This window comes from Manihot esculenta, chromosome 7 (genome assembly GCF_001659605.2).
Source record: "Manihot esculenta cultivar AM560-2 chromosome 7, M.esculenta_v8, whole genome shotgun sequence".
Lineage (NCBI taxonomy): Eukaryota > Viridiplantae > Streptophyta > Magnoliopsida > Malpighiales > Euphorbiaceae > Manihot > Manihot esculenta.
The window spans coordinates 2754277-2896310 of NC_035167.2; the positions used below are offsets into that span (position 1 = coordinate 2754277).

General features: G+C 35.3%; 13 protein-coding genes and 1 long non-coding RNA gene across 27 annotated transcripts; 6 read left to right on the top strand and 8 right to left on the bottom strand.

Moving 5' to 3' along the window:
* Positions 1-4728: 4728 nt before the first annotated feature.
* On the bottom strand, positions 4729-13736 carry LOC110619390 (shaggy-related protein kinase kappa). 2 transcript variants are annotated; one of them, XM_021762809.2, is made up of 14 exons: positions 13475-13736; positions 12705-12950; positions 12343-12432; positions 12183-12242; positions 11827-12099; positions 11097-11171; positions 7949-8005; positions 7727-7867; positions 7548-7598; positions 6864-6959; positions 5949-6032; positions 5761-5863; positions 5577-5630; positions 4729-5048 (listed from the first exon to the last, which is right to left on the bottom strand). In XM_021762809.2, the coding sequence occupies exons 2-14, from the start codon at positions 12852-12854 to the stop codon at positions 5032-5034; spliced, it is 1251 nt and encodes a 416-aa protein (XP_021618501.1). In that variant the 5' UTR covers positions 12855-12950; positions 13475-13736; the 3' UTR covers positions 4729-5031. The 2 variants fall into 2 exon arrangements, with proteins under 2 accessions (XP_021618501.1, XP_021618499.1); XM_021762807.2 differs by lacking the exon at positions 4729-5048 and having other exon boundaries at positions 5282-5630.
* A 13316-nt stretch (positions 13737-27052) lies between these two features.
* LOC110618423 (prolycopene isomerase, chloroplastic) lies at positions 27053-31412 on the bottom strand. The gene is made up of 9 exons (XM_021761552.2): positions 31072-31412; positions 30732-30955; positions 30545-30655; positions 30219-30272; positions 29545-29832; positions 28892-29083; positions 28648-28806; positions 27888-28124; positions 27053-27612 (listed from the first exon to the last, which is right to left on the bottom strand). The coding sequence occupies exons 1-9, from the start codon at positions 31232-31234 to the stop codon at positions 27298-27300; spliced, it is 1743 nt and encodes a 580-aa protein (XP_021617244.1). The 5' UTR covers positions 31235-31412; the 3' UTR covers positions 27053-27297.
* Positions 31413-32259: 847 nt separating this feature from the next.
* Positions 32260-40773, bottom strand: LOC110619245 (regulator of nonsense transcripts UPF3). 7 transcript variants are annotated; one of them, XM_021762546.2, is made up of 14 exons: positions 40628-40773; positions 40345-40496; positions 38939-39045; positions 38622-38717; positions 38388-38486; positions 38154-38233; positions 37528-37635; positions 36391-36538; positions 35444-35517; positions 34749-35178; positions 34352-34450; positions 34124-34242; positions 33977-34028; positions 32260-33045 (listed from the first exon to the last, which is right to left on the bottom strand). In XM_021762546.2, the coding sequence occupies exons 2-13, from the start codon at positions 40482-40484 to the stop codon at positions 33990-33992; spliced, it is 1539 nt and encodes a 512-aa protein (XP_021618238.1). In that variant the 5' UTR covers positions 40485-40496; positions 40628-40773; the 3' UTR covers positions 32260-33045; positions 33977-33989. The 7 variants fall into 7 exon arrangements, 5 of the variants coding, with proteins under 5 accessions (XP_021618238.1, XP_021618242.1, XP_021618243.1 ...); XR_006351240.1 differs by having other exon boundaries at positions 32260-33031; positions 34352-34658; positions 34767-35178; positions 40345-40752; XR_006351239.1 differs by having other exon boundaries at positions 32260-33031; positions 34352-34658; positions 40345-40752.
* Positions 40774-42246: 1473 nt separating this feature from the next.
* On the top strand, positions 42247-50222 carry LOC110619167 (KH domain-containing protein At1g09660/At1g09670). Of its 5 annotated transcripts, none has more exons than XM_021762434.2 (9): positions 42247-42578; positions 42655-42803; positions 43815-43900; positions 44372-44511; positions 46517-46651; positions 46720-46839; positions 47114-47152; positions 49313-49456; positions 49564-50222. In XM_021762434.2, the coding sequence occupies exons 2-9, from the start codon at positions 42700-42702 to the stop codon at positions 49720-49722; spliced, it is 927 nt and encodes a 308-aa protein (XP_021618126.1). In that variant the 5' UTR covers positions 42247-42578; positions 42655-42699; the 3' UTR covers positions 49723-50222. The 5 variants fall into 5 exon arrangements, with proteins under 5 accessions (XP_021618126.1, XP_021618128.1, XP_021618125.1 ...); XM_021762433.2 differs by having other exon boundaries at positions 42269-42578; positions 42681-42803; XM_021762435.2 differs by having other exon boundaries at positions 42420-42578; positions 42681-42803; positions 46723-46839.
* A 4529-nt stretch (positions 50223-54751) lies between these two features.
* On the bottom strand, positions 54752-57056 carry LOC110618714. The gene is made up of 3 exons (XR_002488551.2): positions 56851-57056; positions 55771-56038; positions 54752-55088 (listed from the first exon to the last, which is right to left on the bottom strand). It is a non-coding gene; the product is annotated as an uncharacterized LOC110618714 (long non-coding RNA).
* A 3116-nt stretch (positions 57057-60172) lies between these two features.
* Positions 60173-63133, bottom strand: LOC110619637 (elongation factor 1-gamma). Of its 2 annotated transcripts, XM_021763162.2 has the most exons (8): positions 62999-63133; positions 62788-62832; positions 62483-62632; positions 62324-62384; positions 62172-62224; positions 61862-61963; positions 61011-61530; positions 60173-60769 (listed from the first exon to the last, which is right to left on the bottom strand). In XM_021763162.2, the coding sequence occupies exons 2-8, from the start codon at positions 62794-62796 to the stop codon at positions 60390-60392; spliced, it is 1275 nt and encodes a 424-aa protein (XP_021618854.1). In that variant the 5' UTR covers positions 62797-62832; positions 62999-63133; the 3' UTR covers positions 60173-60389. The 2 variants fall into 2 exon arrangements, with proteins under 2 accessions (XP_021618854.1, XP_021618853.1); XM_021763161.2 differs by lacking the exons at positions 62788-62832; positions 62999-63133 and having other exon boundaries at positions 62483-62644.
* Positions 63134-65158: 2025 nt separating this feature from the next.
* On the top strand, positions 65159-68263 carry LOC110618521 (ras-related protein RABA2a). The gene is made up of 2 exons (XM_021761665.2): positions 65159-65420; positions 67631-68263. The coding sequence occupies exons 1-2, from the start codon at positions 65256-65258 to the stop codon at positions 68111-68113; spliced, it is 648 nt and encodes a 215-aa protein (XP_021617357.1). The 5' UTR covers positions 65159-65255; the 3' UTR covers positions 68114-68263.
* A 1606-nt stretch (positions 68264-69869) lies between these two features.
* LOC110619405 (ras-related protein RABD1) lies at positions 69870-73052 on the bottom strand. Its single transcript, XM_021762833.2, has 8 exons — positions 72890-73052; positions 72727-72799; positions 72502-72549; positions 72345-72392; positions 72044-72115; positions 71170-71325; positions 70519-70622; positions 69870-70118 (listed from the first exon to the last, which is right to left on the bottom strand). Exons 1-8 carry the CDS (start codon positions 72901-72903, stop codon positions 70028-70030), a joined length of 606 nt encoding a protein of 201 aa, XP_021618525.1. The 5' UTR covers positions 72904-73052; the 3' UTR covers positions 69870-70027.
* Positions 73053-76026: 2974 nt separating this feature from the next.
* LOC110619404 (leucine--tRNA ligase, cytoplasmic) lies at positions 76027-80507 on the top strand. Its single transcript, XM_021762832.2, has 3 exons — positions 76027-76215; positions 76731-80006; positions 80165-80507. Exons 2-3 carry the CDS (start codon positions 76750-76752, stop codon positions 80169-80171), a joined length of 3264 nt encoding a protein of 1087 aa, XP_021618524.1. The 5' UTR covers positions 76027-76215; positions 76731-76749; the 3' UTR covers positions 80172-80507.
* Positions 80508-81155: 648 nt separating this feature from the next.
* LOC110618832 (glucuronoxylan 4-O-methyltransferase 1) lies at positions 81156-82388 on the bottom strand. Its single transcript, XM_021762091.2, has one exon. The coding sequence runs from the start codon at positions 82257-82259 to the stop codon at positions 81384-81386; it is 876 nt and encodes a 291-aa protein (XP_021617783.1). The 5' UTR covers positions 82260-82388; the 3' UTR covers positions 81156-81383.
* A 2289-nt stretch (positions 82389-84677) lies between these two features.
* Positions 84678-89339, bottom strand: LOC110619580 (probable serine/threonine-protein kinase At1g09600). Its single transcript, XM_043958273.1, has 7 exons — positions 88088-89339; positions 87360-87644; positions 86731-87048; positions 85886-86113; positions 85658-85758; positions 85396-85510; positions 84678-85309 (listed from the first exon to the last, which is right to left on the bottom strand). The coding sequence occupies exons 1-7, from the start codon at positions 88490-88492 to the stop codon at positions 85226-85228; spliced, it is 1536 nt and encodes a 511-aa protein (XP_043814208.1). The 5' UTR covers positions 88493-89339; the 3' UTR covers positions 84678-85225.
* A 500-nt stretch (positions 89340-89839) lies between these two features.
* On the top strand, positions 89840-93705 carry LOC110619373. 2 transcript variants are annotated; one of them, XM_021762781.2, is made up of 3 exons: positions 89840-89994; positions 91949-92081; positions 92169-93705. In XM_021762781.2, the coding sequence occupies exon 3, from the start codon at positions 92263-92265 to the stop codon at positions 93475-93477; it is 1215 nt and encodes a 404-aa protein (XP_021618473.1). In that variant the 5' UTR covers positions 89840-89994; positions 91949-92081; positions 92169-92262; the 3' UTR covers positions 93478-93705. The 2 variants fall into 2 exon arrangements, with proteins under 2 accessions (XP_021618473.1, XP_021618472.1); XM_021762780.2 differs by having other exon boundaries at positions 91949-93705.
* Positions 93706-94712: 1007 nt separating this feature from the next.
* On the top strand, positions 94713-96783 carry LOC110618718 (cytochrome c). Its single transcript, XM_021761940.2, has 3 exons — positions 94713-94989; positions 95135-95268; positions 96409-96783. Exons 1-3 carry the CDS (start codon positions 94878-94880, stop codon positions 96499-96501), a joined length of 339 nt encoding a protein of 112 aa, XP_021617632.1. The 5' UTR covers positions 94713-94877; the 3' UTR covers positions 96502-96783.
* Positions 96784-97188: 405 nt separating this feature from the next.
* On the top strand, positions 97189-99164 carry LOC110618760 (mitogen-activated protein kinase kinase kinase 18). The gene has a single exon (XM_021761998.2). It carries the CDS (start codon positions 97976-97978, stop codon positions 99011-99013), a length of 1038 nt encoding a protein of 345 aa, XP_021617690.1. The 5' UTR covers positions 97189-97975; the 3' UTR covers positions 99014-99164.
* The last annotated feature ends 42870 nt before the right edge of the window (positions 99165-142034 follow it).

Sequence of the window (142034 nt, forward strand, 5' to 3'; positions counted from 1 at the left end):
TAATTAATAATAATAATAATAATAATAATAATATATTTTAAACTATTAAATTGCCATATAAATTATTATAATTTACATATTAATTAAAATTGTATTAAAATATAAAGATTAGATTAATTAAATTAAAAATAAAATTAAAATATAAACACGTTTAAACGAATCAATTAAAAATTTTTTAAAGAATTAGATAATTTTTAATATTTTAGGAAATGCAAATTAAGGACTAATTTCATAGAATTTGAGCATGACAATTGAAAGAATTTTTGCTCTATGGAATCAATAACTGAAATAGATGTTATTTTAAGGCTAATTTGATCTGAATTAAATAATTATTTGATTTATTTTTTACCTTTTTAAATTTTAAAAGGTGTCAATGAAAAAAAAATTGACTAGGACTTAAATAAATATTTTAATTATTTCTTAAAAGTTTAAAGAGATATTTCACCTAATAAATACTATTAATTAATTATTACTCTTCTCAATAATAGAGAGTGTTGTATAATATATTAGGTCATATGAAGGGGAATGGATTGGATAAGGGCCAACAAAAATTGTATCAATTATGAGGATAAAATTAATACATTTAGTAGAACAACATTAAAATACTATAATTATATAAATAATTTTCATAATTAAGTTTTGATATATGAGAGAATAGAGAAAGAACGGCTCTTTGGTGGCTGATGCCTTTATTTTCTGTCGATAGAATTCCTGATTAGGAGTTAGCGGTGGAGTGTGCAATATTCGGTTTAAATTGAAAAAATTGATCGAATTGAATTAATTTTAAAATTCAGTTTGGTTTTTTATTTAATTCAGTTCGATTCGATTTTTAATTTTAAAAATTTTAATTATTTTAGTTCGGTTCGGTTTTAATCAGAAAAAATTGAAAAAACTAAACCTAACCGATTAGTGATAATAATATGTTATTTTTAATAATACAGAGAAATTAAATTATATTAAAATTAAAATATTTTAATTAAAATTTAAAATATTAAAAATAAAGTTTACAAAATAAAAAATTTATTAAAAATCGAAACCGATCAAACTGAACTGAATCGAACCGAATCAGATCGGTTCGGATCGATTCAGTTTTTGACTAAAATCAGTTCGGTTTGATTTTGAATCGAACTGACCGAATGCTCACCCCTAATTAGCAGTATTCGGTTCAAATTAAAAAAAATCGATCGAACTGAATTAATTTAAAATTTTGGTATGATTTTTTATTCATTTTGATTCAGTTCAGTTTTTAATTTTAGAAATTTTGATTATTTCAGTTCGGTTCAGTTTTGATCAGAAAAAAATAAAAAAAATTAAACTGAACCGATTAGTAATAATAATATATTTTTTTCAATAATATGGAAAAATTAAATATTAAGATTAAAATATTTTAATTAAATTTTAAAATACTAAAAATAAAGTATAAAAGATAAAAAAATTTATTAAAAATCAAAATTGATCAAATCGAATAGAATCAAATTAGTTCGATTCAGTTTGATTTTTGATTAAAATCAATTCGATTTTATTTTCATAAATACCATACTTTTAATTTCCAGTTTATTTAATTCAGTTCAATTTTAAACTAAATTTTAAACCGAATCCACGGAAGGCTCATCTCTATCGCTGATTACTTTATTTGGTTGAATTTTATTGGGACTTTAATTTTGATTTGAACTCTGGTGCCGCTCTTTAATAGTATTTCATGGTGCCGCTCTGTAATAGACCGAAAATGCCAAGGACTAATCCCTAAAATGTAGATGTTGGTGTTGTTCAAATTTTTGCTTTTTGGCTTACTCTTATTGAATTTTCTCGACTTTAGATCAATTTACTTCGAAATTCTCTTTTCAGTTGCATGCCTTTTTTATGATTTGTGATTTATAAAAGAATCAAAATAAACATTTCCATCACATGGATTATCGACTAATTATATTATATGCTACAAAATGCGAAACAAAGTTCTACATCACAGGTAGCTTTTGACAAGTTCTTCTCTAAATTTTAAAACTTATATTCTAACTAGTAAATAAAAAATTATTCGCTACGACCAGATGTATGTATTTTTAAAATGAACACGATATAGACTGTTTTGTAAACCGTATATTCACCGGAGATAAAATTATCCTCGGCGCTCTCTTCTAAACGGTTTAGTATCAGAGCCTCTCAAACTAAAAGATCTAGCTCGAATTCTCACCATTCTCAAACACGGGCGGCTGATGGCTCGATCACTTTCAGCTTCGGCTGATGCTTCCCCATCCTACAAAAAAACCTTATGGTATAGAACAAACCAATTGCCAGTTTCTTAAATATCCAAAACAAAAGTTTAAGGACAAGAAACAAGACAATAATCACAAGGAAACAAACCCAGAATACAACATAGTACAAAAGAATTTCATTGTTGAATCTTTCTTGCTTCAACCCACCACCACTCAAGCTGATGGAGATTATGTAAGTAGCAGCTACAAAAATCACTGTACTGCACATGGCTACTAGCAAAATCCACATAGAAATCTTGTTTCTGAGAGGAAGAACAGTGAGCAGAAAGATTATGCTTAGAGATGCAGAGAAAGAGACTGTGTTGCAGATGATGAATTCTTGGCTGTTGTATTTGTTGATACAATTTATTGCTAAGTTTCTTGCCTGGATTATCTTTTTGTTTATCATTGCTTCCTTCATCTTCCCAAAACTGCATTCTTTTTCCTGGGAATGTTCTTTCCAGAGTTCATCTGGTGGGCTTACTGCAGCTTGGAAAGCCATGGAAGCTATGACAGTAGCTACGATCATTAAGTTGCCACGTGTCTTCTCCAGCCAATTAGCTTGGTGATCTTGTTGCTTAATCTTCTTGTTAATGGTGGGTTTTGGTCGATCTGCTGTGGGTGCAGTTTCTGCTGTTTCTTCTTGAATTTGCGTGGTTCTGGAATCTGACACCTCCATGATTGATCTCTGAGAACTTCGTTACAGATTTTTTTTTTTTCTGGTGGAGGGTTCTGAATCATAGGCTTATAAGTTTCAAATGTTTATTTCAGATTTTGTTAAGCTTATTTAAAAGGGAAAATTATTATCTAGTTTTTGTGGGAAGAGGAAATTCATTGATGTACATAGTTTGAAAAATATATTAAAATATTATAAAATTTTAAAAATTTTATTAATTATTCCTTTTATTTATTTTAACGGTTAGGTATTTTAATATTTAATTTATATAATAAGAGAAAAATCGCAATAATTAATTTTACGGTTTAAATTTTTTTACAATATATAATAATTAAAATTAATTAATAGATATTTTTTAAAAATTTTAAAATATTTTTTAAAATTAAAAAATTAATTAATATATTTTTTATATCACAGTAATTATATAATAATTTTCTCATATTAACATGACCCGGTCTTCCAAGCAATTTCTATCGATGAATACTGGAGAGAAAATATCAAATTTAATTTTTTTTATTAAATAAAGTCATTATTCGATAAATTTTAAAAGTGTGAATCGCATTTTAATTAATTTATTTAGCTTTATTTTTATATTTAGTTTTATAAAAACGGTCTGAAATATTTTTAGATAAAAAAATAAAATTTAACTTATTTACTTTACTATATAATTTAGGACAAATTTACCCCTTTAACCATACTTTTCCCAGGCTTCTGGAGATGTTGACAGAGTCAGACAGACACCAACTGTATCTTCTTTACAGTTTCATTAGATAAAAAATTATCAACATTTGAATAAATAATTTGACTAGACCAGCTTATATTTTCTGAGGCAATACTATTAAGCATGTGGCTTTTTTGTTAAAAAAAAAAAAAAAATTCTCGTACGTAACTCCTTTTGGGTGTTTCTCTTTCAGATTTTTCTTTTTTTTCTTTTTTCCTTTTTTTAAGTGATAATGGTGAAGGGTTAGTGTGTGAACCAGAAAGTATAGTCTTCTAAGAAAATTCTAAGTAAATTACTTTGACGGAGACTAGCGATCAAGTAGAGCGTCTCTGGTTACATTGAAAATTCATACATTTACGAGAGTAACGCTTGGATAAGGTCAATGATTATTAGATTAAATATTTATTTTTACATTTATATTTTTTTTTTTTGAAATAGGAGTTGGGAGAGTCGAACCTTAAACTTTTCAAGGTTACATACACGTTCCACCAGGCTAAGCCTTGAAGTGCTTATATTTATATATTTATTATATATATTTTATTTAATTTTATATAAATATTTAAAAATTAATGATTATTAAAAAATATTTGGCTTAGTTTATACTTATATGGTATTTATAAGTATTCAATAAAATAGACTATTATATATTTAGTTAAAATTCTTAATTGATAAATAATTAATATATTTAAGGAGTTCAATTCATCCATTTTTATTTCTTTTCCCTTATTAAATTTTATTTTTAAGAATTACTTTTATTATTTTTTATTTTATTAGGATGACAAATACATATAAGCTAACTCCCTTCCCCCTGCACAAAGTTGATTTTTAGCAAGCAAACCAAACGCTTCAGCATGTTCATCATGTCACATCCAATGATATAAAAAGGTTTAAAAGTTTGAACAATTGTGAAAGCATGCTGGAAGATATAAAAAGGTTTAAAAGTTTGAACAATAGTGAAAGCAAGCTGGAAAATAGATCCATGTCCGCGGAATACGGTAAATCAGTGTATGGAATTCAATAAATCAGAATAGTTAATACGAAATTATTAAATAATTTAAATTAATTATTTTTCAAATCGACGGAATACAATAAATTAATCAGTGCAACAAAATACAGTAAATTAAAATTATATATAATAGTTAGCACGAAACTACTAATAATTTGGATTAACTAATGAAAAGTGCATTCAAAAGTTAGTTACATAAGTTTGAGTTAGAAAAGCCACTCGAGATATTAGTGAATCACAATATTTGAGAGTTCGGTCTTGGTACAGGCCCACCCGTATAAGAAGAGATCCACCCGTATAAGAAGAGATGGAGCCGTCCGAGATACTAGCGAACCACAATATCTGAAGATTCGGTCCTGGTTTAGCAATTATATCCGATTCAGTTGCGACGATGACCTGTAAATTTAGCAGGGAAGAGTGTGAAAGCCAACTGCTTGCTTGTGGAAGTGGAATATGGTAAATCGAAATTGTATATAATAACTAGCATGAAACTATTAAATAATTTGAATTAACCATTTTAAATCAAATGGATTTAAAAGTTATTTAGGTAAATTTAGCTCGGACCGGACCGTTTCAACAATATCCACATACAAATAAAATAAAAAAGTCAACACGGTTAAACATGCACATGTTCTCAAATATTTTACCTTAACATATAAATAAATATACATCATAAGCTATAGACAACCACAAAACACCTTCAAAAGGCAAAGCAGCAAACTGGAAAGTCAAGCAGAGGTTTCCAGAATGTGTCCTAAAAGAACTCTTTGCAACATTCTCTCAACAGAAAAGAAGCAGAAGGCGGCAAAAAGCATAGAATTTTTACAATATGATCACATAAGACAACAGTGTTGAAGAAACTGCACATGCAAAGATTTCGTAACAGTTGCTAAGTGTGCAAAGCCATGAATAAGTTCTGCTTACGCGCATGCTCCGGAATAAGTCGATTGACGATGTCTGGTGGTATGCCTGAAAGCTCTGCGAAATACAATGGCAGAGCGAAATTTCAGTTAAAATGCATATGTAGGTGATGCATTAACAAATCCAAGACTATATTCCTAGAGTTGAAAAGACATGAGAGAATTGGATCTTTCTTTTTAAAACTGACCTTGAGGTTTAAAATTAAATAATGGAGGGAGAGGACGGCCATTGGGAAGTCGAGTCTCTGGATTTCTCAGTTCATCAAAGAAAGGGTGCACACAAGCTTCCAACTGTTGTGCCAGAATAACAAATAAAATTGATTAATAAATTAACATTACCTCTCAGGAAGATAGAACTACATAATCATGAACTCACAGCAGTGCATCTCAAATTGGGAGAGTACTGAAAAAACCGACAGACAAGGTCCACTGCTTCTGGGGGTAAACGCTTTTGGAAGACCTAGCATATGAGAATAATGTCAGAATGAATCTCAATAGCTTATAGAATTTTCACGATTGTGAATAGGGATTACTAAGCGCTGACAAAAGGGTTGGAAATACAATGCAGATAAAAGAAACAAGTGCAAGAAATACAAGGAAAATAAAAGTTTCTCGCTGCTTATTTTGAAAACCATATCTGGAAAATACATGCAGCATAAAAGATTGCTGATAAATAGTTTGATACATAATGTTTGTTGCGATTATTTCCTGGATTTAGGTAAGCTAGGAGCCTGTCATTTGAGTTGGAAGTCTTTCACTATGAAACTTGACAGCAAGTCCAAACAGGACAGCTGCCTTCAAATTCCAGTTCTTTTCCAGGTCACAGGGGCAAACCTGGTCAGATCAAACTATGACAACATATAAATTCCAATTGCATCTAGAATAGATCCAGATAACATATCTAAGAAATCATATGTAAACGTAGTATGTTGCTTCTTGTTAGTCAAGCATTCACTTTTGATTGTGAATTCCTACATCTAGGTAAAGTAGGAGCAGGTCACTTGATAAAAAAGTAAGTACTTTGCTATGAAACAACAATGAGTCCCCAAGCGAGCACCATGCTTCCAATTCAAGTGCCTTATGCAAGTCCTATAGCAGCTAAGCCTGGTGTGATTCAACCCAAGCTTTTGATGAGGATTAGGTCAGCCAAAAAAGCACTCGTTTTGAAAAATTTTAGGCCTTAAAACATGTAGAATCCCAACTTAAATCATAAGAATGCATTATTTCAGCAGTGTTTATTTTAAGCTCAGATGGCTGCACAAAAATAAGCAAAGGATTTAAGAGTATATACCTTGTGCCATGGGTGAGGCTTTATTTGCGGAAACTTAAATTCGGTGTAGTTTGGATTCATGCACTTTATCTCCTCCCTTGTTGGAGTTCCCAAAACCTTAAAAAACAACACAGATTTTTGCTATCAAGCACTCCCCTATTGCAGTTGAAACAAACTCTGGTTTCAAGTTCAAATTGGGCTAATCAGACATATTGATGGTGAAACATGAGAAAGATGAGCATTTTGATGTGAATTGCTTTCTTAACAATTCAAGTTTCAGATTGGGCTAATCAGACATATTGATGGTGAAACATGAGAATGACGAGCATTTTGATGTGAATTGCTTTCTTAACAATTCAAGTTTCAGATCCATGCTTTCTGTGCTCTGTTTGCGTGGAGAAAAATAGCAAAGTAAATAATATAACCTACAGTTACAAAATGCATATTCCACATTTAGCCATAGACTATCAAAATACATACTCGTCTAGAGAAGATAATAAATAACACCTCTTGATATCATTTCCAGAATAACTGAATTCAACCCAGCAGTAAAGTTTAATAAATGACTTGCAGCCTTGGAATTTGGATGTACAAAAGCTTGATAAAATAAGGCCTTGATTCAAAATCTAATTCTAGATCACACAGTAGAAAAGGGTAAAATCAAAACATTTCCAGAAGCACATCAGAATTGAAAGACAATATCACCTTGATGATCTCAACTAGTTGGTCAACTCCACTTTCACCAGGAAACAAAGGCTGCAGAATCGGTTGGTACAAGGAAAATAGTTAACATGAAGTAGCAAGGAAATGATGCTCATCAAAGCAAAGATGCGAGTGGCAGAAGAGAAGTACAAAGAAATGGTATCTGAAGTGTGTCAAACTACCTGCCCAAGTAGCAACTCGGCCATCACACAACCTGTAGACCATATATCAATGGCAGTGGTGTATTCAGTAGCGCCAAATATTAGTTCTGGAGCACGATAGTACCTTGAGCAGATGTAAGAAACATTGGGTTCTCCTTTCACCTTAAAAAATGGCAAGGAGAACATACTCAAGCAATGAAATAAGAAATCATCATTACTCATCACTGTTCCTTGAAAACTTACCAGCACTTTGGCACTACCAAAATCACAAAGTTTCAGTTGATGTGTGCTTGGATTCACCTGAAAAATGAACTAATTTTTTATAACAATAAAAGAAAAGGATGGAACAACAAAAGTAGCAGTTAGGGCACTCCAAGCCAAGGTCCCAAATAACGAGAGTTCTTATTTTGCCAGTATAACACGGGTTCCAAGATAACTCAAATACCAATTCCTTCAGGGGACAAAAATATAAATACTGAGAATGCACCTATCTCCCCACCATCCACTGATAAGGAGCATCATAAGGTTTATACAAGCATCTCAAGGTTAAAAGATAATGGGTGACATGCCAGATATAAAACCAGAGACATATAACTGGCATAACTTATGAGTTAAAGCCAGCAATAGCAAAAACAAAGCATCACCATGAAGCTACTTATTTGTGTAAGCTGGAAGGATAAGAAGAGGGTAAGATGAACATGCAATAACTGAGTTACCCTCTGAACGATCCACGTCAACAATAAATTTGAAGGTTCTTTTGTGCTTAACAAACTAGGAATGTGCTAATAGGGGATCTCAAGACTTTAGGAAGTCAAGCCTCCAACTTATCCTCTTCAAGCGAGTCAACTCCAAGTTATACCCAAGAACCCCAATTATTGTAGCTACATCCAGTCAAAATATAGCATAAATTGTATTTATTAAAAGAAGAAAGAACATATTTCTGAAAATCAAGCTTCCTCATTTTAGAAAGGTAATATTTGTTATCTATTACAATAGAAATTACAACATATTTATACATGAGAGACTGTATCTAGAAAGGAAAGAAAATCAAGCCTATGATCATGCAATCCCTAAAATTAAGGGACTAATACATCTATCAATATTTACTTCCTATATAATATATTTACTTCCTATAACCTATAACACTCCCTCTCAAGTTGGAGCATAGATGTTAATCATGTCGAACTTGATACATATATAATCAACTTGGAGCATAGATGTTAATTATGCTCAACTTGTTACATATATAATCAACTCGAGTCCCATTTAGAGCCTTAGTGAACTTAGTGAAGATATCTCCTAATTGTTTTCTAATTCGGTTATTTTCTATTGAGATTATCTTTTGTTGGACATTCTCACGAACAAAGTGACAATCAATATTTATGTGTTTAGTCCTCTCATGAAATACTGGATTTGAGGTAATATGAATAGTTGCTTGAGAAAAATGATAGAACTCTGGCCTCCTATTTTATGGATTTTAAAAGAGTGTATGAGAAACTTAATGTCTTGATGCCTTTTAGTACAAATATGAAAACTCAACAAGCTCAACGAGAGCAAATGACCGTTATGAGCTTCCTTGCAGGTCTCTCTCCAGAGTTTGAGACAGCTAAATCTCATATTCTTTATAACTCTGAAATATTATCATTACATGATGGTTTTACTAGGGTTTTACGTACAGAACCTCCAATCCAAAAAATTAAATCCATTCAATTTGTGTTTTGTGATTTTAGTCATCACAGGAATTACCTCATCTACGGTACTTTTAGTTTCAGTCATGAGAATAACCAACCCAAAACAATAGAAATAAAAGAAATATTGAAACAGATGTGATCAGTGCCCAAACGTGAACAGTACCAAAAACGCCTCCACCCAACACCCAGACGGCAAACGAACTACAGATCTGGCGAGGGGGCTGCGAGGTGACTCCGACGACGGACAAGCGATGCGTCTCCACGCGTTGGCGAGTGGGACGACGTTGGAACCTTGTTGCAGTGCGTGAAGAGCACTCACCGGCCGAACACAGGTTGGCTCTTCAAGGCAGTTTCGTCAGCGCTCTAGCATTCTTCCTATGTGGGCGGTGAGAGACAAATGTTATCCTAGATGGATAATCCAAAAGAATAGGAGTCCTAAGTGTAAAAAAAAACCTTAAATCTCTACAGGAGAGAAAAAATAAATCTCTATGGGAATGGTTCTGATACCATGTAGAAAGATAATATTTGTTATCTATTACAATAGAGATTACAACATATTTATATATGAGAGACCGTATCTAGAAAGAAAAGGAAATCAAGCCTATGCTCATGGAATCCCTAAAATCAAGCAACTAACATATCTATTAATATTTACTTTCTATATTAACATATTCGCTTCTAATAACCTATAACACCCATCATTGAACTCAACATTTTCCTCAAGATTGACTATAAGTAATTCAAACTACATGAAGAATTCTTTAAAATCGAGCTGTTCTCCAAGTTCTTTAAAATAAAGTTTTTTACAATATAATGCATAAATTCAACCTCTATTTCAAATTGTTCAAAATAAATAATAACAATAATAATAATACATATGAAGGTGTTGGAATTTGATGACTTCTTAGTAAAACAAGAAAAAACATGAACAGGCCTGTGGATGTTCGTGGTTTAATTTGCAAGTAAGCGACCCAACTGGACACGATTAGGATGTATTTTGGTAGTATATAATCGGGTTTGGGAAGGCTTCAAAGTTTGAAAATATACCCATGGTAGGTTTTGATCGGATTTGGGTTTTGTGTATTGGATATCCATTATCCAAACCCATTTATATAAATAAATAATTAAATAAATTTTATAATAATGTTTACACTTTTACACACATATTACATATGAAATAAATAAAATTCAGTATTTTATTTGATTATCAAAAATTTTAAAACATAAATTAACCTTTTAAATTATATTTTTATGTAAATTATTAAATCAAAATTTATAAAATTAAACATTTCAGGTATTTTTCAGGTGATATAATTGAGTTTGGGATGACTCCAGGTATTGAATATATTAAATGGGTTTGGGTTTGGGTTCAGTTTCTGCGAGCACCCTACCTACTACCATCCCTTATAGCTCTGTTTGTAAATTGATGTTGCTGACTATGACAAGCAATTCTGCAAATAATGAGTTTCAACTTCATCCTCATTCTCAACTATGATTTTTCTTTTTCTCAATTCTTTTACAGTCTCTTCTTTTACTATATTGAATGCAGAAACCCTAATACATTAATTACTTAGGATCTTTAACCATAAAATATTTAATATGAATAGAAAATGTATCTAGCGACAATAGAAATTAAATGCAAACATTTTCAAATATCCCACTAAAATATTAAACCAAAAATCAAAGCGAAAAAGTCTTACCAGTAAATTCTGAGGCTTGATATCACGGTGACAAATTCCAATGCAATTATGTATATAAGCGAGTGCCCTACAGATCTGCATCCAAAAAAAGAAACAAGAAATTTAAAACAATTTCATAATCACTATTACTATTATAAGAATTTATGGTGAGCTGTGCTATCCCAACACAAAATCATTATTGCTATGCCTTGACAACCCACAGTCCCAGGCTGCATTCTTGTGTTGTTTGCGAAACAAATTTAGATATTTAAAAGGTAGACCTACGGAATTGTGTATGGTCCACTTGATCTTGAGGCAGCCCTGCACCAATATTCACCAAAAACCAATCCTAGGCGTAACATGATACAGTCATACTATGGTGAAAAACAATGACACCAAGTTCAAAACTATTAAGAATATTGATAATAAATAAGAGTGATGAGATCACGAAAAAAGCAGATGATAATAAATAAGAGTGACGAGATCACGAAAAAAGCGGACCTAAGCTGTCAACAGACAATTGTATTCGTCAATTCCTATAGCACACAATAAATAGAGGTCTAAAATCACACCAACAATCGATGGCCTCACAAAACCCCAGTTAGAAGAACAAAAACAAGAAAACCCTCGGTTAAGAGAATTATGTTGCCAATTATGTGAGTGAAGTTGTCCACCCATGTTCTCCCTCATGAAACTACTACATTCATTCAATTATGAATCAAAGAAGAAAAGCTTACAAATTCATACCTACCTGATATGTATAGAGTTTAACGTATATCAAAGGCATCCTTTGGTGGATCCTGCTGTAGTTCCTTGCAATACGATTGACAGTTTCAGGAACATATTCAAGTACCAGATTTAGGTAAAGCTCTTCCTTGTCAGTTGTTGAAAAGAAACAATGCTCAAGGGAAACGATATTTGGATGATCTAACATCTGCATAATCTGTAACTCTCTGTTCTTGTAACGCTTGTCTTGAAGAACTTTCTTGATGGCAACAATTTCTCCGGTTTCCCGGCATTTAGCCTAAAAATATATTTAAAATATTTAATTATGTAACTTATTGAGAGAAAAGAGTTGGTAACTAATTAATAAACCGCTCTACTTACTTGGAAGACAACACCGAAAGAACCTGTTCCAACCACGTGCTCTGCTATATAACTTCTTGTCTGTCAACTCAAACAACACAGGTTTTAGGTGTAAACTAAACATTCACTGATTATGATACCTCCAGTATAACATTTTTAAATTCCAGATTAAGTTCCCAACCTGTCTAGGACCGTTTCGACCACCAATAGTTGTTCTTATGACATGTCCTGCTTCTGCACCCACACCATCAATTATATCTGGTTCACTATCCTGCAACCAAGAGAAATTAAGGGCCAGTGCAACTAAGCACAAATTTTCATAGTTATGCCCACTAATAAAAAACAGAGTACACTATTCTCAATTAAGTGAAGTGCCCTTCTAAGATCAAACTGCCATAGAACCACTTTGCCGAGGAGTTTCCCACTATAGGAGATGCTCAAAGGAACAGATTCCAGTCACTGGATTGCTTCAACAGCTTAAAGGGAACTTTAGAACATGAAACTATAAATGGAAAACAACTTTTTTAAAGTCTATGAACTTACTCTGTCTTCATCATGGTCTGTCTTGTCCCTCAATCTCATCTCAAGCATCTCTCTCCCCAGCCAATCAACAGAACTTGATGAAGAACTCTTGAACCCATTAACAGACCTAGAACTTCCAACCCCTCCATTTCCTAGGCTGGCAGACGCCATAATAGTACACGTTAGAAGTATTACAGTTGCTAGTATTTATCACTCTCGTGATAGTTTGCAGTTCTGCCTTCCATCCAAATCCAAACACCTATCTTCCTAATAGAATTACAAAATTCCAAGTCAGAAACAGAACGAAAATTAAGAAGATGGATAGGGATGCATTCACATAGCATTGCACGTCAACAAAAAAAAGGGGGAAGTAAAATATAATCATAGAACTCCATAATTCAGGTAGATTTCAAATCATAAAATTCCTAATCAACGTTACTATGCAGTTAAATAATTACCAAAAATATCAGCAATAGGTTTAAACTCAATAAAGCTTTAGAGAGAGAGTGAGAGAGAAATCATGCACTGAAATTGAATTCAACTGTTGTACGAGACTGATCAGATCTAAGTCGAAAATAATTAAAAATTTCTTAGTAAAATATCAAACCCAAATTCAAATTAAACCCACCAAAAATACTATGAACAATTGAAAAAACAACATATAAAAATTGAAAAATAAAAATCAGTAATCGATTCATTTAGTAAACAAACAATCAAGAAAAGAAAAATGCATTGTTACAAATTCAAAACAGATCGATAAGCAATTATCTTCATCTTGAAATCACGCTAACCTGGAAACGATTCAAGAAAAAGCGGAAGCACATTTCTAGCATTCGAAGCTCCCGATTTCGAAACAACTACAAGCGAAACTGTGATTATCGATCAGATTACTAGGAGGAGGAGTTGAAGTGTGAATGCATTTACTGAGAATTGAAGATTTTGCAATTTTTTAAAATTATTTTGATGATTTTATGGTTTTTCAGTTTCGAGTAAGTGCCGACAGTAACCTGACAGTGTTCAATCATCCCTTGTTTCTGACATGAATGAAAATAGGTCAATGCCTCAATTTCCTATTTTATTTTTTTTTACAATCTTCTATTCTTAATTTTTTATGAAAAAATAAACTCACTAATTGAATGTTTATTTTAAAAAATATATTAAAATATTTTAATGTTTTAAAAATTATATTAATTAATCCTTTAATTAGTAAATATTATAAAAAATTAAAAATACTTTTAATATAAAAAATTTAATGAATAAATTATTTTAAAATTTTAAAAAATTAACTAATAAATTATTTAAAATTTAAAAATTAAATAATAAAATATTTAATAGTTAAAATTAACAATTTTTAATTTTTAAAATTAAATAATAAATTATTCTATATTATAGGAATTTTATTTTTATTTTTTAAAAAATATAATTTTTAATTTTTTTAGTATATATACTCATTATTAGTTATTTTACTTATAATTATTTTATTTTAATATAATAAAAGTTATTGTTGTAAAGTTTTATTCTTATTAGAAAAATTTTAACACTTTTTTATTTTGATATTTTATTTTAATAGTATTAGAATTTTAAATATCATAAGGACAAAATTAATATGTTGAAATTATTTTAAAATAATAAAATTTGAAATGCTTAAATTGACTTAATATATCTTGTAATTTCAATTTTAATTCTTATTTAATTTTATTATTATTACTATTAAAACAAATGTAAAATATATAAAACTTTTTATTATCTATTTAATGTATAATATATTATTAAAAAAAATCCAAACTTACAATTATTTTTTTAAAATAAATCATTTTACAGAAAAAAAAAATTGAACTCTTACAGTATGTATTCTTTTTTAAATGACAATTTTGTAAAATAAAAAATGAATTTTTTATTGTAAATATGTTAATTAATTAAAAAATAATCAATTAAAGTATTTTTTGGGTAAATTTCTTAATTTAAAATTCGGGATGATTCCTAGATTAAACAAATTGAAAGTAACCCTAATTGAAACTATGGAAAATTATAACTTTTATGTGAATTAGGGTTTATTTGTGAAAAATAATAAAGGAATTTCTAAAGAGAAAGAAGTTTAAAATTATTATAAAAAATATATTATTTTTATCCCGAATCAATATGAAATTTAATACACTCCTTACATCTAGATTATTAAAGTGTAAAATATTTATCAAAAACTTAATATTAATGGATAGATTCTAATACTATACTAACTTTAAACTAGATTTCACCTGTCACGGTCTCGCATTTTGACAATCATTTTGGATTATACAGTATTTGACTTTAATATCTTCAAACTAAATCAATTTTAAGAATTATCTGATATTCTATGAATGTAAATATCCTAATTAGTCAAAATCATATAAGTAAACAACGAAATTAATGGGCAGCATTCAATTAGAAGTCTCACAGTAAACACAAAAAATAAGAATTAAATATGAGAATTTATGAGCAAACTACTTATTTTATTCAAATGGCAAAATAATAATTATATATTATTATTGATGCAATCGTTATAATAATTCTCGCCTCTCTTATAGATAGAAAGACGATTATACATTATTATCGAGACAATCGTTACAATAATTCACATCTCTCTTATAGATAGAGAGACGATCTACAAGGAGTAAAAACACAATTCAGAATTTTCGTAGTTCCATGATAGCCAACTGAATCCAATTCCTATTATGGTCGACTAGTTACTCCCTAAAGAATTTTAAAAATAATTTAATTTGTGATAAAAAGATATATCAATATATCTCAAATGAGACACCTCCTAAATAAATAATTAAAAAAAATTAAAAATATCTATCATGACTTTTAATTCATTTCTATTTTATTATAATTTATTTAAATATTATTTTTTTAAAACTCTACCGTTCAAAATTACAACTAAACATGAATGCCTCCATTAGAATTATGGCCTAATTTAATGAAGAGAAGAAGGAACCCGCAAAAGAGATGTAAGAAGATCATGCAATGATGGATGGAGATGGGACCAAAGATGATGTGTGAAATGGATATCAACAAACGCATTCTTCATTGATTTATATGCCATGTGTCATTCGGAATGAGAGCCCATTTGTAGCCATGAACATAGAAAAGAAAAAGACAAGCTCAATAGGATAACAGCTCCAAGCACACTCTGTCAAAGTCCTTTTTTATTTTAATAATTTATAACAATTTAATTATTATAATTTTAATATTTATGTCAATTTAATATATTTTTATTTAAATAGCTTGATAATGAAGTTGTTGGGCATAGGACTAAACATAATTATTATATACGATAATTTATTTTCAAGACTATAAAATTATATTATTGTTATATATACATTCTAATTATTTAATTATATTTAAATTATATATATAGTTTATAAAATAAAATTTAAAATAAAAAAAATCACATCAAACCCATAACTAATTTAATAAAAATACACAAGAAATACGTGGCAGTGGGTTTCTTCTTATTTTAAAACTTGTCACAACCATGCAACCAATTAAATATCACTCTTATTTGTGAAAATTTTTTTTATATAAAAATATATTTTAAAAAATAATTTTATTTTACTTAAAGGTGAAATTTTTTTTGGTATTTTTCTATAAAAAATTTGAGAAATTTATTTTTTGATTTTTTAATTTTAAAAAATATATTAATATTTTTAAATTTTTTAAAAAAATTATTATATTAATTATTCTTTCTACTATTTTTAGCCATTAATTATTTAATTTCTATAATATAAAATAATTTATTACTTATAAAAATATCTATTAATTATTTTTTTATATAAAGAAATATTTTAAATTTTTTATAATATTTAATAATTAAAATTAACAGAAATAATTTGAGAAATTTTTATTTTAATATATTTTTAAATAACTTTCAGGAATCCTATAATATGTTTTTTTTTTCTGTTTTAATATGCTCTAAATATCAAAAAAATATGAATTTTGTGAAAAAAAAGCAGAGTCTAAGAAAAAGTTAGTGAATAAATCATAATTTCCACGTCAGCTTTCACTTCCCCAGAAGCCATCATGCAAGACCCATACAAGAAATTGACACAATTGAGACTTATCCGTGTTATGCAAGTGGGACCCATCACATGCGAATTTCTTTTCTACTTTTTATTTTTTTCATTTTTTCCTAAATTTTTTGCATATTGATTGCTTCAGAGTTCAGATATAAAAGTAGAAATAACAACGGTCTGATTTGGATTATGAATTAAACTGAAATTAGACTGATTAATTGGTTTTAATTTTTGAGCTGAATTATAATTTTAAATTAGAAGAACTCATTAGAGTTTTTTTTTCTGTGAATTAAAATTGATAATTCAGTTTAATTTTGATTTGATTTTTATTTTTTAAATAAAATATTTTAAAAAATTATATCATTTAAAATTAATACATAAAAAATTTAAATTATTAAATAATTAAGTTTAAATTAATTTTTAACTTATAAAAAATATTATTTATATTTTAATGTAATATTATTTTATTTTTATATTATATATATATTATTTTATTTTTCAGACATCTTACAATTTAATTATTTAATAAAATATATATTTAATAATATTTAAGATTTATATCTATTTTTTTATATTTTATATAAGTTTTTTATCATTAAATTTTTTTAAATTAAAATCAGATTAACCGTTTATAATTTAAATTTAATTAAAATTATAATGATAAAAAATTAATTTATTTTTTATATTAAATTTTTATAAAAATTTAATTTAATTAATTTTTATATTAATATTTCTCTTATTTACAAAGAGATTTTTTTAACTTAAAAATTTTTATTATAAAAAAATTTAAAATCACGCATATTTATATAAAAAATTATTTAATTTTTTTTCAAAATAAATTAAATCAATGAAAGGGTTGATGAATTTTTATATTTCTACATGATTCTGGAAAAACAATGGGATTGCTTTGACACGTAGAAAATAGTAATTCACATAATTCCTTTTTGAAATAAATATATTATTTTATTAAAATATTACAAAATTTTAGTTAATATAAAATATTTTTTAATAAAAAATTAAATTATTTTTAAAAAAAATCATTTTCTATATTTTAAAAATCTTATCAATCCATTTATATAAAAAATTTTTAATATATTTTATTTTTTAAATTAAAATTAGATAATAAAAATAAAATATTTTTCATAAAAGATATTATTTATAAAATATTTTCAATAGAAAATATTTTATAAATACAATTTTTTTAAATAAAAGGAGTGTAGCCTCCATTTTATTTATAAAAAATAATTTATATTTAAAAAATATTTTCTATAGAAAATATTTTACAGTGAAATAACTTTTTTCTATTATTAAATCTTAATTTAAAAAAATATTAATTTATATATATAAGTCTTAATAAAACTCTCAAAATATGAAAAATGATTTTTTTAATTTTTTTTAAATAAATTAATTTTTTTTAAAATTGAAAATATTTTCAGTTAATTAATTTTATAATAAAAATTTAAAAGATATTTTTTATTAAAATTTTAATTGAAAGTTTTAATTTTGACAAATTAATTATTTAAAAAATGAAAATAAAAATACAGTTAAAAAAAGAAATTAAATAAAAGTTCAAGAAAGAAATGATAGGTATCATGTAAAGGCACGCCAAAGTTTAATGTGGTGAAAAGTGTATCATGTAGTTCCCCACCCCTATTTCAAAAAAAACAAAAAAAGTATCATGTAAAGAAGAAAAGAAGGTAGGCTATTCATGAATATATATATATATATATATAGTGGGCCACCCAAAGAAAAAAACAATAATAAAAAAAGGAAATAGCAAAGCTACATATAATCATATAGCTATTTTATCAACCGCTGGTTTGACGGTTGACACTACGGTAATACGGTTGGTGCTGTTAAAAAATTATTTTATTATTTAATATTTTTATTATTAAAATTTGTTTAATTTAATGTTAAATTATTTTTAATATTATTCAATTAATAATCCATTGGTACTGATGGCCGCTGAGTTTCATTATTCTGGTATGAGACAGAGTCCACAATGATAGAGCCGGTCCAGAATCCGCGGAATTCTACAAGTGAGAAGATTCAGACCATTCATCCTTGAGGTCGGGCTTGGCTCAAGATTCAGTCTTCTCCTTTCGAATCCGATTCGAAAACTTAATAAAATAAGAATTATTGGCGCAACTCCAAACTGCTCGATTCACATGCATGCTAAAAAAGAGAATTAAATAATCGTTTGGCATAATGCAGAAATCTATTTTTCCATAAATACAGATCAGTATAGCAGGGATATGTAGTCCAATGACGAGAAGGTGAAAAAGGATAAAAGGAGAGGAGCACATTCTCTTAGACCAAACTTACTCAACCATTATAAAATTCTATTTTTTGGATCTCAGATCATCGGATACCATAACTATTTTTAGAATTATGATGTTTAAAAAAGGTAAAAAAAAAATAAAAATTATTCTCAAAGTTTCAGTAGCAATACAGATAAATTATATGAGGTTAAATAAAAAAAGTTACTATTTAATTTTTTAAAAATTAATTAATTTTTATATTTTAAAAACTATATTAAATAGTTGAGGTGGTTTTTTCTCTTTTATTAAAATTTAGCACCATTACAATTAATTTTACATTGTTCTGTTTTTTTTTTTTTTTAACTTTGGTCGTAGTAGCGGTGATAAAATGCGGCTAGTCTAGGTGAGGACTGAAAACGGCCAGATTTTTCTAAAAGTTGCTAGGACAGTCTGGTGCCAAAAGCAGGAGAAAAGGGCAGCAGCTTTCAGAGAAGTCTGTAGAACTTGTCAAAATAAAGCGTCTCCCAAGTTATTAAGACTCTTAGCCTTCTTCCTAGCTATAAATATTTTTTTTTGTATTTTTTTTTGTACAGCTAGTGAGTGAGAGGATAGAACAGTTTGTCTAACACACTTGTAAATTTTTTTTTGGGATTAATAGAAATCACTTCTTAACGAGAGATTTTTTAATTAACTTTTTAAAATAATAAAAATTATTTAAAAGAATAATTATAAAAAAATTATGTAGTTTGGTGAATTTTTGAAATAAAGTCATATAATTTAATTTATGACAAATAATCGTATGGTTTTATTCTGTTAATAAATTTTTTTAACAGCATTAGCAAATGATTAATTAGATAATTACATTTTAATTTTTAAAATTTTATAAAATATATAATTTAGTCCATATATTTCTAAATTTAGTACTAAATTTTATTTATAATTGATGTAATAAAAAAATAGAGTTGTGTTGTGATTAGTTAAATCTGCAAGAAAGAGAATGTGAAGTGGTTGGCATCTATGGCAGCTACTCTGACGCTCAAGCGAATGTAATGTGATGCTCCGAACTTAAGAATAGTTGTATAAGACTGCATATTTTTATCTATGTGATTGTTGACTTTTATACTGTAATGTAATGCTCTAAACTTAAGAGTAGTTGTATAAGACTGCATACCTTTGTCTATGTGGTCCTTGACTTTTATACTATAAGAGGACGAAATTAATTATAATATTTCTTGAGAATCTGACAATGATGTGACTGACTCGTTGATAAGCGATCTCGCTGGCTAATTGATTGAAGATTCCGTGACTACAGACATAAAAGGGGGTCTGCTGAATTGTAGCCGCTAACGGTAACTTTCTGTAAAGACTCGACCTCTAAGGGAGGCGAGTCTTGATGAAGAGCCGAACTAAGACCGACCTAAAGCGTCCAGGTCTTTTTTTTCCCCTTGATGGGACTGAGCACATGGTCTTATTTGGGCAATTGTTGTGTAATATCAAAAATCTCCCCGCTAGTTTTCCATTATTTAGATTTGAATGTGCTAGTCGCCTTCATGATCTGGGGCACGTGACTTGTTTAGATTGGCCTTCCATACTTGCATTGCTTTGCCTGTTTCTACCCATAAATAATCATTGCCTTGCAGCTATAATAAATTGAACTTGACACCCGATTATGACTTGAGAATTTTATTAAACAGGACTGACACCCAGTCGTTAGCTTGGCGGATATCCTCCTAATGGCCTGATCGTGAAATGTGTCACGGTCCTGAAGTGTAAATCATACCGACTATCTTGAGTGGAACCGTGCAGCCTTACTTTAGTCTGTCGAACTAAGTCAGCTTCTTTCGGGCAGAGTGCACATTGTCCTTGCTTTCTTCTTACTCGCCCTGCCAACCAGCCTGGTCCAAGATATTATCCAGCGCCTGACCAAAATTGATCCGAGTGATATAGTAACACTTTGGCGAGTTTTTTGAGCCTTGCCCTAACCAGCTTTGTCGAGTTTCTGGACATTCTATAACCTTAATGGGCATTACCTAGCCCTAATGTGTTTTCAGACATTCTCTAGCCTTGATGAGCTTCCGGGTATTTTCCAGTCCTGGTATATTTTTTGGCATTCTCTAGCTCTAATGGGCTTTCAGAAATTTTTCAGCCCTAGCGCGTTTCTAGGTGTTCTCTAGTCTTGACGTGCTTCCGGGCAATTCTCAGCCCTGACGAGCTTTCAATCTTTTTTTCTCCTTGCAGACTTCCCTAATTAGCTTAGCAGTCTGCCTTTGCCAATCGTTAAGAAGTTTCGCTCGCCTACAATGGGCCTTCTTCCTTCGCAAAAAGTTTTGAATTTTCGAGAATATTCATAAGAGCAGCGAAAAATGCCTCGGAGACTTTTTGTGAAACGGGACCAATGCTCGATCACGTGGCCTGGCTCATACTTGCCTTGTGGTCTACGCATGAAATGCCTTAGAATTTTTTTGTGAAACGGGACTAACACCCAGTTGGTCGACCTAGTGTATCCTCGCCTTGTGGCTTGATGTCAAATGTCTTAGAATTTTTTTGTAAAATGGGACTGACACCCGGTTGGTCGGCCTGGTGTATACCCACCTTGTGGCCTGGCATTCTCTAGCCCTGATGAGCTTCCGAGTATTTTCCAGCCCTAGTACATTTTTGGGCATTCTCTAGCCCTAACGGGCTTTCAGGAAATTTTTAGCCCTAGCGCGTTTCCAGGTGTTCTCTAGCCCTAACGTGCTTCCGGGCAATTCTCATCCCTAATGAGCTTTCGGTCTTTTTTCCTCCTTGCAGACTTCCCTCATTAGCTTCGTAGTCTGCCTTCGCCAATCGTTAAGAAGTCTCGCTCGCCTACAATAGGCCTTCTTCCTTCGCAAAAAGTTTAAAATTTTCGAGAATGTTCATAAGAGCAGCGAAAAATGTCTCGAAGACTTTTTGTGAAACGGCACCAATACTCGATCACGTGGCTGGCTCATACTTGCCTTGTGGCTGGCTCATACTTGCCTTGTGGCTGGCTCATACTTGCCTTGTGGCCTACGCATGAAATGCCTTAGAAATTTTTTGTGAAACGGGACTAACACCCAGTTGGTCGGCCTAGTATATCCTCGCCTTGTGGCTTAGTGTCAAATATCTTAGATTTTTTTTATAAAATGGGACTGACACTCGGTTGGTCGGCTTGGAATATACCCGCCTTGTAGCCTGACATCAAATCCTTGTTATGCGGGACTAACACTCGGACGGCCAGAAAGAACTTGCTTTATGGCCTAGCATGAGTTGCCTTGATTAATGGGGTCGCCCAGATGGCTTGACGAAACTTGTCTTATGGCCTGACATGAGTTGCCTTGATTAGTGGGACCGATACCCGGATGGCCTAGCGGAACTTGCCTGATGGCCTGGCATGAGTTGACTTGATTAGTGGGACCGACGCCCGGTGGCCTAGTGGAACTTGCCTTATGGCCTGGTATGAGTTGCCTTGTTATGCGGGACCAACGCCCTGATGGCCTTATGGCTTTTTAGTAGGACTAATATCTGGATGGCCTGACAAAACTCGCCTTGTGGCCTGTCCTAGTGAAACCTACCTTGTGGCATTGATTTAGTGGGACCAACGCCTGGATTGTGGTCTAGCAAAATCTGGATTGTGGTCTAGCGAAATCTGCCTTGTGGTCTTATTTAGTGAGACTAACACCCAGACGGCTTGGCGGATTCCCGCTTTGTGGTCTTGTTTAGTGGGACTAACACCCAAACAACTTAGCGGATTTCTGCCTTGTGGCCTGGCATGAGATGCCTTGTTATATAGGATCGACGCCCGGATGGCCTCGTGGCCTTTTAGTGGGACTAACACCCAGATAGTCTAGCGAAACTCACCTTGTAGTCTGCCCTAGTGGAACCCGCTTTGTGGCCTTGATTAGTGGGACCGATACTCGGATTGTGATGTGGCTCGACGGAACCCGCCTTGTGGCCTTGTTTAATGGGACTAACACCTGGATTGGGGCCTGGAGGAACTCACCTTGTAGCATGGCCTGACGAAACCCACCTTGTAGTCTTGATTAGTGGGATCGATGCCCAAATTATGGCCTGGACTGGCGGAACCCGCCTTGTAACCTAGCTTGGTGGAACCCGCCTTGTGGTCTGCCATGAATGCTCCTTATCTTTTTTTGAAGAAGATAATATCGTTGTTCCTTGTCACTGAAGAACACAACATATGAAAAAAATAACTCGTTAACTGTTATTGATAAAATTTTCACATATTACCGCTTTTCTAAGAGTGGGAGATGACTCGATCATCTAACTTAGCCAGCTTATAGGACCCTGGGCGAATGACCTTTGAGACTCTGAACGGTCCTTTCCAATTTTTGTCTAACTTACCAGACTTGACATTACCACTTGTTACATTCGTTCTTTTAAGGTCTAAGTCTCTTACATCAAAGACATGTGATCTGGCTCTACTGCTGAATTGCATTTCTTCAGCTTGCATGTGCTTGATATCGATGACACCTTTGGATAAGCTTTTCTGCATCTTGCATTATTATGGGCCAGTAGTATCTTTGTTCGAATACTTTATGGGCGATCGTTCGAACTCTTTCGTGATTTTCACGATTACCTTCATGATTTTCACGATTACTTTCATGAATGTCTTTAAGGATTTCTCGACCCTCATATTCCATTACGCATCGTAATCACGATTGAGTTGAGGATCTCCTGTATAACCGACTATTAATTAGTACATATTTAGATGATTTCTTTATTACCTATTTAGCTGACCATTCATCGGTCGGCAGATCATCTTGTATCAAAAATTTGTACACGGGTGTTATTAGTGAAGTTCATAGTTATCTTTATTGGTAGTAATCGTAGCAGTAGTTCGTGAAATGCCGACTATTTCAAGAGAGAGAAAAAAAATTTTCTTTTTAAGAGAAAGGGGACAAGAGACCGATTTTAATCCAAATGAACAGAGAAAATTTAATGGACTTCTCGACAACGGAACCAAATGATGTAACTGAAAAATAGAATGTATTGAGATTGGTTAAACATGCAAGAAAGAGAATATGAAGTGATTGGTGTCTACGACAGCCACTTCGACGCTCAAGTTAGTAAATTGGAGAGAAGGGCGAATGTAAAGAAATGTTCTAAATTTAAGAGTAGTTGTATAAAAATGCATACTTTTATCTTTATGATTGTTGGCTTTAATACTGTAAGAGAATGAAGTTAATTATAATATTTCCTATAAATCCGACAATCATGTGGCCAGCTCGTTGATAAAAGATCTCGCAAGTTAATTGATTGGGATCTCATGATTACATGCATAAAAAGGAGTTTGCTGGATTATAGTCGCTAACGGTAACTTCCTGTGAAGACCCGACTTCTTGGCGAGTCTTGATGAAGAGTCGAGCTGAGGTCCATCTCGCAGTCTAATTCTAATTGTATTAAAGAAAAAGCATTAAATAAGTCTGTGGACAACCATGGATAAGGCTAAGACATAACTGCAAGGATCCATAAATTTTATTAAAGAGGTGAGTTGTTTGAATTCTAGCCAGTGGGATGGAGCAGATGGGTTGAGTTTTATATGATAGCAAAAAAATTTATTAATTAGTCTACTAGTTTCAAAATATATTTTTAAAATTTTTAAAAATTTATTAATTTTAATAGTTAATTTTCATCATTTAATTTTTATATTATAAAAAAATTTATTAATTAATCGCTCTATTTTATAAAAATATATACTAATTACTCATTTTAAATTGAAAATATTTTAAATTTTTTTCATAAACTCAATAATTAAAATTAATAGATAAATTTAATTAATAATTTTTAAAAATTTTAATAATATTTTAATATATTTTTTCAAATTAAAATACTAAATAATAGTAAATAATGAGTTTCTGTATACCATACAAATTAAATAATAATTTTCCGTTTCTAAAACTGTGAGTTCTTAACTTGAAAGTCCGTTGTTGTACTCAAGAAAAAGCATTGAATAAGTTTGTGGACTGCCATGGATAAGACTAAGACATAGCTGCAAGGATCCATAGTTGTATTAAAGAGGTGTGTTGTTTGAATTCTAGCTAGTGGGATCACATGTTGGCAAGACCTACAACTAACAAAGCATCCAAGGAAGCATTTGTGAGCAGGCATTGCTCTTTATTTTCTGAAAAAAATTATACCAAAAGAGAGAATTTCTAGTAAACAATGCATTATTTTATTATAACTAAATAACCCATTTGAATTAATGATATTCAGTTATTTTAATAATCGTAAATTTAGTTTTTTATTAATTAATAAATTTTTGAAAATTTTAGTTTTTAATTATTTATTTAATTATTTTTTATTTATAATTAAATTAATTGAAATAACTTAATTTTTATTAAATTATATTTTGTTAATAAAATATTATATATAATATTTGTTTTTATATTTTTATTACTATTATTAATTTTATAATAATTTTTTATTAAAATAAGTTATATTATTATTTTTTATATGTTTTTTATTTATATATTTAATTAATTAATAATCTAAAAATAATTTTTATTTGATTTCAATTAATTGGATTATAACCAATACTCAACATAATATTTCAGTTAAATTCAATTTTATTTTAATTTTGATTAATATTTTAAAAATCAGTTAAATTTTAATTAAATTAAATTTTTATTTAATTCGATTTAATTCGATTTTCGTTACACGTGCAGTAACTTGGGAATTTTCAGCCAATGAAATGTTAGTTGGTGAGTTGAAACCTGTGAAAGATAAGTATCAATCACATTGCTTCATATACTGCCAAGTGATAATGTGATACCTCTATTTCAGGACTTGTCAGGATTAATAATTTGCTGACACCAATGAAATTTCACAAGAGATTATGAAGACAGACACTAGTGAGTGAGTAAAGGGGAAAAGTAAAAAGGGAATTTGATAGCTACCTCTGTGGATCTTTAGGGCATGCACTGGACCACATCATCTCTACTCAACTCAACCCTCTGACTCAACCTATTAGGTCTTGAATTAGAAGTTTGTAGAGATGAATGTGCTGTATGAAGCATGAGAATCCATTAAAAATAGAGAGAAAGTTAAGAGAAAGTTGCATATGAATTATGCAATAGCAGATTCATTTAATGATTCCTTGTAAGTTCCATCTCCATGCTTTATGTGAAGAGTATAGTGTAATTTACTCCTTAAGTTTTGTCACCAATGATAATTGGATTCTATATTTTAGAAATTAAACTATTTAATCCCTCGATTTTTTATTTTTAATATTCTGAAATCCATAAAATAGGGTTTACGGTGTGTGTAAACTTGACTGAGGTGATCCGTTCATTTCCTTTTATCCCTTTTCCTTTTATATGCTAGTGACGTTTAACCGTCTCTTTGCTACAGTGCCACCTGTCTCTGTCACTCAGACCCGTATGTACAGATGCGTTAGAACACCTCTCCACGCCAGACGGTCATTTAATTCTCGTAGCGCGCATGTTGACAGGGCAGCGAAGTGACTGGACTCGCTTTCCTTATCTTCTTTCACATCATCAGGCTAGACTTTTCATGGGTAGACTGGCGCACGTAGTCAATCCGGTCCACCTCTCATCACAGGGCTGGATCACGTGATGTTGGGCCGATCTATACAGGTCACACGATGTTGGGCCGACCTACCTGCGTGTGGCTTGATAAGTTTTAGACCCGTAACCTTCTCCAGAGACCTCGTCCCTTGGTGAGGAAAGGGCTTTCAGTTTCTGTCACATACTTAGGTTTTTCCGTCCATGTTATTCTTAGTATTTTAAGACAAATTACTATATAGTCCCTATTTATTATAATTATTGACAATTTCATCCTTTAAATTTACAATTATTCATAATTTCATCTATTAATTTTATTTGTTGATCGCTTATCTCTTATGGAGGAGAGAGAGATATAGAGAGGGAGAGAGACAGAGTGATAGAGATGAAGAGATGAATATAAGGGAGGACAGACATAATCGTAAATAATTATAATATTCAATGATTAAATAATAATTTAATTTCAAAACTAACAAAAAAATATTGATGGAAGGACCTAAAATTTATGATGGAAGTAAAATGAAGGGACTAAATAGTTTAATTTCTAAAATACAAGGACCAAATTGTTATTAGTGATAAAACTCAGGGACTGAGTAGTGTATTTCCCCCTAATACTAGTTACAAGTGCCTTGTGTCTCTGAATACAGTTGCTAACAAGTTATGAAAAATAAAATGCAAAAGGAGCATTTTTTTAATACTATAGACAAGCTATTGATAAAGAAAATTTCTAGAAATGCAAAAGCTGAACTCATCCATGCATTTAAATTCCAATTGCATCAAGAAGCTGGGAGTGTTGAGAAACTGAAACCAGTGAGTTAGCAACTATTGCACCACTAGCTGCAACTGCAGGAACACCAATGCCAGGAAAAGTAGAATCCCCACAGCAGTAAAGCTGCGATATGGGAGTTGAATGTCCAGGAAATGTATTTTTTCCGGCTTCTATTGCCGGCCCATAAGTTCCTCTGTTCCTCCGAAGAAATCTTTGATGTGTCAATGGAGTTCCAACCAACTTTAATTCACACTTGTCGCGACTGAAGCCTGGACCAAGGGCACGCTCAACTGCCTTCCACATTACCTGCCATTGCAGAAATTCTGTGAGGAACAATTCACTTAAAAGTATGAAGATGGGTCATTGAATCACGACTACACACGATGAAAAACAGAAGATCACTTGTGACTTGTCATGTAATCAACAAGAGTAGCTATCTGGATTTGTAGGCTTAGCCAAGTGGTAGATTCACTCTCAAGTCTCAACTTGGACAAGAGTAGCTAGTGGCCTCTTTGGTTCAAATTGTTTATCAACCAAGTCTCAACAAGTCACCTTGATATTCTATTCAAAGTCATACTTACCTCTGATCTTTCGCCTTTGAGTCGTTTGTACTCATCACTTCTACGGTCAAGTCCTTTCCATATTTCAAAGGGCTCGGTTCCTGGTGTATAAGCATGTAAGACATGTTTCCCCGGGGGTGCCAAATCCGAACTAAGTACACTAGGAACAGATATTAAAACAACATTCTGATCAGCATCAACTCCTCTGTCCCAGTCATTCACAACTATATGATGAATCCCCAAGTCCTTCTGTATACCCTGGTTAGTCAGAAAAAAAGGTTAAAACTAGAATTGGATTCAGCAAAATGTCTCCATGCTTATGAAATGGCTCAATAAGATCTTATAATTTGATATCCAGAAAATACATTCACTTATTCATGCTTATGAACTTGTTAAGATCCGTCCTTGATCTTAAATTTTTTCGAATCATCAACTCTAAATGCTTATATTCTAATCTAGGCACTAATTGTTCCAGGGAATAAGAATAGTATATAGCAATTTAGACTGGGAAAGCATTTCTGGTGATCTACTTTTCAGCTTTAGAATATAGCCGTCCTTGATCATTGAAATCACATACACTTCAAAATTCAACTTCTTCCTGTCAGAAATGTGGATCTCATATAGGAAACAACAATGCAAATCTATGCTATTATTAGGTCAGATCATCAATAGTATGGAACTATGGAGAAATTTTTAGTTGGATATTTGTTGTGTAATCTTGCATTCCCAACACTTTCCACACTTGAACTTGTTTCATAATTGAGCCACAATCAATTCTCACCTCTGCATCAAAGCCCAAATGGAGATGCATGAATGATTCACACTGTGGTGTTGTGTTAATCCTGTCAACATAAGAATTCGGAAGCACTTCTCTAGGCAAGAGATTTAAAGTATCCCACATAGATGCATTGCTGATGACAGCTTTTTTAGCACGTATAAACTGCAGCAAACAAGATTATTCCTTGAGTACAGAAAAATCATTGCAGTAGCATCTCATTATCACTTAAAGGATCAAAGATACCCACTTGACCATTTTTCAGCTCGACTCCAATGGCTCTATTGTTTTCAACAACAATCTTCTCCACATGACTTCTTAAAGAAAGACGTCCACCAAACTTCTGCAATCCTCGGACAAGAGCATCAACAACAGCCCCACTTCCATGAAGAGGGTACTCGAGAGAGCAATCTGGCTTATACCATTCTGCAAACATGTAAATCTGCAAGAAAGATAAGGTATTAATAAATAGGACTCACTAGCAGAAGTATATTTATACGAACATATAAATGCAAAAATTTTCTATTATATTCGACATTCTTAAAATGGACCCTATAATCTGCAATCGTACTCCTAACAAGTCAAAATGTTATGTGCTTATCCATCTCACATGAAACCTAAAGTTTTCAGAGGGAAAAGCTGCAACTTTTAGCAGCTGGAGCTAGCAATAATAAGGCATATATTCAATGTGTTCTTGAATGGTACAATTCACTAAAGGCAATGTTTTCAATAAATGATTTTCCAGAAACCCAACAAGATTCACGCATCAGTATCAGTCAAGTATAACTCATAGGTGCACAGCCTTTACTTTTTCACTTTTGGGTTGTTTTGTGAAAATTGGAAATATATTTACTAAAGAACATCTTTCAAAGAATTCTTAAAACTTAAATAAGCCATAGTTACCATCTCTGCTGAAAGTATACCATTAGATTTCACCCCTGCAAGAAGGAAAGCCAAGAGGTCCACCCAGTTCCTTATAAAAGGATCTTTTAGCTCCAACGAGTCCACAATTTCTGAGAAGGGCCTAAGAAGCTTTGTAGCACCAAAAGCTCCCTGAGGTCCCATCTGAGCAAAAGATTTCAACAAGGAAGGGGCATATCTAGCTGCAGCAGTTGAGATAACACCAAGATCACCTCGGATGGATAAAGGTGGCAGAGCCATTGCAGCTGAAGACAGTGGAAGTATTGCATCCTGCAGCAAGATTGCACTTTGGAATTGAAGGATAATTAAGCAATAAGGATCATCTGGTAAAATGAGGAATCTTAATTACCTGTGAAATTAAAGATTCTATTTTGAATCCACAAGCCTACTTCCTAAAATACCTTCAACACTTTGGACAAAATGGCTGTTCAAAAAACAAGAACTTATGCCCAGGTGGGTGCAAGCCCAACACCTTTTCTATTGCACCAATCAAACTGCTCTAAAGGTTTAGTATGACTTTCAGCAATTGAATTTTTGGTTTGTTTCTTCTTTGATTTCTTTTACTTTTATAGTTGATACATCCAGACAGAGGAAGAAAAAACCGATTTGGATAAGTATAGATCATAGATAAATAAAGCAAAATTAGTGTTACTTACAAGAAGTTTTTTCCACTCTTGCACAGCATTGGGGCCTGCATATGTCTCAAGGTCCTAAATTGAAGAAGAAACTTTCCATTAGGAAGACTTGTGTCATTCAAGAGCTTAATGCCATAGCTAATATGAAAACACAAGAAATAAAAAATCACTCTGAAGAAATGAAATGGGTGAGACATTAGACGGAATTCAAACAAATATAGTAACATGCACAAATTCTATGTGATTATTCAATACTCTTTACTAATGAAGTTTAGAACCAGTGGACCAGCATACATGGAAACATCTGACATGGCTAACATATGGACACAATAACAAAGGAAACCTACCTTGTAAAATTCTGTAGGGCCAATCCGTGACAAGAATTCACCTTCAGGCACATAAACCATCCAAGAATCATAGTTCACACATGGAATTGACTCACCCAATGCATCTAGGACCTGAAAAATCATGTGAAATATGATCATTACTACACTATTTAAAAATTAAAATAAAAAAGAAATAAATAAAAATTACTTGTGCAAGAGGATTGGCCTGAGGACCCCTTGATTGGAAACCAGAGAACAAGGAAGGCCCAGAATCGAACTTGTAGCCTTTTATCTCAAAAGAGTGAGCAGCACCCCCAGGTTGATCATGACTCTCTAATACAAGAACATCCTGCTCGTATCTAGCTAAAAGCCCACCACAACACAACCCACCAATACCACTCCCAATCACAACAACATCCGCCTCCGACTTTCCTGCACTTCAATAGCCAGCAAAAAATTCAATATTCAAGAAAATGTTCTCAGCCTGAAAGAATCAAACACTTGGCAAACAAAACAAAAACTAATACTTTCAAGCTAAAAGGAGAGACCTGGGATTGTTGGCTTATCTTTGAGGAGGACAGTACCATTGGAGGAGGGGACATTACCGTTGGAACTTCGCGCCACAACTGTTTTTCTGTTATTTAAGGATTTGAAACTGGGAAAGAGAGAATGATAATGGTGAGTAAAATTGGGGGTCATAGATAATGCCATGGCCCCTGACCCAGCTGAAAAATTATGGTGAACTAGCAATTTACAAGGTACACAAGTTCAAAGAGGAAGCATCAATGGCGATGGCTTTAGCAAGTGGCAGCTCTCCGGTCTCTCCTCCAGCTGAATGGTTTTGTTGTTTTGAAGCTACCCACGTCAATAAAGCTTCGTTTATTTTGTCCTCCACAAAATTATATGAAGTGGGATTTTATATCTGGTTCATTGGTTGGCATGACGCATGATTCACAGCTTTCCAGGCCTATCTGTTTTTTTTACCTTCCACTAGAACGAGCAAAATTTAGTTTAAACCCAAATAATAAACTTAATTGAATCAGCTTTAGAATTTTGGCTTGATTTATTTAATAATTTTATTTTATTGGACATTATTTTTCTAAACAAATCAGTTTAATTGATTAAATTTGATTTTGAACAAAAATTTTGGATTAAATCGAAGGATCTGATATATATATTATTAAGCCTTGAATTCAGTGGTTTGAGGAATATAGATTTGTATCATGGCCTTCGAATTTGAATCTTAGGCATAGCTTTTTATTTTCTAAACTATTTTTGTTGCTTTGATCCTGTCCATTTATTTAAGATCGCCTCATTTCTGATCTTTTTAGGATTTCAAATTCTATGTAAAATTTGTGAATATGGACATTTTAGATCTGGATAATAATTGCTCTAGTTGGCATTTTAGATCTGAATAATCTAAACTAAATTTTGCATCATTTGTGTCAAAACAGAGAAATTGAACAGAATTGAATCTAAAATAATTCAATTTGATTTGATTTTTCTTTCAAATTAATTGGATTCAATTTTCATTCTTAAAAAATTGATTATTTCAGTATGAATTCTATCTGAGACAATTCTGTGCATCGATTAAAATTAAAAAAAAATGTATGTTTTTTTACATGTTCATAATTTTATGTATTAATAATACCAGAAACTCAAATTTGCAAGCCTCGCTCTGCATTGGGCAACATATTTAAATCTCCTAAATCCTTTTAAGCAAGTAGACCAAAACAAAAATCAAAGGCACAATCACATAATAGCACCAAAGCAAATTTTCCATTAACACAAGGACAGCATAGACAGAATTAGTTCTAACACATTTTATAACATTCATCCATGCTTCTAAAATCACTCCATTGACCATCAGTCACATAACAGACAACTTCTCTCAACTCTGCTGGACAAAAGGTCCCCAGCTTTTTATTCTCTGTGACAAGAACCCAATTATAGATAGCCCTACAAAATACCAGGGGCTATTAACAAAATCCTCACTGAATCACGCAATGGTAGACTGCTTAACAAGACATACGTATAAGAAACATGGGAAATCAAGTAAGGCTTTCCGCTTTCGATATTTATATACAGTCTAACCAGAGTAAGGGTGACCTATAGTACTAGAATATCCCGATATGCAGTCAAACGAGGACAAGAATGACTACATCAATGGCAACCTCTGCTGAGTAGAACCCCACAAGGGGACACCCTGGCAAATCTGTTGTCCTATATATGATTATAATGAAGTTATCTTTCCTGCTTTCTTTCTTCCTCCTATTCCGAGCTGTCTTTGACTAAGATCGGGATTGTATCCGACTGAGCAAGTATTTAGTTACACGAATTATCTGGCATCGTTGTCGTCAATTTTCATTTTTCATTCTAGGTTTCTGCAAGAAAATCTTCCTCACTGCTGAAACTTCTTCACACCTGACCATCTGTTTCGTTAAAAAGAGACAGCCACCAGCATACAGCAACTGCATGCTCCAAAATTTCAAGGGACTAAGCATTCCACTGCAAAACAATGACTGCACAGAATCATAAAAAAATGCTGAAGCACAAACAGGCAGTGGCAACTTACAGAAAAAAAAATGAAATGAAATGTGGAATCAAGGTACTGAAAAAATTTACGGGTGGAGTTGATGAGATTTTTTATTGTTGAAAAGATTTTCAGATTTGGTGGATTGATTTTAAAGGAGCGGGTCTCCTTATTTATAGCAGAAATTGAGTTCCTTATTTGTCTTGTATTAGGTGGGTTTACTGATTTATAAAGGCTTCTGCCTATAAAAAAGGATGGGTTTTCAGCTGTAAGAGAGAGAAAAAGAGCTTCTTTTCTGTAAGAAAGAGTGCTGGAAAATTGATAGAGAAGAGAGAAAAAAAATTCTTTGAATCATATGCTCTGTTTTCTGAGTTTTTATTCTTCGTTTCTAATTAGCTATTTTCTATTTTTAGAAAGATATTTTTCCATCCTAAATCCAGCATTAGCATCAGTGCTTGTTCTGATTCCAACATTTACTTACAAGACTTGCAATGTTACACATATTGTACATAGATTGTCTATTACGAACTAATATCACAATTAAAATACACAATGTCTAGTTGTGATAGCAACTGGTTATTTACTTGATAATAAATATTTCTAATTGCAAGAATGTCAGTCCCACAATTTTAAAAGCAATAATTTCTTTCAATTATCTTAGTAAGCACCCCCAACTTCAATTTTGACCATCTGACAACAACTAACCTTCAAAATTGGCACAAATTTGCTAAAATTGGAAGGATGAGATACAATTGCACAACTTAGAAAGGTTGGACTTTTTTATGCCAATAAGGGGAGGAGGAAGAAGAAGTCACAATGGACCATCATCATGCCATGTCATTATGAAATAGAAATGAGTAAGATGAATTTCAACCTAAATACCATGCAAAAAGATATGACTGAATAATCAAAAGGCATACCTTTTCAAAAACTCTAAGAACCAGAACTTGACTTTTGAACCCAGACTTGCTTCTGTTAATCCAGTGAACCAACCTTCAACCAATTAGTAAAAAAGCAGACAGATTTCTGTGGTGAAATTCTAGGAATCAAAATTTCAGTGTAAGCACCTCGTGGGAACCATAACCAGAAGCACCACCTCTCTTCGAAAGCTTCCCTTCACCAGATGAACCATCCACATCTCTCACTGTATGTGAAGCTCCCCTACGACCAAAATGTTTAAGTGATCCTGCATAAGATCAAGCATTTAATCTCTGACAAGCAAGTCATGAGTGATTCATGCATCTGCATCAGCATGCTGATATAATGCAAAATCTAAAACAAGTTGCTAAACAAACCATTATCTAAAGAAGAGTGACCGCTACGTCCACTTCCAAGTGTTTTGACTTCTCCACCCCTTGAATTTGATGAGTCAACTTTTACATCTCCAAGACTTCCTGGGAGATAATATGCAAAAGAAATATTAAAACAAATTGCTCAAATATAAAATTCACTGCACAATAACTTACTGAAAAACTTATCTTTTATCTCAGAGTAGGTGTCAATACTATTGTACACATGAATATCTTCAAATAGTTTGTTATACAGTAAGTGACCATTTCAACTGGTAAACGCACTCACAAATACTATGAGTCTATGATGTCCCTACAACTCCACAAACCAACGTGTTCCTGTTAAATTACAGTGTCCCAAATATCACCTATCCCAGAAAAGTTACTTCAAATAATGGTGTACCTTGAGAAGAATCTACACCTGATTGTACAGACTGAGATGCAGATGACAATAAGGATTCATCACTTGCATATGATCCATCTGATGGACGAAGAGGAGTCCAGACAACACGATCAGATCTATCCTTATTTCTTGTGCGCTTTTCCTGCTTCTCACCAGGAAAACAATGCAACTCATTACCCACAAGCTTGTCATCTGGAGCACCATTTGCATCCTTCAAATTCAACTGCACATGCTGAGGACGATGAGGGCGCTTATCCTTTTCTAAATTTGAAGTTTGTGTTTGCTGCTCAGACTGGGCTCCAGAAAATAGATTTTGGCGTGAGTCCTTGTTTAAAAGTATGCTTCTGATAATCCTACCACTAGCCTCGCGTCGTTGGCTCTGTTTGAGAACAGAGCTAATCAGATTTTTATCAAAGCAAGCTGCATTCTGCTGTGACATTCCACCAGACAATAAAAACATTCATACAATCCTGGTAAGCAAAATGGCTAAATACATGATTGTGGGAATTGGAGATGATAAGTAGAAATGGGATAAAGTACAAAGCAACAGATGAGATCTAAGTTTTAAATATATTTTAAACAACTGAGACTAATGCCTCAAATGAGAGATGGAGGGAACTTATAATTTTCACCAGACCTATATAGTAAAGATGGCACATCTACTTGAAAAATACAAAGAGGAAAGCTATACTTACTGTTGGAATTTCTTTCTCTTTCCCTTTCAGCAGCAGGATTTTCTTTTTCCCAGCATCAGTAATTCCAGAAACTCCTGAAACAAAAACATCAGCAACAAATAAAGCTTTCACCAAGAGAATCTAGGGCTAAAACGGAGCAGAGCAAAAAGATACATTGAAGAAAAAAAAAACCGAGACATCACAAGCAGACAATAGGAAATTTGGCCTAAATAGACCATTAAGAGAAGAAGGATACTTGCAGTTGATATGAACTGGTTTGACGCGAAGTATTATTTTAGTCAAGCTAGTTAATGCATCAAATATGGACCTTATATATATATGAAAAACATACATCATAAATGAGAAAATGAAGCTGCACTTCTAAAGCAATGTTCTTTCCTGGTTACAAAATTTTAGATAACATCTACAAGGAAGAAAAATGCAACACAAATGTCTCAGATGAACATACGGTAGCACCACATAGAATCTTGCAAGGGATTAATAAAATTTTCACCAAGCTGCAAAAGGCCACAACACATAACATTCCATAAGCTCTACAGTCTACACTCTTTTTCAATTCATAGTTTTGTAGAGAGATTTGATCTCATCAAAGATGTACAACAAGCCTACTTCAGTAATACATAGTTATTGATAAATAAGATGATGTTTCACATTGAACAACAACAACGCTAAACGAGTTGGCATCTTAGCGCCCAAGATGAAGAATGTGATACCATCACTTAATTCAATAAATTCAGATTCCTAATCCTGCTATCATGTTTTATTTTATGGTTGTGTGCATGAACTTAAGTTCAGATTCCTAATCCTACTATCATGTTTTATTTTATGGTTGTGTGCATGAACTTACAAGCCAAACAAATGCTCACATGGTTACAGTTGAAATGGCCAAACCAAATAAAGAATGTTTCAAAATCATTGAAAATTTTTAATTTATTTCCTAGTCATACCACTTTCATCTTCCAATACTTCAGTTCCTGATGCAGAAGCTGAAGCAACAACTTTATCAGAAAGATGCTGATCATCACGCTTAGGAACCAGAATGTAAGTTGATTTGTCTTTTCCACTAGTGCTTTTTGCCGAGTCCCTTAAAACATACTGCCATCAGATGGGAAAAATCATCAATGATCTCCAAACATCTGAGAGATTAGCCTATAAAAGCTATGGCTGCCTATAATATACTAAAAGATAAAATAACATCAATTCCTCAGTAAACATATGAGAATCAATCTATGAAATTCCAACATGGCATGACATTATTACATTTGAAGGCACTTTTGGTGACCAAGATGTTCTTTGAGCATAACCAACAAATCTCTCACATACAACTGACAAAGCAAATATGTAGAACTCTGCTCGTGCCTGACATTCATATTGCACAATCCAAATTCTCTAGAGTTCTATTTCACTCTCTTTAGTGAACATGTTGTCATCCAACTTGCAAAATAAACCCACGCCCATGGATTGTTTTGTACATCACGTGCAACAAGCAGAGTAATACATAAAAATCTTAGCGTCCTTCAGAAACAGAAGGCACTCTCTCTTTAGATCATCAAGCCACAAAGTAAACTTAACGCTTAAACCAATCAAATGTTTAAAGCATAAATGTGAACATGCCATCTTTCCTGTTTCTCAATCTTCTTGATCGAACCTCTATTATTCCTACATTTACGCCAGAAAGGTATCCAAGTCCCCACAATTCAGTTCACTTGTACAAGTGAGTTCATAATATCTTCCACCCCAAGGATTGATCTTAGCAAACACATTTGCATGCAACTGTACGAAATTAGCATCAATCAGGGACACCTAGCAAAGGTAGATCTAAATTTAAACATTAGAGCTATGTACTTGCATAAAATTTTTTCAATAAAATCCAATCCAATATACATCAAACACTAAGATATAATATTCATCATTAAAACCTTCCAAGCTCATAATCACACTTGAACATGCTGATAGAGGCTCAAAGCAATCCATGGCTCAAGCTATAAAAACAGTAAAACCTATATATGCACAACTACCTCTAGAAAAATAATTTCAGTATGCACTCATGACATAATCTATTTATAAATTATAACCATGAATACCATTGTGGTTGAAACCCTCTTCTTGTCAGAACTTCGTTTGGATGAGGATGAGCTAGGACTTCCACTTGCACCAGCCCTTCTGTTAAGCTTCCCATTAGCCAGTATTCTCTGCCACCAAAACATATTACATTTGTAAGGTATTTCAAATAAGATAATCAAAACAATGAAAGACATCTATCAGAAGAGAAAATCCACGAACTAAGGAAATATATAACTATCAGATCAATGGCAATATTTGAACAGTAGCTCACACTTCATCAATGCAAAACCTATGTACCCAGTGAAATCAATCCCAAATACTGCCAATGGCTCGGCATCTAAATTTTGCAAGAGAACTCCTTAGCTACCACTAAGAGGCAAGAGCAGACAGAAAAAATCAATGGAATGAATAAAAGTTGCCCCTTGTCTGGATGTCAAATGAGATTTAAAAGATAGAAAAAAGTGAAATTAGTTATCCTCTTCAAACCCATTTTTCTTTTCTTTCAAAACTGAGGGAATATAAATGCTCATGTACCTTAATAAACTAACGACGATCTATAAGACATTAACAATAACAACTAACAATCCATAAATTTATTAGCACATTTTGAACCTTTCAGCTGTATATATTCAGATTGAAATAGTACCCGAGATCCACTTTTTGCAGCTCTTTTCTGACGGACAAAGTCCATCAAGGGTGTAATAATAGGAGCATCTTTTGCAGCACCTGTAGATATCACAGAATAATATAATTGTTGAACAATGACTAGTATATATAAATAATAATTTCCATCTTTATTTGCATTATGATACTAAAATTCATTGTCCATTTTAATAGAATGTTTGTTCATAAAGCTGCATGTGCCCAAGAACTGACTAACCAGCTCTTTCCGCTTCTCTTCTTTCCAATTGTATCTCAGCACTAGGAAGATTCTCAGCAGGCTTTGATATCAAATCCAGGAACTCCAAATAAGCAGGATCTGCATATTGAACAAGGAATACTTTCACTTACCAAAAGGAAAATAATGGCATACACACGTTCACAAGCAGAAAAAGTATTGATGTCCAATTTCCAGAAAGAAGAATTTTCTTTGAAAAATAAAACAAAATCAAACCTTTTAATATGGTGCCTTCACGACCATCCTTCTTAAACCATTGCTTTGGAACACGCTGTGAAGGAGCATACTCGACAATAGCTCTAAACTGAGTGCCTGAAAAGAAGGAAATAAATATCTGAAAGTTTCATATCTAGCATCAAAATTAAACCTTGCAAGGATAAGTGGGGAAAAATTGAACATAGAAAGATAATTAGTTTGTTTACTTCTTTATCCAAAACAAAAGAGTATTTTGGAAAAGGAAAATAAAAAAAAGAACAGATTCATAGACTTAAGTGCCTCATCAATCTTTCTGATTGGGGGTACTCAAGAATTACCCTTCTCACTGACGAAGAGATGGCCATTAAAAAATTCTGCAAACTCAATAACATCCTCTGGCCTTTTGAAGTCAATGTAAGCTCTAGAATGAGATTGGTGCTTCTGGCTGCAATCATTCCCAAGGACAATTATAAGAGAATGTTCTTAACCACAAATTTTTTATTGCACAGAATACTAAATTAAGAGCAACTGTCATAATTCAATTTCATTTTTTTAAAAATCATTATGCATGAAATCATGATTTGAGTTACCGTGACATTAGAAAGTGGAGACTAAAATTTTCCACAACTATCAGTATTCCTTCACATAGAAGAAACAGAAATACAACCATATTATGTTAAATGGATGTATGAAACCATCTTTAACCAAATCTGAAATCATAAACGGGAAGAACCAGACGTAAATTTTCTTGTTTTTAAATTCAAAGGCAAAAGTTCCAAAAAAGATTACTAAAACAAGGAATAGAAAACAGCTAAAAGGGTAATGCTCTAGAGATTTCAAGTCTAAAATTCCTCAGCTTTACAGATAAAGCTTCTCATTAGCTTCAGGAAAAAATAATGTAATAGAGAGAGAGAGAGAGAGAGAGAGAGAGGGAGAGAACCGTTAAAAATCAGTATTACAATTGAAACTATATAATCACGGCTACAATCAATCAGAAAGCCTAAACAACACATTAAATTAAAGTTAAAAATAGGAACTCCATATGTGGTAGCAATAATTAAAGATATAGCTTAATTAAATTCAGAGTACATGGCATCATCATGTAAACATCACCAATCAGTGCAAAGATAAAAGAGCCAATACTATATTGCCTCACATCCCTTTTCACCGAATAACTAACAACAAACTTTAAACAGCCAGGCATAAGAGAGAGCCAATACTACATTGCCTCACATCCCTCACGGCTACAATTTTACCTTTTCTTCTTTTCCTTCAGATGCCATGAAATAAAAATATAGAAGAGGAAAAAATAGTGAACGACCTAAACACTCAAGAATTATCACATTATCATCATTCCTGTCCTGCAAATTCAGTTCGATAGTTTCACATTAGTTTCCTGTTCCCATGAGGCCTCCAACCCATCCCCTCATTCCCCACAAATTACGGGTTGTATCCACAACTTTGAAGCATAGTTTCCATAATCATGCTTCTAGTAACAATAAATCAAATATGCAGAAACTCTTAAAAGCAGGAGATCCCAGCCCTCATTTCCTAATCCATAGGCTACCATAACTCTAATCCTGAACTTAATCCGACTTGAAAGCCAATGACCCCGCCATGCATATATCATATCAAATGATGAAATAAAATGAAGCAAATCCATCTTAAACAGGCTAATAAAGGTAAAAATAAACCAATCACAAAGTCACTCAAACTCTCAAATCAGGTTAAAAAAAACCCTAACCTGTTCTTGCCAGGACGGAACCACACCCAGTTATAACGCCCAGCAAAAGCAACGTCGATTTGCTCCATGAAAGTAACCTGAGAAATCGTCGGTGGCAAGTGGCGCACAACCACCTTAGTCTTCTCAGATTGACCCTTCATTCCTTGAAAAACCTAAAAGCCAAATAAACAAATAAAACGAACTCCTAGAAAACCCAAATCCCCAAATTGAAGCTAACTTTCGCTATTATATCTTCTCTTCTTCCAAATTGGTTAGAAAAGCTCGAAAATCTGTAAGAGATTACATCTTCTTCATGAGGTAATAGCGTCGATCCGGATATATTTTGAGGCCTAATTGTGGATTGATGCCCTAATCGCCATGCACAAAAGTTTGAGGAAATAAGAGCGCAGAAATAGTGAAATCAAAAAGGATTCAGAAAATATATGTATTGTATTTGTATATATACGGTTGCTATGTATAAAACGTATAATCCTGCGTATACTTTTGAGTATTTATTAACCCAACCGAACCAAATTAACGTAAAACCGATTCAAATATTAAAAATGGAATCGAACCTACATAGGTAGGAAACTGAATTTAATAATAATAATATTGCTAATAAATGGCTTTTATTTTAATTTTTATTAAAGTATTCTTAAATTTTTAATATTAAATCTTATTTCCAATGCAAAATAAAATAATAGTTATTTAAAATTCATTTTATTATAAATATGTATATGCATTACTGTTCAAAAAATTAATTTTATTAATATTTGAAATAAAATTATGAATAATAAATAATTTTTTATTTTTTTATTTTAAAACATAAAATACAAAAATATTAATTCATATTACTGTTATTTAGAAAGTTAAATAATTTTGAGAATGAAATTTAAATTATGATTAAAACATTAAATTGAAAAATAAAAAATAGGAAAAGTAAAAAAAAAATGCTATATATTTTATCAGTTTTCATTTAAAAGCATGTGATTTAATTTATATATATACAAATTATATTATAGAATTTAAATTAAAAATAAGTAAAATCGTATGATATTTATTTATATTTTTTATTTTAATTAATAATTATATATTATTTTGTACATCAATTTACAAAATTTAAAAAATTACCTCTATGAAACAGTGTTATATATTATTTTGATATAAAATTAATTAAAAATTTTTAAAGTTAAAATAAAAAATTATATAGTACTTTTTATATTTTTTTTTAAATAAAATTTATTTAAAAAATAAAAACTATTATTTAGTGATGCCATATAAATAAATTTTGTAATTTTAAAAAATATATTAAAAAGAATTTAAAATTTTAAAAAATTTATTAATCATTTTATCCATTATATTTTTTAGCTATTAAATATTAAAAAATATAAAATAAAGGATGAAATTAATTAATAGATATTTTTAATTTGTTAATAATTTTAATTTATATGTATAATAGAAATTAATATTTTAAATTTATTTTTAATTATTTTATATTTTATTTTTATTAATATTTATGTTATTTAAATTATTTTTTTATTATTTAAAAATATAGAAATTAATTTGTTAATTATATTAAAATGTTAATGGTATTAAAATTTAGAGATTATATTGTAATTTATTTTTAATAAAAGTATTTATTTTATTAAAAAATAAAAATTTCGAAAATAAATTTTTTAATGTTAAAAAAAATTAGAAAATAATTTATAAGTGATGCTAAACCTTGGATACTATAAATTACCATTTTTGTTATCCAGTTGAGGGGAAAAGTCCAATCCCCAGTGGTGTAGGTTCGAGGAAATCTAGCCCAGCTCAAATGATGGGCCAATTCTGTTAACTAAGTGCTTCAGTCTCAGCAATCAATGGCATTTTGGAGCTGAGTTTTCGCAAATTGGAAGATGGGAAGAAGAAGGATGTTCATTCATGCATCTGTACCTCTCAAAAATGAAGACTACAAGCGATATTTACCACGGTACCATCAATCTGACAACGACTGGCCAAAAGCAATTCAATTCATTTCCATTTTCTTTTGAGAAGGAAAAAGACAAAACAAACAGGAAAGATCCAATATGTGGGTATAAATACAGCGAAGCAAAGGATCTAATAGTCCTCTTTGAGTAGGGCTTGGTCTCTGACCCACTCGTTATGCTGTTACAATAAAAGGGTAGAGAGTACATTGGAGCAGTGTTTGGCTCTTAACGTCTACCCCCTTTTCACCAAGTTCCTCTCTTTCTCTCTGATTCCATCCATACCCAGTAAGTTTCTCCCTGCTTTTCTTAGTATCTGTGTTTCTTACTGGTTTTGGTTTGGGTTTCATTGATGTTTTGATAGTTTGTACTTGATTTTTCTGTTTGCAGTTATTAATCTTTTTGTGTGATGGGAGAGAGAATCCCACCTGGGAGTTACTTCCAGTACCCTCCTTCTGGTGCCCATCAAGCTTCTCCTCATAGGTCCTGTTCTCTTCCTTCAGATCGTGAAAGGTCAGTTTTCAAGTGCTTAAAAACTCGATACTCATATATGTTGTTTTAGTTGTTCTTTTTAATTTTTTGATTGCGTATTCTCTTTGCTGGGTTTTTGGTTAGATTGGTTTTGTATTTGGTGTTTGTAAATTTGATTTGTCAATACTCTCGCCATGGCATGTGTTCTGATGGGATCTAATTATTCGTTAGCATCTTTGAATTTGCTAGGACGCTTGGCAGGGATGTTATACAGCATAGTCATCGTTATGCCTTGGATTTATGCTTTGTGAGTGTTGATTTCCATTATACCCATAATCATTTATGGGAAAACATAATGTGAGAGTAAGCCTGTTAGAAGTTTTCCACCGCTATACTTAAGACAAGAGGATGATAAATGATTTTAGGGTATTGGTATATAGTGTCAAGCTACAGAATAGTATACTAGCCTAAATTAGTCATTTGGTAGGTGAGATGCCCAGTTTTTGTGTGTGTGTGCGTTCTCCTTAGTAATCACCCAGTGTGCAGGAGGTGTTTCCCTTCTGTATTCATTTTATTCATTAAGACAATAGTGTATGTAACGTGTTGATAAAAAGGAAGACGATTAAAATGTTCTCTAGTTTGAAAAATTTTTTGTTGTCAAAATCAAAGCAAATTAGCAAAAGTTCTACTTGTACTCCCAAGAGGTATATGTCAAGGGAATAATCGTTTGTTTTTTTTTTGCCTTGTTAGTAATTTGTTGTACTTTTTGGAGAATTCAGGATTTTTCATGCAATTTTGAATTCTTTTAACTGTACTTGATTGCATGTACAAATTTTTATGTACAACTAAAGACAACCCTTGATGCATGTCATGGAAAATAGATAATCATTACTTCTTAGGCATTTGCAATAACCACTGCCCCAAGATCCAAAAATTTTAATTTACTGAAAATGCTCAAAAGTTTGAATTCCTGCTATGCTGCTGTTATGCCTGTTAATTTTGTAATGCTGGTTTTCATGTTTGGTTTGAGTTTGACTAGTTTAATCATGGCAGATGCTTGGCTGAATTACTGGCAGAGAGGCAAAAGTTGGTACCATTTATACAAGTTCTACCACACTGTAGCAGGCTTCTTAATCATGGTAATCGGGTCATAACCTATACTATGCTTTACAATGTGGTTTATGACCTGGACCAATGTTGGTAGCATCACACGTTTGCTATCTTTTTTTGAATAAATGCTGGTATGATAGGTTATGTATGTGTAGGTGCATGATGCTTGAAAGCATCAGTTACATGCTGTTTCTGTAATTCTGAAGGAGTGCAGTTCACATTATTATTTTTGTTGATGCTCGTAGCAAAATATATGCTTTCTCAAGTCAGGGATCTTTTTGTTTCCATGTGTTTTTCTTTGTCTGGTTGGAATTATATGCATTCAAATAATATGAAATTAAATTTTAGAAAACTATATCCTCTTTGGCAATGTATCACTGATCACTCACTGCCATATAATAGTCAAACTATGTTTGGAGTGCCTATGTAGTAATACTTTACTGGTCATTAACTGTTAACCATCCATAATTGTTTCATTCTGAATTGCTTTTACCCTGCAGAAATCAGACGAGTAACAGGTTTCAGTCAAGGTTTTGTAGATCATGAAAGATATGAACATGATAGTCCTTATCGATCATTAGGTCAGCAGCCAAATGGAAGATCAATGGAATTGGAAGCATGGTCTGGTATGCAAACAGAGGTAGTGCAAGTCATAGTTTCATACTTTATTTGGATGCACTTGTACTCTATGTAATGTCTTTTACTCTTCTTTAACTTCCATGCGGTATTCTTGCTATTAGAATGGCCATAATGTGGTTGAGTGCTATGTATCAGTAAGTGCTGACCTAGTTTTAATGTACATCAGTTCACATTACTAAATCTGAACGAATGAAATTTACATTTCAATGTTCTTCCTCGAAAACAATTTTGGAATGTCTTCTCTGTTAATTGTGCTTATTAGGAGAATGATGTGTTTTTGTTCCTGTTTGATAATTTCAATCAGTATTTGCAACACTTTGTCTATATTCTCACAACCTCCTTGTACTCGTGCATGTGCTTTATAGTGAGAAAGCAAGTATAGAGCAGGAGTTTCAATCTGACTTCATTAAATATGTGAATGGATTTCCATTTTTAAGTAAAAACCAATTACATTTGTGGTATGATTGTCAGATTGCAGCAACATATATTCTGATTGGGTGCTACATATATCCTATTATTATATATAGAAAAAAGTTGGTTCTTTAACCTGGGTGTGGTTGAGGAACATGCAATCAATAAGAGTGAAGTAACAAAAGTATGTTTGGCTTCTTGATAAATTTGTTCATATGTGGAACAACACCATGTTTCATAATTTTTTTTTCTTTCTGATGTATACATTCTTGTGATACCTTCAGAAATTTTATAGTATTAAGAGCATGCAAGAAAATGCTATGAAGTTGTCCCATGTATCTCCAATTAGGCAATAGGAGGCATTTCTCCGATTGAGAAACAAATTCTAATGAAATTGCACTTTTCATCTTATAAATACTTGATGTTTATCTAATTAATAACTGCCTAACATTTTCTACAATGAATTTGTAGAGTATTTGGATCATGGAAGAAGAATTCATTTATGGCTTAGAAGCTATCCACCCCCCACCCCACCCCAAAAAAATGAAAAGATAAATAAATAAATAAAATCCCAACCATAAAGAAAAGCTCAAGGTTGATATTTGTCAGCAATCCAGGGATGTTCACTCAGACTGCAATGTGGAATAAATCCAATATGGACAACTAGAATACTGAGAGAAAAACTTGCAGGGTCTTATAATATTCGAGTAATTTTTCAATAATAGGATAGTTGTTAGGCTTCACATGGTTGGATGACAGAGAATGGACATCATCCATTATGATGAGTAAAGGAGTCGGGTAGGAGAGCATTATTTGACTGCATTCATTTCTTTTAGTTCTCATACTCGAAGTAGTAGCAGCAGCCTATGTCCCTAATTAGCTTCTGTTATTTCTTTTAGTTAAATTATACATATTGACTGGCTGAAATCTTTGGGATGGACCACTCTGATGGATATATGTTGGTTTGATCTGCATGGCTAAGCTGGGCCCCCAGGTTGTGGTAGATAAATGACTGGAAATTCTCACTATGAGGTCTGCTTCAGCAATGTTTCTGGACCACTGGTGTTATTCTTTGTGATATATATTGATTGACGCCACATGAATTTTTATAGCTGATGTTTTCATTTTAAGGTGTCTTCTTCATTATCTTTTAGTTTTATATGGATATATGGATTGCTTGAGTCCATGCATTAGACAGTTTGTGGGACACAGTGTGATTATCCAAGGATGCCTACCATGGAAGATCACTATGCTTCCAGTGTTCTTGTCTGTCTGATTTCTTCAATGAATGGAAGTATCCGAAGGTTGCTGCTTTTTTTTTTTTTGGGGGGGGGGGTGGGATGGGATTTGTTGGTTATTTGCTTATTGAGATAATTTCTTGTGGATTTATAGAATTCTGTTCTGTCTTTCATTTTGGATATCTTGTGCATGATCTTTTCATAGTCTACTTTGTTTCCTGAATTCCTCTTCCCCACCACTCAACTAAAGAGAGAACTATGTCGCTGTTCATTATATCACTTTAGAACTGAGAAAGTTTGTCTGTAATCTTTATCAGAATATTAGAATTATAATTGATGTTATAATTCTTTTTCTAGGAAAATGAGCATCTTCAAAGAATGGCCTCATTTCATGCTACTTCAGTGGGCTGGCCTGGGGTCCCTGGAGTCGCAACCACACCTGTCATAAAGAGAGTGGTCAGACTTGATGTTCCAGTTGACAAATATCCAAATGTAAGTCAAGTTATTAATTTTAATTTTGAAGTTGAGAATCATCAACCGTGTCTAACTCAAAACATTAGCAGTATAATTTTGTCGGCCGAATACTGGGACCCCGTGGAAATTCCTTGAAAAGAGTTGAGGCCATGACTGAATGCAGGGTGTATATAAGAGGCAAGGGGTCTGTGAAGGATTCTGTAAAGGTATCATTGATTATATCATAGTTATAATTTGTTAAAGAATCTACTATGCTTTTAAAGTTGCTAGTGAATCAGGTTGAACATGTCTATTGCAATAATGAGATTTTTCATTCTAAAACTGCTGCTTGCCCATATAGAATTTTCTGTTTGGTTAAGTTGCATGCAATCAAATGTATAGCTCTACTTTTTTCATTAATAATTAAATAATTACTTGCATCTTACTTTTTTCCATTTCATTCTAATCTGGTATTCTAAAGTAAGACATGTTAAATTGTAGGTGTTGCCACAAATAGCTCTTCCCCAACTTTCTCTAATGGTGATGTGCATCTCCCTTTTACATATTTATATTCAAACTTCCAGTCTCATTTGTACAATTATGGGAGTTTTGTCACTATATTAACATCAGCAATTGTTTATATTGAAGTCATACACATAATTTACTTGGACTTGTTTGTAGTTGGACGATGTTATTGCTCATGGTTGGTTAAAACATTATGTTAGTGATGCATTAAACAAGTTATATGAGACATGTTTTGGCCTATCTAGGTGCAAATTGTTGTTCATTGTTCTTGCCATTGTAGAGAACATGAGAATGCTACTGTTTTTTTATATTCCAATATGTAAATAACTAAATATGTAGGTAAATTTTCTCAACTGTTTCTCACGGTAAATTAGCATAAATGACATGCCGCTGAGGTTTTGTTTTCCTCCAAGGATGTTGAACAAATTAACCTCTCTATAACTCTGACATAGCAATGGTAATGGAGTAGAGGCAGAGGATAAAGGTCAATATGATGTCGAGATATGGAGCTTAATGATATATTATGGACTGGCGCGAATCCAACTAGTGTATTCTGGGCGTATAAATATCTGTTCGGAAATTCACAGAGAAATAACAAATCCCTAACCGCCGTGAACATAACTAAATTAGTGAACCACGCTAAATCTATGTTGTTTATTTTTCGTGCTTATTCTTTGATTCTGTGATTGTTTGATTCTTAACATATGCATGTGTGATGTTTGAAAACACTAGAAAACAAATGTTTAAAAATTCCATTATTGAAACATACTGTGAGCAACTTGAAACACAATTTGTTTCTGGAAGCTTATTTGTTTCTTACTTTGAAATAAGTAGAATGTTTTTGTAAGCTGTTGCAATTTCATCTTCCATCTCCCCCCTTCCATGAATATGGCATTTTGAAAACAAATAATCTGTCCCCTGGCAGGAATCCACCAACTAGTGTCCATTCCTGCACCATAATCAATAAGGCCCTTTATATGGCTTTCTCCTACATGAGGCCCAGGACAAAATTTGATGAACTGTCATCTTTCCAAATTGATCCAATTTTGGTGCAGTAACGTTTCTGCTACCTACAACTTTGTTAATGTACTTCTGAGTTTTCCTTGAACACTTGATATAGCTCTTCAAGAACTATGTAATGTTCCTCTCAATAGTACTGAGTACCTCCATCCACTCTGATGAGAGTGGAATTAGTGGTGCTTAATTGGTAATTTTAGTTCTCTTCTCGTTCATTTCTCTGTTCTCACCATTCTCATTGGTTTGGGTTTCCTTTGGTCTTGCTGTTATAATGGTAGTTCCTTTGATCTTAGTAGCTTTTCAGTCAGGTGGTGATTGATTAGGTCTTTGCTTAATGCTGTGAACAATGCTTTAATCGCAAATAGGAGAAGAAAAGGTTTTCAATCTTGGATATGTTGCATATAAACTTTGAATAGAAACAGAGTGATGCTGATTGTTGTTTTCCGTGGGTATAGAAAAACCTGTTAAAATTTTACAATCTTCCACTCCTGAAGTTTATGGATCTGACTTCAGGATTTTCTAATCAGGTTATTTCCTCTCTCTCTCTCTCTCTCTCTCTCTCTCTCTCTCTCTCTCTCTCCACTCTGATTCCATTTGGTATGCAGTTGATTTTTTTTTTAACCCACGACCCTTTGGAGGTTAAATCTGATGCTATTTGATTTGTGACCCAATTAATGGAAGATCACTAGTGGATTTTCACTATTATCTGAAAGTGCTTTTGCCAAACTGTAAAAAAGGAGATAATCTCTGTTGGCGTTGGGTATTTTCATCAGGTGAATTCTTGAGAGAGAGAGAGAGAGAGAGGAGGTTGTGGTGGTGGTTAAGAGATGACTTCCACTTCAAATGATAAGCTCCAATTCTTATGTTATCTACTAATTGATAGTTGAACTTATTTTTCCGTTAAATAAAAGTGGAGGGCCAATTCAAGTGCAGTAAAAGTATAAGGGCTCAATTGAATATTTCAATAAATATTGTAGAATTATTTGGCCTCTTTTCTTGCTTGTTAAAATCTTTTATTGATTAATTAAAGAAGATTTTGGTATGATGGAAAGGGCTCTGTCAGAAATCTTAAATTCCACCAGGTTCATTTGGCTTCTTTTGTATCCAACAATTTCTCTGAAGTCTCATAAATTTAACCTGTACATTTTTTTTTTCCAGGAGGAGAAACTAAAAGATAAACCTGGTTATGAACACCTCAATGAGCCACTGCACGTGTTGGTGGAGGCTGAATTTCCAGAGGATATAATAAATGCCCGCTTGGATCATGCCATAACAATACTAGAAAGCCTCTTGAAGCCTGTGGTATGGCTATGAACAGACTAATAGATTTTTGCTATTGAATTCTCTCAGTTTCTGCTACTTGCATTTTTCTTCACTTCTACCAAGTACACTGCTTTCTTTCTTTGAAGGATGAATCCTTGGATCAGTATAAAAAGCAGCAATTAAGGGAATTGGCTATGCTTAATGGTACACTAAGGGAGGAAAGTCCAGGTATGAGCCCAAGCATGAGTCCGAGCATGTCACCCTTCAACACTGCAGGAATGAAACGGGCCAAGACGGGAAGATAATCCTGCATTATGTCGACGGATGATGCATTAATTGCTGGAGCTGGAAGACAGCAACTGTTTGATAAAAGCCCCTTGCACATTCTATTTCTCACAACCTTGGAAGAACCCTTGGAAGCTGACTATTCAGGAAAGGCTCACTGAACTTGTGAATTGGGGGCTTAATCGCTTGAGCCTCAGTTGGGTTATTTGCTTCGCTAGATTATGATCAATATGGCATCGCGTTTATCTATAGTATATTTTTTCTTTCATGTATTATTATTCCTTTGAACATCAAATTAGTTATTTCATTGGTTAAACGAGCATCTTTTGCATAATTTATTCATGTTTTCATAAGTCTGTAACTTCTAAATGCATTAGAAGAAGATTTCTTTAAAGTTTAAACATTTATGTATTTATTAAGACAACAGCTGTGCAGCTGGTTTCTTCTAGTTGACATGTTATGTTCTAATAACTCTGCCGGATTGTGGCTATGAATAAGACAACGACACAGTATCTTGGCATCTCATTTGAGTGATATTTGTCTGTTACTTGATCCAGAACTTCATCTGCAGCAACAAAAAAGGAAAGTTGAAGTAGATTGTTTTGGGATGCATAACAGATTTTATATGGTGCAGGGCTGAGGGCCTATAGGATATTCTGATGCACAAGTAGGGCTGAGCACTGTTTGGTTTGAACCGAATAAACCGACCGAACCGATTTAATTTAATACTTTGGTTCGGTTTTAAAATAAAATCGGTTCGGTTCGGTTTTAATTTTAAAAAATTTCGGGTTGGTCGGTTCGGTTCGGTTTTGGAGTCAAAATAATTCGGTTGAACCGAACCGACCGATTTTAATTTTAAACGCAGCGTTTTATTATAGGTTATATCAATTCACTTCCTAATCCTATCCGTCGTCATTCTTCACGCGGCATACCTTCGTCTCTCTCAAACCAAATCCCTAATCTCCATCATTCGCGTCTTCAATCCGTAGCCACAGCCACCCACCCCAGTCGCTACCCACCGGCCACCCTTCGCGTCTCTCTCTCACGGCCATCGCTCGCGTCTCTCTCTCTCATAGCCGTCGCTCTCTCGTTGAATCGTCATTCTCGCGACTCACACCGGCGGTCAGACAGATTTTGGTATTCTTTCTCGCGACTTCAAAACCGAACAACGCTTTTCCAGTTTCAATCCCTCTTTGTAATCGACATCCCCTATTCTAGATTATCCAAGGCGTACAGGTATAAAATCGGTTTATTGGGTTTTGATTTTAAATGAAATTTTTTTGTCTCCTTTGGTTGTTCTGATGTAGGTGAGCATGTAATTGCTGCCTTTTTTAATGACAATTAGTCATCTCAAATTCTATTGTTGAAAATTGTTAAATTACATGTGTAGATACTGTGTTATGGAGATTCGTATCTATTTACTCTTCCTGATTTTTGTTGATATGAGAATATTATATGTCAATGCCATTGGTTGCTGCCTTTTTTAATGACAATTAGTCATCTCAAATTCTATTGTTGAAAATTGTTAAATTACATGTGTAGATACTGTGTTATGGAAACTCTTATCTTATCTTTTATCTGTTGGCCTCTTAAATGAGCAATTTTGATGTTTCTACACAACTGTTGCTAATGTCTTGTTCCTCTATTTTCTACCTTGTCTTGGATTAGCTGAATTAATGCTCATCAGGGTAAACCAAATTTCAGTGCACAGAGAGTTCTTCAATCTTAGCAGCAACAAAATCATCAGGATTTTCCCATCATCATTGTATTCTTAGCTGACATCTGGCTACTTATTATTAGAAGTTGTTGATTAATTTGGATTTTATGATTAATTGATTGAATTTTATGATTAATTAAATATATTAGGTTTAAATCAATTTTTATTAGGCTCAAATTATTATATAATTCAATGAAATTAGAAAAAAAAGTTCAAAAATCGGTTTCGAACCGAACCGAACCGAACCGGTTCGGTTCGGTTCGGTTCGGTTTTCTATCTTATTTGGTTCGGTTCGGTTTACATTTTGAAAAAATTCGGTTAATTCGGTTTTGGCCGGTTCGATTCGGTACCGAACCGAACCGACCGATGCACACCCCTATGCACAAGTGCATTCTTCTCGCCAATGAGGCCTTGCTCTTGTGGTAAAGGTTGAGGCCCTCGTAAACAAGCAGTTGCAGGTTTGATTCTCGTGCTTGTGACTGGAAAAAAAAAATGGTGGTTTACTATTTGGTCCTTGTGTTTTACTATTATTAACAGTTTTGTTCCTACATTTTGATAAATAGACTATATAGTCCCTCAATTTTATTTTCATTATGCACTTTGGTTGTTCTATCCATTTTGGTGGTTAGCAGCTCTTACCCTTTCTCTCTATTTCCCTACTTTGTCTCTCAATGGTTTAAAGTTTCATATTATGGTTTTCAATGATTATGAAACTGTAAATATTTGTAATATGCGTAGGTTAAAAAGTAATGTCAATAATAGTAGTTTATTTTTAATACTAATAGCCGAAATAAGGAGGAACTCGAGTACGTAATGGAAGTGAAACTAATGGACTAAATTTATAATTTTACTGAGATTGAATTGTTAATAATGGTAAAATGCATGGATTATACGGTAATAATGGTAAAATACCTTTACCTTAAGAAACGGGTGCCTTTTTCTCTCTCTGCTATACGCTTGCTTTGTTCTTTTTTTTTCTTTTTTGGCTCTCGAGGTATCATCCCACAGTTCTTTGTTGAAGGTTAGTTATCATGCATAGCGATTTATGAGGCTGGAAGCTACTGCCTTTTCTATTACCTATCTGGGAAAAGAGAAGGAGCAAGTTGATTGAAAAAAAGAAGAAATAAGAAGAAGACAGATGACTCGGTTGATAGTGATGAGCAGTATTAATTAAATTAATTTAAAATTTTAATTTGATTTTTATTATTTTGATTCAGTTTGATTTAATTTTTAATTTTAAAAATTTTAATTATTTCAGTTTGATTTAATTTTAATAAAAAAAATAATAAAATTGAATTGAATTGATTAATGATAATAATATATTATTTTTAATAATATAGAGAAATTATATTATATTAAAATTAAAATATATTAATTAAATTTTAAAATATTAAAAATAAATAATAAAAAATAAGAAAAATATTAAAAATTTAAATTGATTAAATTTAAATTGATTTAATTTAATTTAATTTTTTATTAAAATTATTTTGATTTAATTTTTATAAATATTAAAATTTTTATTTTTAATTTATTAAATTTAATTTTAAATCGAATGGATAGACGATAATGTTTTGGCCGGTGGCTGTAGGGTCTGTTTTACTGATATTCCTCCTTTTCCCTGTTATCCTTTTATCTTCAAGAATAAAAATAATAATAACAATAATATGCTTTTGCTTTTGAAGAACATCCAGATTTGTCAGCACAAAAATGATTTATTTTTCCTTCCTCATCTGAAAGAATATGCTTCATTGCAGATTCTCTGTTTATGTCGATCAGAAAGTGTATTTGGATCAGCATTTTCTTTTCTTTTTTTTTTTTTTTCTCTATCTCTATTTCTTTTTCAGAAATTCTACCAAGGGAGGTTGAACAAGTCTGCTTGGAGCTTCGTTCATTAGATTTTTCCTAAAAATCCTTGTGGGTAATGGTAACTATTCAATTGTTGAGCGCATCCAAGCAACTTCTTCAACAAAACAAACAAATTGCTCAGTAAATTCTACATAAGGACTGTTATCCAATTCTCAACCGGGACTAACAACGCATCAATGATCCACTACCTTCGTTATACAAGAATGGCGAATTAAATCAAATAATTCAAATGTAAACTCATATTTATATTTTTAAGTTTTAATTTTTAATTTTAAATAATTAAATTAAATATTTAAAATTTATCATAAATTTATTTATAAATTTAAATTAATTTTAATTAAATTTAAAATTATTACCTTATAATCCTACTTAATATTTTTATTATTTTTTAATTTATATTTTTTACTTATTATAAAAAATAATCTAAACATTTTTATAGATCCATATTTATATTTCAGTCTTTTTAATTTGTTAGATAAAATAATTTAAATTTTTTATAAAATTTATATTTATATTCTAATTTTTCAATATTGAATAGTTACAAAAACAATGATTGAGATTTTCAAAAAAGTATAGTTAAAATATTAATGGGTAAGAAAAAAATCAAAGTAATTAGTAATTTTTTTTTGCAGTTTCGATGGTAACACAGAAAATAATATCAAATAAATGATAATAAAAATAAAAATAAAAAATAAAAGAGATTAATTTAAAGAAGAAGATAAAATAATACTTAAATAAATAATAATAAAAATAATAATAATAATAATAAAAGAGATTAATTTGGAGCAGAAGAAAAAAAATAAATAATTGCTTTAATGACTAATTTGACTCTTTTTAATGCCAATACCTTAATAAAAAAATGCATCTTTTATGTGTTTTAATAATGGTATTTTCACTTAAATATTAAAATATAATATAAATGTAAATTTATAAAAATATTTAATTTATTTATCCAATAAATAAAAAGATTGAAATATAAATATAAAATTACAAAAAAAAATTAAATTATTTCATAAAAAATCAAAAATATAATTTAATTAAAAAATAATAAAAAAAGCCTCTTACAATTTTGATCAAAAATAATTTAAACTCATAGATAAAATTGTGATAAATCTCAAAAGTTTAATTTAATTATCCAAAATTAAAAGTTTAAGATATAAACTTGAGTTAATCAAATCAAAACGTTTGGATTATTTGAGTTAATAGGGCTATAAAAATTCATAGTGAACTCTTTAATAAAATTTAAATGTAAAACTTATGATAACTTTAATGTATACATTCAAGTACGGGTAAGAATTACTCATAACCTTAACTTTGTATGATCTTCAAGCTGGAGTTTGAAGATGGGAAGGATAAAATTATGGCTAAAAGGGAAGTCACAGAAAAAGTTTGAAAACAAGGAAAAGTTGAAGAGTGTGCCCACAAACACACACGGTAGTAAAAAAATATTAACTCAAGAGTAAGAGTTGCTTTCATCTTGTCTGTCCACTAATAAGAAGCATATGCTATCAACACTCAGCCAAAACTCTTAATTCTTGTACAACTTGAATTATCTATCAGAATGAAGAATTCATTTTTTACAACCAGAAAATGAGACCTTCATACACCTTATACAAAATAGTTCCTTCTCCTCTCTAAAACTCAAAAGAGTTCATATTCACTACAAGTTCTAATTTGAACAATGGGTTACAGATATTACACTGTATAATTGAAATACATCTAACCTCAAAAGCAGGGCATCTGCACATCTCCAATCATGGCCCTCAGTGGAAGAAGTTTTCCTTGAAATAATTCCATTTTGGCCTGCACATCAAAGACAGAATTGAGAACAATGTCAACCAAGGTGAGATGCTATGATAAAATACAAGTATTAAATAGCTCTTGCAAGAGTAGGATACCAAAACACGTTCTGAAGTGTAGGATAACAAGGAAAGGATTAACATATTATAAATTTGACTGACAGAAAATAGAATAGTGCAGAAGCCTCCGAATTACATGTGATACAGAATTCTCATTTGCTTCCTTATTCTTTCTTCCATATTGGACATGGAAATGGAGCAAAATGATAGACAATAACAAAAACATATTCAAAAACTGATACGCTGGGAGTACAAGGACTATCAGTGACCAAAAATACAATGTAAAATCTACAAGGAACACTTCAACATGTAATGCAATATAACTTGGAAAAAAAAAAAAAGAGAAAAAACAAAAGAGGTGATTGCTTGCATAGATCAATTATTGAAGACCATCTGTCAATTGGTTCACATGGACAGCAACTTTGAATGACTAGAAGAGTAGACCAGGTCTCACCAAGCCCAAAAGTGCAAGCCCCCCCCCCCCCCCCAAATAAATGCACTTCACATTTCGCAATTTACACGGTTAAAGCATCAAGCATTACCCAAACTTTATGCCTAAAACAAATTAATGAAGAAACCATAAAATCTCACCAACAGGAACTAAAGGCATCAATTAATAGACTCACCTCAAAAAAAAATGTAATTTTCAATGATTAAAGCATCAATCTCGCAGCCCAAGTTCAACCTCAAGCTCATCGTCCTCTTCAAACAACTTCAAAAGACGAGCATACTGCTCTTCTCTTTTCTTCTTTTGCCAAAATTTGAAAAGGAAAAATGAAAACAACCCTACTGCCACAACCACAAGAAGTATGATGACAATCTTGCTCCCAGTATTGCCACCACTAGAAGCCTGGGCATTGACCTTTGTGTCATTTTTGGGGTCACCAGAAATGCCTGAATAGAGGAACTTTAGAACCAGATCAGTTTTCAGAGGCACCAAGCAAGTAGGGAGAGAGATCTGAACAGCTCAAAATGGAGATATAAGTGAAAACTTAACACTGGAAAGCTACTAATATTAGCAGAATCAGAGTTCCCTTCTAAGCATGCCAGAACGAAGTTGCAAAATATAGGGAACAAAAAAGCAATTTCCAATTACCAACTGAACAAAGTTCCATCTGGGAATCAACAAAATACTATTTGACTGTCAATGTCGGGCGACATATCCTTCCTCCCATCGGATTTGTCACAAGAATTCATTGAACCAGTGATTATAATCAAATCATATCCCATAAAGTATTATCATGATTCTTCTAAAAGAACCCATTTGATGAATATGTCATTATAACCCCCACCCCAAATGCAATTATGCCACTACTGTTAACACTAAGTATCAATTTTTGCATTTAGAACATTGGGTAGTTTCTGATTTGCTCAAACTGACCAACCTGACTTTCCTTTTCATTTCCTCAATCCAACCTAGGAAACAAAATTGGAAAAAAAAGCCCTCTAAGTGTTTTAATTTCATGTAATCGCAAGTAGAATGAACAGAATATGATTGCAGCAGCTACAACAACAATCAAAAAGCGTGTACAAAAATTTTGAGAACTCAAATTTCTGAGAAGGCAATAACAAGATTAACAAAACTAAAGGTTTAAATTATATTAAAAAAAACAAAGAAAACAGCATAAAATTAATGGATCATAGATGAAAATACGAAGAAAAAAAAAAGAAATTTTATAAGAAAGAAAGAGATCTAAAAGACAAACCTGAAATGAATTGCAGAGAAATTGAAGAGAACAATAATAATAGGAAACGCGAACCCAACGATCTGTTTCTTGAGATTGCTGTCATCCCTCTCTGGATCTTTGATAAATCCTACGTCGTCGACGGTGGAGAGATCTCTTTTTCCTGAATCTTTAAGCTACCAATTTTTCAAAAATGAAATTAAATTATATAACGCGTTTTTTGCCGTTGCCTGGAAGTTATATTCGATATTATTTTTGTTCAGGGGAATTTCTAAAGATCCTAGATTTAAAAAAAAAAAATTTGTTAATTTATCTCCATTTCAAAATTATTTACTTAAAATTCTTTATATTTTATAAAATCAAATTATTTAATTTTTTAATAAATAAATAATTGAAGAATTTATTTTTACGTTAGTTAAAAAAATTAAATAATATAAATATTTAAAATTATAAAAATTAAATAATATAAATAGTTTAAGATAATTAAAGATTTTTTAATAAAAAATATATATTTTATAAAATATAAAAACGCTTTAATAATGTGATTTTAAAATTAAGGTTAATTAATTAATTTTATAAAAATTTAAAAACTCGATAGTAATCTAATCGTTATTTATTTATTTTACAGTAACTTAAAAAAAATTATTAGACATAAAAATTTAAAATATTATATTTAATCATAATTTGTTGGAATTATGATTAATGTCTAAAATAATTTAATTAATTAGACATAAAAGTCTTCAGATTTTTAATTTCATATACAAGCCTTTTTAATTTTATTAAAAAATATGATCAACACTTAAAATAATTTTGATAACTTTAAATAATTACATATGTTTAGTTAGTAATATGTATAATCTAATTCAAAAATTATTAAATAATTTAATTTAAATTAGATTTAAAGTTTATTTGGATAAACTTGATCAGAATTATTATAATTAATAATATAACCATTTTATATAAAATAATTATATAAAAAATAATAATAATGCAACATAATAATCGTTCAAATAAATTATAAAGTGTACCATAAAATAGGATTATGCAGAAAAATTTTAATTGTACCATAAAATAGAATTATGTAGAAAATATATGATTTGACACATAAAAAGAAAGATTCAAACAGACTGATTTTTCATCGTCTCTCTCTTGAACAGAATAAGTTTTAAAAAAAGGTTACTGTCAGCAGATATCTAGTTTCGTTTAAGGAAAAAGTTCTAATCAATTGAAGAGATTTTCTGATCAATTTATAAATCATTTCGATTTCATTAGCAATGAGAATTTGAAATATCACACATTGATTAATAAAAAAAAAAATTAATAACTAAAAGAAAGATGGATTCTTTGGAATCTTTTTCTTCAAAAGGAAAGAATGAAAGAAATTCAAGAATTTCTTAAAAATTCTACTAGATTCATTCGTTCTTTTTTCTCTGACAAATCATTAGAACTTCATCTGGATTTGAATCATACTGAGAAATCTACTAGAAATCAGAAAACGTTGAAGAAAGAACAAGATATTTCTTTTGTCATTGCCAGGCGATCGAAAAAATAAAGAAATAATTAATATATTCAAGATAATCATATATTTACAAAATATTGTCTCAATTCATTCTATAGCAGATCCAAATTACACTTATAATCGCAAAATTTTTTATTCACTAAATAATACCCATCAGATTTTTAAGATGTTTAATAACCAACTCTATATTTTTACAGTATAAAAGCTAATATACACATTAAAAAAAATACGTATTTTATACAATTATTTTAAATTTTAAATAATTTATTATATTTATTTATTATATATTTATTGATTTTAGTATCGGAGTGACAGTCCCACATCTTTTTTATATATTGATTAATTACAATTCAGTTTTGATTTTTTTACATATCAATTCAGTTTCAATTCCGCCGTGTTAGACTACCAAATTACTAATCTCAAATTCGCAAAATTATAAATCGGTGAGTAATATATATAACATAGGTCAGAAACTTATAATCGGTGAGTAATATATATAACATAGGTCATAAACTTATAAATAATTTGATAAATGAGTTTGAAAATTATTTAAATTAATAATTTAAAAAAAATATTAATTTTATGAAAATATTAATAATAAAATAATATAAATAGAAAGTATAATGAATAAAATAATATAAAGTGTACTTTTAACTATATAATTATATTTTTTTTCAATTCATGTAAAATCTTTTTTTAAAATTGAAAGTATAACAGAAAATTCTAGCATGAATCCGGTATATACATTCATCAACATTATCTAAAAATTAAATAAATATTATTTAAAATATAGGCTCAAATATTAATATTTTAAAATTTTAATTAGCTAAATATACAAATTAATTTGTACATCTGAGTGCGTGCAATAATTTTACCATATGTAACCTCTCTCAAATTTAAGTATAAATAGTTGATCAGTGTAATAGTAAATTAACCTCAAACAGATTTAAATTTGTAATTGAATCAAATAATGAGTTGAGTTTGAATTGATTGATCCAGCGGTTAAATTGATGTGGCCCGATAATCTCTCTCATATAGTGTAATTGAATCTGCACAGACTTATAAACTAGTGAATTAACTTTAGGTCTAAATTTTGAGATATATTTAAGCGTTATTTGATTAAAGGTAATTCAAATAAAGAACTTAAAATTTTAAAAAAGTATTAAAATTGTGCCAAAAATTAAAGGCATCAATTATCTAAAACTGAAGACCTTTCCGGTGCACCAGTACTACTGATGCGTTCTCTGTCATGGGGTCTGTTTTAGTGTTGAGTATTGACTGCCTCTCAAGCAGTGATCATAAAAAAGAAAGAAGCAATGTTGACGGCATCAGTGGCTTTTCATCTTGTTCATTTGTTGAAATTTCTTTTTCTTTCTGAATTGTTTAAGCTCCATGTCCACAGTACAGGAAAGACGTCAGAGTTTTTACAGTTAGATTGCGTTAATTTGGAACGAAAAATTCAAGCCATACTTAACGAAGTTGGTTCTAATTCGATTTTAATCAGTTGCAAAATAAAATTATCACATGAACCGAGTGACTTCAACATTTTGAGTTTTTATACTAGATCTGGTCGTTTTATATTTTTCTTGAACAATAGGCTCCGCAATTGTAATAGGATCCCCCCAAAAGGTATTGATAAACACCCAAAATAAATTAGAGGATCACTGAATAACTCAAAAGTGTTCGGTCAAAGGAATTTCCTACAATTATCAATTTCCTCGTAAACTAAACTTGCTTCCTTAGACATCACAAACAATTAAGCAATGCTTGCATTACAAAATATCACAAATTATGCAACACTTTTAACAACAAAAAAACTCTTGCAATCAAAATGCATCAAATACCGATTCAGAAGTACGTTTACGAGGGGAAAATTAGAGGGGGCAAAAATGAAGTTATACTATGTTTAAAAAAATCAAAGAAAAAAAAAACTAGACTTGACTGTCTGAAATAAGAGAAACAAACTCACTACCAAATAAAATTTAAAGAAAAAGAAAAACGGATGCAGACCAAAACATAATTGAAATGATAAAGAGTTACTTCACTTGAAGCACTTGGCATCCAAAAGAGGCTCTCCCTCGAAAGGCTCCTGATCTTCAATCATCTGATTGACACGCTCCTTTTGAGCTTCATCAGAGAGATCGACCTTCTTCCACTCATACAGTTCCATGTCATAGCACTCGTCAATAACAAATTGTGGAATTTCTTGGCCTCGGAAAAGCCACAGCCCCTTAACCTTGTATGGAGGGTTTTCCCCAATCACTAGCATTTTTCCAAATGCATACTTGCGAGCCAGATCCATCCGTTGAAGAAATCCACTGACCTTATTCAGAGTAACAAATGACACTGTGTTCTCATCATTGTATTTATAATCACAGAACCATAGTGAGTACCCCTCAGGATCATACATATCCCAAAATCCTGCAATAGTTTTGATTGATGATAAGCAATGAACATAAACATTCACAAGTGGAAAGAAACCAAATATCTCTTGCTCTTTAATGACTCAAAAACTGACATCTCCAAGGAAGATGCCCAACTAAATTCTATATCCTGATGTCTATGCATTCAGAAATAAAACAAATTTGGAAGACTGAAAAATGTTGAATGCAATGCTCTAAGCAAAAGAAAAATGGAGAAAGGAGTCAAAAGGAGGAAATACCTTTAATTGCAACCTCGCGGAAGTTGGTCTTGGTGTTTGAGTACAGTCTCTTCCACTCATCCAGTATCATCTTACTTGGAGGCAACAAATCAAGAGGATTCTTGGGCTTGGGCTTTGGTGCCTCTTCCTCTTCCTCAGCAGCTTCTTTAGGCTTTGCTGGCTCTTTCTCCTTTTTGGCTTCTTTCTTAGGTTCATCCTTAGGCTTTGATTTAGCAGATTCTTTGGGCTGGGCAGGTTTCTTTGTGGACTGGATAGGAATAACTGATTCTGTCTGCTTGACTTCACCCAATATCTTTTTGAAATTTGGTTGATTAACCATGGTCCAGAAGTATCTCTCAACATGAGGGAATTCTGAAGTAAAGCTCTTAGTCATGAGGTAAGCAAATCCCATAGAGAGATTGCATGTGGTAATAATGTCAGCCAAGGTCACAGAATGCCCAACCAAGTAGGTGTTTGAGGCAAGATGAGTGTTCAAAGCACCCAAACCTCTCTTCAATGCAGAAATTGTAGCTTCCTCAACCTTCATATTTAACAAGTAAAATGTGCTTAGAAGGAAGCAATTCTTAGTTATAAGGAAGATTAGAATAGAATAAACCAAGTAATAAAACAATTAAATATATATTACAACATCTGTTATCAAGAAAATTCCAGACAAACCTATATTAATGTCATTTCTAAAATGTCATCATATATATGCATCTGTGCAGGATGTTATTCACTTCTTAAATTGTGATACAAGATTATTATGAATTAAATAGAACATTTACAATTGGCCAAGAAAAAAGAAACACCAGGAATGCCAGAGATATATAAAAAAATAAAATAAAGAGAATAAGAGATAAAGAACTTACTGGAGGAAGATATTGGGCATATCCCATTCTAGGTTTAATCCAAGCCAAAAGGTTGGCATCAATCTCCAATGATGCAAAATCAATCCACTGCTCAATACGTGCCTAAACATCCAAGCATAAGTAGAAAATAAGTATTATATAGGTTGGGGGAAAAAATCCAAGCATAAAAAGAATATAAGCATCATATAGGTTAAAGAAATGGAAAAAAAAAAAAAGAAACTCCTTGAAAAAAAGGGAGATGGAGAGTACTTGCAAAAAAATTAAAGCACACGGCTTTCAAAAAACCAAAAAAAAAAAAAAAAAAACTTACATAATCAATAACGGATGAACCATATAAAGGATTGTCTGCCTTCAAGCGGGTAACTGCAGAAACCATTGCATAAACATAATCAATAAAATACTCATGAAGTTTCTAAAGAAGACCAAAAGACGGGAGGCATAAAAGGGATTCTATATTCTTACCATAACGGGCAATAGCATTGCTCTCAAATACAGGTCCATCAGGTGTCTCCAACACGGGAACCTAAAAGATTAACCAAGTTATTTTCACACATCTGCAAATAACAAATGCAACACTCTTTGGCCCAACTATGAAATAAAGATGAAGAAAAAAAAATCTACCTTCCCAATTGGATTCATCTTGAGGAATTCAGGAGTTTTATTGGAGACACCCATCTCAAAATTCTCAACTAATTCAACTTTCACCTTAGAGTACTCTGCAGCAATCAGTGTCTTGAAAGCATTTTTGTTGGTCTTCCCTGAATGTAGTACCTGCAACAACATATCCAATTGATTAACAAATCAACCCTAATATATCAAAACCAAATCACATATATACAAAGTCATTAAAAAAAAGAAAAGGAAAAGGGGTATAAAGATGAATGATCATTGAATTCAATAGAATATAATAGAAGAATCGAACTCACCAGAGCCATGGCTTAACGGAAAAACTTGTAGCTCCAATTTCAGATCTGAAATAAATAAAAAATGCAATTACTTCGAATAAAAACATTGCTCAAACTTTATGATTTTCTCCTCTTCAATCAAACAATGATCAGTCCAGAACAATCAAGAACAGCTTAAAGTCCTTGAATACAAATCATAGAAGCAGAGAGATGTACAGAAAGAGAGAAATACTTGAGCGTGGGAGCGTTCTTCCGTAAGCAGGGGAAGCGACACAAACAAGAGAGAGCAGGAACGAGTGAGGAAGAGAAGTATAAGAGGTACTGAACTAGGGTTTTTGTAGAGTGCAAAAGGGCCAATATGGGTAATTTGATATTCCGCTAATGGAAATTGACTTGTGGGTTCAAATTCAGATCTGACCCGACCATTAACCATTAACTTTCTTTTTTTATTCTAACAAATAAGTTTTTTTTTAAGTGATAGAAACCAACGACCATCAAACATTATACTAAATGTTTATAATAAAATTTTATATTTATTTATATTTTTAATTAATTTTATATAACTCTCAATATAAATATTTAATTTAATAATTATTAAACTCATTTTTATATAATATTAAATTTATACTAAGTATACATATTTTCAGAATTTATTTTTATTTATTTTAAATATATTTTATTAATTAAATAAGTTAATTAACAACAATTTTCTTACTAAATTATAGTTCTATTTTTAACTTTTATCATAATTAGCGTATTTATTTTTTAAAATAATAATTTATTTGATATAATTTTATTCTTATATAAACGAGTTTAATAGTTATTAAATTAAATATTTATATTAAAGTTTATACAAAATTAATTAAATTATATATAATAAGTATATAATAAGTATATAAATTTTAAATGATATTCTAATATTAATGGTGTTTAAATTCATTAATAAATAGGGTTTAATAAACGAAAAATTGAAATTTTAATATTTATAAAAATCGAATCGAATTAGTTTTGGTCAGAAATTAAATCAAGTTGAATTGATCTAATTCGATTTGATCGGTTTGAATTTTTAATAAAATTTTTATTTTTACACTTTATTTTTAATATTTTAAAATTTAATTAAAATATTTTAATTTTAATATAATATAATATCTATATTATTAAAAATAATATATTATTATCATTAATCCGTTCGGTTTGATTTTTCTAATTTTTTTTTCGATTAAAACTGAACTGAATCGAAATAATAAAAAATTTTAAAATTAAAAATCGAATCGAAATAAATAAAAAAATAAATTAAAATTTTAAATTAATTCAGTTCGGTCGATTTTTCGATTTGAACCGAATAATGCTCGCCCATATTTTTTTTTAAATAGAAATCGAGAATTAAAGGAATACAACTTAGATCTTTTAGACACATTTATTACCAGACTAAGACCGTAAATGCTCACTCTATGAATGGTGGATATATATTAGATATAATATTTGTAAATATTAATTATATATTTATTATTTTTTATCAAATTATAAACTAATTACTTAATTTTATGATCATAAAATTAAATAATTATAAAAAATATTAAATTTTAATTATATAAAAATATTGGATTCATAATTAAATGTAAATATATTTATAGAAATTTTGTATTATTCTCTTAAATTGATTTTATATAGTAATTTGACATATACAGAATCTTATAAACTGTATTTAAAATAAATTACATGCAAAAAATAAATGAATGAATCTTCACATAATCAAATTAAAAAATTTACCTCATTTTCATTTCCTTTTAAAATAATTTTTTAAATTAAAATAATTAAATTCTTTGATTTATTGTGTTTCTCAATATGGAAATTGACACAATAAATTAATTTTTTTTAAAAAAATTTTGATGAATTGAATAAAAAAAATCTAAATATTTATATTAATCTACATTTATATACAAAACTACAAATCTTGAGAAATGTAATTGATATTTTTAAATTTTAGCAATAATAACTTTATTTAATTTTTAAATAAGAATTTAAAAATAAATAATTATAATATTTTTTACTATCACATAATTAAATGATAAATTAATGTGAAGAAATGATAAGTGATACTAATTTTTGTTTTATTATGATAATTAATAATAAAATAAAAAATAATAATTAATATAATTAATATATTTCAATTAATAAAATGAAAATTATTACTCCCATTTTTCATTAATACATGTGCCACCACAAATCATTGGAAGGACAAAGGGCAAATTCGTCATTTAACTCATTAAAACAGACTGGAAGACTGACAGTGGAGTAAAGCGGGCCCACGGGATTGCTGTCATCAAGGGTATTTTTGAAATTTCGGATTTCTTAGATTTCTTTTAAATATAATTTTAAGAAAAAATCAGATACTGTTGTCTTCTTCGTTTTCTTTCTCTTTTATTTTCTATTGTTTTCTTAAAGCAACCGATTCTCAAGGAGCAGAGATTTTCTCTCCCTAGAAAGAAATGGCGAGGAGACCAGATGAGGAATATGATTACCTTTTCAAGGTTGTATTAATAGGCGATTCTGGTGTAGGAAAATCCAATCTTCTTTCCCGATTTACTCGCAACGAGTTCTGTTTGGAATCCAAGTCCACCATTGGTGTTGAATTTGCTACTCGTACTCTTCAAGTATTTTCTCTATTCTCTCACTAAAACACTTTATATCTCTCTTGAATTTTCTTCGTATAAAAGTATGAGTATCATTTAGTGGGATTTTTTGTTGATCTTGTTCGATTTGTGTCTGTGGCAGTCCTTTTTCAAGTAAAATTTTGATCTTATGCTGTTGAATTTGGAGTTTTTTTATTCGATCTGACTTGGTTTTTGATGGGTGTTCTTACTTTTATTTATCAGTTATAAGCATGCTGATTTTGCTCTCGAATTTGAATTTTTTTTTATCAAGTTTCTTTCTCCAGTATGTGAAATAGATCTAGTTTTGTTTTCTTATTAGTTATCATTATTGTTATTGTTTTGAGTTGGTACTTGTGATCTTTGCTGCCAATTGGCTTGGTGTATGCTTTTGGTGATAGGAATTCTGTGATATGTGAGTGAAAATGGAACAACGTTTCTTTCTTTCTTTGAGGAAAAAAAAAAGAGTAAAAGATAAGAGAAGTAAAAAAAAATGAAAAATAAAAAATCTTAACACAAATGATCTCAATGAAAGGCCTTCTGAAAATGAACATAGGAAACCATAACTTCTGCCTCTGCGTAGATTTCTACTAGCATGGAAAATAATGTGAACCATGTTAAGACATAGTTGTTAGAATCTTACAATTTTTTATTTGATTCCTAGGATTCAATTTGATTTTTCACTCTACCGATTTGAATCTATGGGATGAATTTTAAATGTAACTAAGCCGTGACTGAATCTTATTTGATCTGAATCTATTGAGTCCGCCCATTCTTTTTTCTAGAGGGTTATCAAGATCTTATAGTTTCAAATTTTAATATTTCAATTTATTTTAATGTGAAAAGTATGTATACAACTTTTATTTAGCTTTTCCCCCTATCCCTTTTTTTCTTCTCCCACTCCTTTCTTTTTCTTTTTCCTTGTTTTGTTAATTTACTTCTCCAATTACAGTTGTCAAAATTTATGACACTTTAATTTAACTCATTACCATTTTTATTATTAAATATTTGATTAAATTTAAATGGGATTTTCAATATATAATTTAAGAGTTTATAATTAATAACATAAAAAACCACATAACATAATAAGAATGTAGTCTTTTATTGTAAAGCATCATTAGCCGAATAATAATTCGGCATTTGTCAAAATATATTATTGGGATATTTTCTTTTTATTTTCAGAATATATATTATTTTCTTCAATTTTGAGAATCTCCCTATTGATTTTCTATTCTTGATTCATAAAGTCAATATCTAGATTTGACAACAAATATTTGATCGTAGCAAGTATTTAATATAATATGATCAGTTAAAATTGGTGAGGAGATTGTTGTAATTTGCCTACAGAGATGGTGGTATCTTTAGTCATCAGCATTAAGCCTTTGAGCCTGTTTCTTTAGTCATACTCATACGTATCTACTGAGAGGACATGACAGTAATTTTCATCAAGGAAATCCTGTCTGGTTTTGTGATAGGGAAACTTACAATGGTCGGTTAATTTCTTACTTAGAGACTTAACTGAAGAAATGGAGGAGCAGAATTAGCCTGAGAGATGTATGCTTGTTATGACACTAACAAATACCGAATTAGTCGACTTACACTAATGTTCAGTTTTAATTTCTTACGTATTTTGTTTGAAATTGATATAGTTATTGATGTTTGTAAGATGGTGAGATAATTTTATATTTGACCCTAAGCTGTTAATGAGTAGCCTGTTAATCATTGGAATACCATCTTCTGGAGAGTTTTCGGCCTTAAGGACTTAGCTGCATTATTCTTGAACCTTTGAGGCAATGCCTACTTGCCCTATACGTGTTTCTCAGAACTTCCTTCTGAAGAATGGAGCATCAATCAGAATTTTGTCGAATCAATATAAATTGTATGCAATTCCTTATTGTTACATATTATTGAAGCAATCAGGCCATGTTACTTCTTTATTTTGTTTATGTTGCCTAAGTAGTTCATTGAAGTGTGATGTGCACCCTTCTGACCTTGATAGTCGTCAAGAGGATGAGTTATGTCTTATAGTCCATGAGAGCTCATTGTTAAGTCATAGAGTCTAAGTTATTTACAAATTTTAAGTTTGAAAATTTGCATTTCGCCTCAATTTCGGTATTTTTATGTAAGGCAAGTATCCATGATTGATCCATCGTAGTAAGTCCAAAAGCATCATCTTGTTTTGCTAAAGAGATGAAGTTATATACTGTTTTCAGGTTGAAGGAAGGACTGTGAAAGCTCAAATATGGGACACTGCAGGGCAGGAACGATACAGAGCAATAACCAGTGCCTATTATAGAGGTGCACTTGGAGCTCTTCTAGTATATGATGTTACAAAACCAACAACATTCGAAAACGTCAGCCGCTGGCTGAAGGAGCTGAGAGACCATGCCGATGCCAATATTGTGATCATGCTAATCGGTAACAAGACTGACCTGAAACATCTCCGAGCAGTAGCTACCGAGGATGCTCAAGGTTATGCAGAGAGAGAAGGACTCTCATTTATTGAAACGTCGGCTCTTGAAGCAACAAATGTTGAGAAGGCTTTCCAGACAATTCTGTCCGAAATATATCGGATAATTAGTAAGAAATCACTTTCATCAGAAGAACAAGCACCTGCCAATATCAAAGAAGGGAAGACCATTGTGGTTGGAGGAGGTGAGGGTAATAATAAGAAACCTTGCTGCTCTTCTTCTTAATAATACATCAATTTACACCACCCTTGTTGGGTTCACTGTCGTATGTGTTGTTGGATTTTGCATGAGATGCCTTACAGCTTTTTATCGTTTTGATGTTGTATCTTTATATATTCATTTTGCTTCAATACATTTTTGCCATGGTTTCTTCTCTTTTTTCTCCTTAAGCACCCTTTTGCAAATTGGGGACATGGTAATTCCATCTTGAATTCTTGGAAATTAGCTTAAATCCATTCTAGGATGTTGCCTGTATTTGTATTTATTTATTTCCTTTGTTTTATAATTTTAGTTTTTTTTTAATTATTTTAAAATTATTTTCCATTTAAGTTAATTTATAACTTGAATATTATAATTGTATTTGATTTTATTTTATTTTTAAAATATTTTTTATTTTTCTAAATGAGTATTTAAAATATTTATTAATATTTAATAAAATTTAATATTTTTTAAAAATTAATGGCTTTAAAAATTAATAAAAAATTATTTTTTTTAATACGAGTAGAAAAATAAGATGTTCTGTAGGATGAGACCGTTAATAATTTCGCCATCCAAATACCAATTGACGGCACTATCAAGCCAATTATTACATGCGGGACCCTTCATTGACAATATGGTGTTGAAATTTGAATTCACGACAAAGAGAATAAAAAACTATGACGAAAGAACAATGAAGAAGAAGCGAATACAGCTGAAAGCATCACCCAAAATAAATGCTTTGACCCAGTTATGTCACTGTGAGAATGAAATGGAGAATGCTTCTTTTTGACAAAAGCAGGGACGGGGGAAAAAGAAAGACATTCAGAATTCTGAATGCTGTAATCTGTAATGATTGCCCCTTGACAAAAATTTAAGCAAGCATGGCACACTAATGTTCCATTCATCTAATACGCTTCATGGGAATAGTTCTTTTCTAGAATTTCAAGCAAACACCGACAGCCATGAATGTACAATCCAAGACTATAAATGTAGAATGGGATGGTAGATCTAATCTTTTATGCAAATTTTGATTTTGGCAATAATTTCCACAATCAAAACCATACTTCAAAAGCAAATGAAAATAGTAATAGAAGCCTAGGAGTAGCATTTGAATGATATTTCATTTGGTTCCTTCCAATGCTATTTTTTGATAAACGGCATATAATCAAAATTTGGCTAAGTTGTATGGAAAAAATACATGATCAAATATATACTTGCACTTCTATATTATTTTACATCAATCTATTAATTACACTTAATTAAAATTAGTTAAATATATATTTACACTTCTATATTATTTTATATTAATTTATTAAATATACTTAATTAAAATTAAAATTTATTAAACTCTTAAACTTATAAAAACCGTAAAGATTAAATACAAATTAATTATATCATTAAAAAAATAAAAAATAATTTAACTTATAGCTAAACTTTACTTATTGAACTCTAAATTTTTGTAAAATAATAAAATTCTATTAGTCTAATTCATCAATTTATAAGAATTCAAAGTATAATTAGCAAAATTTAAAACATAATCAGTATATATGATCAATTTTTTATTTTTTTCTTATAAATTATCGATACTATGATTAATTTGTGTTTAATTGTTATGTTTTTTTAAATTCAGATGTTAAATAGATTATAATTTTAATTCAAAAGTTCAATAGGTTAGTAAGTATTAACATAGAAGTGTAAGTATATATTCAACCAAAAAAGCATGCTAGGAGATTGACTGATGCAACACTATAGGGTTGTAAACACCCTACTTTACAGGGGCAAATAGCGTGGTAATGGCCATTTTTTTTCAAGGAAATGTAATTTCATTTTTCACAGACAACCACACAACATTTTACGGCATCTAATTGATCCATATGATAACAACGTCCACAACATAATTATAACAATCTTATGACAGGACATTAAAATACACGTAAATGGCTAACCACAACAGTTGTTCTTCTGCTGGATTGGCTGTCCCTTCATTTGAACAGTTCCTGTTGATTTGCTTGCAGTTGGCTGGCTACCCAATCTGCACAATTTTGTTAAATCAAAAGATGAGCATTAACAATGAATTATTTCTCTCAACCCCTCTCTCTCTCTCTCTCTCTCTATATATATATATATATATATATATACACACATACATCTCAAAGGTGCAAAGACCAATATGAAAACACTCCATTTCTACAATATGGGACAAGGACCTAATTCACTTCTCACGAGCTCTCCGTGAATCAATTTGCAAACGTACATTTGATACAATTATGTTGAATATAGCAAATCAATAAATCCAAAGCAGGTAAAAGATGAAGATATCAAAGTATTTGAATAATAAATAATAATTTCCAAGACCAACTAACATTCACAATTTTTTTTTTTCTTTAAAAAGCACATGAAATAAAAGTAGCAAAGTTCATCAGCAGTTTTACTTTTTCTTAATTTCCCCAGCCATGGTCAAGAAAGCCTGCTCCACATTAATCGAATCTTTAGCACTCGTCTCTAGGAAAGGAATTCCAAGCTCATCTGCAAATGCCTGCATTTCATTCAGATGCAAAAAGCAAGGTATAAAATTAAACCAGAAGTCACAATAATTCAGGCTCAATTAATCAACCTCAAAGGTCAGCACTTCACTCAAACTTGAAACCAACGGGAAAAGAAAACTTGATTCATATACATCAAAAGGATCTCTTTGTTCTTTACATATTAAAATACAAGAGCATACATACCCTGTTGATATGGAAAGCCATGGCTATGCCAAAATAAAACTTTAAGAGAAATTTTTCCATCATTGCAAGAAATGTGGTTCAAAGCATCTTTTTCATAAGATTAAGCAAAAAGAAAAGCTTTTTGTTTCTGAAACACGGCTGATTTCACATGTCAATGACCAAGTAATTGGTAATGTATACAAAATACTCTGGCGACCATTTTTGTATTTACCATCTGCTAATAAGTAGGAGCATAAATTACTAGGCAAGATTAGCATGTAGAATCAGCATAGAGCTTCCCATTGCTAAGCACACTTGGTGAGAAGAAACTGTAAATAAAAGAATGCACGAGGTAACAAATGTAACCAACTCTACCTTTGCAGTTTGTGTGTCCACAACCTTGTTCTCAACTAGATCACATTTATTTCCAACTAAAAGTTTGCACACGCTATCATTTGCATATCTGTCAATCTCATTCAACCACTGCTTGACATTGTTGAAGCTCTCCATCTCAGTAACATCATAGACTATCTGTGACAATCACCACAAAAATCAGAGGTCTCAGGCCCTTAAAATTACTTCATATAGGAGGTTAGGAATCAAAACATCATCAATGTAAAGTGGTACATATGTAAAATTCAAAAAATCATGCCATAAGATCCCCAACAACAGTTAATATACTCATTATCAGCATAAAGAAATAAGAAATCAGAAAGAAGTGAAGGAAAAGGGATCATAAAGCAGTGAGGCAGGAAGCTGGACCCAACAATGCACATTAGTAAGCTCCAAAAAATACAACAGCATAATCATATGTGATAATAATAATAATAATAATAAAAGCACAAGCAGAAAGAAAATCAAGTTTATTTTCTGAAAGGAATGGAGGAATGATTTTAATCTAAGCCATCTCTCTGCGGAGAAAAATAGCAGGGCAGTTTTGTGTGATAAATAAGCATCGACCATCATCAATGGGAGGTCAGAGACACAGAGAGGAGAATGGGAGGGGGATGTCAGGGCTCTCTGCTAGAATTGATTGTTTCACAGGGCTCTCTGCTACAGAGATAGTGCAGCCAAATATTAATTGCATCACATTAGCAGCATTTACATCATCCACAACATCATACAAAATGTAATTTGCAAGGAGCCTAGGATCTATCAAATTCCAACATGATTATGCTACAAGGACACAAAGATCAATCACAATATAAGTTTTTCCGATTCCATACAATGGTAAGCCAAAATTCCTTACAATTATCCCATGTGCACCTCGGTAATAGCTACTGGTTATAGTCCGGAAACGCTCCTGTCCAGCAGTATCCCACTGAAAAAAGAAAGAGAAAAGATAAAATTGAAGTGGGATGAAGATGAAACATATTTGAAACGACAATAATGCAACTTTTCCAGACAATTCTTAGGGACTGAAAAGTGAAATCCATGCCAACTTGATTGTTTAAGCATGTACTTATTAACAAATTGACGATCTCTATCATAGAACCCCGAACCAACATATACATAAATATCAAAACAGAGCTAGATCCTGAGTTACTCACAATCTGCAGCTTAATTGTCTTGCCATCCAGCTCCACAGTTCTGATTTTCTACAAAATCATCAACAAATTAACGCTGCTTGAACTTTCACGCACAAGTCATGAAAAATACACAAATATAAATAAAAATGGCAGAGAAAGAAAGAGTAGAGAAGCTCACAAAATCAACACCAATAGTACTGATATAGCTGTCCACATAAGAATCGTCCTGAGAATTTAAGAAACACAGATAAAGCTCAATTTTAAATATTACATAAATACTAAAAGCTCAAGCTCTAACTCATTTCACTTATCTCCTGAATTACACGCATAAATTATTTACATTTAATTAAAAAAAATAACAAATTTATGAAAAAACAGCAAAGTCAAGAAAAGTCAAGCTCACGGCAAATCTAAGAAGCAGACACGATTTTCCAACGGAGGAGTCTCCGATTAGCAGCAGCTTAAAGAGATAATCGCTTGAAAAAATAGCAACAGAAAAACAAGTGTAAGCAATAATGCGAATCTAGGAAGAGAAAGAGAGAAAGAAATGCAAAAATAGGGCTTACTATTCGTTGCTCATGATTCGGAAGTGTAAAATCCAGTGGAGTAATTTTCTCGGGGTTTCTCTTCGAGAAAGAAAAGCAAAGCGTAAGAGAGAGAGAGAGAGGTTAAAGGGCAGTCGCCGGGCAGAGAGTGGCTACAGTAGAGAAGGCGAAATTTTATTTTATTTTTAAACTAATAATCATAGTTAGTACATAAGTAAATAATAATTAAAAATATTCGAAGCTGGGCTTTTCATTATCATCGTGGCTGTCCACGATGTCATGAACAACGCTATCTTTGTTGTTTGACAGTTGGGCTCCACCTCTGATAGATAATTTTTATAGTGAGACTTGCATCGGTTTGATTTTCAATTAGATCAACTATATTGCACTCGCTAAATTGATGAACAATTATAAATTATAGAGTCGTATTTAGTCTAAATTGAAAAGATTCATCAAATTAAATTAATTTAAAATTTTAATTTAATTTTTTATTTATTTTAATTTAATTTAATTTAATTTTTAATTTAAAAAATTTTAATTATTTTAGTTGAATTTAATTTTAATTATAAAAAAATAAAAAATTAAATCAAACTAATAATATGTTATTTTTAATATTATAAAGAGATTATATTCTATTAAAATTAAAATATTTTAATAAAATTTTAAAATATTAAAATAAAGTGTAAAAATAAAAAATTTATTAAAAATTTAAATCAATAAATTAAATTTAATTAAACTGAATTAAATCTATTTAATTTTATTTAATTTTTAATTAAAATTAATTTAATTTAATTTTTATAAATATTAAAATTTCAATTTTAATTTATTTAATTTAATTTTAAATCAAATCCACTCAGTCCACCGTTTTACGTTCCCTTTCATCGAGCGCTGATTTTGCTTTTAGATTTCAAATTTTTATTTTTTATATGGTTTTTATTTTTTATATGGTTTTTGGTGATTTTATCTTGTTGGATGATTTTCTTATGGTGTCGATCAGGATTTTATTTGTTATTTTTATTTATTATTTCGATGATTTATTAAATTAATTAAATTGAATTAATTAAATTAAAATATTAAAATTCTTAATAAATAATTAAAAAATTGAATTTAAACTATTCAGTAACCGAGCTCAATATTAGATAAAATTTTGCTAATATTTTTATATTTTTGTAATTTTTTTTTCATTTATCTTATTATGAATTTGTTGAATATCAAAGATTTTTAAAATTTTTTGTTATTTTAATTTCACAATTTTATGTTTTTTTTTTCTCCGTTATTTATGGAAATTAAAATTTTGAAATTGCATATGGCAAAACCACAACTAAACATGAAAAACATGGAAATAAAAGAAGAGTAAAAAGAGAAGAAAAACAATAATGGAAACAGAAAGAAGAAAAATATGCTTATATCATAGATTAAATACCTGAATTGGTTATTTCTATTTTGTTAATCATGAGATAATTTAATTGCTATTTCTATTTTAAATTAATATTATCCTTTTTGAATTATATATTTTAATGCTTTGTTTGAAGGGAAGGAATTGGGGAGAAAAGAAAAAAAAATCCCATTAAATTCTCTTATTTGGACAATCATTAAAAGAGAAAAATGAAAATAAATTGTACCCTAAAATATTTGCCTCTAATTAGGCGGAAAATAGGAGTAAGCATTCGGTGGTTCAGTTTAAAACTGAATCGAACTGAATAAATCGAAAATCGAAATTTTAGTGTTTATAAAAATCGAACCGAATTGATTTTAGTCAGAAACTGAACTGAATTGTATCAATCTGATTCAGTTCGATTCGGTTCGGTTTGATCGGTTTCAATTTTTAATAATTTTTTTATTTTTTACACTTTATTTTTAATATTTTAAAATTTAATTAAAATATTTTAATCTTAATATAATTTAATTTCTCTATATTATTAAAAAACATATTATTATCACTAATCGATTCAATTCAATTTTTTTGGTTTTTTTATGATCAAAACCGAATCGAATCGAAATAACTGAAATTTTTAAAATTAAAAATCAAACTGAATTGAAATATATAAAAAATCGAATCAAAATTTTAAATCAATTTGATTCGATCAAATTTTTCAATTTGAACCGCTCACCCTAATAAAAATGAAGAGTATTTAAGATTATTTACGTGAAAAAGTCTTTAATGCCCTTTAAATTTATTGTGAATTGTTTTTGGATTTGTGGTTTCATGTTTTTTGTGTTTTTCTTTTTGCTATTTAATATTAGAAAATATAATATTTTATTACTAAAAAAAGTATTTTATTGATTTATGACTAATTTAACCTTAAATAAAAGATGCATAAGAATTGGCAAAAAAAAAAAATTTATTTAACCTTTAATAAAGAATCAACATATTTATTTTTACTGGCATACGCAATCTAATAATTTGATAAAAGATTTCCCTAAACTCGATTTATATAAATTAATAAAAATTATTTTTATATTTTTGAATTATGTCAAAATTAATATCTATAATTTTTTATTTAAAATTTAATAATTTAATCTTTTTTATTTTGATTACATCAAATTGAAAAAGTCCATCCATTAAATTTTTGTTAATTATTTTTTAAATAACTAAAATATTAAATATAAAATATAGTGGCTAAAATATTAAAATTTTAAAATATAGTGTGTAAAATATTAAAATAAAGAACATAATATTATTTTTTTAAAAAATATTTTCCCATAGACTATTGACACAATAAGCCTACATAAAAAATTAATTAGTATTTATATAATTACGAATTGGTTTATAATTAATTTAATATAAAACTATATTTTATAATAATATTTATAATTTTTTTATATATTTTTATTTAAAAATTTAAATTTAAATATTATTTAAAAATATTAAATTTTTTAAATAAAAATTATTAACGAAAAATATTTTTTATATAAATTATTAATTAAAATATATAATATTAAATAAATTTAGATTTTATTTAAATAATAATAATTAAATTTGAGATCAATTTGAATAATTTAAATTAATTTTTAATAAATTTAGAATGAATTCGGACATTATTTATATAAATAACGGATTTAGAAATTTAGTTTTCGCGATATTCTACCCCTTTAAAGGCATCCAATCGGAGGACACGTGGACCAATAAAATCTTGGGCTTCCATAAACCCTAGTTTCTGTTGTTGTCATACTTCCGCAAACCACAGCAACTTCAACCAGTTTCAAAGCCGCAAAAAGTATATTTCTCCTCTCTGTGGTCGAACAAAAATAGTCTCCAATTCTCGCTCGCTGGCTCTTAATTTGCTCAAGCACAAAGTTCAAGTCTTTCATCGGAATGCCCTTCGCCAATCGGTCGTGAAGCAGAGGTAATTGCTTTATGATCCATCATCTATGTAATTTTTTAAATCAGTGATGTTTTATATGGATTGTTAATTGATTATTTAGTGGTTTTAATTGGAAATTGTTCTTCATTTTCTGATATTTAGCTTTATTGATGTGTGTTTAGACGAGAAGGAAAATGAATTATTTTGGGTTGTCAAAATCGTTGGTTAGTTTGCTTCTATATCTCGTTTTGACTTACAAAATGAATCGTTTGGATGTGAAGTTTGATAGTTTGGCCTTCAATTTTGTATGATTCAGGAGGAATCTAATGTAATTTACTGTATTAAGTTTGAAAAGTTCCCTATAATATAAGCATATTTAAGTTAATTTATTAGAAAAATTTGTTAGTTTGATGTATGCCAAAATTGATCACATGAATGCTTGTTTTATTAGTGAGGGAGTTGATTACTGGTTTGCACTTAGCTGTACCTTCAATGCCAAAATTTATTTGTTTTTGGCTTACATACTGATCTTAGTATATATATATTTTTAATTGCAGTGCCCATCAATTTTGTGAAATGGCAACAGACAGTGCAAAGAGCTTTGCAAGGAGGGACCGTCTCTTGGAGATTGAGCAGAAGGTTCGAGGCTGGTGGGATGAGAAAGATGTGTTCAGGGCTGAACCTGGCGAAAAGCCTCCTGTACCAGATGAGAAGTTCTTTGGCAACTTTCCATTTCCTTACATGAATGGATTTTTGCATCTTGGACATGCATTCTCGTTGTCCAAGCTTGAATTTGCTGCTGCTTATCATAGACTACGGGGTGCTAATGTGCTCTTGCCATTTGGTTTTCACTGCACTGGTATGCCTATCAAGGCCTCAGCTGATAAACTTCGTCGGGAGATTCAACAGTTTGGTGATCCGCCTGATTTTGCTAGAGAAGTGGAGGAGCAAGAAGAGTCACAACCAGAACCTGACGATGATCATGGAAGTGTGCCATTAGATAAGTTCAAGGGCAAAAAGTCCAAGGCTGCAGCAAAATCAGGGGGACAAATGTTTCAGTGGGAAATTATGCGCAGTTTTGGGCTTTCTGACAGTGAGATATCAAAGTTCCAAGATCCATACGAATGGCTGAGGTTCTTTCCTCCATTAGCCATGGAGGATCTTAAGGCTCTTGGCTTGGGCTGTGATTGGAGACGCTCTTTTGTCACTACAGATATAAACCCATACTTTGATTCTTTTGTGCAGTGGCAGATGAGGAAACTAAAATCCATGGGTAAGATTGTCAAAGATGTGCGCTACACAATTTACTCTCCTTTGGATGGCCAGCCATGTGCAGATCATGACAGGGCAAGTGGTGAAGGTGTGCAGCCCCAAGAATATTCCCTCATAAAGATGGAGGTGTTGCCACCTTTCCCTGTGAAACTGGGGCCTTTAGAAGGGAAAAGAGTGTTTCTAGCTGCAGCTACATTGAGACCGGAGACGATGTATGGACAAACGAATGCGTGGGTCTTGCCTGATGGTAAATATGGAGCTTTCGAAATCAATGAGACGGATGTGTTCATCCTCACAGAGAGAGCAGCCCTCAACCTTGCCTATCAGAACTTTTCAAAGTTCCCCCAGAAAACTAGTTGCTTGGTTGAGCTAACTGGTTATGATCTTATTGGTCTTCGCTTGAAGTCTCCCCTTTCTTTCAATGAGGTCATATATGCTCTTCCCATGCTGACCATTCTGACAGACAAAGGCACTGGGATTGTGACTAGTGTACCTAGTGATGCCCCTGATGATTATATGGCTTTGCATGACTTGAAAGCAAAACCGGCTTTCAGGGCAAAGTATGGTGTGAAAGATGAATGGGTATTGCCCTTTGATATTGTACCAATCATCAATATTCCAGAATTTGGAGATAGGGCAGCAGAAAAAGTCTGTGTGGATCTGAAAATTAAGAGCCAAAATGAGAAAGAGAAACTTGCAGAAGCAAAGAGGTTAACATACCTGAGAGGATTCACGGAGGGAACAATGGTTGTTGGAGAGTTTGCAGGGAGAAAAGTTCAAGAAGCAAAACCATTAATTAAGGCCAAGCTCATTGAGACTGGCGAGGCAGTTATGTATAGTGAACCTGAGAAACGGGTTATGTCAAGGTCTGGTGATGAATGTGTTGTGGCACTCACTGACCAATGGTACATTACATATGGGGAAGAAGAATGGAAGAAATTGGCTGAGGAATGCTTATCGAATATGAATCTCTACTCTGATGAGACACGACATGGCTTTGAGCACACCTTGAGCTGGTTAAATCAGTGGGCTTGTTCGCGATCTTTTGGGCTTGGGACTCGCATTCCCTGGGATAAAGATTTCCTTGTTGAATCCTTGTCTGACTCCACTATCTACATGGCTTATTACACTGTTGCCCACCTGCTTCATAAGGATGACATGTATGGTACAAGCAAGTCTCATCCTATTCAGCCCGAGCAAATGACTGATGAGATCTGGGATTTTATCATCTGCGGTGGCCCATACCCCAAATCATCTGCTATACCTTCATCTATACTTGATAAGATGAAGCAGGAGTTCGAATATTGGTACCCATTTGATCTTCGAGTCTCTGGTAAGGACCTCATACAGAATCATTTGACATTCAGCATTTACAATCATACTGCAATCATGGCCAAGCACCACTGGCCTCGTGGATTCAGGTGTAACGGGCACATTATGCTCAATTCTGAAAAGATGAGCAAGTCTACAGGAAATTTTAGGACAATCCGGCAGGCTATTGAGGAATTTTCTGCTGATGCTACACGATTCTCTCTTGCTGATGCTGGGGATGGCGTTGATGATGCAAACTTTGTGTTTGAAACTTCAAATGCTGCAATCCTCCGCCTCACTAAAGAGATTGCATGGATGGAAGAGGTTCTGGCTGCAGAATCATCTCTGAGAACAGGTCCCCCATCTACTTATGCTGATCGAGTGTTTGCAAATGAGATGAATATTGCAGTCCAAATGACTGAGAAAAATTACCGGGAATACATGTTTAGAGAAGCGCTGAAAACTGGATTTTATGATTTGCAAGCTGCCAGGGATGAGTACAGGTTCTCATGTGGCAGTGGGGGCATGAATCGTGACTTAATATGGCGTTTTATGGATGTGCAGACGCGGCTTATTACTCCTATCTGTCCACACTACGCAGAATACGTTTGGAGGGAGCTTCTGAAGAGGAATGGCTTTGTGGTGAAAGCAGGCTGGCCTATGGCTGGTTCTCCTGACCTAACTTTGAAGGCTGCCAACAAGTACTTGCAGGACTCAATTGTTCTGATGAGGAAGCTGCTTCAAAAGCAACTTTTAGGTTCAAAGAAGGGCAATAAGAAGGGAGCTCCAGTCACAACACTAACTGAAAGCAAGATAACGGGTTTGATATATGTGAACGAGGAATTCGATGGATGGAAGGCAGAATGCTTGAGGATACTTCAAAGCAAATTCGATTACAAGACCCGTGTTTTTGCTCCAGATGGAGAGATAATGGAGGCACTAAAGAATAGTTCTGTTGGCCAGTCCACAACTTTTAAACAAACACAAAAACTTTGTATGCCTTTCTTGAGGTTCAAAAAGGATGAGGCCATTTCAATTGGGCCTCAGGCCTTGGATCTGAGGCTGCCATTTGGAGAGATTGAGGTCCTTCAGGAGAACTTGGATTTGATTAAGAGACAAATTGGGCTTGAAGAGGTGGAAGTATTATCTGTTGCGAACCCTGATGCTATTTCTAAAGCTGGTTCCTATTCGTCACTGCTGAATCAGAATCCTCCTTCACCTGGTAACCCAACTGCCATCTTCTTGACCAGGTGAGTGAATTCTTCACTTGCATTTATTGGAACATCTCTATCTCCAAATACAAAACTTAGATATTTTTTAGACTCTGATGGGTCTTTTCTTTGATTATTTATTGTTGGTGTTATTCCTTCAATGCCCTGATAGTCCCTCTTTTTCTCTGTATTAACAGTAGCTGACAACAACACACACAGAAACAAGACGGAAGGGTTCGGCATTTAGATCAGAGAGCTGATGATATTGTTATATGCACTACCTTGGCGGAAAAGTAAATGGGAACGAATCGAGGTTCGGTGAGGAATTTGCTTCTGGAAGTAGCTCATTCTGTCTGGAAAATCATGTTATGCTGCAAAAAACTTGAAGTGTCCTTTTGTTTTTTTGTTAATTATTTTTTTGTTCCATCTTATTATATGGATTATAGAAGTTTTGTATTTTGAAAACTACATTTCTGGTGGAAAATCTGTAGCAGCTACTCTCTTATTTGAAGGCCAAGTCAAAAGTATGAAGTTTGTGAATCTCCTTACTCGTATCATGGAAATCTAATTCACTAATTTTTTTTTTGTTTTTTGTAGATTTTTAAGGTTCTATGATCTACTTAATTAGAGATAAGCTTTTGATAGATTAAAGAATTCAATCAATACTGGTTAAGTGGGTGACTTGAACTAATGACAATTAGGAGAAATGTTACAGCTAATGGTGCTTGTGACAGTCTAAGCAATGTAATGCAAGGGATAGTCTAAGCAATGTAATAACTTGTTTGGAATTATGGTTTTAATGTGTTTGCTTTAAAAAAAAATAGCAGTTTGAGAAAGTTATTTAATTGTTTTGAATTATTTTAATGAAAATATGTCAAATTTAATATGGTTACTTAGAGAGTGAATCTTCATATTAGCTCATCTGTCAAATGAAGAGAGAGGAAAGCGAATTGCCCATCTGGTGAGCCATAGATTTTGCTTTCTCCGAAAGATTACTCAACTGTTATGTTGGATTAATTATTTAAAATATTCATTGCATTATTGATTTTTACCTATAATTTTCTGCCAATCTTTTTAGCACAAAATTGAAATTAGACATCTTTTCTACAAATTACCCCTTATAATAAGAACTATTCTTGCTAAATTCAAACAAAAAAAAAGTATGGTGCATATATATATAATCATCTAATTAAAAAAAACTGGCAAATCCAGTAGTTGGGTTTTATTTTTCTTGCTTTTTTCCACTCAACTTTGGGAACTCCATTTGTTTTTTCATCACTTTGCAGTTAATCCCATTGGCCATATCTCTCACCAAGAACCCACATGTTGTGCCAAAATCAGACCACCAAGTTCCTCTAAAAATGGTAAAAATGGCAGACAACAAAGCAATGACAGAAAAATACATATAACAGAAATCTACTCAGGGCAAAAGGGCCTGTCAAGGGCATCCCTGTAGCTAGGAATATTGAAATGCCTTAACCTCCCTGCCTGTTTTTTCATGTACCCTTCACAAAGAAAAACCTTAGAAAATGTATCCTCCACTTCTCTATCAACATCATGCACAAACACATCAGTCTCTCCTTCTGCTCTGTTTCTAGCCATCATTCCTGCAGTATATATAGCATTCATTCTTCCTGGTGCTTCTTCATAGTACCCTGTAGGAGCATCAACCATGATCAGATCCCACTTTATCTCATAAACTTCACTTGGCAACCCTTTCAAAGCTAGTTGACACATAGAATACTTAGGATCATTAACTGCTCTGCACTCAGGTCCTCTGCCTACCTCCATGAGATTATTTGCTTGATTCACCTTACTATCATAGCTCACATGATAAGATTCTAACATTGGAAACTTCTTTCTTATTTGTGAAATCCAAGCCTCATCTTCTTCAAGGAAAATTGTTCTTCCTCCATAGTTAAGTGTACTCCACATAAGACTGTCATAGCCAAGCCCAAAAACCAAGAAATTGCATGGACATTTCTTCTCTAAAACTTTTTCTGTTACTGAGATTTCTTTGAGTGTTTGTTGTGGGGTAATGGTTGAGGTTGTGTAATGGATAAGAGCTTTAGCTAGAGAATGTGGGATCTTAGTGCAAGTTGGAGAGCAGCTTGTTGCATTTGCTTCTTCATGGATTTGGGTTTTGGATTGAAAGGTCTTTGAAATGGGAGATGAGTTTTGTGTGGAAGGAAATGATATGTTTGATCTTAAGAAAAATAGAAGAAAGAATGCAAGGAAAACAGCAAAGAAGAGAAGCCTAAGGTTGGAGATTTGTTGGCTTTTAGGCCTCATGTTATTCTTGGTCTTTTTGGGTTGTTATTTGGGAGAAATTAGGAGGTATCTCAAGAAGTGCTCTTTTTCTCTTCTTAGGGTTGAAATGGAGGAAATGATGGAGATTGGTGTTTGGGATTTTGAAGATGTATTTAAGGTTAAATTTGGTGGTCTTGAGTTGGAGGAATTGAAAGGGTGAGTTGAGATGTGGAGAACAGAATATAGTTTGATTACTTGTTGAAAGGGATGGCCATTAGGTTTAGGTTTAAAATCGAACTGAATCGAACTAAAGAAAAATATCGAATCGTTCTAATTTGATATAGTTTTATGGATTGAGATTTTAATAAAATTTTATTTTAGATTGAAGTGTTTTAATTTTAATATAATAACTATTAAATGATATAAATAAAAAAATAATAAATTTTAAATTGAAAAGTATAATTTTTTTAAAAAAACTTCAAGTTGATATACTATTTATTCGATTTGATTAATTAATTTGATTTAAATCGAATATTATTGACCGCTCTTCCTCATGCTTAGACATGAAGGGAAGAAATAGTGGGTAATTGATGAAGACTAGATAGCTCCCCAGTTTTTGGAGGAAGCAAGCTTTCGTAGATCTGCAAGTTAGGTGGTGTGTTGTAGACAATGCACATTGGATTAGCTCATTCATTTGTTGAATTGCTATGATTTAATTGTTGTTGCATGGCTAATGTTAAATGGGTTTAGAGAAGTTGACATGCCTCTCCTCTTCTTTCCCCACTTTGCTAAGTTAACTTTTCTTTGTGATTGTTTACCAAAAGAAAAAAAAAAATTTCTTTGTGAATAGGGTGCTGAAAAGGATGTGTTTATAGCTGAATTTTCCTTTTTATTCAAAAAAAAAAAAAAAAAAAATCAGAAAAGTCGTAACTCATAATGAATAAATAATCATTTGAGGAACTCCAAATTCAGGAATGTTTTTGAAGCAATTTTGTTTTTTGGAGATTTACTTTATGAGAAATGATTACTTTCTGCTATCAACAATTTTAATAAAATAAATAAAAAAATTTTATTATTTAATTTTTATAATAATTCATTATTTCAATCTTTAATTTTAAAAAACACATTAAAATATATTTAAAATTTTAAAAAATCTATTAATTAATCATTTTATAAATTTTAACCATTAAATATTTTACTATTTTAATAGCTGTGGTATATAAAAAAAATTATTAATTAGTCTATTAATTTTATAAAGAATTACTAATTAATTTATTTACTTAAAGATATTTTAGATTTTTTTACAATATTTAACGGTTTGACTAATTAATAGACTTTTTAGAATTTTTTAAATATTTTAATATATTTTTTAAAAATCGATGGAATATCTAATAAATTTCTATATACTGTAGAACTTAAAAAGTAATAAATAATGAAATTTTGTTTTATTTTCTTCTGAATTGGTTACACAGTATAAAGACAGAAATTATTGTGATTGAGCAATTCAAATACTACATTATTTAATGTCAATAACCTTCCATGCATTGAGAGAAGTTCTCCTTTATATTATTTTAATTTATTTTTAAAAATTTATCAGTATAAAATAGCAATATTATTAACAAATAAACATTATAATCCACTATGATAAATATAAACATTTTCTCAAGACAGCTGAAGCCATTCAAACTGTATAAAAGTTAGACAGAAGAAGAAGAAGCAGCTTTCCCACAATATAAGAAGCCATTAGATTGTTGTCAACTTGTACATTGAATGAGAAAAATTGATTGGAAGAGCAAAACAAAATGCAGATTTCAGCTGTACAAATTATAACTCGGAAACTGAATCATGTCAAAAGCAAAGAGAGATTCTTACTCTTTTGGAGCCAAATAGTTTACAGGCATCATTTGATCCAATGTCAAAAGCAAAGAGAGATTCTTACTCTTTTGGAGCCAAATAGTTTACAGGCATCATTTGATCCACCATCTTCACCCTAACACTATGGTGATGGATTCAATTGGCTTTTCAACTAATCACATTCCTGAAGTATCTGAAACATTCTCATGATTTGAGACTCATTGTGATGCAGAAAACTATCTGATGTGGTGACCCCACAAAAGTGAATAACATTTTGAGTCTCCTTCTAGGTGAGATTTGTCAAATTTTGAACAAGGAAACTTACTATTTAGTTCTTATGATACGGTGAAACTTATCAATTGGTCTCTCAATTTTGAAAAATACATTAAAATATTCATGTTTAAAAAGGTTACTAGTTAGTTTCTCCATTAATTTTAGTCGTTAAGTATTTTATTATTTAGTCCCTATAGTTTTAAAAAATTCATTAGTTGGTCTCTCAAATTTCTAAAAAGTCTATTAATTATTTCATCCTTATCAGAAGTATTTTAGACTTTTTTGCAATACTTAACGGCTTAAAATTAATTGAGTTACTAATTAGTAGACTTTTTAAAATGTCAAAAACGTTTTAATGTTTTTTTTTTTAAATAAATAAACCAACTAATGAGTTTTTCCATAATATAAGGACTAAATAATAAATTTTCCTTTCAAGTAAGAGTACCTGATTTTATGCATTGCTGCAATAGTGCCCTGATGACTCAATAAATGGTTATCTTTCAACTCCAAGGGTGAGTCACCTGCCATTTCTCCCATGGAATAAGAGAGATTCTGTATGTCCAACTTCACTGTAAGCTTTATTGGTCTTGGTCTTGTCTGAATGTGCTTCGTAGACGGCTTTCTGGATTTGTTTCTGGTATTATTTGAGCATATCCTCAATGTTTCCTCCTGCAATCATCCAACCTTCAGCTTGAAAGTAACCCTGTGGCAAACTCAATAAACGTTTGGAGAATCATCCAGATTGAGGATCAAAATGATCCTCTGGCCATCATGGATTCAATGTATTCTCATGCTCATTAACATTCATAACACAAGACAATTCGAAGTTTGTAGGATGTGTTCACTGCTTGGAGTTGGAGTTGACATTTTTTTCAGGAGGCTCAACAGGTTAAGTCAGAACCACCATATCCTGCTGGATTGTGCTGTTTACTGATGCTTTCTGTGTTAGGCTGCCCTTTCCGGATCTGTATTGGCATGAACACAAATATAAATCATTATCTCAAGAACAAATTCTTCATAAACATTGAGAAACATGCAAGAACTCAATTACCTGTGTGGAGGCCGGCAACTCTGCATTGGCATCTGGTGCTGGAACCGCTCTAGCTCCTCTGAAATTCTTTTTCATTGCTTCAAGTGCACGTCGTTTACCTCCGGTTCCTCTTTGCCTGACGAAAAACAGGTATCATAAACAAAAGTAAAAGGAAAAAGAAGCCAATTTAACTGGTTTTTAGTAATTAGAACCGGGAGCAATTCCAGATCTTATCAGAAGGAGAGGCAAGGTGAAAACATGATTAAGTTAAGAAATTTCTTGCCTTCTACTGTCATTATCTCGAACTTTAGTATCAAAATCCTTGGCTGGTGGGTACTTTGGCAAACTTGAAGGATCACAGGGAAGAGGTTCTGTTGTAAAGAACTGGAGAAGGAAAAACAAAATCCAAATAACATAACTTCAGAATCAGCAGAATGGACAATAAAAAGGCAAAGTTAACGGTCACTGTTGGCTAGCCATTGAAGTGGACAGCAAATTTAACTTAGATTACCTCACTGCCAATTGCTGAAGAAGCTGTTCCACGGTCCTCCGGTTCTATTGCAAGGAGGACATTCAACAGGGCCAAAGCAGTTGAAGGGAAGTCCTTGAATGTATCAGAAATACAACATTTATAAGGCTGTTGCGGTTTAGAAATGGCTGAATGTTTTAGCTTTGATCTCTCCCAATAACTGTCAGATGGGGAGCCACAGAGTTTGAAGATCTTATGCAGTTGCTCCACCTGCAAATTATAGGTAATACAATAAGATCTTGATGATCAGTCAAAGTATTGTTTAAGATTCTCTGAGCAAAGTTGATTCAGGAAACTATCAGGAGCATATATTACATCATCTTCTGTTATGTATTGACATGTCAAACCAAACCTCCAATAATAACAGTTGTTGTTTTAAGCGGTCATATTTTACTGCCGAAACCACTAGTGTTTTAATGACCATAATGCAAGATTGCCAGACAATTAACCATGGATGCCACTCAAGGGAAAAATCTTGTGGCCTGCTGAAAAAGATCCAGCGAATGTATAATTATTCTCTTTTGTGTAAAATTAACAGCATAGCTAACAATCTATTTCATCGTAAGATCACTGCCATTTTTGGCAGAAGATCGCATTGTTTATTAGTAGATTTAGTAAAATCAATTTATTACAACCCTATATGGGATGGCTAGGATACGTTCTTCCTTAACCAGGAATCTCGAGTTCAGGTATGGAATACCTTTAAAACTTAGGAGAGAGCATTTTACCTCTTTAATGGGTCTGTCCGATATGAATCTAAATTAATTGGATGGTATATACCAAAATAAAAAAACATTCTTACAACACTAGTACAATTATAAAAGTACCTCTGTTCTTCCAGGCATAATAGGCTTCCCAGCAAACAATTCTGCAAGAACGCACCCAGTACTCCAGAGATCCACAGCAACTCCATAACTTGTGGCACCAAGCAATAGCTCAGGGGCCCTGTACCACAATGTTACTACACGACTTGTTAGAGGCTGCTTTTGTGGGAGACAGAAAAATGTTGCCAGCCCAAAATCAGCAACCTTGAGATTGCCATTTTGGTCAATCAGAAGATTTGATGCTTTGATGTCACGGTGCAAAACTCCATGACTGTGGCAGTGTTCAAGTCCAAGAAGTAGTTGTTGCATATAACATTTAATCTGCAGAATGAAAGCATCAAATCTAACTTAAGAATACTTTGAACAGCAATAATCAAATAGAAAAGTTCCCTGATAGTTTAACCCAGAATAACAACAGGGAATTCATGGAAAAGAATTGCATTGAATGAGATGCGTCATCATTCCATTTTCATTCTGAAGTTGATGTTGAATTCATAAAAGCAGATCCAGAGGATCAAGAAAAAGAAAGCCAATTAAAAGTCTATTATTGACAGGCATGTTCTAAAATTTAGTGGATGTTACACTCTATCTAAATAATCCCACAAAGGAAATCAAAAGGAAAGAGCAAGGACCTGTGTTTCAGTGAACTGAACTCCTGGTGTCGCCAAAAGCCCTGAAAGGTCATGCTCCATGTATTCAAATATAAGGTATAAACTATCAGACATCTTTGAGGTAATTATTCCTTCAAGTTTCATGATATTCGGGTGATCGAGCCTTCGCAAAATTGTGATTTCTCTTGCCATAAAACGTACACTTTTCGGATCCCTGTTAGAAAACCGAACCTTCTTTAATGCAACAGTTTTGTTTGTTTCAAGATCAAGGGCTTTGTACACATTGCTGTAAGTTCCCTGTCCAACCTGCATCATTTTCAGGTATGTTTAATTCAAAAGATTGCAAAAAATCAAGCCTTACCATCACATTGTAAACTTCACATCAAATAGCAGTGAGACTGTCAGTTTAAACCCAATTGAGAACAATGGATCCAGAAGAGACTTGGCTGTCAACTGAAACCAGTTGAGTTCTCCCTTGCTTTTTTTTTTTATTTTCAATTCAAGAACTTATTTTCCAATATTTATGTACTTTCTTCATTTGTGACTAGGCCATTTTCTAATAGGCACTACTTATAGAAGAAGATAAAACTTTCCAAGCAACAAAACATTAATTTTAAGGACTGATGTTCTATGTTCAGCATTGATAAGCAAGCTATTGCTTTTTATGCAAACCTCTAACATTGACTTCAGCTTAAAGAAAAACAACAAAACCGTGAATGCTCAATCAAAGATACATGCAGCAAACTGACCTTTTCCAGCTTCTCAAATGAGTCTGCCCTTCGAGGCACCCATCCATTAATGGCCTCTCCAGCCACAGCAGTTAACCAAGAAGGCCAACCAGCAATAACATGTGCCCCTTTTTGCCCGCTGGTCAGACTCAATATCCTACATGCCTTCAGAGCACTGGTCTTTGCAGATTTTTTGTTATCCTCATTAGATGGTACAAAGGTAGAGCTCTCATTGTTATTTCTATGTTGGTTTGTTGCGCCATCCACCTCTAATGCAGCCTCATCTCTTTTGGAAGAAGAGACTGAAAGTTTGCTAGTTTTAGTTGCTTGTTTGCTTGCAGCATTTTTTCCTACATTTTCATTTGCTCGAGCACCTTTCGAACAAATGCAGCCTGTAATTCTACTCCACCGTTCTTGTATTCTCATCAGGATGACTGTTACTATAGACCTCAGTTCTTTCAAGCATTAAACCCCAAAACTCATCAATCAAATTGCACTACTTGAAACTTCCAATTCTTGACTTATGACAAGCTAAAAGAAAAAAAAAATCTGGCAATTTAAGCCATTAGAGAAACCTGTTTTGAGAATCTACGAGACCCCAGATCTCCCAAATTAAAAGAATACTAACAAAAACAGAATGGTCCAATGGTAGAAAAATTGTAGCTATTTGCCAAATTAACAAGAAACCAGAATCCCAATGAATAAGAAACAACAAACAGAAAGAGAGATAGTATTGCTAAAACCAAAATCAAGTCAAAAACTCTAAAATGCGAGGCAGATTATAATGAATAACGCATTAGGTTAGTGTTGGTAAATTCTGCTAATCAGAAAGAATGAAATTGGTTACAAATCAATGCAAAAAAAAAAAAAAAAAAAAAAAAACAAGAGAAAAAACAATGCTATTTGGGATTGGAATCAGCAAATGTGAATCATGAGACAGATAAGAGAAGAATAGAATCAACATAGAGGAAGAAATCAGGATGCTAGAAACGCGATTAGCCAAGAGATTTTTCTGGGTCTATATTAAGACAACTCTAACTGGCTTCTGTTGTTCTGTTTCTTTTCTTTTCTTGCCTTCTTGGCTTCTATACAGAGACAAAAACAAACAAGAGAGAAATAATCAGAAAATGCAAGAAATAGAGTGATCTTTCCTTTTTAAGATCAGAGACATGAAAGGAACGTCAGGTGATATAATGGTTATAGAAATGGAAGGAAGAGAAGAACAAGAACACACACAGTGCCACGTGGCAGAAAATGGCAACAGTAGGTCCCGCGGAAGATTATGCCTGATAGTGGTGAAATGATACCATGCAGCCGTTGTCAAATTTAATCTTTGATTCCGGTCTGAAATCCGTCACAGTGTATTATATATATATTTTATCAAGAAAAATTATAAATATTTTTAATATAAATAGATGAATTAATTTTTCAATATAAATAGATGAATTAATAAATTTTTTATAAAATTTAAAAATTAATTAATAATTTTTTTAAATTATAAAAATTAAATAATAAAGTATTTAATATTTTAATAATTAAAATTAATAAAAGAATTAATTAATAAATTTTTAAATACTAAAGGATCAGATATTAAATTGTCATTTTTTTTACGATTTTAACAGAAAAAGACGACTCGCCGTAAAACAGCACCAAGGGACGGCCACGTAGGTTCGGTAAATCCAAAGCGAAGTCTCAAAGCCGAACCTACAGCTGCGGACGACACAGCTGGAGACAGCCTGTCACCAACAAAGTCCCACTCACCTATTCCCCTAACTACGTTCTCTCTCCCTCTCCTTCTCTAGTGTTTCTCTCTCTATCTCTCTCTCTTGCATTCTGTGTGTGTGTGTGTTGAAGTTAGGGTTTTTCGATCCCCTTTTGTCATTCCTGGATTCTGCGTCGTCTTTCACCGGATCAAGATTATCTGCTTTGTAAGCTATTGTTTGATTTGCTTTTTGCTGATTTTTGCTCCTTTTTCATATTTTAATTATTCGATTTTAGGGTTTCTGCATTTTTTGTGGATGTTTGTTTGCTTACAGCTTATTCTCTCTTCTTTTTATTGTAGTATTCTTTGTGCATGTTTATCTATTGGCGATTTGAAGTTTTTATTTATTTATTTTTGAGCTTTTTTGTTATGTAGTTATAAAATGATTTTTGTTGTTTGATGGTATATTGCATTTACAATTATTCATGAGCTGACACTTATTTTTCCAATGTGTTACTTAGAATGCCTAGATTTGTAATGTTGATTAATGCGAGATATTAGTTTGTGCATTGGTTATCAGTTAGTGTGGGCTTGCTTGCTGAGAAATGGGGGAAAGAACGAACAAAATTGAACATTTCATCATGCAGCTTTTGCTTTTCCTCAAATTTATCTAAAATTGAAGACAGCAGATCACTTAAACCTTGGTGTTATCAAATTTATTTCGGAAATTTACAAAATCCGTGCTATTTATTTAGAACATGGAGATGTGAATTTTTTCTCCGTTGTGGACTGCTCAACTAGGACTACTGATCAATGTACTCATAATTACCGCTCTTTTTGTTTCAGCAACTTGGCAATTGGGATAATTATTCAACTATCAATGGTCATGTATTAACTATTTAACTGACTGAAATATTTGTTTATTAACTATCTTTGTTCGTGTCATCTTTCTATGTGTACGATTGTTACAATGGTGATGTAATAAAATAGGAGGGGTTTATTAACTGTAATTTGTGTGTGCAATTGTCGGTTTTGGAGGTTTAGCAGCGCTCTCTTTTTCCCCCCCACTCATTTGCAAGTGTATCTTTTGTGTCTGCCAGTTAGATAAAATGTTTGTTATGATTCCCTTTGAGTCTACTTAATAAATTATGGGGTTTATTAATATGTATCTATGTGGGCCATCAATTGAGTCTCAAGATTTGGAAGTATTTAGTTATTGTGGCAGATACTGAATGTCAAGGAGTTATGCCTCTCTTATGCTACTAGGTAGAATGCATCAGGTGCAACTTTTATGGTGATCTTACGGTCATTTGGGCCACATATGCTGCATGTAAGGAATTTACATGTGTATTAAAAATGTGCAATATGCGCTGCCTAACCAATTTTATCATTTATCAACCAGACTGTGCATGTGTATGGAAATGAAGTTGTGGTTCCCTTTCTATATTTGATATATATAATATGCATAACAGTTTCCATTTCATTCTTTACTTCCAAAAATATTATATTAATTTTTATATAAAAATCTTAAGAGTTGTACATTTTATGCCTTTTATTCATTTTAGAAATTTCTTTTAAGGGATATGCGGGAATTTTCTTTTCCATAAGGCATCAAATTATACACACACACATATATATAGAGAGAAATAGAGACCCTTCTGTTCATTTGTTTATATATTGGTATGTTTTGGGTAAATGGTTGTGGGTTATAGTTTTATGAATTAAAATGGGAAAAAAAGAAACTTTCTAATGAAGTTCATATGACATTGTGCCAGGTGTGTACATGTGGCTTTTAATTTGGTTGCTTTGAAATATTAATGGGGTTGTGGCTCGGTGTATCAATGTGATATATTAAAAGTGATTTGTATTTTCGGTGTCAACTTTTAGTTTCTGCCATGCTTGTCTAAGAGTGAAGGTTAAGTGAAGTTTGTAATATGAAGAAAAAAAGTGTTCTACTTCATCTCGTGAAATGGTCCTTTATTGTTGCCTATAATATTTAAGCATATCCTTGACATTTATGCATGCGGTGGTCCTTTTGAATTCATCTTCAAAGAAGTTTCTGTTTGTTTTTTTTTCTCCTTTATTTCAACTTTTCTTAATTTATTATGTTATTGGCTTTTTGTTGAATACCTTATTTGTGTGTGCATGTGTGGAATACTTAACCCTTTTTTGTGTTATAGGTGTTTTGCTTGGATAACTTAACCAAGCTACATTGCAAATTTACTTTGAAGTGAACATAGTGGAGTTGGTTTTGACTGTCTGATGTGCGATATCTCACATGTCTTTACCATCATTGTTGGAGTAAAAGGAAAGGTGCTATTACTCATTGTGATTGTGTTTGGTTAGTGCAATCTGGACAAGCTAGATTCTAATACTACTTTGGAAATTATCGATATTCAGAATTAATCTTGGTAAGGAAACATATAGACCATCAGAGGAGGATTCCTTGTATCCATGCTGGCAGAGAGCATGCGTGGAATTTGTGCTTCGGGTAATGCCCCTGTCGAAATCTGCTGCCGATGCATTCGGTTTGGTGACAATTTGCCTAGTTGCTCTCTTGATTTTTCTTGGTTTCCTTTGCATTGCCTACTCATTTTACTTCCAGTCTCGTGTTCGTGATCAAGGCTTTAGTCAACTCACTTATTTTAGTGGTCCTTGGATTGTCCGAATCACATTTATTTTGTTTGTAATCTGGTGGGGTTTTGGTGAGATTGTACGGTTGAGTTTGCTAAGGCGTGACGGAAGTGTGTTGAATTCCCTAGACTTGAAATGGCAGGAAACTGTTTGCAAAGGCTACATTGTTTCAAATCTGGGTTTTGCAGAACCTTGTTTATTCCTCACCCTAGTGTTTCTCCTTCGTGCACCCCTACAGAGGATGGAAACAGGAATTCTAAGTCGAAAATGGAACAGAAAAACTGCAGGATATGTCCTCCTTTATTGCCTTCCCATATTTGCCCTCCAGCTCTTCATTATTCTAATTGGACCAGAATTGCGTAAGAATAAAGGCTCCTTGCAGACATTGCCCCATTATTTTACAAGCCCAGCTAGTCTTATGTTAGAAAATGCTGCTGCTGCTGATGTTATTGCCCTCTGCACTTACCCTTTACTAAATACCATCCTCCTAGGGATTTTTGCCACCATGCTAACTGTCTACCTGTTTTGGCTTGGAACGCAGATTTTGGAATTGGTCATCAACAAGGGTTTGCAGAAGAGAGTCTACACATTAATATTCTCTGTTTCTAGTTTTCTTCCATTGAGGGTTCTTTTACTTGGGCTATCCGTTTTATCTAAACCAGAGGATTTTCTGTTTGAAGCACTTGCTTTCTCAGCTTTTCTTGCCCTTTTTTCTTGTGCTGGGGTTTGTATTTTTATGATTGTGTACTTCCCAATAGCGGATTCTTTGGCCCTGGGGAATCTTCGCGACTTGGAGGCTAGGAGAAGAATCACTGATGAGCACAATGACACCATTTCCCTCATTGCTAACCAAAGCCATCTTGAAGAAAGTGGTCGAGTAAGTCCTGGGAGAAACTCTGATGCCTCGACCAAGCGTGGATCAATTTCTTTTCGAACTTATGAAAGGGGTGGGACATCAACAGCACCATTTGTGGAACTGAGCCTATTCTCTCCTAGTCGAGACGAAACCCCAGCAGGATCACCTCCACTTCTTGGTTGGCCTATGCGTCCGCCAAAGCAAGTTCAAGGATACTAATTGCGAAGGAACTGAGTATGGGTGAATATCAATTTTGTGGTAAAGAAAAACTGATTGTAAAGGGTTAGTTTTAATAAGAATTTTTATTCTTGGTTTGTTTTTAAATTTTAGATGATCATCAGGGTGGTTTTAATTTTTATTCTTGGTTTGTTTTTGGTTCTAATGAAAGCATGTACATTATGATCAGCTAGGGTAAGAGAATATATGGATGGCGATTGTGGTCCCGCATGTCAAGTTTGTTTAGAATTCGTAGATGGTAGTTTATATGCTAATCTTCTGTTGCAATGTATAGGACCAAGCCGTTATGTTTGATTAAGAAGATTTGTGCGTATCTGCACATGCATCCGTTTTGCTGGGTTGTGTACATCTGTTATTTTTGGCCGCTACTCTAATTGTTTACTTGTTGATTTTTCGTCGCTTGATTCAGTTAATACACGAGACAATGTTTCAGAAGCAGCTTCAAAAATTGTATTTTCAAAGTAATTACTTGTTTTTTAAAATTATTTTCTAAAATTGTGTGCATTAGAACTTTCTCAAAAGTTGCTGCCTGCGAATGAGGTTTAACTTTTGCTCAATCTACTTGAGTAGAATCATTTATCGGGTTGATGTAAGGGGTAGGGTATTATCTGTACTCCATTGGACTGAAATAATATTTAGTTAAGTTCCATATGTTCTAAGCTTAGAATTTAACATTTATGTTTGGTTTGGTTTTTATTTGTTCATATAAATAAACGACTTGGTAACAACAACAATAGAATCTACGCTTTCTTTCTCTAGTCACACCAACTAACAATGGAGACTACTGGTGGCTAAAAGAAAAACACTAATCTACATGGATAAGAAGGCGGAAGACTCACTAAAGCACCATCGGAAGATAACTAGAGACACAGCGAAAAAAATGGCAGAGATAACTGCTAGATCTGAGCAAGCAAGAAGACAACCGGTCTATTAAATGAATTAAAAAAAATAAAACAAATAAATTAAATCGGGCCGATTTTTCATAAATCAAGTGTTGAAGCACTACTATTTACAATCATATTTATCACAAACTGAAATTTATGATTTTTTTTCTTGAGTTTGAAGTTTTAATATATTTTTAAAATTTAGAAAATAATTTGTTCTATTATAAAAAGTAAATTATTTTTCTTAAAAATAATACAATTTCTCTTTTATTAAAAAGTATTTTATCTACTAATTTTATTAAATGTTTTAAATACGTAAAGATAGATAAAATATTTCTCAAAAATATTTCTGAAGAAAAGACGAGGGCAATTCCGGCATTTCGCCATGGCGCGTGTTGCCGCCCAGCCAGATAGCTGTCCACTTTACAGGTGAAAAAAGCAATCGAAACCCTAGCGACGATCTCTCATTGATATTGTGTGCAAGCTTTAGAAAAAGAAATGGCGACATTCGAGCAAGCTCCACCAGGTGATCAAAAGGCTGGAGAGAAGATCTTCAAGACTAAGTGTGCCCAGTGCCACACCGTCGAAAAAGGCGCCGGCCACAAACAAGGTATGTTATATCTTTGATTATGTTTCTATTTTGATCGGATTTTGTGTTTGCATGATCAACTGGAGCTACTATCATTGGTTTTTGCTCCTGGATCTGGTTAGAGATGACGGCGTCTTGTTGATTTTTTCTTTCCCCTGATCGGCAGGGCCCAATTTGAATGGGCTTTTCGGAAGGCAATCTGGGACTACTGCAGGGTACTCCTACTCTGCAGCTAACAAGAACATGGCTGTGATATGGGAAGAAAATACTTTGTATGATTACTTGCTTAATCCTAAGAAGGTATATAAGCATCACTTCTTTATTCTTCTGTTTCTTTGTTGAGCCTGTTTTTTTGGAAATTAGTATTCTCTGCAATAAGCTAGATCAAATTGATATAGTTAGATTCTGCGGTGAGGATAGATTTTTGTATTTCCATTGACGGCTAATGATTTAAGTTGTTCCATTGGTAGCTAGATTTATGGAGTGTAATTTGGCCGTCTAGGATTTCCTTCTGTATGAATTGTGATTTATGGGTGCAATATATTTGTTTTCCATGTTAATGGGTGTGTTCAAGAAATTTCCTTTCACTTTGGTGTCTTCTTTATAGGCTATTGCATTATGATTTGTATGTGGAATGATTGATGTAGGGAATATGAATTGAGGATTAATTATTTTTCTTATGGGATTTAATAACTAGCACTTAATGGTTTAAGCATAATTATTCAAAGGGAAAATTACTATTTAGGCCTCGTTTGGTTTGAAAAAGTTACTTCCCGATAAGTGAACTTCCTGTAACTTAATTCAGGAGAAATAACTTCGTCAAGGGAAGAAAGCCATCTGACTTCCCATGAACTCACAACTAAACAAACAAAATTTTGGTATTTCTTGGTAACTTCAAGTCCTTATTTAAGTTACTCCAACAAAACAAAGCCTTAGTTTATGTGGTATGGTAAAATTCACTATTTAGTTTTTCAGTTTTGAAAAATACATTGATTAGTATCTCACTTAAACTTAACCATTGAGTTTGGAGAAAAGTTTAAAATACTCTTAATACAAAGAACTAATTAGTAGACATTTTTTTATAACTGAGGAGCTAACCAATGAATTTTCTCGTACTACAAGGACTAAATAGTTAAATACTTAATTGTTCAACTATGAAAAGACTAGTAGGTTTTTTAATACCTTAGAGACGTTTTGATGTATTTTTCAAAACTGAGCGACCAACTAATGAATTTTTTCTTGTATTCAGCATAGTTGAAGAAATATGGCATTGTTCAGCTGTGCTCTACCAATAATTGATTTAAGTTTCTGTTGCACATAATTACACATGGTTAAAAACTAAAATATAAAATTTCTGACTGGAGTAATCTTTGTTATCATCCTGAATCTACTTATTTGTTCACGTTCTAATTGCTTCCTATTAAATTTTGTTTTGTGTAGTACATTCCTGGAACTAAGATGGTCTTCCCTGGATTGAAGAAGCCACAGGATCGTACAGATCTCATTGCCTATCTGAAGGAAGCAACTGCTTAATCTTCAATCAGTATGGATATTCTCCTAAACGATTTATTTTTTGAGAGGAAGAGAAAACTGACCTCTCCTTGAAATAAGATGGATTAGGGCAAAGATGCTCTTTGTTTTGAGATTTTGAGATGAGTGGGGGAGTTGAAGGACCCTTTTTCATGAGGCATTTCATGAGCTGTAATAATTTCTTCATAGTCATTGATTGAATCTATCCTGATGAAAATTTTTTGTAACAAAATTTTATGACATTCCAACTTCAGGTTGTTGAAATCCATTCTCAGGTTATTTATATGTTAGCTAGGGAGATCTGGGGTTTAAACTGAGAAAGCAAACCAATCCAATCGAATTTGGTCGTTCGGTCCATTGATTCTGTTTTGGTGAGTGTTTTTAAATCTTTTCGGTTTGATTCAAATAGTTAAATAAAAAACCTGAAATAACCACTTGTCATTAAATAGCTTATTTATCTTTTTACTATAACTCAATTATATATATTTTAACTTTATAATATTTATCTAGGTATAAATTTATATAGTATTAAAAGAATTTAAAAAATTGAATAATTGTATTAATAAATATTTACTGATTATATATGAATAAACTAAAGTCACAAATTAATTAACAGTGCTAATAAAACTAATGAATTTTATAGCATTTTTTAAAATATAATAACCACTTATATATATTATTATTTTTCGTAATAAATTGTAAAAAAAAATCTATTATAAATACATAATTTATATAAAATAATTTCTTGAAATTAGAAATTTAAAATTTGATTACATTCATATTATATTGCAGTATATCAAACACAAATTTAAATCAGTTGCGAGCAAAATATTTTATATCATTTGTTACTCCCCTATTTTCAGTTTTTCTCTTGGCTTGAGGAACACCAGACTTGAAATTCTTCAACTAACCAAAAATGAAATATTTCCCTAATTTCCCTTTTTGGGTCAAGAGATTTTGGTCCATTATCAGACATGAGCTCCACAACATTAGGACAGCCAATCATTCTATTTTCCCGAGAAAATTCTTTCATGTACGGACCACAGAAGAGAAACTACCCTTACATATTCTCCATGATCTTGTTGAGTTTATCTCCCCATTTTCTTCCCCCAACAAAAATTTTGTAAAATAATTCAATTCAAGTATATCAAGGTTGCTTTTTCCATAGTTTCTTCACAGTAAGAGCGGTTTCCAGTTCCGGGAAACCGCTCTGCACATTTCTTCCATTTTCTTGATCTTGTTTGTTTTTTTTTTTTCCTTGAATCGTCCCTTTCTAGTTTTTTTTTTATGTCTATGTTGTTGTTTTTCTTTCTGGGTATTTGATCACTGGATTGAATCTGATCATTCCTCTTGAAGAACTGCATGCATAAAAGAGGATCATCAGTTTCATTCATTGAGTTGGGTATCTGTACCCAATTCAAGATTAAAAAATCAGACTATTGTTTCCATTTTGTCTCTAATCGAAAGAAGAAACAAAATGGCTAGATTTAATCACCAGTGCTCATCTCCTCAACCTGGTAAATGGGTGAAAGGCAAAGTTCTTGGATCAGGATCCCAAGGCAATGTTCATCTCGCCATGAATAAAGCCACAGGTGAACTCTTCACTGTAAAGTCTGCAACTTCCAGGATCGCTGTTCAATCCTTAGACAACGAGGCTAACTTCCTTTCAAGTTTAGATTCGCCATACGTTGTCAAGTATCTAGGAAACGATGAAACTTCTCCAAGTATTTTCCTGGAATATATGCCTGGAGGAAGTTTATCAGATGTTGCAGAGAAATTTGGAGGAGCATTAGATGAAGAAGTGATTCGTTTGTATACAAGAGAGATTCTTTGTGGTTTGAAATATATTCATGGAGAAGGAATTGTTCATTGTGATCTCAAGTGCAAGAATCTGCTTCTAGGCTCTACAGGAAATGTAAAATTGGCAGATTTTGGATGTGCAAAGCGAGTGAAAGACATTGGAATTTCCTGTCAGGATATTGGAGGAACTCCATTATGGATGGCTCCTGAAGTTCTGAGAAAAGAAAGATTGGATTTTTCTTCAGATATATGGTCATTGGGATGCACTGTTATTGAAATGGCTACTGGAAAAACTCCCTGGTTTAATCTCCAGGTTTCGAATCCAATGGCTGCAGTGTTCAAGATTGCTTGCAGTGATGAGAAGCCTCAGTTTCCAACTCATTTCTCCAAAAAGGGGTTGGATTTCTTGGCAAAATGCTTGGAAAGGAATCCTGAAATGAGGTGGAATGCTGAAGAACTGCTTCAGCATCCATTTATTTCAGGGAAGTCGAAGAGGATATTTGCCCGATCACCGGCAAGTGTTTTTGACATTGGGATCTTTGATGAGGTTTATGATTCAGATGAATCAGAAAGTCCTGATGAAGGTGAGTTCCGAGGCCGAAATCCATTCTCAATAAGGCAATGTGAGGGAAGGAATAGAATAGAGAGGATGCATGAGGCTTCAGATGATGTGTTTGGCTCATCAGAAGGTTGGATTACTGTTAGATCAGGTTGAAGAAGATGTACAGATAGTGCACTCGTGAGCTTAACTCGGTGGAAGTGCATTTAAGTTAACTTTGGGATGTTCTAGCTTCATTCCCTCAATCCTCCTATCCTCATAAAATAAAAAGTACATACAGTTGAATTTCAATGTACATTTAATGAAATAAAAGTAGACAGTTTTTTTAGTGACAATGAAAATTTTCTTTTTGATATAGTCCAAGTGATTATTTTATCTCAGAATTTCTTTTTTTTTTTTTTAAATTTTACACACCCATCTGAAAAAATAAAAAAAAATAAATTATCATTTGGCGACTATCTTTTTAGATGGTTGAATTAAATATAATAAAGATTCATTATAGTTAATAATCAATATTTAACCGTTGTATGTAAGACGATTGTATTAAATAATCTTCATAATAATCAACATTCATTATAGTTTGAATGCATAGAGTTTGATAATTAAATTAGATTGAATCTGTCATGCTAATATTTTTAGTCTTTTCTAATAAAATTTCTTCTTTAGTAATCGATTTTCTACGAATTTAATTTTAATAGAAGTGAGTTGAGCCGTTATTTCGAGTATTAAAATCAAACATTTCGTGAATATACGTAAAAGTATTAATAAATTAGAATGTCTTTTTTATTAAAAATGATTTAATTTTTATTTTATCATGTAAATATTTTCTATTAATTAATTTTTTTAGTGTTTTTATTATAGAAGAATATGAAAATAATTTTTCATAAAATTATCGGAGCGATTCATTAATAAATTTTTTAAAATATTAAGAAGGTTTTAATATAATTTTTGAAAGAGAGAAATCAACTGATGAGTAAGAAACTGTCCAAACAATAAAATCCATGATCCGTATCAACCCTTCTTTAGAGTTTAGACAAGAAATCTGCAACGTAGGCGTATGGAATGTCACTCAAACTTTTCATCAGTGTTTCGAGAGACCCTTAGAAATGCCAGTTGAGAATAACTGAGCCCCTATAGCAAACATTCACTTTGCAATTCCATCCAAATCATCAGCTTTGTGCACATGTCACTAACAATAATCAGATATATAAATGATTTTAAGTTGAATAGGAATTGATAAGTTTGTTTTGTTTACCTGGCAATAGAACTGCACCTGAAACTTCTCCCTGCCGAGGTAATGGAGTTCCAACAAGTTTGTTTTTGATAGAAGAGAGTTGAGCAACAACGTCACTGGTATTCATGCGCTCTTGTGGTGATTCAACAGAGCATGAGATTCCAATTTCAAATACTGAAATCAAGCACTCGATGAATGTATCATTTCTTCTGTCCTTGGCACTTCATCTGGTCCATGTAATACCCGGCTAGAATCCAGCACCGGAATTCCTATTATCTGGCGGAATCCGGGGTGTTGGGATTCTATCTAAGGGTAGGAGTTATGTGTTATTAAGGGTTATGATGTGTTTAAATGTTTTAAGGTTAAGGGAAGTGAGTTTTGAGTTGAAATGACCTAAGGCAGTTGAGCCAAGTTCGGCCGCCGAAAGTAAGTTCGGCCGCCGAAAGTAAGTTCGGCCGCCGAAAGTGTTTGGCTTCCGAAGGGAAGTTCGGCCCCCGAATGTTGCATGGTCTTGCATGTGATTGGGCAGCCGACGATGAGTTGGCCAGCCAAGCTGAGTCATGGCTTTTGACAGATGTTGGCCTCAGATTCTTGCCATGAATTAGCCACGTCTTCTATGACTCATCTGCAAGTGTTTTGAGCAGCTCATGCAGGAGTTTGCTCATTCACCAAGTTTTGAAGGGTTTGAAGCAAAAAGTGAGTTTGAGAGAGGTTGAGAGTGTGAGAAGAGGTGATTCGTTTTCCCTTGTTCAGAGTGTTTAGCTTCTTGCTACAGGAGGTAAGTGATGCACTTGAACATGTGTATATGTTTCTGAGTTTATGGGGATAAAGGAAGGAGATGCATGCTTAGGGTATTAATGGTAGTTTTAAAGAATTATGCATGGTTACATGTTTATATATATGTTTGTTTTGTTGTTTGGGGTTATTAGCTAGTTTTGGACCCCTGTGATCATATACATGAGTATATGTATGTTGGTGAAGTTTGCATGGTTTGAGAAGTTGAAGAAAAGAAGGAGATGGTTTGCCGTTGAAACTGAGTTCTGGATGAACTCAGGTTCGGCAGCCGAAGGTTCATTCGGCCGCCGAACCTCTTGCATGGTGACTTGGTTGCCACAGCTTGCCCCCGAGTGTTTTTGCATGTTCGGCTCTGTTTGGGGGATTCGGCCGCCGAAGGTGCCGCCGAAGGTTAGAGACTTTCGTCTCTGGAGTGCCTTGTGGCCTCCGAAACTTGCCCCCGAAAGGGTTCGGCCGCCGAACATAGAGATTCGGCCGCCGAAGGTGCTTGAGTTTCGTCTCTGGAGAGGACATTCGGCCGCCGAACCTGCCGCCGAAAGTGTTCTGTCCAGCTTTTCTTTTGCATGCTTTGCATGATTAGTTAAGTGAGTGTCAGGGGATTCTTGGGGAGTTTATTAGAGTTGGTCATAAGCTTGTTTGGTCCCTCATTTGAGTCTTTATGTGCTTATACAGACCAGAGGAACCAGAGAGAGCAGCAGTGAGTACTGCTCCAGAGATTCAGAGCCTGCAGAGTCAGTCAGTCCAGTTAGCCCGAGGTGAGTGGAACTAAACTTAAGACTGATGATTTTTAATTGAACCACAAGCTGCTTTTAGCATATCTCATGCATCATGATTATGCCATAGGTTGATTGCATTAGTATTCACGAATATGTTGCATTGCATCGTTATTTGATGATGTGAGTAAATGCTGAATGATCCAATAGTCACAGACAGGAAGACCAGGAGCCTTTGACTACGCCCTGGCATGTATAGCAAAGACCAGGAGCCTTTGACTACGCCCTGGCAGGTATATAGTAAAGTCCAGGAGCCTTTGACTACGCCCTGGCAATGGTAAGTTCACAGGTGTTATATACACATATACATATATGACAGGAAGACCAGGTGCTCGATTCTACGCCCTGGCACAGAGTTACTGGGACTATGTGGTGACAGGTTTACTCTTGATGTGGCTTGTCTGTGATATGGTGCATTCCATGAGATCATATTTTACTGAGATGTTTTACCGTTCTACTCACTGGGCTATAGAGCTCATCCCACTCCCTTAACCCCAGTTTTGCAGGTTCAGTATTCAGTGTACAGAGTACAGGGACAGTTCAGCAGAGTACAGGAAAAGAGAAGAGATCTGTAATAGCTTAGAGTGGACATGTAATATTAAAGAGATGTAATAGTTGTTGCTTGACCTAGACCTAGTGATGTATGTTTTGTACATGATCTGTATATGTATATATGTTTTCCTGTATGTGAAAACCAGGCTTAACAGGTATGAGTTAACCCATCTAGAGCAAGCTCTAGTCAGGGATACAGAGTACAGAGTACATGAGTACAGAGTACATGAGTACAGAGTACATGAGTACAGAGTACAGAGATAGTGCATGCACAGGTTAAGCCTTGGTTCAGCAAAGAGTTTTATTTTCACATAAAATGTATGATCATGTATGAGGTTTACAGGTACACAGAGAGTATAGCAGGCTTGCTACGGGTTCTGGCGGCCTTAAGCCGACCTGAATCCTAGCGCCGGTGACGGTCCATTTTGGGGTCGTTACAGATTGGTATCAGAGCCCTAGGTTCACATGATCGGACCTATAGAGACAGTGTTGGGCTCAGACAGGTTAGAAGTGGTCAAGCACAATAGGGAAATCATGTCCACTAGGATAGGGTCTTGAGTCCTATCTGCTATGATATGCCCTGAGTGTTGCATGTGTATGAGTGATATGTGATGTTTATGTGCTAAAATGGTATGTTATATGTTGTGTTTCCAGAGAGTAAGGATGCGAGGAACTCGTCGATCAGCTCGATTGACTGGAGTCCCACCAGAGAATGAGAGACCAGCTGCTCGTCCTCCTGCATTGCCAAGGGCAAGGTCTCAGAGATCTAGCAGGGAAGGCATGTCAATAGACCCTAGAAGGTCTGTAGACGAGAGCAGAAGAGGTACAGCTAGGGGAGGAAGATCAGAGGAAGAGAGGGAGGCTATGGAGACTGATCCGTCTATGGATGAAGGTATGGGCGATTCCGAGGGAGGCGTTCAGGCCTCAGGTTTTGGCTATCCATCCTTGTTTCAGGAGCCAGAGTATCCGATGGAGGGGATGTCGGAGTACTCTCGTTTTGACCCATATCCTACATACATGCCATATATGCCATATCCTCACTACTATCCACCATATCCTATGTATCCATCTTCCCCTACCCGTCCAAGTGCAGCACACCTAGAGCCAAATGAACCAAATGAACCAGAATTACCACCAGAACCAGTAGCCCCTGTTGTTGACAGACATGAACCTAGCTCATCTAGAGGTAAAGTTCAAATGACGGAGTACTTGAAATTGGATGCTCCGAAATACAATACGGGAGATGATCCATTTGATTACCTCAGAGCAGTTAGGATGATCACCAGTGAATTGGGAGCAGATGATAGGAGAGCCATTGAGATGGCAGGTTTCACAATAAAATGTAAGAAAGCCAGAGAATGGTTTAAGAATTATGTGGAGCCTAGAATGGACAGCATGTCATGGGGAGAGTTCGCCAATGAGTTTGCAGGGTGGGCTTTTCCTGACAGTTCGAGGGAGATGAAAGTAATTGAATTTGAACAGTTGCGACAGACAGATGAGATGAGTGTTGATGAATTCACAGATAAGTTCCTGGATCTGCTTCAGTACGTGGGTCAAGCCTATGATACTGATCAGAAGAAAGCAAGGAGATATACCATGAGACTTCATCCCACGTATTCTTCTTTGATCCTTCCAGCAGAAAAGGAGAGTTTTCACTCTATTATAGATGCAGCCAGGAAGATGGAAGCTAGTGCCAATATTCAGAAACAGTCACAGGCACAGGCTTCGGGTTCTAAAGCCCCCACACCAAGCAGTAAAAGATGGGACAGAGCAAAAGGAACAAAGAGTAAGTTCTGGAATAAAGTCAAGTCAGGTCTAGGAATAGGTAGTGGCTCAAGCTCTGGCACAGCTCCAGTCTGCAGACGATGCGGAAAACCACATGGCGGAGTTTGTCGGTTGGGATCTACAGTTTGTTTTCGATGTGGACAGGAAGGGCATATTGCTCGGGATTGTCCGCAGATGACTTTTGCACCATCCCAGCAGATGAGTTCAGGCAGTGTGGTACAGCCAGTTGTACGGCCAGTAGCTCCAGTCATGCCTCAGACTAGTGGCAGAGGTAGAGGGAGAGGGGTAGCCTCTACTTCAGCAGCAGGTTCCCGAGGTGGAAATCCGGTAGCCCCAGCACGGATTTTCACAGTGACACAGGAGGAGGCTAACACGTCGAACACAGTGGTGTCAGGTAATCTCATCATTGGGTGTTCAGATGTGTATGCTTTGATGGACCCCGGTGCTTCTCATTCCTTTATTGCTTCGAGAGCCATAGAGAGGTTGGGTTTGATCAGTTCTGAGTTAGAGTATCCTCTCTGGGTCAGTGGACCTAGATGTGACCCATCAGTGGCAGTGTCAGTCTGTCGTTTCAGTCCAGTGTTTATAGAGGGTAGATGCCTTCCAGCTGACCTTGTGGTTCTAGACTTGACAGATTTTGATGTCATTCTAGGGATGGATTGGCTATCTGCATATAGTGCTACGTTGGACTGTCGAGAAAAGCTAGTGAGTCTCAGAGACCAGGATGGGTCAGAGTGTGTCTTCAGAGGAGACAGGAGAGGTACACCCAGAGGTATGATTTCAGCCCTTCAGGCTCGTCGTTTGCTTAGGAGGGGTTGTCAGGGGTTTCTAGCTCATGTGAGAGAGCTAGATAGTCAGGTTAGGGAACCAGCCACAGTACCAGTAGTCCGAGAGTTTCTCGATGTGTTCCCAGACGATTTGCCAGGACTACCACCTGATAGGGAGATAGGGTTTGAAATTGAATTACTGCCAGGTACTAGACCTATCTCTATTCCTCCCTACAGGATGGCGCCAGCTGAGTTAACAGAGTTGAAAGAACAGTTGCAGGACTTGGTAGATAAGGGTTTCATCCGCCCTAGTACCTCACCTTGGGGTGCTCCAGTGCTCTTTGTCAGAAAGAAGGATGGATCCCTCAGACTTTGTATCGACTACAGACAGTTGAACAAGGTCACTATCAAGAATAGGTACCCCTTACCTCGGATTGATGATCTATTTGACCAGCTAGCTGGAGCAGGTTGTTTCTCGAAAATAGATCTGAGATCTGGGTATCATCAGTTGAGAGTCAGAGAGGCAGATGTGCCTAAGACAGCTTTCCGGACCAGATATGGGCATTATGAGTTCTTAGTGATGCCGTTCGGGTTGACTAACGCCCCTGCAGCATTCATGGATCTCATGAACAGGGTATTTAGTGAGTTTCTGGATCACTTTGTCATTGTGTTTATCGATGATATCTTAGTGTATTCCAGAGATGCAGAGGAGCATGCCCAGCATCTGAAGATTGTTTTGCAGACACTGAGAGAGCATGGTTTGTATGCCAAGTTCTCGAAGTGTGAGTTTTGGTTGGGGAGCATTTCCTTCTTGGGACATGTAGTATCAGCAGAGGGCATTGAGGTAGATCCCAAGAAGATAGAAGCTGTAACTAACTGGCCCAGACCCACGACAGTAACTGAGATTAAAAGCTTTCTGGGACTGGCAGGTTACTACAGGAGGTTCGTTCAGAACTTCTCAAAGATAGCAGCTCCTATGACCAAATTGACTCAGAAGAACCAGAAGTTTATATGGTCAGACCAGTGTGAAGAGAGCTTTGAGGAGCTCAAGAGGAGATTGACCACAGCACCAGTGTTAGCTCTGCCTGTGAGTAATGAGGACTTCACAGTATTCTGTGATGCATCTCGAGTGGGATTGGGTTGTGTATTGATGCAGAATGATAGAGTAATAGCTTATGCTTCTAGACAGTTGAAGAAGCACGAGTTGAATTACCCTACCCATGACTTAGAGATGGCAGCAGTTATCTTTGCACTTAAGATGTGGCGGCATTACCTCTACGGGGTTAAATGCGAGATCTTTACTGATCACAAGAGTTTACAGTACATCTTAAGTCAAAGAGAGCTGAATTTGAGGCAACGAAGATGGGTTGAATTGCTCAGTGATTATGATTGTAAGATCCAGTATCATCCGGGTAAGGCGAATGTTGTCGCAGACGCCCTAAGCCGGAAGTCACTAGGCAGTTTATCCCATATAGCAGCAGAGCGGAGACCGGTTGTGATAGAGCTTTATAAGCTCTTTGACGAGGGATTACAGTTAGAGTTGTCTGGTACAGGTGCGTTGATAGCACAGATGAGAGTGACACCTGTGTTTCTGGAGCAGATAGCTCAGAGACAGCATGAGGACCCTGAGTTGATGAAAATTGCCAGGACTGTTCAGTCAGGCAACAATGCAGAGTTCAGATTTGATAGTAAAGGGATCCTTCGCTATGGAAGTCGATTTTGCGTACCAGATAGGGGCAGTGTGAAGGAAGACATTATGAGGGAAGCTCATAATGCGAGGTATAGTGTTCACCCAGGAGCTACCAAGATGTATCAGGATCTGAAAAGGATCTATTGGTGGCCAGCCATGAAGAAAGAAGTGGCGCAGTTCGTGACAGCCTGTGAGGTTTGTCAGAGGGTGAAATTAGAACATCAGAAACCAGCCGGAATGCTTAACCCATTACCGATTCCAGAGTGGAAATGGGAGAACATAACCATGGATTTTGTAGTGGGTTTACCAGTAGCGTCCAACAGGATAGACTCGATATGGGTGATTGTGGACAGACTCACGAAATCTGCTCATTTTCTTCCAGTACGGAGTAACTATTCTGTGGATAAGTTGACACAGGTCTATCTGGATGAGATAGTGAGATTACATGGAGTCCCAGTGTCTATAGTTTCAGACAGAGGACCACAGTTTACCTCCCGCTTTTGGCGGAGTCTGCAGAGTGCGATGGGCACGAGATTAGATTTTAGTACTGCTTTCCACCCACAGACTGATGGACAGTCAGAAAGGACCATCCAGACCATAGAGGATATGCTTCGCCTATGTGTGTTGGACTTTGGCGGTTCTTGGAGGCAGCATCTACCTTTGGTGGAGTTTGCCTACAATAACAGTCATCATGCTAGCATTGGGATGGCTCCTTATGAAGCTTTATATGGGAGGAAGTGCAGATCCCCTGTTTGCTGGGAAGAGGTAGGAGAGGAAGCTCTTGCAGGGCCAGAGTTAGTAGACATTACCAGTAGAATGGTGCCCATGATCAGAGAGAGAATCAGAACAGCTCAGAGTAGACAGAAAAGTTATGCAGACATTCGCAGGAAGCAGTTAGAGTTTCAAGAGGGTAATTGGGTATTGCTGAAAGTGTCTCCAATGAAAGGAGTGGTTCGTTTTGGGAAGAAGGGTAAATTAGCTCCACGGTACATTGGACCCTTTGAGGTATTGCAGAGGATCGGAAATGTGTCGTATAAGCTGGATTTACCTGCTTCTATGGAGAGAATTCACCCGGTATTTCATGTTTCTATGCTACGACAGTTTGTGTCAGATCCGAATCAGGTTCTGAGTGAGCCTGAGGTGGAGATTCACACAGATCTCACCTATATAGAGCAGCCAGTGCGGATTCTGGACACGCAGATCAGACAGCTAAGGAACAAGGAAATTCCGATGGTGAAAGTTCTATGGAACCACCATAACCTAGAAGAGTGCACATGGGAGACGCGGGAGTCTATGCTCCAGCAATATCCATATTTGTTTTAAGGTGAGTTTCCTCTTTGTGTTTTGTTTTGTGTTTTAGGAACATCCGAGGACGAATGTTCTTAAGGAGGGGAGAATGTAATACCCGGCTAGAATCCAGCACCGGAATTCCTATTATCTGGCGGAATCCGGGGTGTTGGGATTCTATCTAAGGGTAGGAGTTATGTGTTATTAAGGGTTATGATGTGTTTAAATGTTTTAAGGTTAAGGGAAGTGAGTTTTGAGTTGAAATGACCTAAGGCAGTTGAGCCAAGTTCGGCCGCCGAAAGTAAGTTCGGCCGCCGAAAGTGTTTGGCTTCCGAAGGGAAGTTCGGCCCCCGAATGTTGCATGGTCTTGCATGTGATTGGGCAGCCGACGATGAGTTGGCCAGCCAAGCTGAGTCATGGCTTTTGACAGATGTTGGCCTCAGATTCTTGCCATGAATTAGCCACGTCTTCTATGACTCATCTGCAAGTGTTTTGAGCAGCTCATGCAGGAGTTTGCTCATTCACCAAGTTTTGAAGGGTTTGAAGCAAAAAGTGAGTTTGAGAGAGGTTGAGAGTGTGAGAAGAGGTGATTCGTTTTCCCTTGTTCAGAGTGTTTAGCTTCTTGCTACAGGAGGTAAGTGATGCACTTGAACATGTGTATATGTTTCTGAGTTTATGGGGATAAAGGAAGGAGATGCATGCTTAGGGTATTAATGGTAGTTTTAAAGAATTATGCATGGTTACATGTTTATATGTATGTTTGTTTTGTTGTTTGGGGTTATTAGCTAGTTTTGGACCCCTGTGATCATATACATGAGTATATGTATGTTGGTGAAGTTTGCATGGTTTGAGAAGTTGAAGAAAAGAAGGAGATGGTTTGCCGTTGAAACTGAGTTCTGGATGAACTCAGGTTCGGCAGCCGAAGGTTCATTCGGCCGCCGAACCTCTTGCATGGTGACTTGGTTGCCACAGCTTGCCCCCGAGTGTTTTTGCATGTTCGGCTCTGTTTGGGGGATTCGGCCGCCGAAGGTGCCGCCGAAGGTTAGAGACTTTCGTCTCTGGAGTGCCTTGTGGCCTCCGAAACTTGCCCCCGAAAGGGTTCGGCCGCCGAACATAGAGATTCGGCCGCCGAAGGTGCTTGAGTTTCGTCTCTGGAGAGGACATTCGGCCGCCGAACCTGCCGCCGAAAGTGTTCTGTCCAGCTTTTCTTTTGCATGCTTTGCATGATTAGTTAAGTGAGTGTCAGGGGATTCTTGGGGAGTTTATTAGAGTTGGTCATAAGCTTGTTTGGTCCCTCATTTGAGTCTTTATGTGCTTATACAGACCAGAGGAACCAGAGAGAGCAGCAGTGAGTACTGCTCCAGAGATTCAGAGCCTGCAGAGTCAGTCAGTCCAGTTAGCCCGAGGTGAGTGGAACTAAACTTAAGACTGATGATTTTTAATTGAACCACAAGCTGCTTTTAGCATATCTCATGCATCATGATTATGCCATAGGTTGATTGCATTAGTATTCACGAATATGTTGCATTGCATCGTTATTTGATGATGTGAGTAAATGCTGAATGATCCAATAGTCACAGACAGGAAGACCAGGAGCCTTTGACTACGCCCTGGCACGTATAGCAAAGACCAGGAGCCTTTGACTACGCCCTGGCAGGTATATAGTAAAGTCCAGGAGCCTTTGACTACGCCCTGGCAATGGTAAGTTCACAGGTGTTATATACACATATACATATATGACAGGAAGACCAGGTGCTCGATTCTACGCCCTGGCACAGAGTTACTGGGACTATGTGGTGACAGGTTTACTCTTGATGTGGCTTGTCTGTGATATGGTGCATTCCATGAGATCATATTTTACTGAGATGTTTTACCGTTCTACTCACTGGGCTATAGAGCTCATCCCACTCCCTTAACCCCAGTTTTGCAGGTTCAGTATTCAGTGTACAGAGTACAGGGACAGTTCAGCAGAGTACAGGAAAAGAGAAGAGATCTGTAATAGCTTAGAGTGGACATGTAATATTAAAGAGATGTAATAGTTGTTGCTTGACCTAGACCTAGTGATGTATGTTTTGTACATGATCTGTATATGTATATATGTTTTCCTGTATGTGAAAACCAGGCTTAACAGGTATGAGTTAACCCATCTAGAGCAAGCTCTAGTCAGGGATACAGAGTACAGAGTACATGAGTACAGAGTACATGAGTACAGAGTACATGAGTACAGAGTACAGAGATAGTGCATGCACAGGTTAAGCCTTGGTTCAGCAAAGAGTTTTATTTTCACATAAAATGTATGATCATGTATGAGGTTTACAGGTACACAGAGAGTATAGCAGGCTTGCTACGGGTTCTGGCGGCCTTAAGCCGACCTGAATCCTAGCGCCGGTGACGGTCCATTTTGGGGTCGTTACAGTCCAAGAGTCGGAATGTACCATTTCTTCTGTCCTTGGCACTTCATCTGGTCCAAGAGTCGGATGCAACCATCTAAGCTTCCGTGGACTATGAACTCATAAACCAAAGCTTTGAAATCATCGCTGAAACAGCCCGATCCGAATTGACCAAAATAACTTTTAGACTCACTTTTCACTTGATTTAAAATGGTTAATCCAAATTATTTAATAGTTTCATACTGGCTATTATATACAATTATTAGTTTCATGCTAATTATTATATACAATTATTAGTTTCGTGCTAATTATTATATGCAATTCGGAATTACCATAATTTACAAACTGGCCAAGTAGTTGATTTTTACACTCCCATGCTAAATTTATTTATAGGACGTCACAACTAAATCGAATATAATTGCTAATCAGAACTGGACCCTTGAGTATTTTGGTTCGCTAGTATCTCGGACGGCTCCATCTCGTCTCTCACATGTAGCTTTTTCCTTATAGGCCCGCTGTCTCTGTACAATTTGTTTAACTCAGAGTGGCTCTGATATCAATTGAAACAGTCCGATCCGAATTGGCTCAAATAACTTTTAAACTCACTTTTCACTTGAACCAAACCCTTTTCACTTGGCTCAAACTCAAAACAATTATTTAGTGGCTAAAATAGTTATTTAGTAGTTTTGTGTTAGGTATTATATACAATTTGGAATTACCGTAATTTTCCGTCAACCCTTTTCACTTTGCTCAAACTCAAAACAATTATTTAGTGGCTAAAACAGTTATTTAATAGTTTTGTGTTAGGTTCCAAATTTTTCGCCGTGGGACATGGTACAAGCTGACAGCTGATTTTTACACTCGCCGATAGTCAACACTCGAGCAAGTTGTGAGTATTTTGACAAGGTTTCTATGCCTAATATTCCTCAAGGCCTCGCATTCAGCTACGAAACTTTTTGAAGCTCCTCGACGCATAAGGTTAAATACCTTTACTGCAACGACAGTTGCCTATCGATCAAGAATTCCTTTATATACTGACCCAAAGCTACCAGAACCAGTCAAGTTATCTGAAGAGAATCCATTAGTAGCTTTGAGAAGACTTTGATAGGACAACTTCAATAGCTCCTTCCTATGAAATGTTGATGAAGGCTAATCTCTCTCTCTTTCTTGATAGGCACATAAACAGACAAATCAGCAGAACTGTTGCACCCATAACCACAGAAACTGCTGAGATTATAATCTTCAATTTTATAGTCAATCCCCTCTTTGACTGCTGAAGCTTACATGGTGGCAGCTTCAGATCAGGCATGCCACCAGAGAGTTTTTTGTTTCCTGCTATGGATATGGCAGTTGCATTCTTGAAAACTCCTTCTAATGGTATTGTACCTTTAAAGTTGTTATAAGACAAATCCAACAACTTTAAGACATGAAACTTCTTTAAGAACTCTGGAATCTTGCCTGATAACATGTTGTGAGAAGGATTTAGTTCTCGAAGGCCTCTCAGTGAAGTTAGAGATGAAGGAACAGACCCTTGAAACAAGTTGGCAGCCATGTCCAACAATTCTAGACTCGTACAACTGCTAAGATCTCCAGGAATCACTCCTGATAATCTGTTTTCAGAGAGGCTCAAGTATCCCATACTTTTCGAATTTGCTACTTCTATGGGCATGGATCCAGATAAATAATTTCTGGATAAATCAAGACCCAATGATAAAGGGGAAGATCCAAAAATTTGTGGTGGTATGGAACCACATGAGATTGTTATTTGAAAGATATAATAGTGGCAAAATTTTGAAATTCCCAACACTGGGAGGCATTTTTCCTTGAAGCTTGTTATGAGATAAATCCAATTGAATTAAATTTGTCATGTTTCCTACAGAGGAAGGAATAGATCCCCAGAAATCATTATGACGAAGAGACAATAATCCCATGTTTCGAAGATTTCCAATGTTGTCAGGAACGAAACCTGGCAGGTTATTCTCATCTGCAATCAGCGTGTCCAATGAAGATCAGTCACTTAATATGGACAGGATGTTTCCAGATATTTGATTTTTTTGCATGAAAATCTTCTGAATCTTTTAGGCAGCTTCCCTCCAAAGTTATTTTGATCTATACACAATCCCTGTGAATTGGTGGCATTGCTCAAAGTGGAAAGGAACTCCAGGTCATCAGCTTTCTCACTTCCTAAATGGTTATCAGAAACTATTAACTTTGGAGCCTATGCAATTTCTCGAGAGATGGCACTTCCCCAAGAAAATAATTTATGCCTAACTGAAACACTTCTAGACTTGAGGTGTTTGAAATAGACATTGGAATAAATCCTGTAAATTGGTTAACTGAAAAGGAGAAGAATTGGAGATTTGGAAGAGAAGTGCCTAAGCTCAAGGGAAGGCTGCCTTCTAAGTTGTTGAATCCCATGTCTATCATATTAATCAAAGGGAGGTTGAAGAACGAGGAAGGGATAGTGCCTAAGAACTGATTTTCATACAAGGATAAAATCCTTAGATTCGTCAGTTGCCCAAAACTATCAGGGACAATACCATGCAAATTATTTATCCTTGCATATAGTTGCTGAAGAGAAGAAAGACTGCCCAAAGATGGTGGGAGAGTCCCTACTAAATTATTGGTGCCTATATCGATTCTTCTACGCTTCTGTAAGGAACCAAGCCACGTTGGGATTCTTCCAACCAGCTTGTTATTATCTAAATAAAAGAAGACAAGGTTAGAACAATTACATATGCTAGCCGGAATTTGGCCACCAAATAAGTTATAGTGAAGAGATAATATTCGCAGTCTGCGCAAGTTGCCAACCTCAATCGGAATCTCATGGCTGAAGCTATTGTTTTGAAGATATAACTTCCTTAAAAAGCTCAAATTACCAACGTGTGGTGATAGAATGTTGGATATTTAACAAATTATTTCAAAAGAATTATAAATAATTCAAAATATTTTGAAATAAGTTACAGAATTTAAGTTGGTTAAAAATATTTTTCCATTTTAAATTATCTTAATCTTTATTCTAACTAAACCAGATTTTTAGTTAATATTGTGGATATCTTAATTTTTATCTTAATTTGATTATATTTTTAGCTGATATTGTGGATTTGAATAACGTTAAGCACTATAAATAGCAGTGCATTTACGTTATTCAGGAACACACGAAAAACCAAATACTTCTCTTTCTCTTTACTGCTTCTTCTCTATTTCTGGGTAATTAATAATTGCTGCTGTTCTTGCTCCTGGGTTACTTGTAATTCAGAAGGCTTGTTGAATCCTGGAGGATACGCTTAAGGACAGTGATTATTATCATGCCTCAAGCAAATATTCTGCTCATCTTTCATTTAATTTCTATATCTTTTTCTATCATTTTCCAACAATCTTAAGGATAATGGCTGAAATTACTTCTCCTAACAATACTTCCATTACTGGACTTATTGATCCTTTGCTACTGGCATTCCAAGTGGTGTTACTGCTGCTAGGGGTGTAAATGAATCAAACCGTTCGTGAGCTATTCGAGGTTCGATTCGATAAAAGCTCGATCGAGTTCGACTCGATTTCTAAGCGAGCCAAGCTCGAACTTAAACCAAACGAGACAAGCTTGAGCTCCATAGTATTCGACTCGTTAAGGCTCGTGAGCTCGACTCATTTCTGAGTTCATGAGCAGGCTCGCAAATAGGCTTGTGAACAGTTTCGTTAAGTAAACTGAAATTACCATCATAAGAGAAATAAACTCAAACCCTGCATATACTTTTATGAGCCAAATCTGAATTTTTTAAAATTCAGCTTTATATAGTTTAGTTACACTCTTAAACTTGCATATATTACGATCATTAAGATCTAAAAACTCATCTTTATAAGTTTACATGCTAATTTGTAAATATACTTATTTAACTAAAATTATTTTAGTTTTAAACTTATTAGTTTTAAACTAAAACTCATTATACATGTAAATAAATCAAATTATTCGTGAACTATTTGAGACTCAGCTCAATAAAAGCTCGACTCAGCTCGATAAAAGCTCGACTCGTCTAAGCTCATTTGCTAAATGAGCCAAGTTTGAGCTTCTTAATACTCGGCTCGAGTTCGATATGAGTAAAGCTCGAATTCGGCTCGAGCTCGAAAAAATTTTAACGAACCAAGCTTGAGCTCTTCAAAGCTCGGCTCGGCTCGGTTCGTTTACACCCCTAACTGCTGCTATGATGCAACCTGTCATGACAATGTCCAAGCTATTCCCAGATATCTCCAAAATTGAACAGTTCAATGGTGACAATTTCAAACGCTGGCAGGAACATGTATTTTCAGTTCTTGATATGCATGGATTTGCTTTTGCTCTCACCAATGCGAAACCTGCAGAAACTTCCAACAAACAATGGAATTATGGGTTCATGCTAATAAGGTATGTAGGTACACTATTATTAGCACATTATCTAACGATCTCTTTGATGTTTATTGCTCTTATAAAGAAGCAAAACAAATATGAGAGTCTATAATTGCTAAATATACTGCTGAAAATGTTGGCAAACAGAAATTTACTATTGGCAAATTTTACAAATGGGAGATGGTGGATGATAAAGATATAAAGGCACAAATAAATGAATACCACAAATTGATTGAGGATCTGAAATCAAAAAATATAACTAAAAATAATGTGTTTGTAGGTAAGGGATATTGTAATAATGGATTGTTTGTATTGAATGTTTCCAAGATTGTTAATGATAAAATTTTGATTCTTCTGCTTACTTGATTGATTCTTTTAAATTATGGCATGATAGGATGTGTCATATAAGTTTACCTTATATTAAGAAGATGCATGCAATTGGACTTATATCTAATATTAATTATTCATGCTTAGATAAATGTGAAGTATGTGCTGAATCAAAACAAACAAAAAAACTTGTGCTTTTATTTTAGAGAAACTGAATTATTAAATTTAATTCATACTGACTTAGGATATTTAAAATAAACTATGACTAGAGGTGGAAAAAGATACTATGTAATTTTTATTGATGATTTTTCTAGATATACTAAAGTATATTTATTAAGAAATAAAGATGAAGCTTTTGACATATTTCTTGCATATAAAAATAAAGTAGAAAATCAATTAAATAGAAAATTAAAAGAATTAGATCAGATAGAGGAGGTGAATATGTCTTGCTTAATGATTATTGTGAAAAATATGGCATAATCCACGAAATTACCCCACCATATTCACCTGAATCAAATGGGGTAGCAGAAAGAAAAAAATAGAACTTTAAAGGAAATAATGAATTGTTTACTTGTTAGTTCTAATGCACTAGATAATCTATGGGGTGAAGCCATTACACCTTATGAATTATGGAAGGGTTATCCTAATTTAAAATATTTAAAAGTGTGGGGGTGTTTAGTCAAAGTTATGCTTCCTGAACCAAAGAAGAAAAATTGGTGCAAAAACTTATGATTGTTTATTTATTGGTTATACTAATTGTAGTGCTGCATAGAGATTTCTTGTGCTCAAAAGTGATGTTTTGAGCACAGTTCCCCGTGTAGCAGCAAGGCGCTACGGGCCCGTTGGCGAGGAGCAGCGCACTGGTATTTGGGATGTTACTCCTGTTCGATTAGATAAAATATATAAAAAAAATCGAATCAAATCAATTATTGATAATAGTATATTATTATTTTCAATAATACATAGAGATTAAACCATAATCAAATTCGAAATATTTCAATTAAATTTTAGAATATTAAAAATAAGGTGTAAAAAATTAAAAAATCCATTAAAAAGCCCAACCAAATGAATCGAATCGGTTCGATTCAAATGAATCTTTCTCCAAATCGAATTGGACCGGTTCGATTTGATGTCAAATCGAGAGGTAGAGGTGGAGAGGGGGCTAACAAGCTTATTTGCAGGCTATACCGATGCCCATGTATGGCCTAACGCGTGCCCAGGCCCCGGCCTTGCTAGCCCCCCCAGGGGTTCTTGTGCTCAAAAGTGATATTTTGGATTGTAACACTATTATTGAAACTAAGAATGCTGAGTTTTTTTGAAAATATTTTTCTTCTGAGAAATAAAGTTGTTTCTAATGCATCTGTTAATGAAAGTATAAATGAAAGTGAAGTTGAAGAGTTAAGAAGATCAAAAAGACAAAGGAAAGAAAAATCATTTGGAAATAATTTTTATGCTTATCTTTTGGAAGATGATCCTTTAACTTTTTCAGATGTAATTTCTTCTTCTAATGCATTGTTTTGGAAAGAAGCTATTAAAGTTGAAATTGATTCTATTTTACAAAATAATACTTGGGAACTTGTTGATCTATCACATGGAGCAAAATCAATTGGTTGCAAATGGATTTTCAAAAAGAAATTAAATCTTGATATAGTTCAAGAAACAAAACAATTTTTATCTTCTAAATTTGAAATGAAAGACATGGGAGAAGCTAAAGTAATTTTGGGTGTGAAAATTATACGAAATGATCATGGGTTAATGTTGACTCAAGAACATTATATTGAAAAACTTCTAAAGAAATTTGAGAATTTTGATGTGAAACTTGTAAACACTCCATTTGATGCTAACAGTCAATTAAAGAAAAATGTTGGAGATGCTGTATCCCAATCTATATATGCTCAAATTATTGGAAGTTTAATTCATTTGATGAATTTTACTCGACCAGATATAGCTTACGCAGTGTGTAAACTGAGCAGGTACACTCAAAGTCCTAACCATGATCATTGGAATGCTTTGATACGTTTAATGAAATATTTGAGAGGTACCATAAATTATAGTATTCTATATAGTGGATTTCCCGCTGTGCTAGAAGGGTATAGCGATGCAAATTGGATTTCAGACTCAGATGATATCAAATCCACTAGTGGTTATATTTTCACCCTAGGTGGTGGAGCAATATCGTGAAAATCAGCAAAACAAACGGTTATTGCTAGATCAACCATGGAATCAGAGTTTATTGCTCTAGATTTGACTGGTAATGAGGCCGAGTGATTGAGAAACTTCTTGGCAGACATTCCATTAGGAATGAAACCAACACCTTCTGTGTCTATTCATTGTGATTGCCAAGCTGCAATAGCCATTGCAAAAAAATAAAACCTTTAATGATAAAAATAGGCACATTCGGTTGAGACATAATGTGGTAAAGCAGCTGCTAAAAGATGGAGTTATATCTATTGATTATGTGAAGTTAGAAGTGAATTTGGCCGATCCTCTGACTAAACCTTTGGGAAAGAAATTAATATACGAAACATCAAGGGGTATGAGACTATAGCCTGTTGGAGGAAGTCAACAATGATGGTAACCCAACCTATATGATTGGCGATCCCATGAAATAGGTTCATATGGGTAATAACAAATCATTAGTTGATTTATATTAAGCACTTTATAAAGTCCTACCTGTGGTGTTAGTGCTAAAACTGCAAAGAAAGTGAGGTTGAGTTAAAATTCTTAATTATTTCCATATCCTTTATAGGTGGTGTATAAGCTGCAGTATACACTTGATGGAATGACCTATATGAGAGTGGAGTGGAGCCGCTTTGAGATTGAAGGCAAATTTTTAGAGCTCTCATGAACTTCCAAGCACGCGCATGGCTTATTAGCGCAACACCGCATCAAACAGCAGAGTTGTGAGAGTACATTGTGATTGGTGAAAAGTTTAATTTACACTAAGAATTGTTTGGTTCATAGAAGTTTAAACTTCAGTAAATTATCTTTCACTTAATCAAATTTTATTTCATAGTTCAAAAGATACCAAAATTAATACATTGTATTATACCCAGAAAATATTTTACTTAAATTTATGTTCCAATTCTTTTGAAATAAGTGGGGGATTGTTGGATATTTAACAAATTATTTCAATAGAATCATAAATAATTCAAAATATTTTGAAATAGGTTACAGATTTTAAGTTGGTTAAAAAGATTTTTCCACTTTAAATTATCTTAATTTTTATTTTAACTAAACCAGATTTTTAGCTGATATTGTGGATATCTTAATCTTTATTGTAATACCCGGCTAGATTCAGACATCGGAATTCCTACCATCCGGTGGAATTTGAGGATGTCCGAGGTCTTTAGAAGGGTAAGAGAAAGTTTTCTACAATATTGGCAAGTGTTTTAAAGGTTTAGCGTAGAAAACGAGTTGAGTTTTGTGGAGAATTGGCCAAAGGAGTTTCTGTCATGTTCGGCCCCCGAAGGTTAAGTTCGGCCGCCGAAAGTGCCCAATGTTCGGCCCCCGAAGGTTATGTTCGGCCCCCGAAAGTTGCATGGTTTTGCAGCCGAAGCTGAGGTGGTCGGTTAGTTGTGCATGCTCCTCCGTCCGTGGTTTGGCCAGGTGTTCACCTCCAGATCATGACCAGAGGTTAGGCCACATCTCCCTTGACTCATCTGCAAGCTTTTAATCAGCTCATGCAGAGGGTTGCTCGTTTGCAAGAGGTTTTGAAGGTGTTGAGAGGAAAGAGAGGTTTTGGTGGTTTGAAGCTTATGCAGGGGATTTGTTGAATTCACGTTGTTCCTCTTCTAGTGTCAGGAGGTAAGAGAGGTCTTTATACTTGTTTTCTGGTTTTAACAGCTTGTAAAGAGGTTAAGGGTAGAGTTGCATGTTTAGGTTTTAGAGTTTAGTTTTGATGTTTTAATGGTGAAAGCATGATTATGTGTTGTGTTAGTTGTTTGTTGGGGTTAATAGGTAGTTTGGGACCCCTTTGTGCATATACTAGAGTATATGTGAGTTGAGACGCTGAGTTATGCATGTTAGAGTGTGTTGGAGACGTTGTGCATGAGAGGAAGCAAGGTTCTGCCTTCTGGAGAACCCAGCTTCGGCCGCCGAACCTCTTGTGGAGTGGAGTTGCTTGACAGGCTTGTTCATGCACGAAGCTGAGTTCTGGAAGAACTCAGGTTCGGCCGCCAAAGGGAGGATTCGGCCGCCGAATCCCTTGAGGAGGTAGTTTCGGCTGCCTAAGGTTGCCTCCGAAAGAATGGACTTTCGGATCTGTCATGCACATTCGGCCGCCGAAGGTGCCGCCGAACATGCATGAGTTTCGGCTCTGGAGAGGACATTCGGCCGCCGAACCTGCTGCCGAATGTGTTCTGTCCAGCCTTCTTTTGCATGAGTTATGTGATTATTTTCAGAGGTTTAGAGGGGATTATGGGGAATTGTTTAAGAGTTCAACGTATGTGTGACACCTCATTCGAGTCCATTTGTGTAGGATTGGACCCGAGAGTTCGAGGAGGTCATCAGAGGTAGAGATATCAGAGTCAGTACAATATCTGCCAGAGGAGCAGAGGCGAGTGGAACTAAACTACATATTTTCTCTTGAGAAATGACACGATTCTAGCATGATCCATGCATCATAAACTGCCATGTTATGTATTAGGTTGTATTGCATTAGAATTCACGACGATGATGCATTGCATATAAGATGTTGTTTATGTGGATGAATGTTGGATGATCCTTAGCCCTTGACAGAGAGCAGATACAGATTTATGGCATGAGATAGCCATACCAGGTCGCCCCTGGATAGTCCAGGTCGCTCCTGGTACTATGAGTGAGACAGCTGGGCTGTCAAAGCAGAGTTAAGTGTAGACCAGGTGAGACCTCGTCTCCTTGGCACAGTTAGTCATGTTGTGATATCAAAGAGATAAGTGTAGACCAGGTGATGACATAGTCTCCTTGGCACAGTTGGCATTAGTATAACATGTAGTTGAGGGTTATTGGTGACAAGTTCATCCTTGAGATGATATGTTTGTGATGTGATGCATTTCATGAGAGCATGTAATGAATGACCTGTTTTTATTGTTCCTCCTCACTGGGCTCTAGAGCTCATCCCACTCCCTTCATCCCAGTTTTGCAGGTTCTGAGATAGCTATGGGAAGTCAAAGTCAGCAAGAGTACAGAGGAACGTTATGCATGAATGTATGTTGTCATAGTGTAGTGGACATGATGTAATTCAGAGAGTATTTGTAATGTCATGTGTAGACATGTAGTTGATAGTCTTGTGCTTTCCCTAGTGTCTTTGCTATCGTATGATGTATGTATGATGTATGAGTCATCCCTTGTACATGAATCCTGTTTTATGTTTCTTGATGAGAAATGTGTGAGTTAGGTTTAATGTATGGCTTCGATGAGATACCAGTGGGATGTGTTACAGATTAAAAAGGGTTCAAGCCCTTGAACCACAACAGATAGTAGTCCCTGGTATAGGTCCTGAGGGCCATTTCAGATTGGCATATCTGCGTAGCAGTAGTTAAGCCTACAGAGTTTTACAGGATTTTTGAGTCGTTTTGTATCATGTATGGGATTTATCAGGTACACAGAGAGTATAGTTGGCTGACTACGGGTCCTGGCGGCCTTAAGCCGATCTGGATCCTAGTGCCAGTGATGGTTCGGACCGTTACTGAGGGGTACCGGTTTCCGGGTCGTTACAGATTGGTATCAGAGCATAGGGCCTCAAGAGTACGGTGTGTTGAGCATTTTTGCTCAAGACTTAGAGATGTCCCACATCGGAAAGATGTGTTGTTTTGTATAGGAGGGGAAGCACAATACAATCATGTCCACTAGGATAGGATGTGGAGTCCTGTCTTGCATGCTGATGTGAAATGCCATGATGAGCTGCATGTGCATTATTGATATGTTTGATATGTGCTGAGGATTCATGTGTTTTCACATGGATCATTTGATGCTATTTTGGTATGATGTTGTGCTTTTCAGAGGCAGGATGAGAGGAACTCGTCAATCTGCTAGATTGACTGGAGCACCGCCGGAGGATGAGGACATGGATGCTCATCTCCCCGTTCTGCAAAGGGCAACATCAAATAGCTTAAGCAGAGAAGGTACATCAAGGGACCCTAGAAGGTCTGTTGATGCGAGTAGAAGGGGAATTGTTCAGAGTGGTATGTCGGGGGTTATGAGGGACATAGAGGAGGATGAGCAGAGTAGAGAGGGTAGCTTTGGCATGAGCAGGTTAGGAGGAGATTTGGGTGAGTCCCAGGGAGACACTCAGGCCTCGAGATTTATTCCACTTCAGTATCCACCCTACCCGTGGGGGGCAGAGTACCTGATGGGGGGTACAGTGGAGTGTCCTAGGTATAACCCATATCCCACCTTTATGCCCTATCCTTCCTGTTATCCGCCATATCCACCGTCATATTCACAGTATACCATGTGTTCACCCTTCTTTTGTTACCCAGGGTCAGTTAACCCTAACCCAGAGCATGTTGTACCTCCTCCACCACCAGTAGACCCAGTAGCCCCAGTTGGCCAAACACCTAAGCCAAGTTCACCTGGAGGAAGTGAGGGAAAGATGACAGATTATTTGAGGTTGGATGTTCCCAACTTTGAGACAGGTGATGACCCTTTGGAGTATCTTAGAATGGTCAAGATGATAACTGACGAGTTGGGAGCCAGTGAGAGTAGAGCCATTCAGATGGCAGGGGTCACAGTGAAATGTGAGAAGACAAGGGCATGGTTCACCCAGTATGTGGACCCGAGGGTAGAAAGCTTATCCTGGGAACAGTTTGCTATAGAGTTTGCAGGATGGGCTTGTTCAGATAGCTCAAGGGAGCATAAAAAGAGTGACTGTGAGCAGCCAGGGCAGACAGACCCAGAGAATAGTGATCGTTTCCCTTTGGGTAAGGCTGCTGCAACGAATAAAAAGAAAGTGAGAGGCCTGAAAGGATCAAAGAAAAGAGCGTTCTGGAATAGGGTACAGTTTGGCATGGGTTGTCGCGAGGGTTCGAGTTCTGGTTGGGGTAGTTCTAGCTGTGCGAGGTGCGGGAGAAGGCACAAAGGAGTCTGTTGGGCTAGGACAACAGCATGTTTCAGGTGCAGACAGGAAGGGCACATGGCACGAGAGTGTCCCACTATCATCGTGTCAGCACAGTGCCCACAGACATCCTCAGACCATATCATTCCACCAGAAGCTCCAACCAGAGAGAAAGAGAGGTAGTCCCTTCTTCAGGAGGTTCCTTAAGTGGAAGTCCGTTAGTTTCGGCTCGGATTTTCACCCAGGATCAGCCAGAGACAGACACACCGAACACAGTGGTGCCAGGTAAGCTCATTTTTGCGTGTTCTGATGTGTATGGTTTTCTGGATCTTACTAGAAGAGCAGTTGATATGAGAATAGTAAAGTATAATAGAGTTAGATGGTCAGAGATCAAGGTTCAGAGACGAGTGAGTCGCTAAAGGGGAGTGAGCCAGGAAAGAGCTCGAGAGCTATAGATCTAAGTAAAGACAATAAGGCAGAGCATAGTGTAAGAACGTGAAAAGTAAGAAAAAGAATAAGAGAAAGTGAAATAGAAGAGAGCAGAAAAAGAACATAATAGAAGAAATGTAAAGTAAGAAAGGTTAGAAAGAGATTTCAGTTTAGTCTGGGATTAGATGGCGATTGAGCTCTAGTTCAGATAGTTCACATAGTTCTGGATACGTGAGGCGTGGAGTTTACACCAAAGTAGTCTGATGGTATGGGACTACGGCATGTATAGATGCGAGCAGAAAGGACTCATATTATGTGAGTGTCCTACTGTGGCCCTGATTGGCACAGTCCCAGCAGATGACTTCTAGTCGTGTACCTCAGCCTGTAGCTCTAGCCATATTTTAGGATAGTGGGTGAGGTAGGAGAAGAGAGTTCTCCTTTTCTTTGGTCGGTTCCCGAGGGAAGATTCAGTAGCTTTAGCTTGGATCTTCATCCTGACTCAGTAGGAGGCTAACACATCGAACACGGTGACGTCAGATACGTTCACTTGAGGATGTTCAGATGTGTCGGATATAGTGGACCCTGATGTTTCTTTCCCTGTGGTTTGAAAGCCATAGATAGAGGAGGGTTGATAACTTCTGGGCTTAGAGTGTTTTCTCTGGGTTAGTGAACCCGAGTGTGATCCATCTGAGGTAGAGTCAGTGAGTCAGTATAGATCAGAGGTTGGTGAGAGTAGTAGATGCCTTTCAGCTGACCTTATGTGTAACGACCCCAAAATGGACCGTCACCGGCGCTAGGATTCAGGTCGGCTTAAGGCCGCCAGAACCCGTAGCAAGCCTGCTATACTCTCTGTGTACCTGTAAATTTCATACATGATCATACATTTTCTGTGAAAATAAAAACTCTTTTCTGAACCAAGGCTTAACCTGTGCATGCACTATCTCTGTACTCTGTACTCTGTACTCTGTACCCCTGACTAGAGCTTGCTCTAGATGGGTAAGTCATACCTGTTAAGCCTGATTTTTCACATACAGTAAAACATATATACATAAACAGATCATGTACAAAACATACAGCACTAAGTGAAGCACATTTCTAACTTTATACACAACTTTAATATTACATGTCCACTCTAAGCTATTACAAATCTCTTTACTCTTTCTGTACTCTGCTGGACTGTCCCTGTACACTGTACACTGAATCCTGCAAGACTGGGATTAAGGGAGTGGGATGAGCTCTATAGCCCAGTGAGTAGAATAATAAAATCAGTCATTCATAACATATGATCTCATGGAATGCGTCATAACACAGACAAGCCACATCAAGAGTAAACCTGTCACCACATAGCCTCAGTAACTTCCGTGCCAGGGCGTAGAATCGAGCACCTGGTCTTCCTGTCATATATGTATATGTGTATAACACCTCTGTACTTACCATTGCCAGGGCGTAGTCAAAGGCTCCTGGTCTTTACTATACCTGCCAGGGCGTAGTCAAAGGCTCCTGGTCTTAGCTCAGAGACTATTGGATCATTCAACATTTACTCACACCAACAATTAACAATGCAATGCAACATATTCGTGAATACTAATGCATTCAACCTATTTGCGTAATCATGATGCATGAGATATGCTAAAACATTCCATTGTGTCATTAAAAGTACTCAGTTTAATTCCACTCACCTCTGGCTCTGGACTGACTCTGCAGGTGCCGTAAACTCTGGAGCAGTACTCACTGCTGTTCTCTCTGGTTCCTCTGGTCTGTATAAACACATAAAGACTTAAATGAGGGACCAAACTACCTGAAACTAACTCTATTGAACTACCCAAGAATCCCCTTAATCTCACTCTAAAACTCATGCAAAGCATGCAAAAGAAAAACTGGACAGAACACTTTCGGCGGCAGGTTCGGCGGCCGAATGTCCTTTCCAGAGACGAAACTCAAGCACCTTCGGCGGCACCTTCGGCGGCCGAATCCCCCAAACAGAGCCGAACATGCAAAAACACTCGAGGGCAAACTGTGGCAACCTAGCCACCATGCAGGAGGTTCGGCGGCCGAATGAACCTTCGGCTGCCGAACCTGAGTTCATCCAGAACTCAGCTTCAACGGCAACTCATCTCCTCCTTCCCTTCAATTTCTCCAAACATGCATACTTCCACTATTCCACACACATATACTCACGTATATGATCACAGGGGTCCAAAACTAGCTAATAACCCCAAACAACAAAACAAACATAACACATAAACATATATACATGCATAAATCATCAAAACTACCATTAATAACCTAAGCATGCATCTCTTTCCTTTAACCCCATAAAACCTTCAGAAAACATATAAACAGGTTCTAGATCTTCCCTTACCTCTGTAAACAGAAAGATGCACGTACTGAATAAGGGAAACAGATCAACTTTTCTTCAAACCCTCAAAACCGCAAAAACGTGACTTGAGTTTCTCTCAACTTTCAACTCCTTTGCAAAGACCTCAACCTTCTGTGTGATCAACCAAAACATGTACAGATGAGTCATAAGAGACGTGGCCTATTCCCTGGCAAGAATCTGAGGCCAACACCTGTCAAAATCCATGACTCAGCTGACCAGCCAACTCAGCTTCGGCTGCCCAATCGCATGCAAAACCATGCAACATTCGGGGGGCGAACCTACCTTCGGAAGCCGAACACTTTCGGCGGCCGAACTTACCTTCGGTGGCCGAACTTGGCTCAACTGCCTTAGGTTATTTCTCAAAACTCACTTCCATTAACCTTAAAACATCAATACAAATCATACCACTTAGTAAAACATAAATTCTACCTTTTTCTAGAATTCCGACACCCCGGATTCCACCAAACAACAGGAATTCCAGTGCCGGACTCTAGCCGGGTATTACACTCTCCCCCCCTTAAGAACATTCGTCCTCGGATGTTCCTAAGACAAACAACAATCACAACAAAAGGAGGAAACGAACCTCAAAACAGATGTGGATACTGCTGGAGCATAGACTCCCGCGTCTCCCATGTGCACTCTTCTAGATTATGGTGGTTCCACAAAACTTTCACCATCGGAATCTCCTTGTTCCTTAGCTGTCTGATCTGTGTGTCCAGAATCCGTACTGGCTGCTCTATATAGGTGAGATCTCCAAGAATCTCCACATCAGGCGCACTAACAACCTGACCCGGATCTGACACAAACTTTCGTAGCATAGAAACATGAAACACCGGGTGAATCCTTTCCATAGAAGTAGGTAAATCTAGCTTATATGATACATTTCCGATCCTCTGTAAAATCTCAAAGGGTCCAATGTATCGTGGAGTTAACTTACCTTTCTTCCCAAAACGAACCACTCCTTTCATTGGAGACACTTTCAGCAATACCCAATCTCCCTCCTGAAACTCTAATAGTTTCCTGCGAATATCTGCGTAGCTTTTCTGTCTACTCTGTGCTATTCTGATTCTCTCTCTGATTACTGGCACTGTTTTACTGGTAATTTCTATCAACTCTGGTCCGGCAAGAGCTTTCTCTCCTACCTCTTCCCAGCAAACAGGTGATCTACACTTCCTCCCATATAATGCTTCATAAGGAGCCATCCCAATGCTAGCATGATGACTATTATTGTAGGCAAACTCTACTAAAGGTAGATGCTGCCTCCAAGAACCGCCAAAGTCTAACACACACATTCTGAGCATGTCCTCTATGGTCTGGATGGTCCTCTCTGACTGTCCATCAGTCTGTGGGTGAAAAGCAGTACTAAAATCTAATCTCGTGCCCATAGCACTCTGCAAACTTCGCCAGAATCTGGAGGTAAACTGAGGTCCTCTGTCTGAAACTATAGACACTGGGACTCCATGTAATCTCACTATCTCATCCAGATACACCTGTGCTAACTTATCCACAGAATAGTTACTCCTAACTGGAATGAAATGAGCAGATTTCGTGAGTCTGTCCACAATCACCCATATAGAGTCTATCCTGTTGGATGTTACCGGTAAGCCTACTACGAAATCCATAGCTATGTTTTCCCATTTCCATTCTGGAATCGGCAGTGGGTTAAGCATTCCAGCCGGCTTCTGATGTTCTAACTTCACCCTCTGACAAGTCTCACAGGCTGTCACAAACTGCGCCACTCCCTTTTTCATGGCTGGCCACCAATACACTCTCTTCAGGTCTCGATACATCTTGGTGGCTCCGGGGTGAACACTATACCTTGCATTATGAGCTTCCCTCATAATGTCTTCCTTCAGACTGCTATTACCTGGTATACAAAGTCGACTTCCAAAACGAAGGATCCCTTTGCTATCAAATCTGAACTCTGCACTGTTGCCTGACTGAACAGTCCTGGCAATTTTCATCAACTCAGGGTCCTCGTGCTGTCTCTGTGCTATCTGCTCCAGAAACACTGGTGTCACTCTCATCTGTGCTATCAACGCACCTATACCAGACAACTCTAGCTGTAACCCCTCATTGATGAGCTTGTAAAGCTCCATCACTACTGGTCTCCGCTCTGCTGCTATATGAGATAAACTGCCTAGTGACTTCCGACTTAAGGCGTCTGCCACAACATTCGCCTTACCCGGATGGTACTGGATCTTACAATCATAATCACTAAGCAATTCTACCCATCTTCTCTGTCTCAAATTTAGTTCTCTCTGGCTCAAGATGTATTGTAAACTCTTGTGATCAGTGAAGATCTCGCATTTCACCCCGTAGAGGTAATGCCTCCACATCTTGAGTGCAAAGATAACTGCTGCCATCTCAAGGTCATGGGTGGGGTAATTCAACTCGTGCTTCTTTAACTGTCTGGAAGCATAAGCAATCACCCTATCCTGCTGCATCAGAACACAACCCAATCCCACTCGAGACGCATCACAGAACACTGTGAACTCCTTGTCACTAACAGGCAGAGCTAACACTGGTGCTGTAGTCAATCTCCTCTTGAGCTCCTCAAAGCTCTCTTCACACTGGTCTGACCAGATAAACTTCTGGTTCTTCTGAGTCAGTTTAGTCATAGGAGCTGCTATCTTCGAGAAGTCCTGTACGAACCTCATGTAGTAACCTGCCAGTCCCAGAAAGCTTTTAATCTCAGTCACTGTAGTGGGTCTGGGCCAGTTAGCTACAGCCTCTATCTTCTTGGGGTCTACCTCAATCCCATCTGCTGACACCACATGTCCCAAGAAAGAAATGCTCCTCAACCAAAACTCACACTTTGAGAACTTGGCATACAAACCATGCTCTCTCAGTGTCTGCAGAATTATCCGCAGATGATGGGCATGCTCTTCTGCATTTCTGGAATACACTAAGATGTCATCAATAAAAACAATCACAAAGTGATCCAGAAACTCGCTGAAAACTCTATTCATGAGATCCATGAATGCTGCAGGGGCATTAGTCAACCCGAACGGCATCACTAAGAACTCATAGTGCCCATATCTGGTTCTGAATGCTGTCTTAGGCACATCTGCCTCTCTGACTCTCAACTGATGATATCCGGATCTCAGATCTATTTTAGAGAAACAACCTGCTCCAGCTAGCTGGTCAAACAGATCATCAATCCTAGGCAGAGGATATCTATTCTTGGTAGTGACCTTGTTTAACTGTCTGTAGTCAATACAAAGTCTGAGGGATCCATCCTTCTTTCTGACAAAAAGTACTGGAGCACCCCAAGGTGAGGTACTAGGGCGGATGAAACCCTTATCTACCAAGTCCTGCAATTGCTCTTTTAACTCTTTTAACTCTGCTGGCGCCATCCTGTAGGGAGGAATCGAGATAGGTCTGGTATCAGGCAGCAATTCTATTTCAAACTCTATCTCCCTACCAGGTGGTAGTCCTGGAAGTTCGTCTGGAAAAACATCGAGAAACTCTCGGACCACGGGTACTGTCGCTGGTTCCCTAACCTGACTGTCTAGCTCTCTCACATGAGCTAGAAACCCCTGACAACCCCTCCTAAGCAAACGACGAGCCTGAAGGGCTGAAATCATACCTCTGGGTGTACCTCTCCTGTCTCCTCTGAAGACACACTCTGACCCATCCTGGTCTCTGAGACTCACTATCTTCTCTCTATAGTCCAAAGTAGCACTATATGCAGATAGCCAATCCATCCCTAGAATGACATCAAAATCTGTCAAGTCTAGAACCACAAGGTCAGCTGGAAGGCATCTACCCTCTATGAATACTGGACTGAAACGACAGACTGACACTGCCACTGATGGGTCACATCTAGGTCCACTGACCCAGAGAGGATACTCTAACTCGGAACTGATCAAACCCAATCTCTCTATGGCTCTCGAAGCAATAAAGGAATGAGAAGCACCGGGGTCCATCAAAGCATACACATCAGAACACCCAATGATGAGATTACCTGACACCACTGTGTTCGATGTATTAGCCTCCTCCTGAGTCATAGTGAAAATCCGTGCTGGGGCTACAGGATTTCCACCTCGGGAACCTGCTGCTGAAGTAGAGACTGCCCCTCTCCCTCTACCTCTACCACTACCCTGAGGTATAGCTGAAGCCACTGGCTGCCCTACTGGCTGTGCTACACTGCCTGAACTCATCTGCTGGGAAGGTGCCACAAAAGTCACCTGAGGACACTCTCGAGCAATATGCCCTTCCTGTCCACATCTAAAACAAGCTGTAGATCCCAACTGACAAGTTCCTCTGTGTGGTCTCCCACATCTCCTACATGCTGGAACAGCTGTGCCAGGGCTTGAGCCACTACCCATTCCCAGACCTGACTTAACTTTACTCCAGAACCCTTTCCTTGTTCCTCTCGCTCTATCCCATCTCTTACTGCCTGTCGAACCTGAACTGGGGGCCTTAGAACCCGAAGCCTGTGCCTTTGACTGTTTCTGAATATTGGCACTAGCTTCCATCTTCCTGGCTGCATCTATAATAGAGTGAAAACTTTCCTTTTCTGCTGGAAGGATCAAAGAAGAATACCTAGGATGAAGTCTCATGGTATATCTCCTCGCCTTCTTCTGATCAGTATCATAGGCCTGACCCACGTACTGAAGCAGATCTAGGAACTTATCTGTGAACTCATCAACAGTCATCTCATCTGTTTGTCTCAACTGTTCCAACTCAATTATCTTCATCTCCCTGGAACTATCAGGAAAAGCCCACCCTGCAAACTCATTAGCGAACTCTCCCCACGACATACTGTTCATTCTGGGCTCTATATAGTTCTTAAACCATTCCCGAGCCTTTTTACACTTCAGTGTAAATCCTGCCATCTCTATGGCTCTACTGTCATCTGTACCCAACTCATCAGTGATCATCTTCACAAATCTCAGGTACTCAAATGGATCATCTCCTGTGTTAAACTTCGGAGCATCCAATTTAAGGTACTCAGTCATCTTTACCTTACTTTCAGATGAACTAGATGGAACCATTTGGGCAATAGGGGCTACTGGTTCTGTTTGTGGTGGTGGAGGTGCTGGTTCATTTATTTCTGGGTGTGCTGCACTTGGATGAATAGGGGAGGGTGGATACATAGGATATGGTGGATATGATGGGTAATAGTGAGGATATGGCATATATGGCATGTATGTAGGATATGGGTCAAAACGAGAGTATTCCGACATACCCTCCATCGGATACTCTGGAGCCTGAAACAAGGATGGATAGCCATAACCTGAGGCCGGAACGCCTCCCTCGGATTCTCCCATACCTTCATCCATAGACGGATCAGTCTCCATAGCCTCCCTCTCTTCCTCTGATCTACCTCCTCGAACTACTCCTCTTCTGCTCTCGTCCACAGACCTTCTAGGGTCTATTGACATGCCTTCCCTGCTAGATCTTTGTGACCTTGCCCTTGGCAATGCAGGAGGACGAGCAGCTACTCCCTCACTATCTGCTGGGACTCCAGTCAATCGAGCTGATCGACGAGTTCCTCGCATCTTACCTCTGTACAACAACACATACTATAGCATATCAGCACATAAACATATATTTCAAACATAAAACACATGCATATGCATCTCATAGCATCAAAAAACAGGACTCAACATCCTATCCTAGTGGACATGATTCCTATTGTGCTTGACCAACTCTAATCTCTATGAGCCCGACACTTTCTATATAGGTCCGATCATATGAACCTAGGGCTCTGATACCAATCTGTAACGACCCCAAAATGGACCGTCACCGGCGCTAGGATTCAGGTCGGCTTAAGGCCGTCAGAACCCGTAGCAAGCCTGCTATACTCTCTGTGTACCTGTAAATTTCATACATGATCATACATTTTCTGTGAAAATAAAAACTCTTTTCTGAACCAAGGCTTAACCTGTGCATGCACTATCTCTGTACTCTGTACTCTGTACTCTGTACCCCTGACTAGAGCTTGCTCTAGATGGGTAAGTCATACCTGTTAAGCCTGATTTTTCACATACAGTAAAACATATATACATAAACAGATCATGTACAAAACATACAGCACTAAGTGAAGCACATTTCTAACTTTATACACAACTTTAATATTACATGTCCACTCTAAGCTATTACAAATCTCTTTACTCTTTCTGTACTCTGCTGGACTGTCCCTGTACATTGTACACTGAATCCTGCAAGACTGGGATTAAGGGAGTGGGATGAGCTCTATAGCCCAGTGAGTAGAATAATAAAATCAGTCATTCATAACATATGATCTCATGGAATGCGTCATAACACAGACAAGCCACATCAAGAGTAAACCTGTCACCACATAGCCTCAGTAACTTTCGTGCCAGGGCGTAGAATCGAGCACCTGGTCTTCCTGTCATATATGTATATGTGTATAACACCTCTGTACTTACCATTGCCAGGGCGTAGTCAAAGGCTTCTGGTCTTTACTATACCTGCCAGGGCGTAGTCAAAGGCTCCTGGTCTTAGCTCAGAGACTATTGGATCATTCAGCATTTACTCACACCAACAATTAACAATGCAATGCAACATATTCGTGAATACTAATGCATTCAACCTATTTGCGTAATCATGATGCATGAGATATGCTAAAACATTCCATTGTGTCATTAAAAGTACTCAGTTTAATTCCACTCACCTCTGGCTCTGGACTGACTCTGCAGGTGCCGTAAACTCTGGAGCAGTACTCACTGCTGTTCTCTCTGGTTCCTCTGGTCTGTATAAACACATAAAGACTTAAATGAGGGACCAAACTACCTGAAACTAACTATATTGAACTACCCAAGAATCCCCTTAATCTCACTCTAAAACTCATGCAAAGCATGCAAAAGAAAAACTGGACAGAACACTTTCGGCGGCAGGTTCGGCGGCCGAATGTCCTTTCCAGAGACGAAACTCAAGCACCTTCGGCGGCACCTTCGGCGGCCGAATCCCCCAAACAGAGCCGAACATGCAAAAACACTCGGGGCAAACTGTGGCAACCTAGCCACCATGCAGGAGGTTCGGCGGCCGAATGAACCTTCGGCTGCCGAACCTGAGTTCATCCAGAACTCAGCTTCAACGGCAACTCATCTCCTCCTTCCCTTCAATTTCTCCAAACATGCATACTTCCACTATTCCACACACATATACTCACGTATATGATCACAGGGGTCCAAAACTAGCTAATAACCCCAAACAACAAAACAAACATAACACATAAACATATATACATGCATAAATCATCAAAACTACCATTAATAACCTAAGCATGCATCTCTTTCCTTTAACCCCATAAAACCTTCAGAAAACATATAAACAGGTTCTAGATCTTCCCTTACCTCTGTAAACAGAAAGATGCACGTACTGAACAAGGGAAACAGATCAACTTTTCTTCAAACCCTCAAAACCGCAAAAACGTGACTTGAGTTTCTCTCAACTTTCAACTCCTTTGCAAACACCTCAACCTTCTGTGTGATCAACCAAAACATGTACAGATGAGTCATAAGAGACGTGGCCTATTCCCTGGCAAGAATCTGAGGCCAACACCTGTCAAAATCCATGACTCAGCTGACCAGCCAACTCAGCTTCGGCTGCCCAATCGCATGCAAAACCATGCAACATTCGGGGGCCGAACCTACCTTCGGAAGCCGAACACTTTCGGCGGCCGAACTTACCTTCGGCGGCCGAACTTGGCTCAACTGCCTTAGGTTATTTCTCAAAACTCACTTCCATTAACCTTACAACATCAATACAAATCATACCACTTAGTAAAACATAAATTCTACCTTTTTCTAGAATTCCGACACCCCGGATTCCACCAAACAACAGGAATTCCGGTGCCGGACTCTAGCCGGGTATTACATTATGGTTCTAGGGATGACTGGTGATGTCAACCTAGGGCGGATGGGCTAGCTACTCGAGGTACTACCTAAGTCTGCAAAGACAAGGTAGAAAAGTTCAGAGTTTAGAGGCTCGGATGGGTCAGAGTGAGTCCTTTGAGGGGACAGTATAGCATACCCAGAAGTTTGATAGCAGCCCTACAGGCTCGTGAACGCTTTAGGAAAGGTAGTCAGGGGTTTTCTTGCTCTTGGGTGAGAGCATAGGAGCCAGGTCAGGGAACCAGTCTCAATACCCACAATCAGAAAGAGAGAAAGAGAGTTATATGTGTTATCCCAGACAGGCTAACAGGGTTACCATTGGTAAAACAATATAGAGTCTGAAAGGTAAGTGAAGATGGAAACTAGACTCATTTTCACCTCTTACTTTGAAGTGGTACCTGTAGCATGTAAGAGGTAGAAAAACAGTTGCATAAGTGAGAAAGATGGTAGAGCAGCTGTGACCTTGGTAGCGAAGGCTTCTATCCGACTTAGTACTACACCCTGGAATGTTCCAGTATCGTTGTGAGAAACGAAGGAGGAAACCTTGCGAATTTATCTGTCACGACCCAAAAATCCGGACCGCTACCGACGCTAGGATTCAGATCGGCTTAAGGCCGCCGAGACCCGTAGCAAGCCTAACATGAAACCTGTAAACCTGTTTAATCCCATACATGATCAACAAATCTCATAAACCTGTAAACATTCTCATATATCAACCAAGCTCATCCGGTATGTAATCATATACATAAACATAAACCTCCACTGGAGCCCTCATCAAATACTCCAATGGGGTATCTCATCATACACAAGAACTTGGTTGACTCATAACATCAAAACTTATGAACATAAAGATCATGTATACAAAGGGGATAACCATGCTCAAAAGGGGTCAAGCACAAACTCTAATCCTCAATATCATTAATACATTACATGACTTGTACATTACTCTTACATTACAGCATTCATCATGTCCACATCTAACTATTACAACACAGGCATGAATCTACTCTTCCTGACCTCCTGGCCTATCCCGTACCTGCACACCTGGGGTTAGGGGAAAGGGGTGAGCTACTAGAGCCCAGTGAGCAGAATAATAAAACATTACATTTTTGAATTCATGCTTTCATGAAATGCGTCACATCACAAACAAACCACATCAAGGGTAAACCTGTCACCAGCTAGTCCCATCGTCATAACTAATGCCAGCGGCGTAGTCAAAGGCTCACTGGACTTCCTGTAAACATAACATAACTTACACTGCCCCAAGGCCTTATTAGGCACTTGGTCTTGGTGTCCCATAGTGCCAGGGGCGTAGTCAAAGGCTCCCTGGTCTTCCTGCCAGGAACTAGTGGATCATCCAGCATTTACCCACATCAACAACATAATATGCAATGCAACATATTCGTGATGTCTAATGCAAGCAACCTAGAATATCACATGGCAACCTAGAATATCACATGGCAATCGTGATGCATGAACATGCTCAAAATTATATTTCATTGATTTAAAACTTATGAGTTTATTCTACTCACCTTTGGCTGAAGCTTTACTAACTCGGGAGCAGCTGAACTCACTGCTGAGGTCCTTGGTTCCTCGGGTCCGAACCTACACAGGTGGACTCAAATGAGGGACCAACATACTATAACATAACTCTAAAAATACTCCCCAAAAACCCCCTAAAACATCATGAAAACATCACATAAAAACATGCAAGAAATGGCTGAACAGGGCACTTTCGGCGGCAGGTTCGGCGGCCGAAAGTCCCTTCAGAGCCGAAAGTCAGGCACTTTCGGCGGCACCTTCGGCGGCCGAAAGTCCCAGACAGATCCGAAAGTCCTCTTTCGGGGGCAAGCTTCGGCAGCCGAATGCTGCCTCCACAAGGGGGTTCGGCGGCTGAAAGTTCCTTCGGCTGCCGAACCTGGTTTCTCCCCAATGGGCAGAAACTTGGCTCACATGAGCCTCTTGCCTCCCAAAACCTCAAATCAAGCATATAACTCAACTAAAACATGCATACAAGTTCCTAGGGGTCTCAAGACATCAAATACCCCAACTACAACACTTCAAACACACACAATCAACACACATTGTTCAAAACATCAATATAAACCCATAACTCAACATATATCCTAACATGCATTTCTACCCATAGATCTTGCATAAAACTTATTTAAAACATACAATGAGCTTAAGATCGGCTCTTACCTCTTGAAGATCGAGAGAGAGACGACCTAAACTTGGAGATCCAAGAAAATGAGCTCCTGAGTTTCCAAAGCTCCAAAACTTGTCTTAAAAGCTCAAAACTTGCAATGTGGGGTTAAAACTCAAGAAAAATGGAGAAGATTTGGAGAAAGAACACAAGATTTGGAAGAGGGAGGTCGGAAGCTCGCTGTGGCCGAAAATGGGAGAAAGCTCGCCCATTTCGGCTGAGTGCCCCTTTTATAGGTGGCTGGCCAGGCCACGTTCTGGGGCCGAAAGTGCCTCCGCATCCATGCAAATGTTCGGCGGCCGAACCTGGACTTCTCTCGCTCATGCTTTCGGGGGCCTAACATGCCTCCAAAACGCATGTGTGTTCGGCGGCCGAACTTGACTTTCGGCGGCCGAACCTGGGTTTTCCTCCAAGGACTTTTCATGCAAACACTCATTTAATTTCATACTTAAAACATTAAAACTCATGAAAACATTTCACAAAAACATGATTTTACCCTTCTAGAGGTCTCTGACATCCGAGATCCCACCGGACGGTAGGAATTCCGATACCGGAGTCTAGCCGGGTATTACATTCTCCCCCTGTAACAGCCCGGAAACCGATACCCCTCTGTAACGGCTCCAAACTGCTCGGCGCTAGGATCCAGATCGGCTTAAGGCCGCCTAGACCCGTAGCAAGCCTGCTACTGAACTCTGGGTACCTGCTCAATCCCATACATGAGCCAACTAAACACTAGCTTTGAAAACCTTTTTTGTAAAACGACCAGGCTTAACCTTAAAATCACAGCCTTCAAGGCTGACACCAGTGATCTACTACCACACTCAACCGCTATGCACTATGTCTGAAAACATAGAACCCACTCTCTCAGGGTCAGCATATCACAGGTTAGTCTTGATGTCTGTTTTGGGTCAAGGGATTTACCCTTTCTTCCCTGATCACTGGAGTTTTAGAAACACATCATATGTTAAGCCTAGCTTGACACATTTCTCATCTTGAAACGGAAAACAGGACACATGCATACACTAGGGATTCAACACACACTGGGCAAAGCACAATTCTAGACATTATCTCATTATACTCTTTACCACAAGCTCTTTCCATGCATAACCTGTATACACATCATGTCCATACATCATGTCCACAACTATACTATACAAACATACATAACATAGCATATCATCCTTAATCTTTACATCATAAACATATACATCAAGCCTCTTTCATATCTATACATCAATCTTCTTTACAAGCCACTGTATCAAAACCTAGCTATGCTCGTACAGCCAAACACGGCAACTCATGCTCACTCTGCTTATCTCATAGCTCACTCTGCTGACTCTGCTTTTCTCATAGCTCACTCTGCTGAACTCTGGCCCTGCAAAACTGGGATTATGGGAATGGGGTGAGCTACAAGAGCCCAGTGAGTAGAAACCATAAAACAGTTCATTCATTATATGCTTTCATGGAATGTGTCACAACACAAACATCTCACATCTCGGATTAGACATGATCCCAGAACTCCCTCTGTCGGTGCCCGGTCCCTACGGACTCCCAGGTCACTACATGTACTAGAGCCCGACCCCTAACTACAGAGCTCCCAAAGGTCTTATCTAGCCATAACAGGTAGCGGGCTACTGAGATCGCCTTGGTCCATCCCATCAACAATAATAATGCAATGCAACATATTCGTGATCTCTAATGCAATACAACCTAGTCTCACATGGCATTCATGATGCGTGTCTCATGCTCATACTGTCATGCGCTGTAATCATTAACTTGAAAACATGCATAGTTAGGTCTACTCACCTGAAGCCAAGCTGTGACTAACTCTGGGCCAACTCTCACACTGGTCACACTGGAGCTAAACTGTAACGCCCCGGAAATCCGGACCGCTACCGGCGCTAGGATTCAGGTCGGCTTAAGGCCGCCGGAACCCGTAGCAAGCCTACATACATCCTGTTTACCTGTTTAATCCCATACATGATCAACAAACATACATAAGAATTAAAAACTTTTCTTTTTCTTCATATACCAAACTCAACCTGTGCATGCACTGTATTCATCATATACATAAACATTAATCCCTCTGTGGGATTTCATCAAAGCCTCAATGGCAATATATATCCTGTGTTGAGTTGGTTCACATATACATCATAAAATAAGATCATGTACATACCAAGGGATTAACAAATACTATGGTCAAGCACAACTCTATCCTCAATAACATAGTTACATAAACATAACTGTTTCAAACTTTACATTACATTCTTATCATTTGTCATGTCCACATACTCTAGCTATTACATACATATGACTTTTCTCTTCTTTTCTTCTCTATCACTCCCGTACCTGCATACCTGGGGGTTAGGGGAGAGGGGTGAGCTAAAAGCCCAGTGAGCAGAAACTAAAAACATTATATTAAAATTCATGCTTTCATGAAATGCATCATATCACAGACAATTCACATCAAGGGTGAACCCGTCACCAATTAGTCCCAACATAGTCTCGTGCCAGGCCGTAGCATGGGGTCCTGGTCTTCCTGTCATAACATACATAAAGTCTCGTGCCAGGCCGTAGCATGGGGTCCTGGTCTTCCTGTCATATCATATATAAAGCCTCGTGCCAGGCCGTAGCATGGGGTCCTGGTCTTCCTGTCATAACATACATAAGTCTCGTGCCAGGCCGTAGCATGGGGTCCTGGTCTTCCTGTCATATCATATATAAAGTCTCGTGGACTAATTGGATCATACAGCATTCACCCACAACCACCACAAAATAAAATGCAATGCGACATATTCGTGAACTAATGCAATCAGCCTATTACATGTCATCATGATGCATGAAACATGCTCAAAACATTTAATTGCTTGATTTAGAACATTAAGCTTGTTTCCACTCACCTCTGGCTAGCTCCGACCAGACACTGAAGCAGCTCACTCACTGCTGGGGTCCTCGGTTCCTCGGGTCCGAACCTACACAGGTGGACTCCAATGAGGGACCAAACATATATAAACACAACTCTAATATATCCCCCAAAAACCCCCTAAAACATCATGAAAACATCACAGAAAATATGCATGAAATGGCTGAACAGGGCACCTTCGGCGGCACCTTCGGCGGCCGAAAGCCCCAGACAGAGACGAAACTCAGCTAGGTTCGGCGGCATCTTCGGCGGCCGAAAGTGCCAGACAGAGACGAAAGTCTCTTTTCGGGGGCACCTTCGGCAGCCGAAAGCTGCCTTCACAAGAGGGGTTCGGCGGCCGAAACTCCCTTCGGCTGCCGAACCTGGTTTCTGCCAAACGGCAGAAACTTGGTTCAAATGAACCTCCTGCCTCCCAAAACCATAGATCATGCATATTTCTCAACCAAAACACACATACAAGTTCCTAGGGGTCTCAAACATGCATATACCCCATCTACAACACTTCATTCACACACAATCAAGCTACATTGCTCAAACATCATCAAAACCCATAAACTCAACATATGTCCTAACATGCATTTCTACCCATAGATCTTACTTAAAACTTGTTTAAAACATAAAAAGGGTTCAAGATCGACCCTTACCTCTTGAAGAAACGAGAGGAAAGCGATCCTAGCTTGGAGATGGAGAGATTAAGCTCTTTGAACCTCCAAGCACTCAAAACTTGCTCAAAGCTCACAAATCTTCAAAACAAAGTTATAAACTTGTTAAAACCATGAAAGATCTAGAGGAAACACTCAAGATCGAGGGAGGAACGGTGGAGACTCACCTTGGCCGACAATGGGAGAGAAAAAGCTCGCCCGTGCGGACCAAGGGGACCCTTTTATAGTGGCTGGCCAGGCCACGTTCGGGGGCCGAATGTGCCTCCGCATCCATGCAATGTTCGGCGGCCGAACATGAGGTTCGGCGGCCGAACCTGCACTTCCCTCGCTTAGACTTTCGGGGGCCTAACGTGCCTCCCAAAGTCCATGCATGTTCGGCGGCCGAAAGTGAGTTTCGGCGGCCGAACCTGGGTTTTTCCTTAAAGAATTTTCATGCAACAACTTATTTAAAATCATACTTAAAACATTAAAATACATGAAAACATTTTATAAAAACATGCTTTTACCCTTCTAGAGGTTTCCGACACCCAAATTCCACCGGACGGTAGGAATTCCGATACCGGAGTCTAGCCGGGTATTACATTCTCCCCCCCTTAAGAACATTCGTCCCCGAATGTTCCTCAACTAATACATGCATATCATACACATAACATACACACATATAGCACATGGAACACATCTCAACTAACCTTAGAAGAGGTGGGGGTACTGCTGGAGCATGGACTCCCGGGTCTCCCAAGTGCATTCTTCCAAATTGTGGTGGTTCCAAAGGACTTTCACCATCGGGATTTCCTTGTTCCTCAACTTTCTGATCTGAGTGTCAAGAATCCGCACTGGCTGTTCAACATAAGTGAGATCCTCTTGGATCTCCACATCAGGCTCGCTAAGAACCTTGCCCGGATCTGACACGAACTTCCTCAACATGGAAACATGGAAAACCGGATGGATTCTCTCCATAGAAGCAGGCAAGTCCAGCTTGTACGATACATTCCCAATCCTTTGCAGGACTTCAAAGGGTCCAATGTACCGCGGAGCTAGCTTACCCTTCTTACCAAATCGAACCACCCCTTTCATCGGAGACACCTTGAGCAATACTAGATCCCCCTCCTGAAACTCTACCTGTTTTCTGCGGATGTCTGCATAACTTTTCTGCCTGCTGGTGGCAGTCTTTATCCTTTCTCTGATCATGGGCACCACCCTGCTGGTGATCTCTACAAGCTCAGGCCCTGCTAAGGACCTCTCTCCTACCTCTTCCCAACAAACGGGTGACCTGCACTTCCTCCCATATAAAGCTTCATATGGAGCCATCCCTATGCTAGCATGATAGCTGTTATTGTAGGCAAACTCCACCAAAGGTAGATGTTGCTTCCAAGAACCGCCAAAATCTAGCACACACATTCTGAGCATATCTTCTATGGTCTGGATGGTCCTCTCTGACTGTCCATCAGTCTGGGGGTGGAAGGCAGTACTGAAATCTAACCTGGTACCCATAGCACTCTGCAGACTCCGCCAAAACCTGGAGGTGAACTGGGGCCCTCTATCTGACACTATAGATACCGGAACCCCATGTAGTCTGACGACTTCATCCACATAAACCTGCGCTAACTTATCCACAGAGTAGTTGCTCCTAACTGGAATGAAGTGAGCAGATTTGGTGAGTCTGTCCACAATCACCCATATGGAGTCTAGTCTGTTGGATGTTGCCGGTAACCCCACTACAAAGTCCATAGCTATGTTCTCCCATTTCCATTCTGGAATAGGTAGCGGGTTAAGCATTCCAGCCGGCTTCTGATGTTCCAGCTTCACCCTCTGACATATTTCGCAGGCTGACACGAATTGTGCCACTTCCCTCTTCATAGCTGGCCACCAATAAACCTTCTTTAGATCTTGATACATCTTGGTGGCTCCAGGGTGAATGCTGTATCTTGCATTATGAGCCTCTCTCATAATGTCTCCTTTAAGCCCGATGTCATCTGGTACACATAGTCTGTTCCCATAGCGGAGGATCCCCTTACTGTCGAATCTGAACTCACTATCTTTGCCTGACTGAACAGTCCTGGCAATCTTCACTAACTCTGGGTCCTCGTGCTGTTTCTGAGCTACCTGCTCCAGAAACACGGGTATTACTTTCATCTGTGCAATCAAAGCACCTGTACCAGACAACTCCATCTGTAGACCCTCCTCAATAAGCTTATAAAATTCCTTCACCACCGGTCTCCTCTCTGCCGTGATGTGGGATAAACTGCCAAGTGATTTCCGGCTTAGGGCGTCTGCCACGACATTCGCCTTACCCGGATGATACTGGATCTTGCAATCGTAGTCACTGAGCAGTTCTACCCATCTTCTCTGTCTCAAATTCAAATCTCTCTGACTCAAGATGTGCTGCAGGCTCTTATGATCTGTGAAGATCTCACATTTTACCCCATAGAGGTAATGCCTCCACATCTTGAGTGCAAAGATAACCGCTGCCATCTCCAGATCGTGTGTGGGGTAATTCATCTCATGCCTCTTTAGCTGTCTAGAAGCATAAGCGATCACCCTACCATTCTGCATCAACACACAACCCAAGCCTACTCTGGATGCATCACAGAACACTGTGAAGTCCTCATTGCTGGTTGGCAGAGCTAACACTGGTGCTGAAGTCAACCTCTTCTTGAGCTCTTCGAAACTTTCCTCACACTGGTCGGTCCAATCGAACCTCTGATTCTTTCTGGTCAATCTGGTTAAAGGAGCTGCAATTTTGGAGAAGTCCTGTACGAACCTCCTGTAATAACCAGCCAAACCCAAGAAACTTCTGATCTCTGTCACTGAGGTGGGTCTGGGCCAGTTAGTCACAGCCTCTACTTTCTTGGGGTCTACCTCTATTCCATTCTCTGACACTATATGCCCCAAGAATGATATGCTCCTTAACCAGAACTCACACTTGGAGAACTTGGCATACAAGCCATGTTCCCTCAAGGTCTGCAAAACTATCCTCAGATGATGGGCATGCTCCTCTGCGTTCCTGGAATACACTAGGATATCATCTATGAAGACAATAACGAAGTGATCCAGGTATGGTCTGAATATTCTGTTCATGAGGTCCATGAATGCTGCAGGGGCGTTGGTTAACCCAAACGGCATTACAAGGAACTCATAGTGCCCATATCTGGTCCTGAAGGCCGTCTTTGGCACGTCCTCCTCTCTGATTCTCAACTGATGGTACCCGGATCTCAGATCTATTTTGGAGAAACAACCCGCTCCTGCTAGCTGGTCGAATAGATCGTCGATCCTTGGCAATGGGTACTTATTCTTGATGGTGACTTTGTTCAACTGCCTGTAGTCGATACAAAGCCTGAGGGATCCATCCTTTTTCTTCACAAAGAGTACTGGAGCACCCCAAGGTGAGGTACTCGGTCGGATGAAACCCTTGTCTACCAGTTCCTGCAACTGTTCTTTTAACTCTTTCATCTCGGCTGGTGCCATCCTGTAGGGAGGGATAGAGATCGGTCTGGTACCAGGCATTAACTCAATTTCGAACTCTATCTCCCTAGCAGGTGGTAACCCTGGCAGCTCGTCTGGGAAAACATCTAAGAACTCACTCACCACAGGCACTGAGGCGGGCTCTCTAACATGACTATCCAACTCCCTCACATGAGCTAGAAACCCCTGACATCCCCTCCTAAGCAACCTACGAGCCTGAAGAGCTGAAA

What these genes read in the sequence shown, in the direction of transcription:
- LOC110618718 (XM_021761940.2), top strand. Translation starts at nt 94,878, where the DNA reads ATGGCGACATTCGAGCAAGCTCCACCAGGTGATCAAAAGGCTGGAGAG. An exon ending in AGGCGCCGGCCACAAACAAG is followed by an intron (nt 94,990 to 95,134) that starts GTATGTTATATC and finishes CCTGATCGGCAG; the next exon opens with GGCCCAATTTGAATGGGCTT. An exon ending in ACTTGCTTAATCCTAAGAAG is followed by an intron (nt 95,269 to 96,408) that starts GTATATAAGCAT and finishes TGTTTTGTGTAG; the next exon opens with TACATTCCTGGAACTAAGAT.
- LOC110619637 (XM_021763161.2), bottom strand. Translation starts at nt 62,644, where the DNA reads ATGTTGTTGCAGGTACTACATTCAGGGAAGACCAACAAAAATGCTTTC. An exon ending in ATGCCCAATATCTTCCTCCA is followed by an intron (nt 61,531 to 61,861) that starts GTAAGTTCTTTA and finishes TTAAATATGAAG; the next exon opens with GTTGAGGAAGCTACAATTTC. An exon ending in CCGCGAGGTTGCAATTAAAG is followed by an intron (nt 60,770 to 61,010) that starts GTATTTCCTCCT and finishes AAACTATTGCAG; the next exon opens with GATTTTGGGATATGTATGAT.
- LOC110619167 (XM_021762434.2), top strand. Translation starts at nt 42,700, where the DNA reads ATGGGAGAGAGAATCCCACCTGGGAGTTACTTCCAGTACCCTCCTTCT. An exon ending in TAGCAGGCTTCTTAATCATG is followed by an intron (nt 43,901 to 44,371) that starts GTAATCGGGTCA and finishes TTTACCCTGCAG; the next exon opens with AAATCAGACGAGTAACAGGT. An exon ending in GGTCTGGTATGCAAACAGAG is followed by an intron (nt 44,512 to 46,516) that starts GTAGTGCAAGTC and finishes TTCTTTTTCTAG; the next exon opens with GAAAATGAGCATCTTCAAAG.
- LOC110618423 (XM_021761552.2), bottom strand. Translation starts at nt 31,234, where the DNA reads ATGGCATTATCTATGACCCCCAATTTTACTCACCATTATCATTCTCTC. An exon ending in AGATAAGCCAACAATCCCAG is followed by an intron (nt 30,956 to 31,071) that starts GTCTCTCCTTTT and finishes ATTGAAGTGCAG; the next exon opens with GAAAGTCGGAGGCGGATGTT. An exon ending in GCCCTACAGAATTTTACAAG is followed by an intron (nt 30,273 to 30,544) that starts GTAGGTTTCCTT and finishes TCTTCAATTTAG; the next exon opens with GACCTTGAGACATATGCAGG.
- LOC110618832 (XM_021762091.2), bottom strand. Translation starts at nt 82,259, where the DNA reads ATGAGGCCTAAAAGCCAACAAATCTCCAACCTTAGGCTTCTCTTCTTT.
- LOC110619373 (XM_021762780.2), top strand. Translation starts at nt 92,263, where the DNA reads ATGCCCCTGTCGAAATCTGCTGCCGATGCATTCGGTTTGGTGACAATT.
- LOC110618760 (XM_021761998.2), top strand. Translation starts at nt 97,976, where the DNA reads ATGGCTAGATTTAATCACCAGTGCTCATCTCCTCAACCTGGTAAATGG.
- LOC110619245 (XM_021762546.2), bottom strand. Translation starts at nt 40,484, where the DNA reads ATGAAGGGTCAATCTGAGAAGACTAAGGTGGTTGTGCGCCACTTGCCA. An exon ending in CTGCAAAAAGTGGATCTCGG is followed by an intron (nt 37,636 to 38,153) that starts GTACTATTTCAA and finishes TTTTGGTGGCAG; the next exon opens with AGAATACTGGCTAATGGGAA. An exon ending in AAGAGAAAGAAATTCCAACA is followed by an intron (nt 35,179 to 35,443) that starts GTAAGTATAGCT and finishes GGAATGTCACAG; the next exon opens with CAGAATGCAGCTTGCTTTGA.
- LOC110618521 (XM_021761665.2), top strand. Translation starts at nt 65,256, where the DNA reads ATGGCGAGGAGACCAGATGAGGAATATGATTACCTTTTCAAGGTTGTA. An exon ending in TTGCTACTCGTACTCTTCAA is followed by an intron (nt 65,421 to 67,630) that starts GTATTTTCTCTA and finishes TACTGTTTTCAG; the next exon opens with GTTGAAGGAAGGACTGTGAA.
- LOC110619405 (XM_021762833.2), bottom strand. An exon ending in TGGACACACAAACTGCAAAG is followed by an intron (nt 70,623 to 71,169) that starts GTAGAGTTGGTT and finishes AATGAAATGCAG; the next exon opens with GCATTTGCAGATGAGCTTGG. An exon ending in GCTGGGGAAATTAAGAAAAA is followed by an intron (nt 70,119 to 70,518) that starts GTAAAACTGCTG and finishes AAAATTGTGCAG; the next exon opens with ATTGGGTAGCCAGCCAACTG.
- LOC110619580 (XM_043958273.1), bottom strand. Translation starts at nt 88,492, where the DNA reads ATGAGAATACAAGAACGGTGGAGTAGAATTACAGGCTGCATTTGTTCG. An exon ending in TTCAGTTCACTGAAACACAG is followed by an intron (nt 87,049 to 87,359) that starts GTCCTTGCTCTT and finishes TTCATTCTGCAG; the next exon opens with ATTAAATGTTATATGCAACA. An exon ending in TTATGCCTGGAAGAACAGAG is followed by an intron (nt 86,114 to 86,730) that starts GTACTTTTATAA and finishes TATAATTTGCAG; the next exon opens with GTGGAGCAACTGCATAAGAT.
- LOC110619404 (XM_021762832.2), top strand. Translation starts at nt 76,750, where the DNA reads ATGGCAACAGACAGTGCAAAGAGCTTTGCAAGGAGGGACCGTCTCTTG.
- LOC110619390 (XM_021762807.2), bottom strand. Translation starts at nt 12,854, where the DNA reads ATGGCGTCTGCCAGCCTAGGAAATGGAGGGGTTGGAAGTTCTAGGTCT. An exon ending in TCAAGCCTCAGAATTTACTG is followed by an intron (nt 8,006 to 11,096) that starts GTAAGACTTTTT and finishes TTCATTTTTCAG; the next exon opens with GTGAATCCAAGCACACATCA. An exon ending in CCGAGTTGCTACTTGGGCAG is followed by an intron (nt 7,599 to 7,726) that starts GTAGTTTGACAC and finishes CCGATTCTGCAG; the next exon opens with CCTTTGTTTCCTGGTGAAAG.